This window comes from Neovison vison, chromosome 4, assembly GCF_020171115.1.
Source record: "Neovison vison isolate M4711 chromosome 4, ASM_NN_V1, whole genome shotgun sequence".
Lineage (NCBI taxonomy): Eukaryota > Metazoa > Chordata > Mammalia > Carnivora > Mustelidae > Neogale > Neogale vison.
In genome coordinates, this window is record NC_058094.1 from 42251975 (window position 1) to 42396153 (window position 144179).

The window sequence follows — 144179 nt, forward strand, 5'->3', positions numbered from 1 at the left end:
CAGAAAAGGAGGGAGAGCATCCCTAGGAAAGCCCGGCGCTTCTGGGGCAAGATTGTGGCCAAAAACAACAAGAATATGGCTTTCAAGCTCAAGTCCAAATCCTGCCATGACCTCTCTGTGCTCTAGGCCCCCAGAGTCACCCCAGATGTTCCCCTGATGGACATCGTAGAACACCACTGGGACTGATAATCTATATTAGATTGCATCTTCAGTGTTATTAGATACAGCTTCCCCCATTGTAGCTGGGAATTAACTGGTTGGCCTCAAGAGCAACATAATGCATGGGAAACGGAAGGTCTTTGTAAAACCAGTATTTATTTACAGGAAAAGCCTGACCTTGCCACTTGAACACCCAAGACTCAGAGGATGTGTTTGGGGTTCACATGTGTTTCCTTTCTCCTCTGGATAGTAGAGAATTGAAGCTCAGAACAAGAACTTTTTATTATTAAAATTCTATCCAGTGTTCCGATACATGAATTTGAGGCTAGTGGGCCACAGACAAAATACTGGATAGTGGTCAAAGGATTTATCCAAAGGAGGGAGGATATCTTTCTCTGTACCCTCTATTTGTGGAGCTAAGATTGTAGAACTGGGCTCAACATAATCGTGACTGTCATTGCTCCATCAAGCTGTGAAAAGAAATGATGGACCTTGCTGGAAACTAAAGCTTAGCCAACAATTTTTGTTTCCTACCCACAGTTGGGGATCCAGACATTTGTACAATTGGGAACTGATACAGGTACCACGTAGGGGATCAAAAATCATATCTTTGCTTCTGTGTCTTATAGTGTTTTGTTTAGAGGAAAATTATTTAAGCAAATTCTACTTGGTCAAACTACCTTTTATGTTTCATTGTTTTTAAAGTCCTGGGCCATGATGAATATATTCTAAAAGTAGGAGTTATTGATAACTTTGAGTGCAAAATGCCAAATTTTGAAATATAATTGAAGGTCTGAATTTTTATAAAACACAAAACGTGAAACTTCTAGTACTTTGGGTTGACCCTTGTATCCCACAGCTCTGCTCTATTTATTGTTATTTTGCAAAATAATAACCATTTTAACGTTTGATAAAGCATATTTATGAACATATTTCTTAATAGGAAAAATGTCCATTTTATTACCATTTTCTATCTTTTTCAGAATATGCAAGTTTTTACCTATATGTCTTATAATGAAAGAATAAAATCTTTGGGAAAAAAAGACATTCTTAAATGTTTCTCCTCCCCAAATAAGACGATTATGATTCCTTCCATTTGCTTTTAGCACAAGCACATTCTCCAGAAACATACCTGTTACTTTATATCTTCTTTTCATTCGTGGTAGTCCCATTGTTATTTGTTTCAAAGACTATCTCTGATGTCTGTCTTTTGGAACCATGATTCACAATAATGCAGTTATTTTTGGCTAATACATTTGGAATATTTGGGGTCCTCTAAATGCTAAGTTACAATAAAAGCCAGATTGATATTTTACTTTGGCAAATTTCTGACCTAACAGATGGCCCTTTTCTCCATGAAGGCTCATGGTCCTAAGCTTGACTAAAGCATTAGAGGAAATTATAAAGATTAGGGGGAAAAAAAAAAAAAGGAAACTGGTGATTTTCAGCCTGAGATCCATCTAGCCAGGCAAGGCTGTAACCAAATTCTCGTTGGTATTATTATGGTTTGACCTTTGTCACGTGGCGGCGTGTGACCTGTTGCTGGAGTGGAATGACCCGATTTTTCCCTTTCACATCAGTGGCCCCTGTGTGTACCCTCCGTGGCCTCCTCTCCCTCTGTTTCTGAGTTTGTAATCACACACACGCTAGTAGTGACAGCCGTGGGACCTTGAATATTGCCGAAAGCAACAGCCTTACAACTCAGTTCTGCTGGCTGGTTCTCCTGGCTTGCTTTCCTCCTTTTTCCGAATTGAAGGCCAGGTACCCATCTCTGCGTTCTCCCTCTTTGAATCGCTCGAGGAAGCAGTACAGGGAGAGGATAAGAGTGAACAGTCAGGTGTCACAGGCAGCATCGCTGCCATTTAGCATCCTTGTGTCTTTGGAGCGAAGGCGAAACCTATATGACCATCATTTTTTTCATCTGCAAAATGGGGTTGTGACAAATAGCTACCTTGTAAGATTGTGAGGTGAACATCTTTTAATCTGCCGAACGTGAAGAGCTCAAGAGACACCTGTTTTGTCATACGTCTTCCATTCTGCGTAAGTCACTCTTATATGTCTGCCTTCTCCCAAAAGGAATGGAATCATTCCCTTAATCATTCCCTTAAAATCCCTTACTTTTCCCTTTATCCCTATACTCTTCAATGCAGTCCCTTGTGTATATTGGGCTTTTATTGGTTTCTTCTTGAATAGACTTTCCCAACAGCCCCATGAAGTTGACAGGCCATTTTAAAACAAGTTCGGGGGGATAGGTGGCTTGTCCCAGTTCAGATGTGTCTGGGCTTGGAGTAGGGTCCAGATATGACTCGGAGTCCTTCACATCTTTCAGTATCCCAAACTGTTTCCCATAGACACAGCTCTTTTCATCTCCTGGAACCACCAGCGCCACACACACACACACACACACACACACACACAGAGCACACGCATTCCACACAATGCCATACCCCCACCATATGCCACGCAGCACACACATACCACACATCCCAGACCCCACCCGCCCCCACCACAGCCCACACGTACCTCGTACCACACACACTCCTCCACACGGCACGCACAGAAACAGGCACATGCAGCAAATACAGCACATGTATCCCACACCACTCACCCCGAATACCACACACACACATAGATTCAACCATCCTACTCACTTGTTTTGGACCCTCCCAGCCAAATGGTCAACAGCTGCCGAGATTCTCAAGCTCAAGGGCCTGTGGAGGATTGTCACACGGGGGCTCCCTCAGTCTGAGCCCGGGGCAGGACAATCTGGGGTGTATTCCAGTCTGAGAGGCTTTCTGGGGAAGAGCTGCAGCTCTTGAGTCAGATGGGTTTCACTCTGGTTTCGTCACTTAGATGTGTGACCAGAGGGAAATACCTTATCCCCTCAGCCTCAGTTTCCCTTCTGTGAGGTGGGAAGAACAATGACACCCACTTCGCAGGACTGTGGTGAGGATGGTGGAGACCTGCAAAGGTTATCATCCCACAAGATCTCTGAGGACTTCTACTCTAATGAAGCCTTTATGCCTTCATTCCCTTTCTCATCCTTCAACAGTATTGACACCTGAGCCCCACTGGGTGCTGGGAATATAATGACTAAGACATTATCTGGGTTCTCAGAGCCCTCCCAGATTATTTGCCGTCCCAAGAAGCTAAAGAAGGTGGCATAACTGTAGGAAGAAACTGAAAAAAAAAAAAGGGAGGATTATATCTGGAAGGGGCTGGATTCACTGCCATTAGATTAGATTCAACTGAGGAAAAAATGATTAAAATGATACACTGTGGGAAAGTAATTTTTTTTTTTAAATTCCGTTTTGGGGGAAGGGGGAACATTGGGGAAAAGTTGGTTTTTAAGCATCCCCATTTTTGCTCACTAATACATGATCTATTCAATGCAGGGAGAGGCGGTTGATTATGAGTTCACTTGGCTAAAACTATGGAGCTCCTGTGAGAAGGGGGTTGCGATATATTAGTGGGAAGTGGGCCCGGTGATGAAGGGGGACAAGTGCACAAAAACCTAGAATAGGCTGTAAAAGATAAGGAGCTGGAGAGACATGTCAAGTAAGGGAGTTGGAGCTTGGGCGGGAGAAAGAATTCCTTGCTTGGCTGGTACAATCATGACTGTCTTCTTGGAGGAAGTGGCATTGAGCTTCATCTTGAAGGCTACAGAAGATTTCCACAGTAAAATGTGATTAGTTAAGGATATCAAGATGAAGTCTTTCTGGACTTGGGGGGCTCCATCCAATAAGCGCACAAAGGAGAGAGAGAGAGAGAGAGAGAGAGAGAGAGACTTGGACACAGAAAAGACACCCAGGGAAGAAGCAGGTGTGAAGGTGGGGCGGAGAGAGGAGTGACACAGCTGTAAGCCAATGAGTACCAAGGAATGCCCGGGACCACCAGGAACTAGAAAAGGAAGGAAGGATTCTCCCCTAATGTCTTTCAAGTGAGTATGGCCCTGCCCACATCATGATTTTAGATGTTTAGCCTTCAGAAATGCACGAGAATTCAATTCTGTTGTTTTTAAAGCCACCAAGTTTAGGGTAAGCTGGGCAGCCCGCGGAAACAAAATCCTTTGGGTTATTTAGGGCAACTTACTTAGCGTCTGTAAGCCTCAATTTCTTCATCTGGAAAACAAGGATAATACCCATCTCAAAGGATTATTTTGAGGATTAAATGTAAGGCGCTTAATTTATCATCTGTCCAGGAGGTGCAAAGTGAGCAATCTGCAAGCGAAGACGGAGAGCCCGTGCAGAACATGTCGATTTCCAGACTGAGAGCTTGGCTTGGTTCAAGACCATGCTGGCTCTTGAATGTTTCCAAACAAGGATGCGACAGGCCAAGCGGCACTGCTTTGGGATATGGCCAGGGAGAGCAGACTGGCAGGAACCAGAAGGCATGAGATGCCCCTGTGAGGAGCTAGGGGAGGAAGCCACCAGAACAGGGAAATGCGCTGCGCGCAGAGGGAGGGTGCGGCGACTGGAGAGAAGCAGCCCCCAGAGGGTCCACGGATGGGCTTCCAGAGCGCAAGTCTGGCGGTGTTCAGGTTTTGTGCGAGGAGGGCTCACAGAGCAGAGAGGCCTGATGCCCACCAGACAGACAGGTGGTGCAGACGCCAGGGAGAAAAGGGAGGAGGAGGCGAGGGGGGCAGGGAACGTCAGCTGAGTGCAAACGCAGGAGTAAGATGACACCGGAGTCAGGGCGAGGCTTCTGACTTTGCAACTGTCTGGAAAACAGTCACGGAGCAAGAGACCCTAAACCATCAGTCTTCGTCCGGCCTAACTTTGGGGGAAAATGAGGAAGGCAATGCGGCATACCTGCTTTCCTTACAATAAGGCTAGGGATAAACGTACGCCAACAAGGACAGGAAGCTTTCAGCGCAGGACTGCCGCTGGGTGCGCAGGTGCTTCTGCGTGGGTGTGCCCATGGAGGCACGCACGTGTGCACGCGTGTGCGTGGTGTGTGTGTGTGTGTGTGTGTGTGTGTGTGTAAGCGCGCGCTCACGGGGCAAAGATGGGAAAGATGAATCTCACAGTTAAAGAGTACTGCAATTACAGGAACTTCAAATATCCACTAGACTCACTTTGCTCCACTTTTCAGTATATGCACAAAACAGGGCTGCTGTCTGGCCTCTTACTGATTGTAGCCTCCGCCAAAGGCATGGAATAATCCAGACGTGCATGTTGTTTCGGAAACTCAGGACAAGTTGTCACTTAAGTTTGCGGTGATCGTAGTCAGCTGAGTCAGAAAAAAATGTGCCTGTGTCTTCCGCTGTGCTGTTTTTAATGACTGGAATGGAAGTAGAGAAGCTAACCCCTGTCAGCTTTTACAAACATGGAAATGAAGGGGGAGTGAAAAGTGCCCCATATCTTACTGGTATCACCCAGAAGCCTGAGGGCAGCTGTTTGACTTGGAGAAATCCCACTGCCTTGTGGGGGATTTGAAAGTATTGGAAGGAGCTTTCTTGAGAGGCATTTGCAATCTTATATACATATGCATACACAGACAAACGTATGCAACCAGACTTATGATGCACGTGGATGGGTTCGCACATGCGCGCGCGCACACACACACATCCACATTTACTCCAGCCCCATTTAAAGGCAGGGAGTACTCAGAGTACAGATGGCAGGGGTTTGAAAATAAAAATCTGATGAGGGAATTATAGCCCACTCGGGAGCGTTGACAGAGGCTGCCTTACCAGGCGTACCAAAAGACGCAAATGAGGAGCAAGTGTGCAAATAACAGAAAATGGGTAAGGCACAGGGTTGTGAGGAGTACAACGCTCGCCGTCAGTCGGGTTGTACAGGACAGAAAAAACCCATCATCAGATGTACTTAAAAAGCAGTCATTTCTTTTTTCTTTTCTTCTTTTTTTTTTTTTTTGTTAACGTCAGACCAGAGAAGGCCATGAGGTAGGAGTGGAAATCCTATTAAAAAAGTCCAAAGGAAATTGCCCTGTGATTCATCTATTTGATTATGAGATGGAGCTGGCGACTGGCCAGGATGTGTTCTACGATTTGGAAATAGCAGCGTGGGGGGCTTGGGTTATCTGAGGGATGACTGGGCAGAAGTAGTTCTGAGCCTAGGTTGGGGGTGGGGGTAAGGGGGGGTGGGGGTATGGGTGGTGGTGGTGGTGGGGAATAAGTGAAACCAGGCCCTCCAGATGTCTTCCGGATGTGAATGGCCATGAATATGCAACGCGAGTGAGCTAAGTAGTGCCGGGAGAGGGGCCCATTTGAACTGATTCTCTGAGCCACAGCCCAGGTTAGTGTGGATAAGGATGCTGGTGCTAACTGTTACCACTTTTTAAGTTAACATTTGTTAAGTGGAGTAAAGGATGCCTGGTAGAGAACCGCAGTTCAGAAACAGACCACAAGAGAAATTGGAACAGAGCTTCGCACACATCCTGGAAGAGGCACACAGTACAGCAGACCTCGAGAGGCCGCATGGGGAGTCAAGGCAGGTGCAGACAGAAAGAGAGGCAGATCCTTCTCCCCTGGGCATCTGCCTTTATTAGCATTTTATCAGTCTTTGGGTTCCGGGTTAGGGCTGGATTGGTCTTTTCAAACCAGAGTTGGCTCTTCTCAGGACACCTATCAAAACATACGTGGCTTAGGCTCAGGCTTCCAGTGGATGAAGGAATTGTGTAAGAGGAATTGTGTTGGTAAGTCTAAATATCTTCCTACGCCTTGGAGTTAAAGGCTTGGGTTCTAGCCTTGGCCTTGCTAATGACTAGTGCTTTAAATCCTCACATACAAAATAAGAAAAGTGATACCAGCCTCGCAGGGTTTTTAAGATGACAAAATGTGCTAAGTAAAAGGGATTTTTAATCCTAAAGAATATTCAGATCTCCACAGGGTTATTAAAGTGTTGTGCACGTATGAGGTGGCATTAGGACTTGTTTGCCCATCAGTTACTTCGACAATGTTTGAGGGAGAATTACAGTGTGACCGGCCCGGTGAAAGGGCTTTTGAAGTAGGTGGGTCTCTCACTGCCCTCCCACAGGCTTACCTCTTGGATCCCAGCCTACAGACACTCGCCTGCTCTGCTGATATATTGGACTGGCCCTGATCACCGTCTCTTGGAATGTATAAACCCAGTTAAAAAACATTAGTGGTTGGGGAAATGCCAATGCTCTTTCTTCTGGCAGCAAAGGAAGAGAACTGTTAATTTGATTTCCTTAATCGTGTCTTTGAGACTTTCTGTACAGACACTGGGCAATGAGAAATGCTACTTTAGGTATTGAAGATGAGGACGTTTGACTCATAAAAAGATTGGGTTGATCGTGTCCTTGTCCGTTCCCCTGCTTTTATGTGGATAAAATGCTCCATCCAACAGATAAATGGGACTTGAGGGTTCCACGGGTGCTTCTGATTGTCCTCGTGAGTATAAGAAAGAAGACGGAAGTGGACGCAAAGAATCCACCTCCTTTGTGCACGAGCAGGAAGAGGCAGAATACGCAGCCCTGTGCGCCAGTGGCTGGAAAGACGGGGTGAAGTGGACGAGAAAAGGGTGGGTTCTGGAATCCGGTTGCCTGGGTTTCAATCCTGGCTCCGTCTATTCCCAGCTGGGTAAACTGGACAAGTAACTTAATCTTCCGTAGGCTTAGGTTTTTCAACTGGATGAAGAAATGGAATAAACGAATTAAAAATTTATCTACTTCTTAATTTTTGTTTATTTAACAGGAAATGGGAAAATGCACACAAAGTCCAGTTGCCGGCCCGTGATGAAAGCTCCAAAGCTCTTAGCTGTGTTTTATTATTTTCTTTATTCAATTGAAAACCAAGAGTCTTCAGAGATGAGTTTTAGGAGGAAGCCTGGAGCGAGGGAGGGGCTATTTAACAAGAGACTCTTCTAGCACAGGTATCCTAAATTCCCATCTTTCCGTTGGGCAGTCTCAGTGCCATTCTGGTGAGTACTTCTGCCTGGATCCCCCGGGCAAAAGGGGGCCCTAACTCCCTGCCAAAGGAGATCCACTTAGCGGCTGAGAACAGGCTAAAATTTCAAAAACCTTTTTTAAAGTTCTGAGGTTGCTAAGCAACCTGAGTTCTGCACATAAACAGTAGTCTAGAATGGTGGGGGTAAGTAGCCCCAGTCCCGGGAGTTCATGCTGGGGCGCGTTGTCTCAGGCCTCTGCCTGGCTGTCTTGTTTCCAGCGTTTGGTATCTGCCTCCAAAAGAGGGTTCCTCTAAGTTCTCCCGCTTGGGAACTGACTCACGGATATCTTCTTGATCTCAAGACCTGGAGAAGCAGATGCCTCCTCTGTGGCCTGCCGCTGAAAGCTTTCCTTCTCCATCCTAGTTTCCTGACATGAGGCCATCTTCCTTCCCTAGAAGACTGGCCCACTATTTCTTCCCTGTGTTAGGGGACACCCTTGCCCTTCTCCACCACGGGATTTTATCCACGGAAGTTAAGCCATACTGTGTCGTGCCAACCTTTTCCCAGTTATGTTCTCTGGGAACTTTGCTTTCTGTGGTGGTCTTGTGAGTTCTGGGGAAAGGGAGAATTCCAGGCCACATACATCCAGGGGAAATTTGCTTCTAGGAAATGAAATAGGCTTCTTTTTTTATTGGGATGAAAAATAACACAAGGTGAAATTTACCATTCGAAACACTTTTAAGAGTAGTTTGGTGGCATGAAGTATATTCACATTGGTGTGCGACCATCACCGCCACCCATCCCCAGAATCTTTTCATTTTCTCTAGCTGAGCATCTGTCCACATGTGCAATGCCATGCCATGCCCCTGTGGAGGCCAAGAAAAACAGGCCACCCCAAGTCTAGCCTTGACATAAGTACAGCCATCTTGGCCCCGGCAGCCATCTTAGGTCTCTGGGACTGGTAAATGACCCCTCGCTCCAGGAAGACTGACTGGAGCAAACACAATGATCAATCAGGAATAGGATGGCTTATTGTTGTAATGACTCATGTCAGGAATAACATGGCTTGACGTTATAATAGATCATGTCTCTTGGGTCGGCGGGCTCCGGGAATGCAGGAGGAACAATAGAAATGACCGCCAGGGCCCGCCATCTTCCAGCCCCCTCCCTCCCCTTTCCTTAACCCTTGACTCTCCCACCAAAAGGATGTATGCCCAGGTCACATCTCCATAGGTAACCGGATACCTATGCAGGAAACAGAAGTATCAGGACCCCCACCCCATACCCTCCAATCACCAAATACCCTACCATATATGGATGTGAGCCCATGCCCTGCCTTGGCCCAATAAAAGACCCCCACCAACTCCCTCCCAGTGCGACTTCCCCCACTCCCCTTTCCGGAGTCAAGGAACCTCGCCCGAGGGTGCCCACCTCCTCCCAGCACGACTTTACTGGCTCCCCCTCTCCTGAGGCCTGAAGCTTTGCTGGAGATGCCTTTAATAAATCTTGCCTTGTGCCCACCTTGCCTGGTGTCATGTTTATCTCGCCTATAAAACCTTACAATGTCAGAAAGAAAAAGGGAAAAACAAGAACAACATGGTTTGATATTGTAATAGATTATGTCAAAAAGAAAAAAACAGGAACATAGGACTAGTAGTTGTGGCCCAATCACCTATTGACACCCCTGCTCTGCCTTTATTTATTTATTTATTTAAGTTTTTTAAAGACAGAGATCACAAGTAGACAGAAAGGCAGGCAGAGAGAGAGAGGAGGAAGCAGGTTCCCTGCTGAGCAGAGAGCCCAATGCGGGGCTCGATCCCAGGACCCTGGGATCATGACCTGAGCTGAAGGCAGAGGCTTTAACCCACTGAGCCACCCAGGCGCCCCCCTGCTCTGCCTTTAAAAACTCTGACTGTAATCTGGGTCGGGGTCCAAGTTCCTACTCCGCTGTGTCGGGTATACTTGGGCCCAAGCTTAAGCTTGCTGAATAAACCCTCGTGTGTTTACTTTGGTGTTGGCTCCTTAGTGGTCTCTCGGACGTGAAAACTTGGGCACAACACTTGGAGGTCCCACCGAGATCTGGAAGACTCTTAGGACCCCAACCCGGAGGATCTTATGCCAGCTGGTGAGTGCACTCGTTTTTTATCTGTTTGTGCGCATACCTTTCGGGAGCTCCAATCTGCATTTTTACCTGTAGGAATTCCAAATCTGAGTACGGGAGTCGACATTGGCTCAAGCGGACGCGTGGCGGGCTGTCGACTGGGTGTCTTGGGAGACGTCTCTTTGCTCCTGCCTGGAGGCCCAGCTGCCGTTGCAGTCAGGCCCTGCCTGGGGGTCCAGCTGCTGTTGCGGTCGGGGCTTAACTTCCTTCCAGTTTTGTCTTTGCAGCTGCGCCGGATCATGTGTCTTTGTGAGTGTGTTTTTAATAGTCGTAAGTGTATTTGTCTTGTTGTGGACTGAGGACGTGATGCGACAGACACAGACAACTCCTCTGTCTCTGATGACTGACCGGTTCTCGGACATGAGGGAAAGAGCTCATTACCTGAGCATGGATGTACGAGAGGGAAAATTTCGGAATTTCTGCATGTCTGAATGGCCGTCCTTTAATGTTGGATGGCCTCAGGAGGGCCACTGGGTCTGCGGTTGTTTTGTCCTTTTTGTTATCTGTTGTGTTGTTTGTTGTGTTTGAAGAAATGGGGCAAGCAGAGAGTAAGGGGACTCTGACTTTCATCTCTCTGTTCCTCCTAATAGATGTGGGGCTTCTCCCTTACTCATTTCTTGTGTTAAAGGGTGGCTATAACTGGAGCCAACTGGGGCTGGTCTAACTCGAGACTGGTCTAACTCCATAAGGAATATTCCCAAGCAGCTGCCGAAACTCCCTTTGTTTCAGGAATATTCCCTTTTTTCTCTGGCCAGACATGGACTGCCTAACCCCTTCCCCCTTGCTGATGGGAAAACATGGCGTCTGCTCCTCTGTTGGAGTTGATGAGCTCTAAAACCAGGAATCCTTACTCTGCTTTCTGGCAGTGCTTTGTTCTTCTGTTTCCCCCTTCTGTTTCTGCACCTACGGGCTTGGGGCCTGCATAACTGGCCTCTAGACCATTTTTGGTGCTTCCTGCACCACGGCTCCTTCTCTCTTCACTGTCAAGGAGCAAGAAGAGCACTCCTGGACCAAACACCCCCCACTCCAGATCTTCCCACCCGTGTCTCAGGTAAACATTCAAAGTGGAGTGGGCTCAGGTGGAACGTAAATCAGTGTTTGAACTACGTTAAGTTTGTTGGTTTAATTAAGATATACATGTCTTTTAAGTTATCAGCAGTAAACAGGAAACTTCAAAGTCTACTGAAGGTCAAATAAGCTCATGTTGTTTGTTAAAATCTGTTAGCAAAGAGGTGACTAAACTGATGGTAAATTCTCTGTCTCAAAGTTTTAATGGGTAATTGCTGAGATTGCTTTCAAGGTCTTTGGTAACCTGAAAGTTTAAAGTTTTGCTTGTATGACAAATGGAATTAAATTTGTTGGACATCTAGGTCTTTTCCAAAGAGGATAAAATACTAAGCCATTGATTACCGAACATAGATTTGTGCTTTTGACTTCTTACAGCAAAGAAACTAAGAATATTTAAACCTGTTGGTAAACATCTTTGTGCTTAACTGATTCATAAATTGGGATCTAAAGAGTTCTGTTATAACCGTTCACAATTGGTTAATAACTGACTAGAGGTTAAAGTGTTTCTAAAAGTACAAATTTCTGCTAAATGTAAGGCTGATGGAAATAAAGGAAGCAACTCTGTATGTAGGAAAGTAAGAGATACGTAAGTAAGATTTAAGGAATGGAAATGTATTTTGTTGGTTTAAAAGAAAAGAAAAGAAAAGCAGCCCCAGGGCCACTGTTTGAGCCAGACCCAATCATAAAGATGGAAGGGGAGACTGATCACTTTCCACTAGCCAGGGATACCCGGGGGGGGGGGGTGTCCAACCTGTTTGAATCTGAAGAGTGCCTGACTGTGTATCTGTCTGTGTGGCTCCACCGCTTCAGCTACGGAGTCTGAGTGTGCTGTACCCTGAGTCTCGTGGGGCGTCATATGGCATAACGGTCATCTATTCCACAGAGTAGCCTGGTCCAGGGCTTATATGGACAGACCTTAGCTAAGATGTTCCTAAGTTCCCGCGAGGGATGCAAGCAGGACAGCATATGAACCATCCCCCTTCCTTTGCGACATCATTCATGATGGGAGAGAAATCCAGTAAACCCACTATCTAAGACTGCATGCTTAAGAATAAAAAGGAAAGATACTGGTATTTAAAAAAAAAAAAAAAAGCTGGTTTTTCTCTCTGTTTAAAAGGGCAAAGTTTTCTTAGGTTAATTCATCTGTAAATGGTTTTCTCTTTGCCTGCCCAGAGTTGTAAATGAGGTCTCTTTGACTCATAAGGCTTTTCCTTGCTGTGCTAAGTAACTCAGGGAGTACTGCTAAATCAATGATAAACCTTGGGTTACATTTGGGTAAATGCTGTAACTACTCTAGAGTTTCTATACATTTCCTAAAGTTCTAATGTTTTGATAGGGTCATCACCTGGTAATTTAACCATATCTATTCTGAGTTTTTGTAATTTGTAATTGTTTTAAAGCTGCATTCGGAATAAACCAGAATTAGTAACATGGAACTAGATGAACTGAAAGATTGTAATGTTGTGTCGCTTAACGTTTTGTCTTATTTTAAGCATTACTGGTTCTGTAACGTTTACTCCTCCAGACTAGGGAAACTTTTTCTTAAGTTATCTGTAACTTAAAGATATGTAAAAGTATTCATTTGTAAACAAATCAAGGCATTCAACTTTTCTCTCTATCTGAACCCTCCGAAACCAAAAGGTCTCAGCAAGTATTCTTTCTTCCATGGCAATCCGTCATTTGCATAAGTTCAATAAGAGTCTGTTGTCCTTGTAACAGGACAGCATTGGAAACACTGGTTATTTTACCAAGGCTTTCACCGGAATGTCATATTTGAAAAGACTCAGATATGACCAGACAGCTTTAAGGAACTAAGGTGGACTTTAAAAAAATTTTTTTTTAATTTTTTATAAACATATAATATATTTTTATCCCCAGGGGTACAGGTCTGTGAATCACCAGGTTTACACACTTCACAGCACTCACCATAGCACATACCCTCCCCAATGTCCATAACTCCATCCCCCTTCTCTCAACCCCCCTCCCCCCAGCAACCCTCAATTTATTTTGTGAGATTAAGAGTCACTTATGGTTTGTCTCCCTCCCAATCCCATCTTGTTTCATTTATTCTTCTCCTATCCCCTTAACTCCCCATGTTTCATCACCACTTCCTCATATCAGGGAGATCATATGATAGTTGTCTTTCTCCAACTGACTTATTTTGCTAAGCATAATACCCTCCAGTTCCATCCACATTGTCGCAAATGGCAAGATTTCATTTCTTTTGATGGCTGCATAGTATTCCATCGCATATATATACCACTTCTTCTTTATCCATTCATCTGTTGATGGACATCTAGGTTCTTTCCATAGTTTGGCTATCGTGGACATTGTTGCTATAAACATTCGGGTGCACGTGCCCCTTTGGATCACTACGTTTGTATCTTTAGGGTAAATACCCAGTAGTGCAATTGCTGGGTCATAGGGTAATTCTATTTTCAACACTTTGAGGAACCTCCATGCTGTTTTCCAGAGTGGCTGCACCAGCTTGCATTCCCACCAACAGTGTAGGAGGGTTCCCCTTTCTCCGCATCCTTGCCAGCATCTGTCATTTCCTGACTTGTTAATTTTAGCCATTCTGACTGGTGTGAGGTGATACCTCATTGTGGTTTTGATTTGTATTTCCCTGATGCCGAGTGATATGGAGCCCTTTTTCATGTGTTTGTTGGCCATCTGGGTGTCTTCTTTGCAGAAATGTCTGTTCATGTCCTCTGCCCATTTCTTGATTGGATTATTTGTTCTTTGGGTGTTGAGTTTGCTAAGTTCTTTATAGGTTTTGGACACTAGCCCTTTATCTAATATGTCGTTTGCAAATATCTTCTCCCATTCTGTCAGTTGTCTTTTGGTTTTGTTAACTGTTTCCTTTGCTGTGCAGAAGATTTTGATCTTGATAAAATCCCAATAGTTCATTTCTACCCTTGCTTCCCTTGCCTTTGGCGATGTTCCTAGGAAGATGTTGCTGCGGCTGAGGTCAAAGAGGTTGCTGCCTGTGTTCTCCTCAAGGATTTGGATGGATTCCTTTCTCACATTGAGGTCCTTCATCCATTTTGAGTCTATTTTCGTGTGTGGTGTAAGGAAGTGGTCCAATTTCATTTTTCTGCATGTGGCTGTCCAATTTTCCCAACACCATTTATTGAAGAGGCTGTCTTTTTTCCATTGGACATTCTTTCCTGCTTTGTTGAAGATTAGTTGACCATAGAGTTGAGGGTCTATTTCTGGGCTCTCTATTCTGTTCCATTGATCTATGTGTCTGTTTTTGTGCCAGTACCATGCTGTCTTGATGATGACAGCTTTGCAATAGAGCTTGAAGTCCGGAATTGTGATGTCACCTACTTTGGCTTTCTTTTTCAATATTCCTTTGGCTATTTGAGGTCTTTTCTGGTTCCATATAAATTTCAGGGTTATTTGTTCCATTTCTTTGAAAAAGATGGATGGTACTTTGATAGGAATTGCATTAAATGTGTAGATTGCTTTAGGTAGCACAGACATTTTCACAATATTTCTTCTTCCAATTCAGGAGCATGGAACATTTTTCCATTTCTTTGTGTCTTTCTCAATTTCTTTCATGAGTACTTTATAGTTTTCTGAGTATAGATTCTTAGCCTCTTTGGTTAGGTTTATTCCTAGGTATCTTATAGTTTTGGGTGCAATTGTAAATGGGATTGACTCCTTAATTTCTCTTTCTTCTGTCTTGTTGTTGGTGTAGAGAAATGCAACTGATTTCTGTGCATTGATTTTATATCCTGACACTTTACTGAATTTCTGTACAAGTTCTAGAACTTTTGGAGTGGAGTCTTTTGGGTTTTCCACATATAGTATCATATCATCTGTGAAGAGTGGTAGTTTGACTTCTTCTTTGCCGATTTGGATGCCTTTAATTTCCTTTTGTTGTCTGATTGCTGAGGCTAGGACTTCTAGTACTATGTTGAATAGCAGTGGTGATAATGGACATCCCTGCCATGTTCCTGACCTTAGTGGAAAAGCTTTCAGTTTTTCTTCATTGAGAATGATATTTGCGGTGGGTTTTTCATAGATGGCTTTGATGATATTGAGGTATGTGCCCTCTATCCTTACGCTTTGAAGAGTTTTGATCAGGAAGGGATGCTGTACTTTGCCAAATGCTTTTTCAACATCTATTGAGAGTATCATATGGTTCTTGTTCTTTCTTTTATTAATGTGTTGTATCACACTGACTGATTTGCGGATGTTGAACCAGTCTTGCAGCCCTGGAATAAATCCCACTTGGTTGTGGTGAATAATCCTTTTAATGTACTGTTGAATCCTATTGGCTAGTATTTCGGTGAGAATTTTCGCATCTGTGTTCATCAAGGATATTGGTCTGTAGTTCTCTTTTTTGATGGGATCCTTGTCTGGTTTTGGGATCAAGGTGATGCTGGTCTCATAAAATGAGTTTGGAAGTTTTCCTTCCATTTCTATTTTTTGGAACAGTTTCAGGGGAATAAAAATTAGTTCTTTAAATGTTTGGTAGAATTCCCCCAGGAAGCCGTCTGGCCCTGGGCTTTTGTTTGTTTGGAGATTTTTGATGACTGTTTCAATCTCCTTACTGGTTATAGGTCTGTTCAGGCTTTCTATTTCTTCCTGGTTCAGTTGTGGTAGTTTATATGTCTCTAGGAATGCATCCATTTCTTCCAGATTGTCAAATTTGTTGGCGTAGAGTTGCTTATAGTATGTTCTTATAATTGTCTGAATTTCTTTGGTGTTAGTTGTGATCTCTCCTCTTTCATTGATGATTTTATTTATTTGGGTCCTTTCTCTTTTCTTTTTGATAAGTCTGGCCAGGGGTTTATCAATCTTATTAATTCTTTCAAAGAACCAGCTTCTCGATTCGTTGATTTGTTCTATTGTTTTTTTTTGGTTTCTATTTCATTGATTTCTGCTTTGATCTTTATGATTTCTCGTCTCCTGCTGGGCTTAGGGTTTCTTTCTTGTTCTTTCTCCAGGTCCTTTAGGTGTAGGGTTAGGTTGTGTACCTGAGACCATTCTTGTTTCTTGAGAAAGGCTTGTACCGCTATATATTTTCCTCTCAGTACTGCCTTTGTTGTGTCCCACAGATTTTGAACCATTGTGTTTTCATTATCATTTGTTTCCATGAATTTTTTCATGGAAAATTCTTCTTTCAATGGGTTTCAATTCTTCTTTCAATGGGTTGACCCATTCATTCTTTAGAAGGATGCTGTTTAGTCTCCATGTATTTGGGTTCTTTCCAAACTTCCTCTTGTGACTGAGTTCTAGCTTCAGAGCATTGTGGTCTGAAAATATGCAGGGAATGATCCCAATCTTCTGATACTGGTTGAGACCTGATTGAGGACCGAGGATGTGATCTATTCTGGAGAATGTTCCATGTGCACTAGAGAAGAAAGTGTATTCTGTTGATTTGGGATGGAATGTTCTGAATATATCTGTGATGTCCATCTGGTCCAGTGTGTCATTTAAGGCCTTTATTTCCTTGTTGATCTTTTGCTTGGATGATCTGTCCATATCAGTGAGGGGAGTGTTAAAGTCCCCTACTATTATTGTATTATTGTTGATGTGTTTCTTTGATTTTGTTATTAATTGGTTTATATAGTTGGCTGCTCCCATGTTAGGGGCATTGATATTTAAAATTGTTAGATCTTCTTGTTGGACAGATCCTTTGAGTACGATATAGTGTCCTTCCTCATCTCTTATTATAGTCTTTGGCTTAAAATCTAATTGATCTGATATAAGGATTGCCACTCCTGCTTTCTTCTGATGTCCATTAGCATGGTAAATTCTTTTCCACCCCCTCACTTTAATTCTGGAGGTGTCTTCGGGTTTGAAATGAGTTTCTTGTAGGCAACATATAGATGGGTTTTGTTTTTTTTATCCATTCTGATACCCTGTGTCTTTTGATTGGGGCATTTAGCCCATTAACATTCAGGGTAACAATTGAGAGATATGAATTTAGTGCCATTGTATTGCCTGTAAGGTGACTGTTACTGTATATTGTCTCTTTCTCCTCTACTACTTTTAGGCTCTCTCTTTGCTTAGAGGACCCCTTTCAATATTTCCTGTAGAGCTGGTTTGGTGTTTGCAAACTCTTTCAGTTTTTGTTTGTCCTGGAAGCTTTTAATCTCTTCTTCTATTTTCAATGATAGCCTAGCTGGATATAGTATTCTTGGCTGCATGTTTTTCTCATTTAGTGCTCTGAATATATCATGCCAGTTCTTTCTGGCCGGCCAAGTCTCTGTGGGTAAGTCTGCTGCCAATCTAATATTTTTACCATTGTATGTTAGATACTTCTTTTCCCAGGCTGCTTTCAGGATTTTCTCTTTGTCACTAAGACTTGTAAATTTTACTATTAGGTGATGGGGTGTGGACCTATTCTTATTGATTTTGAGGGGGGTTCTCTGCACCTCCTGTATTTTGATTCTTGTTCCCTTTGCCATATTGGGGAAATTCTCTCCAATATAACTTCTGCTCCCCTCTCTCTTTCTTCTTCTTCTGGAATCCCAATTATTCTAATGTTGTTTTATCTTATGGTGTTACTTATCTCTCGAATTCTCCCCTCGTGGTCCAGTAGCTGTTTTTCCCTCTTTTGCTCAGCTTCTTTATTCTCTGTCATTTGGTCTTCTAGATTGCTAATTCTTTCTTCTGCCTCATTTATCCTAGCAGTGAGAGCCTCCATTTTTGATTGCACCTCATTAATAGCTTTTTTGATTTCAACTTGGTTAGATTTTAGTTCTTTTATTTCTCCAGAAAGGGCTTTTATATCTCCTGAGAGGTTTCTCTAATATCTTACATGTCTTTTTTGAGACCAGCTAGAACCTTAAGAATCATCATTCTGAACTCTAGATCTGACATATTACCAATGTCTGTATTGATTAGATTCCTAGCCTTCAGTACTGCCTCTTGTTATTTTTTTTGTGGTGAATTCTTCCACCTTGTCATTTTGTCCAGATAAGAGTATATGAAGGAGCAAGTAAAATACTAAAAGGGTGGCAACAACCCCAGGAAAATATGCTTTAACCAAATCAGAAGAGATCCCAAATCATGAGGGGGGTGAAAGGGGGTAAAAAGAGGTTCAGAAAGAGAAGAAAAAAAAAAAGGAAAGAAAAGAAACAATTAAAAAAAGAAAACAAATAAATAAAAAATATAAAAAAGAAAAAAATATATATATTAGATAAACTAGTTAAAAAACTTTAAAAAGAAAAGGGTAAAAGTTAAAAAAAATTTAGCAGAAGAAGAGAAAAAAAGTGAAAAAGAAAAAAATATTAAATTAACTGCAAGACTAAAGAATCATGGGGAGAAAGCCATGAGTTCCGTGCTTTGCTTTCTCCTCCTCTGGAATTCTGCTGCTCTCCTTGGTATTGAAACGGCACTCCTTGGTAGGTGAACTTGGTCCTGGCTGGATTTCTTGTTGATCTTCTGGGGGAGGGGCCTGTTGTAGTGTTTCGAAAGTGTCTTTGCCCCAGGTGGAATTGCACCGCCTCTACCAGGGGCCAGGCTGAGTAATCCGCTCGGGTTTTCTTTTGGGAGATTTTGTTCCCTGAGCGCTTTCCATAGAGTTCTGGAGGATGGGAATGAAAATGGCGGCCTCCTGGGCTCCGGCCCAGAGGAGCTGAGAGCCCGGGGCCCCACTCCTCAGTGCGCCCTCAGAGAACAGCGTCCAATTACTCCCGTCTCCCTGGCCTCTGACTGTGCTCCGAGCTCACCGAGCCTGCGACAGGTTCAAGGTAACCTGGAGCTGAGAGCTCACTCCTCGGCTCTGTCTCTGTAGCCAGCTTCCCTGTTCTAATACCTGCAAGCTCTGCGACACTCAGACACCCCGATCCTTCTGTGACCCTGCGGGACCTGAGGCCACGCTGACCCTGCGTGGGCTTCACCCCGGTTTAGCCTCTGGAGCGATGTTCCTCAGCGGAACAGACTTTTAAAAGTCCTGATTTTGTGCTCTTTTGCTCTGCCGCTTGCCAGGAGCCGGCCCCTCCCCCCAGGGTCTATCTTCCGGTCGCTTTGGATTCACTTCTCCGCAAGTCCTACCTTTTCAGAAAGTGGTTGATTTTCTGTTTCTAGAATTGCTGTTCTTCTTCTCTTCGATCTCCCGTTGGATTTGTAGGTGTTTGCAATCTTTAGATAAGCTATCTAGCTGATCTCCTGCTAGCTGAAGTAGTCTCAGCCTGCTACTTCTCTGCCATCTTGACTCCTCTCCTCTAAGGTTGACGTTTTGAAACCTGGAGTCGTAAAGCCCTTTGGAACTGTTGGCCTGATACCTTGCTTACAGAGTTCCCAGCAGCCTCACCAGGTGAGTAAAGGATGTCACTCCCTGGTAGGTGCAGAGCCTCAGGATACTTTGGGTACCTCAGGGAGAGTAATTCGTCCAAATCGACAGGTATTGCAGGCATGTCTGATGCAAGTATGTGGCTTGGCTTTTGGCCTGGAGAGCTATTAAAAGTTCAACCTAGAGGTTCTTTGTAAGAAGTTCCAGCAAAGCAGATTCTAAAAGATCTATATGATCACACTCACTGTTCTTGCTGAGCTTATGTAAATAATTAGGCCAAGTTTGTTAAAACTGGACTTGTTTTTCAAATAAATTAGTCCTGATTTGGCTATCTCTGGAAATGAGGGTTATTTTAGAGAGAAAAATTATGTCTTAATAACACAGCTTTATGGGTGTTAAATTCTAAATTTGAGTGCTTTTAAATGTTTGTTTACCTAAGCTAGACAACTTGAAGTAAACTTCAGAGAAGTTGCACGATAGCTCATTTAGACTATCTTACTTTTGCCAGTCAATCAGCCCCAGATATAATGAGCATTTTGGAAATTACAGAGGCCTTACTGAGTGCCCCAGCATTGGCCATCCCAGATGTTAGCAGCCTTTCCACTTGTATGTGAATGAAGAGGCAGGGGTGGCCAAAGGAGTTTTGACTCAGACTCTGGAGCCTTGGCAAAGGTCAGTAGTAGCCTCTCTTAGCAAGAAACTAGATCCAGTAGCAGCTGGGTTCCCCCTTGCCTCTGCATAATTGCTGCCACAGCCTTCCTGGTCAAGGATGCAAGTAAATTGACTTTGGGTCAAAATCTCATCTTGACCACCACTCACGTTATCGAGGGCCTTCTTCAGACTCCACCAGACGAGTGGATGACAAACGCCAGAGTGACAGGGTATCAGACCCTCCTCCTTAACAATGACTGATCAGTCTGTACTCCAGTCACTGCAGGCATTACAGTCTGTCTAGCCCACGCAGGGATCCTAACTGCCCACACTGAGACAGAGATGGAGCTGGAACCACATCCTTACCAACCCGGGGACTTGATTTGGAGCTTCACTGGAAGGGAACCTACATTGTGATCCTGACCACTCCCATTGCTCTCAAGGTTGACGGGATTACTCCCTGGGTCCACTGCACCTACGTCTGGTCAGTTGACCCACATGCCGTTCTCAAGGACTTTGTTCCAGAATGGAAGAGCCAGCTGGACAGGACAATCCCCTAAATCTGAGACTATGCCGCTCTCACGTACCTCACTAATGTCACTTATACTATGCCCTCTTCTTACACCAGTGCGGGGCGTGAAAAGTAACCCTCATTATCCCCCTTCTCCTCCTTACCTTTGGGCCCTGCATTATCAATAGATGAGTTACTTTTGTCAAAGACAAAGCCAGTACAGTTCAGCTCATGATACTCAGACAATACCAACCGATGGACCTTATTACAGAGGCCAACTAGGACCCATGATTGGGTCCTTCCTTAGGTTCCTCTGAGAGGGGGAAATGTGGAGGCCAAGAAAAACAGACTGCATCCATCCCAAGTCTAGCCTTGACATAAGTACAGCCATCTTGGCCCCGGCAGCCATCTTAGGTCTCCGGGACTGGTAAATGACCCCTTGCTCCAGGAAGACTGACTGAAGCAAACACAATGATCAATCAGGAATAGGATGTCTTATCGTTGTAATGACTCATGTCAGGAATAACATGGCTTGACGTTATAATAGATCATGTCAGAATGAAAAAGGGAAAAACAGGAACAACATGGTTTGACATTGTAATAGATCATGCCAGAAAGAAAAAAAGAAAAAACAGGAACATAGGACTAGTAGTTGTGGCCCAATCACCTATTGACACCCCTGCTCTGCCTTTAAAAACTCTGACTGTAATCTGGTTTGGGGTCCAAGTTCCTACTCCGCTGTGTCGGGTATACTTGGGCCCAAGCTTAAGCTTGCTGAATAAACCCTCGTGTGTTTACATTGGTGTTGGCTCCTTGGTGGTCTCTCAGACATGAAAACTCGGGCATAACACTCCCTTTCTCCCCCTCTGTGGGCCGCCTTCTCACTTTATAGCGTCATTTGCTGCACAAACATTTTTAACTTTGATGAAGTCTAATTTTTCTTTTCATTGCTTATGCTTTTGGTTTTGTAGCTAAGACGTCATTGCTGAAGCTAATGCTCTGGAAGGCTTTCCTTCTAGAGTTTCTTTGATCTAGTCTTCTAGAGGTCTTTGATCTATTTTGACTTAATTTTTGCATATGGTGTAAGGTGAGTTTCCAACTTCATGTTTTTGTGTGTGGAAAATAGGTCTCTGGCATCATCTAGAGTTCATTGGTGGCAAGCAACAGAAACTGAGATAGGCTAATAATGGGAGTAGTTCTAGATAGTTTATAGCAATTAAGGGAAGGGGCACCTGAGTGGCTCGTGGGATAAAGCCTCTGCCTTCGGCTCAAGTCATTATCTCAGGGTCCAGGGATCGAGCCCCGCATTGGGCTCTCTGCTCAGTAGGGAGCCTGCTACCCTTCCTCTCTGCCTGCCTCTCTCCCTCCTTGTGATCTCTGTTAAATAAATAAATAAAATCTTTTAAAAAAAAGAAATTAAGGGAAAATCAGGAGGGCAAAATCTCTGGAAGTTAAGAATATGTCTCTGTTCCAATAATTTTGCAAGTGTGTATGTGTGTGTGTGTGTGTTGAAGGTGAGGCAGCATGGTCACTGAATGGTTGCAATAAACAAGACCGCATGAAATGTAGGCTTGGGGTAGGGCAAGTGAGAGGGAAGGAGTGTTTCCCCAAAGGTAAACTAGAATGTTGTTATGAGAGTGGGGGAGGGGTACTGGGCAGGCCAAACAGTAAATGCCCACTCCTTTTCTCACTGAAAACTTTCTCAGAGCTGTTGATACTGCACTGTGAATCTCACCAGGTCTGGGGGACCAGAGTGTGTGATGTTTCTCACACCATTTTCCCAAGACCACTCTGGTGCATTTTACAGAGTTCATGTTCCACAGAGTGATTTGGGAGATGCTTTCATCTGCTAATAAAAATAACTCTGTACTTGTATTAAGAGTAAGTTCAGTCCTGGTTGAGTCTTTTTTTCAGTGTATAAATTAGACCCACCTTATGACAAAGGCACAAAGACACGTACGTTCCAGTGCTGAGCTGCGGTGGATTTGAACTTCCCAAGTTCATGGCAGGAAGCTAGGAATCAGACCTGAGTAATTCTTTCATAAACTCACAGCTTGAGTGAAGCAAGCAGAAATACAGCTTATGAATTTTGGTGGATAGAATATCTGTGTGATGGGTACACATTTCTCTGTGATGCTGAGATATGAGGAATGACACATTTATTTATTTTTTAAAGGAAAATTAAATGTTAGCCCAGGCCTTCCTCAGCAGGGCTGGTCTTTTTGGGGAGAACTCCACTCCTTTGGACTATTCATGACACCACGGATTTCAGGTCAGAAGAGCTGAAGAAGAAGAGCTAAAGAGATCAGGGGCAGACAGATGTGGGGGCTGGCAGGGGTTCATCTTCCCCAGGGCATAGCTGGGAATCCCGTCACCAAACTGGGACTCTTTTGTGACTTTCAGAACCAGTGCCTTTTATTTTCTGGTGCTTCTCCAAATTCCACGCAGGCATCCTTGTTTCAGTCTGTCACAGATCCTGGTGCTCCAGAAATAAGGGGCTGTTCACCAGGACCGCAGTAACCTCATCAGCTCCGGGTACGGTGGGAATGGCTGGTTTTCAGTCCAAAACTTAGGGCAAATTGGCCTGGTGATTTGGGGCCCTCTGTAGACAGTGTTAGGTCCCCCAATAATGGGTCCGTGATTAAAGGAGCGAGACTGATACAAAGCAAAGGTCAAGCAAAGCTTTATTTCGTGCCAAGCATCAAGAATCAAACCAAACATTCGGGGCCACACCTCTTACAGAGAGGGCAACCTCTCTCTGCTTCACAGACTAGCTTTTAAGGGCAAAGGCCTTGTGGTCGGGCCTGGCCGTGCACAGGCGGCCAATGAAATTGTAACACACAGAGAAAGCTGCACAGTCATGCTAGGTGACCAATTAAATTACAATTTACTCTAATAGACATTTGAACCAGCCTATCACCTTGGTCAGAATTGGCTCCCAAAAGGTGCCCAAAGGGCGGGGCCCATACACCTTGGTAACTAGGGAGACAGGATACGCCCCCCTCCCACTGATCAGATGTCTCCACCTGGCCTGACTTACCCTTGTATTTGGGCTTTGTTACCTGGGACTGGTTTCCGGGACTTATTTTTAAGTAAGTTCCCCTGGTGGGTCGGGGGTGGGGGGTGGGGGGCAGAGTCAATTTAAGTTTTACAACAAAATGGCCGTTCAACCAGGGTGGGGCCGCTCTGGTTGAATAGGCCCTTACAACAGGTTTCAGGAGGGAGGGATTGGGGCTTTGGTAGGAAGTTCTCAAGGCTCTGCCCAGCCTCTCTTCAAGGGGTCAGGTTTGGGGGTGAAGGACCGACATGCTGAAGGCAATAAGCTAGGACCAGTGGGAATGTTCCTGGTGCTGAGAATGGAGGTCTCTAGAATGTGAACCAGGAGGCAGGAAGCTGGAGACCAGGGGCCTGCTGCCTCAGTTCTTCCACGAGTGTTGGGTCACCTCTTCTGAGCACCAGGGTTCTTTTTTTGGCCAACTGAAGAGGGTTGGGCTAAATCTATTAATTCAAAAATAAACATAACTGAGCTTTGATTGGGCACCAGGCTCTGTGCTAGACAGCTGTGACATTAAATAAAGCAAGGTTCACGTATTTCCAAGGTCTCTCGTGTGAGTCTGGTAATGCTTGGCCCCCAGCTGCCACCGCACACCGTGCTTTCATGCGCATTACCATGATGGCGCTGGGCGACCATCGTCCTTCCCACCGCGTGGGCGTCGAGTGACCCGTCTAAGGTCACATGGCTACAAAGCCACAAAACCAAATATGACTCCAGATCTTCTGGTTCTCAGTCATGGGCTCTCTGCTCTGTGACCTGCTGTCCCTGACCTTCCTTACTGTTCGTGATGCTTCCATCTCCCAGATTTTCCCACCCAGTGGACAAATAACTTGCATTTGCCGAGCCCTTGCTTTAGGTCCTGCCACCTGCATTCTCAGGGAAATCTCAGAGCAACCTCATCAGGTTCTGTTTTTGTCGTCTCGTAGAGGAGGAAGCTGGCCAGAGAGGCTGAGGGCCTCGCGTGGAGTCAGACGGCATGTCAGTGGAATTTGGTTTCAGGGCCGTTCTGGGGGTGCTGTGCTGCCCTGCCTTCTGGGATGGTGGAGAGAGACCACCGGGAATACAGCGGGTTCAGTGCTCTCCTGCAGAGCTGAAGGCCGGTTGGGTCCTTCCTGGGCTCCCACTGGAGGATGGGGAGAGAGCCAGAAGGCTCCAGGGAGCTGGTTGTGATGAGGTCTTGTCCAGGGCCTGCTTTTGGTAACAGACTTCAAAGACCTCAGGGACCTTCCAGGTCCCATAGATCCAGATGTCCTAGTGGGAATCAGCTGAAAAGCAGGAGCGCCTTGCCGTTTTCCAGAAGACATGGTGTGCACTGGCTGGGGAAGGAGACTCCCCACCCCCACCGTGGTCGCCACCCCAGGCTCCCTGCTCCCACCCTCGGGCCAACTGCAAGGACTTTCCTCTTCTTCAAGCCTGTGGGTGGTGCTCTCTGTCCCCAGCCCTTAGAAGTCTGAAGACTGGGCCGTGCCATCAGCCTGGGCTTCTGCCTTGCCTAGTGCCATTTGGGAAGGCTGAAAAATAGTGGGGTGTGCCCCTAATACACAGATGGGAAGTGTAGGTTTAAAGGGGTTAGAACTTGGTCCCCTCACAAATCACTGACAGGGGGAGCTGAGCCTGAAGCCTTGACCTTATGGTTTCCAAGGGCAGGGTGCGGAGCTGGCCCAGCAACGGAGGGTGGGGGGGGTGGGGGGGAGTAGGGGGGTGGGCGGGGCAGGTAAGCATCCCTCACAGCTGTGTTTGCCTTTAGGCACTTTATCTTAAACACAACAACCCTGGGAGGTAGGAGGTTCTTCAAGCACCAAAGGCAGAGCGTTAAGCTCGGAGTAGTTAAGTAATTTGCCCAAGGCCAGTTGGTCAGAGGGCAGGACTCAAAGTCAAGAACTTATACAGCAATTCAGCAGCGTGGCAGGATACAAAGTCAATGTGCAGAAATCAGTGGCTTTCTTATACACTAACAAGGAAAATACAGAAAGGGAAATTAGAGAATCGATTCCATTTACTATAGCACCAAGAACCATAAGATACCTGGGAATAAACCTAACTAAAGAGGTAAAGGATCTATACTTGAGGAACTATAGAACACTCATGAAAGAAATTGAAGAAGACACAAAAAGATGGAAGACCATTCCATGCTCTTGGATCGGAAGAATAAACATCGTTAAAATGTCTATACTGCCTAGAGCAATCTATACTTTTAATGCCATTCCGATCAAAATTCCACCGGCATTCTTCAAAGAGCTGGAGCAAATAATCCTAAAATTTGTATGGAATCAGAAGAGACCCCGAATCGCTAAGGAAACGTTGAAAAACAAAAATAAAGCTGGCGGCATCACCTTACCTGATTTCAAGCTTTATTACAAAGCTGTGATCACCAAGACAGCATGGTACTGGCATAAAAACAGACACATAGACCAGTGGAACAGAGTAGAGAGCCCTGATATGGACCCTCAACTCTATGGTCAATTAATCTTCGACAAAACAGGAAAAAATATACAGTGGAAAAAAGACAGTCTCTTCAATAAATGGTGCTGGGAAAACTGGACAGCTATATGTAGAAGAATGAAACTCGACCATTCTCTTACACCGTACACAAAGATCAACTCAAAATGGATAAAAGACCTCAACGTGAGACAGGAATCTATCAGAATCTTAGAGGAGAACATAGGCAGTAATCTCTTCGATATCAGCCACAGCAACTTCTTTCAAGATACGTCTCCAAAGGCAAAGGAAACAAAAGCGAAAATAGACTTCTGGGACTTCATCAAAATCAAAAGCTTCTGCACAGCAAAGGAAACAGTCAAAAAAACAAAGAGGCAACCCACGGAATGGGAGAAGATATTTGCAAATGACAGTACAGACAAAAGGTTGATATCCAGGATCTATAATGAACTCCTCAAACTCAACCCACACGAAACAGACAAACACATCAAAAAATGGGCAGAAGATATGAACAGACACTTCTCCAATCAAGAAATACAAATGGCTATCAGACACATGAAAAAATGCTCATCATCATTAGCCCTCAGGGAGATTCAAATTAAAACCACATTGAGATATCACCTTACACCAGTTAGAATGGCCAAAATTAACAAAACAGGAAACAACATGTGTTGGAGAGGATGTGGAGAAAGGGGAACCCTCTTACACTGTTGGTGGGAATGCAAGTTGGTGCAGCCTCTTTGGAGAACAGTGTGGAGATTCCTCAAGAAATTAAAAATAGAGCTTCCCTACGACCCTGCAATTGCACTCCTGGGTATTTACCCCAAAGATACAGATGTAGTGAAAAGAAGGGCCATCTGTACCCCAATGTTTATAGCAGCAATGGCCACAGTCGCCAAACTATGGAAAGAACCAAGATGCCCTTCAACGGATGAATGGATAAGGAAGATGTGGTCCATATACACTATGGAGTATTATGCCTCCATCAGAAAGGACGAATATCCAACTTTTGTAGCAACATGGACGGGACTGGAAGAGATTATGCTGAGTGAAATCAGTCAAGCAGAGAGAGTCAATTATCATATGGTTTCACTCATTTGTGGAGCATAACCAATAGCATGGAGGACAAGGGGCGTTAGAGAGTAGTAGGGAATTTGGGTAAATTGGAAGGGGAGGTGAACCATGAGAGACTATGGACTCTGAAAAACAGTCTGAGGGGTTTGAAGTGGCGGGGGGGTGGGACGTTGGGGTACCAGGTGGTGGGTATTATAGAGGGCACAGCTTGCATGGAGCACTGGGTGTGGTGAAAAAATAATGAATACTGTTTTTCTGAAAATAAATAAATTGGGAAAAAAAAAAAAAAAAAGAACTTCTCACTTTCTCCTCCTTTCCCCACCTGTGATTCTCCCCACGTGTGGGGTTCAAAGGAAGGCTGAGTTTCCCCTGGGGAAGTGAGTGAAGCACAGATTGTCCTTTATGGTGGGTGGCTGGTAATTGGGGTCCTATTTGCCCATCAATAGCTGACCCTCCAGGCGCAGGATTTTAATTATCTTGCAAGCTGCTCTGATAAGCTCAGACTCATTTGTTAGCAACAGGAAGTGTGTGGGATGTGCAGAGGCTCCAAGGGACCTTTTAAGGTAGCCAGCAGCTTGGAAACAGTTCTGGGTTGACTAAGCAGAGAGCAGCCCGAAGATGAATACACAAGCGGTGGGGGGCTTGGAAAAGGGGCCTCAGAAGGCTGGTGAAGTCACCCTCCGGTGACAGATGCTAATGGACCAGAGTCACAGCCTCTGCAGAGATGGGTGTGAGGCAAGCACGTATGAGTCACTGTGGAGAGGCTCCCAGGCACACTCTGCAACAGAGGGACCCTAACCTAGCTCTCGCCACAGCTGCCCTCCCATGAACTACGTGATTAATGGTGATGAAACCTCCTTACAAATGTGAGGCTTGAACCTGGTTTTGCATTAGCGTGAGTAGGAGGTGCTGCTTCACATTCAATTAATTTTTTATCTGACCTGTCTGCTCTCCTATGGCAAGGCTCTGTTCCTGCTCTAAGGATTACATTCTCTGCCGGGACCTGAGGGGATCGTTGCTCCGGATCCTTCCAGACTGGAGAGTGAGTGTATTTGTGAGATGGGCAAGCCGAGCTGATGGGGGCGTCTAATGAGTTTAACTCTCCTCTTTCCCACCCCCTGTACTTTAAGACTTTGAAAGAGAAATCAGGGGGCACAGTTTTTTCTCAAGAAACATAATTCTTAAAGGGGGAAAATTCAAGTGTACATGGATGATTCTGACCCTGCACTGGCAGAGAGAGACAAAGACAAGCCATCGATGGGACTTTTTCTGGGTGCCCGATATCCCCTGTACCTCCTGGCTTTAGCATGCCCACGTTTTGGTTTTTCCACCTGGACAATGTGGAGGGTCAGTGAACACATCGGGTGGGTGCTTGAGGCTTGGTCCCAGCATCACAACCCCGCACCAGCTCTGGGGAAGCAGTTCCACCACGCCTTGGGACAGGATTACATCACTCGAGGGAGGGTTGTTGCCTATGTGAACTCAGGTCCCAGCTCCCCATCTGAGCGCCCGGTCCCCCCAGGTGGTCATAGGGACCCCGAAGCACTGGCTCTGGCTCTAAACAGGGGGCACTGGAGCCATTTGCTGGAGGGGAAAATCCCAGGGGACTGCTTGGGGTGGCATCTGAGTGGGAGGGGAGGATTTAAGTCTGGGGTTTGTTGTCACTTTACCCCATCTCTAAGTAAGGCCAGTGGACCACGAACGGCCACGTCCCTGGCAGCCTGGAGGTTCAGAGTTTTAGGAATAAGCGTTCAGAGTTCTCACCACCTAATTACCCAGAGGACTCTCAAGTCAGCCGGACCAGGTTCCTCCTCTTCCCTGCTGAATCATCTTGGGGAGGTTATTTCACCTTGTAACCCTTACCCTTACAATATGAAGATCACTACCATCTCCCGGTTAGGGTGATGTGATGGAATGACAGCGACAGACCCCTGGGTCTGCTGCAGGTGTGCTCCGGAGCCCGCCAGCCTGCTGTTTCCTCTGATAGCCCCACCGGCTCCTTGGAGGTTCTTCCACATTGTTCCATCTGTCTCCTTCATAGCTCTGAGTTCTTGGTAGGGAGGAGGGGGGTTTCTCCTAATGGCTCCCTGCTCTGATTTCCTGCTTCTGCAGGATTCCTGAGCCCCTCTGCCCCTCCCCTGTGGTGACTGTCCTCCTGTTACTCACCATCCCCACCCCTTTATTCACTAGGAAAAGCGACATTAAGCAAGGTGCCTGTGTCTACTGCAGATGTGGGCCTCGCTGGGGCTGGTGAGAGACGGTTTACAGCACAGACCAGACAACAACCTAGAACGGAGGGTTCGGTGTCAATCCTCTAGAGGCCTTCCCTTGTGCTGAGGGCCAACCCTAGCCATCTGCATTAGTTAGCTGTTGCTACACAACAAATCATCCCGAAGCGTTGTGGTCACAGTTCTGTGCCTTTACAGGTGAAGATCAAGGACATGGTTCTTCTGGTGTCAGTTGCATCCCCCTTGGATCTTGAGTTAGCTGTGGGTTGTTTTGGGGATCTCCGCTGAGCTCTCAACACATCTGGTGGCTGAGCGGGGACGCGTAGTCTCTCTTTCATGTGGTCTCTTAGCTTGCAGCAGATCCCACTAGGCTCATGCACACGGTGGTGAGTGGAAGCACGCAAGGTCTCTGCCATCTGGGCTCACAACAGGCACTGTGTCACTCCTGCTGCCTTCTTCAGGTTGACACAAGCCACAGGACTGGTCGAGATTCAAGAGCAGGGGAGAAGGACTCTCCTTTTGGGGGAGGGGAGCTGCAAAGTCGTATTGCAAAGGGTGTGCATCTGGGCAAGTGTGTTAGAGTGTTGTATGCACGTGTTGTAACCCAGAACACCATCCTTTCCCTCAGGGTCTCACCCGCTATCTTGTGGGTGGATCTCTAATCTTTTCTTCTGCACTGTCTAGATCTCCTTCCAAATAGTCCCTTCTCTCAGTTCTAGTGTTCCCAACTCTTCTTCCTACCTGAAGAGGACTCCAAAGTTCTTTTCTTATGCAGAATGTTTTTTTTCTTTGTTGACATCTTTTCCTTCCCAGTCACGTTCACACCGAAAATGGTCCCAGATGTGCTGGTTAAAGTAAACCAGTGGTTCTCAACCTGCCTGGGTCAGACTCACTGGCAAAGCTCTTAAAAATGACTGAGACCTGGATATGAGGGGGACATCTGTCACTCCATTGACCATCATGGTTGATTTGGCTGGCCAGGTGGATGTCCCCTTCTTCCCTCATGTATCCTTGTGCATCCCACCAAAAGCTGCATGCTTGGTCCAAGAGGATGACCTTCCCCAGTAGACAAGGATTGTTTTTTGGCCAAGGGCATATGAGTAACTGGTGCTCCCCAGCTAGAAGCTCCAAACAAGGCTCTCAGGGTCCATTTGCAGGAAAATGTAGAGTAGTCAAGCTTCCAAGACTCCAGGTGCCTCCAAATAAGTTGTTTCATGTACTTCAAGTACTGATCATTATGAAATGATCTCTCCCCCAGTTGATCTCCCCATATTGACTTTTTGTGTCTCTCTACTTCTTGATCCTACTAAATTAATTCAACAAAGGAACCAGTAGGCATAAGCAAACCAGAACCTAAGCCTGTAATGAAACCCTAGGGACAACCAGTCACAAGCAGCCAACTAGACTATCCCAAAGCCCTAAAAAAAAAAAAAGTGATTAAAAAAAATTTTTTTTTAAATTTTCTTTAAAAAAAATTTCTTTCTGGGCACCTGGGTGGCTCAGTGGGTTGAAGCCTCTGCCTTCGGCTCAGGTCATGATCCCAGAGTCCTGGGATCGAGAACCACATCAGGCTCTCTGCTCAGCAGGGAGCCTGCTTCCTCCTCTCTCTCTGCCTGCCTCTCTGCCTACTTATGATCTCTGTCTGTCAAATAAATAAATAAAATCTTAAAAAAAAATTTCTTTCTTTAAAAAAAAAAAATGAGTGGTGCCTGAGTCCCACTCTCAGGACCGAAGGTAGGTTTTAGATACTGTGAGTCTTTTTTCTTTTTAAATTTAAAGGAGGCTCCATGCCCATTGTGGAACTTGAACTCACAACCCTGAGGTCAAGTGTCATGTGCTTTACTGATGAGCCAGCTAGGTGCACCTGGGTATTGGTATTTTTAAAAAGCTTCCAGGTGTTTCTAATACATAATGAGGATAAAAAACCACTGGAATAAACAAAAATACCATGTATCTCTGAGATAAATTTTGCTCCTTCCCTAAAATGTGGACATTTTAGAAGCTGTTTCTTTTTTATTTATTTGTTAGAGAGAGAGAGAGCGCGCGTGAGAGAGCACAAGCATGGGGAGGAGCAGTGGCAGAGGGAGAAGCAAGCTCCCTTCTGAACAAGGAGCCCGGGGGGGGGGGGGGGACTCGATCCCTGGAGCCTGGGATCATGACCTGAGCTGAAGGCAGACGCTTAACCAACTGAGCCATCCAGGCATCCCAAGAAGCTTTTTGTTTGTTTGTTTTAATGAGCAAATTCCCCCTTTGTATTACATTTGTAAAGTGCCCAGTGCATTGCACACACTCACTAAATATAAACTATCATCACTGTGACTGTTGCCATCATGGGCACCCTCGTGTGCTGGTAAGGAGTGTGGGCTCTAAGTCAGAGTACTTCACTTCTCTGCCTCAGTTTTCCTATCTGTAAAATAAGGATAATTAAAATTCCTACTTCATAAATACTACATATTTTATAGTACGATTGTAGGTATTGCTTAATATGTCTTAATGATTGTACTTAGACACAACATAAGTGCTCAATAAATGGCAGATAGTATGTAATTATCGTTGGATTTATTCAGCACCCCATAGTTTACTCATCCCCGGTTTACTTTCTCTTTGATCCAGTGTCCAAATGAAATGAGATGACAATCAGTAGTGAGAAGTGGTAGTGCAGTAACACTAGAGTATACTCATGCTGGATGAAGGCAAAGACAAGATATTTCCATTGCTTGGAGGAGTGCTCAGTTCTGCCAACTCCAGATTATTAAAAGCATTAAGAAAATTCTCTGGCACACTTGAGTATCTTTTTTCTTTTCCAAGCAGAGTTTTCTTCAGCCCAAACATTCATTTTAACAGAGGCAGCCTCAAATTTGTGCAATTACTTGAGTGGAGCATAATTGGCACATTTAGTTCAATTTGGATGTCCTGGAGATAACAGATGCAAGCAGGGATGCCAAAATCTGGCAGCAGTCTGGGTGTGGTGGTGGGGGGGTAGAGAGCACAATGAGGGGCACGGGTGGGACAGAGAACATCTTGGAATCACAGAGTCAGAGTCAGGGGGACCCTTTGATAGACCAACATACAAGGAAATAGAATTCTAGAAGAATCAAGAATATCCAAAGTCATGTGACTGGTTGTTGGGGTCAATTCCACGTTAAAACATGTTAACCCCCTAGGGCCTGGCTGGGCTGACTTAGCCATAGTGACTCCATATTGCCTAGGTAGATATTTTGTTGTTTAATAAATGTCTCAACAGTTATGGATATCAGTTCCAGGTAACTGTTGCTAAAACACACACCTAAAACAAGGCCGTTTTGTTTATATCGGTTCCAGGTAACTATTCCTAAAACACACACCTAAAACAAGGCCATTTTGTTTATATCGGTTCCAGGTAACTATTACTAAAACACATACCTAAAACAAGGCCATTTTGTTGTTTAATAAACGCCTCAATAGTAACTAGTATTGGTTCCAGGTAACCGTTACTAAAACACACAGGTAGGAGACATCCAATCAGCCAAAGCCACATATGCAGATGTCTGCGATTGTGCCCTATAAAAACTAGCCTGTAAGACCAAGGGGCGTTGCTCTCTTCGGAGGCGGCCCTGGCTGGTCAGTCTGACTTCTAATGCTTGGCATAGAATAAGGCTTTGCATAACTTTGTCTCAGTCTCATTCCTTTGATAACGGACCCAACATGATGACTGGTAGAACTCAGACCATGGAGAACCATGGGGATTTTAACTTTCATTGTGTCCCTCCTTGTACTGGGCTTGTGTTGGGTCTTTATCTTTATTATTTAGGTATATCTTCTAACTCCAAGAAGTAGGGATTATGGGCTCCTTTTTGCAGTTGAGAGAATGGAGTCTTCAAGAAGTTATGATGTCATTATGATGTCACGGCAACTAAGAAGTTAGATCACAGCACAACCTGTGACGCCATGAGAGCAGTTTAAGGCATTGGAAAGGCATTAAAAAAAACTCCTATAAAATTTTTATTCACTTTGAAACAGATTGTTCACCTGTTGCCAGATGTCAAATGAGATTATTTCCATGGTATAGTTTTAGGAAGACCCTAAGTAAAAAACAAACAAACAAACAAACAAAAAACCCACAAACTTTCTAAAAAATGAAATGAGAAAACCCACTTACTTCTGTTTCCTGTCATCTTACTCATAGATATGTGAAAAAGAAATTAGAGCTCAATGAAACAACATAGTATGGTGGAAGGATCTCATATTTTACATAAACAAATTTTACCTAAACAAACATATTTCTCATATTTTACATAAACAAACATATTTTACATAAAACATATTTTAGGTTAAAATTTGACCCACCACATATATGGAAAATGCTAGAGGAATAGCACAGACAAGAGCTTATTTGGTGGGAAAAAAAAAGTCCAAATTATGAAATAGCTAGAAAATACAAAATTTTATTATAGTTTCTATGAGAAACCAATACATGTGATATTATAATGCAAAAAAGTGAGAATTAAAAAATGATAAATCCCAACAGTCCAGATAACTGTCTCATAATCACAAAACAATTACAAAGCTAGAATGTAGTGTAACAGAGTGGTGGGTTATGGTTTTCAACTTTGGAGTCAAACTTCCTAGTTTTGAATCCGGGTGGGACCAACTTTACTAGTTTTGTTACTGTGTGCAAGTTTACTTAACTGCTCTGGACCTATCTCCTTACTTAGAAAAATCATCATAAAGACTATGGAAGTACCTCCTGGTGTCATTTTGAGATCTGAATGTGTTAAAGTATTATTTTCTTCTCTTTGTAGGAATCCAGGTATTACCTTATTGCTAGTAACATGTTTTTTGAATGAAGGTAGCCACTTTCCTGGTTTCTGGTCATTATTGTTGCATTGGACAGTCTGTTGTTACCTCTCATCTTCTCTAATTTACTACTTGCACGTGGCTTCCCTGGTGTGGACTAACAGCTCTTGCATTGTTTTTCACATTAGCCGTGATTTTCAGAGCTTTGGCAAATGTGCACGGACTCGCTCACTGTTTGCTATAAGAGGCACCACAGAAGGAGAGGAGTTTCTCCTTTCTGCTTCTCACTCTCACTAGAAGTCGGCCATGATGGATGTGCCTTGCCCCGGATGCACCTGTTGGGTGATACTCTATGGATTGGCATGTTATTTTTATGTCTGTATCTGGACGGCATGACTGTGGCTCTGCCTAGCACTCAGCCTCTTGTGCAGTCCCCAGGCTCCCAGTCTTACTTGAGATCAGGCACTGAACAAAAGCAGGAGTAGGATTATCTGGGGGGAGGGCATAGGAAGAAGAAACAGATTTCTTTTTCTAGCCCCAATACTAACACACACTTTAAAAAGCGAACAGCATAAGGATTCTATTCCAATCTTCTTCTTTTTTTTTTTTAAAGATTTTATTTATTTATTTGACAGAGATTACAAGTAGGCAGAGAAGTAGGCAGAGACAGAGGAAGGGAAGCAGGCCCCCTGCTGAGCAGAGAGCCCGATGTGGGACTCGATCTCAGGACCCTGAGATCATGACCTGAGCCGAAGGCAGCGGCTTAACCCACTGAGCCACCCAGGCGCCCTATTCCAATCTTCTTCTTACGATTCTCTGGCTTGGTGTGTCCACTCTTGGAACACCCAGCCATAAACTAGGGTGCATCTGAGCGTGAGCCCAAGATGTGGTTCCCCAAGGGAAGCCCTGGAGTGGGTCACCAGGGTGCTAGCAAGGGCCAGCTAGTAATCAAAGAACAGCCTTGCCACTGGCTGCCTGCCTCTCAGCAGCTCTTTGGAATAGCTCTGCCCAAACTACGAGCCGTCATTAGTCTAAGTTTGGGGTTGGAGGAGATAAGAGACCCAGCAAATGGCTGGTGAGGGCCTTTCCAGGGCCTCAGTGAGAACCTGCAACAGGTGATGATCATCAAGTGGGTGTGAGATAGAGAAATATGGGTGTGTCTTGCTACCAAAAGCATCTCTTTAGATGAGGAGGTATAGGGGTCCGCCTGGGTGGCTCAGTCGTTAAGCATCTGCCTTCAACTCAGGTCATGATTCCAGGATCCTGGGGTTGAGCCCCTCATTGGGCTCCCTGCTCAGCAGGAAGCCTTCTTCTCTCTCGCCCTGTCCCGCTGCTTGTGTTCCCTCTCTCCCTGCATCTCTCTGCATCTCTCTCTGCCAAATAAATAAATAAAAGTTTTTTTTTAAAAAGAAGAGGAGGTATGGTTTTCAGTCTATTGGCTTGGACGTACATGCGCATGAGCGTTCCTAATCCTACACGAAACCATGGAACCACATATAGTGTGACAGACTGTCACAGGTTTCTTCTGTTATAGGCATTTTGTCTGCACTTCATGCTTTCCTTACTTCTGGCACAGGCATAAAGAGAAGTCACAAGTCATATGGAATTTGCAGCTCTGCATTCAGACTTAGATTCTTCTATTAGTTGATAGATGCTAAGGCAAATCACTTAACTGAAAAGAGGTTCTCTGTCTATAAATGGGAAAATACTATTTAGCTCATGGGTTTGAAAAATAGCATCTTAGATAAATCATGCCTATTTTCTCAATCAATGGATTATTTTTCTCATTAGAGAAGAAGAGATTAAATCTTACCTTGGAATTGATGCAGTGATGTTCTCATTGGGCATGTGGTTTCTTTGGAGGTTTCTACAAGAACCCTGGTGTTTGGCATCCCAACCTAGATGCTTCCTTCCTCATTTTGGGATGACTCTTGCTCAAGATGTAAGAGAAATGTATGTGAGTGAGAGAGAGAGATTGTGAGGGTTAATTTTATGTGTCAACTTGGCTGGGCATGAGGCTCAGATACGTGGTCAAACAATATTCTGATATTTCTGTGAGGGGGGTTTTTGGGTGAAATGAGCATTTAGATCAGTGAACTTGAATAAAGTAGATTGCTCTCCCCAATGTGGGTGGGCTCGAGGCCTTGCTCAATCAGTTGAAGGCCTGCATAGAACAAAAGACTGATTCTCCATGCCCCCAACCCCCCGACCCCCAAGCAAGAGTGAATTCTGTCAGCAGATGATCTTTGGACTTGAACTGTAGCATTGGCTCTTTCTGGTTCTAAGCCTTTTTGTTTATCCTGCAGATTGTGGATATGCTAGCCTCCATCATTGCCTGAGTCAATTCTTTAAAAAGAGATATCTTTCTGTATAGATACACATCACATTCTCTGCTGCTTTATATCAGCTGAGGGTCTCCACTGGACAGCCCAGCTCACAGCATGTTCCCAGGAAGATTTTGCATTTTAGGAATGGTCTTTTTGTTCTTTTGCCTGCTTTATGTGTATTTGCTCATTTGGGATAAACTAAAAGCAGTAAATGAAGAATAGCATGGTGTTTATTAGATTGCACTGTGTTCAAGTGAATCTGAGCTCAAGCTAAGACCAAAAACATACACCCACTCCTCTTCTGAGGGCACAGCCCAATTTGCATCCATGTAGTTCTATTTTAAGGACCTACAGGAGGTTAGTAAGATATTAATAATTCTAACATGACAATAATAACCATAGGTGTCACCCAGGAGCCTTTACGTATATTGTTTCCTTACACACGATAGATTTGGGAGCCTCCCCTTATGTACTGGGCAATCATTTTCTACCATATTCTTTCCAATTCAGTTTTAAGTCTGTTTTCTCCAAAATCTTCATGTGATGGAGTAAATATTTTGGCGGAAGTCATATTTGTTTAGATCCAAAGGCAGGAAAGCCAGTGTAGCTTGGACAGAGAACATGTTCTTCTGGGGAGGCGGGTATTCTGATTATGTAGATTTCACATTGCCGTATGCAGCTGAACATTTATCAGATAAATTTAATCCAATATGAGATATATAAAGCTCTGCCTCTCTGGAATATAATTGCATTTTGATGAGTCACAAACCTCTTCAGGACATTTTGCTGCCTCTGGGTCATCTTTACGGCGATCAATACTCATTGTATCATACCCCTCCTTTCTAATCAATAGGATGCTAAATAAAAGAGTGTTACTTGCCACAGGGGAAAAGGGACTGCATCTGTCTTTAAAAATATCATTCATGATCTATTTAAAAGTGATATAAGGTGATGGGGAAAAGGAGATGTGAGATACAATTCCTTTTTACTCACTGCTCGCCAGCACCCACCAGGCTTTCAGAATGCTTTCGTCCTGAATTTGCCACCTAGATAAATGACCAAGGCCATGAGTTGTCTTCTGAACTCATTTGCCTTCTGTAACAAGATATTCATCCTGTCCCAGGCAGTGCTGTTACCTTTATTTCAAGGGTTAGGATTTTTGCCCAGGAAATGCTCTGTGAATGACCCCCGTGTGGACACCTGTCATCAGTATCCACTAAGTGCTGCCCTGGGGCCTGCCAGACCCAGACAGTGGAGAAAGGGTTTTGCAGGCAGTCTTCCCTGGGTTGGAGGACAAAGTAGGTCACTTACCAGCTGTGTGACTCTAAGAAAATTATTTGACCTCTCTGAACCTCCCTATAATCAGCTCTGATTTCCCTGACCACTGGAGACAGAGAACCCCGAAGTATGCTGTGAAAGGCTAAAGACATTCCCACGGTGGCTGCAAATTCCTGGGGCTTAGTCTCCAGAGGACAATCTAGCCCCTGCCCCCCCTTCATTCCCCTCACTCCCAGGTCACAGACTCCTGTGTCTGCACACGCTCTGTTTCATTCTGCACCCATTTGGCCACAAGTCCCAGCTTCTGCAAGAGGCTTTGCATTTAGATGCTAACAAAGGAGAATGGTTTTTATGTTTCAATACTAGTATTTTAGGACCTTGACCTTCAGATTTACCTTCTAATTCAGGAGCCTTCATTTAAAGTTTCCAAAAGGACAGATCCAGAATGTGAAGCAGAGGATTCAGCTCATGGTCTTAGCATAGAATAGTCTCTTCTCAGGCAGCTTTCCAATTAGACTGTGCTCATGACTGTCTTTAAAAAAGGAAATGTCTTGATTATTTAAAGAAACAAACAAACAACAAACAAAACCTACTACTCACCCATTATTGACCCAGATCCTCTGCTCAAGAATGAGAAGTTAGGGAAGGTCAGGATGTGTGTGCGTGCGTGTGTGTGTGTGTGTGTATGTGACTTGAATTTTCTCATCTTAACTTTTTTTTTTGTTTTTTTAAAAATATATTTCATTTATTTATTAGAGAGCGAGAGTACATGTGCATGTGAGAGCAGGAGCCGGGGGAGAGGGACAGGGAGAAGTAGACTCTCCACTGAGCAGGAAGGCAGATGTGGGGCTCGAACCCAGGACCCTGGGATCATGACCTGAGCTAAAGGCAGAAGCTTAACTGACTCAGCCACCCAGGTGCTCCTCATCTTAACATTTCCTAGTAGAAAATTAGAAGTGCAAATACGAGTAGAGAGAACCATGTAATGAAATCCCATGTGCCATCCCCCAGCTCCAGCTGTTACTAGCTCAAGTCTGACCTGGTTTCACTTCTGTCCCCATCACTACCCATCCTCCCAGCCTGAATGGGTTCTTCTGATGCAAGCCCCAGACAGTAAACCACTTAACCTGTAACTCTTTCCTTATATATCTCTACATGATAAGGACTCTTTAAGAACTGAAACCTCATAACTGTTATCACACCTAAAAATGGACAACATTAGAATTCTCCTGTTTCATTCCCCCACCCCCACTCTTTAGAAAGAACCGATTGTGTCAATCAGGTCCAAAAATTCTCTTAAATTTGTTTCAATCTAGAGGCCTCTTCTCCCTCCTCCCCTTCCCCTTTTCAATTTAGACACAGAAGAACACGAGTCATTTGTCCAATAGACTCTCACATTTCGTATTTTGCAACCTGAGATGTCATTTCATCCATAACCTGTTCTCTGACCAGCATTTCCCGCAAACAAGGTGTTAGACTTACATTCTAGAATTGGAGATCTGATCTGAGGCATGTACAAATTTTCCTTGAGAAGTCTTCATACGTGGTATCGTAGAACTTCTCTCAGAAGGCACATAGAGATCAGCTGTCTGTCTGTCATCATCATGTAGAGATCCAGTATTTCAGTAGGGGTTTGCAAAGTGATAATATTCCTTCATTTATTAGCTCAGAAGACTTCTCTAAAGAGAAGCTTTTTCTTGAAAAATATTTGGTGACCCTGAGACTCAGTTGTATAGGAAGGGCAGGTTAAATCCTTGATTCTTGCCCTGTATTTACATGTTTTCAGAATAATACATTGGTTCTTTACATCTTCTGAAGGTGATGAATACATTTTTGTTGTGATCTCATGGACCTTACGTATTTCGTGTGATTCATATTGCGGTCATTCCTCTTACTGGTTCTCAAAATTTTCCATCTTTTGCTTGTGAGAGCCTCTCGCTGTTGGCTTCTGAATCTTTGATACAACCACAGCAGTTTTTGATAACTTCCTTGCTGTCTGCTATGACAAATGTTCTAGGCACATTTTGTAGATTTCTTGCTGCAAACCTAGAATCAGCGATTTCTCCAAGGAGGCTTAATTCCTTTTGTGAAAAATGATATTTAAAGATCACAAACCGGTTGTAGGGCTGGCCGTTGCTTACAAGTTCGTCATTGTTTCCAGGCTGTTTCAGTGGACAGAATGATAAAAAATATTTAGTGTAAAGTACATCATGAGTTCCAGCTAATATTTTGAATTTGGATTTAGTGAGCTTGGTTTTTTATTTAGCTTCTTTGATTTTGTATTTGCATATTTTCTCTCTTCTGCCTAAAATCCTGGTTCCAAACAATATTAACATAATTACTTTCTGCTTTACTATGTTTCAGAATAACAATAATAATGTCATTACTAACAGTATGATGTCTGAAACAGTTTAAGATTCTTTAAAATTATTTTTGTCCTTAAGATCTATCCCACTAGGGATACATAGTGTTTTAAAATTAGTGTTTTAAAATACTTGGATTAATTCCTTTCAGTGTTTATGTTGTCAGCCCAATACAAAAGTGAAGTTCATTTGTTTCATTTGCTTTCAATTTTTAGGAATTGTTTTCTTTTCATTTTGATTTAAGATTATTTTTTAACTGTGTAAAGAATTGATGTGGTTCTGAGGTCAAATCTATACACTGAGTCACACCGAGAGAATTTCTAGCTCTAATTCTTGTCCTCTGCACTTTGATCCCTTTCTTCCCTAATGGTAACTATATTTGTAAGTTAAAAAAAAAAAACACTTTTATAAGTAATCTCTACACCCCACGTAGGACTCAAACTCATGACCCTGAGATCAAGAGTTCCGTGCTCTTCCAGCTGAGCCAGCCAGGTGTACCCCCATGCCATGGTGACCATTAAACAAGTGTGGCTTATTCTTCTATTTTTTAAAGTACAGATAGTTCCAGACTTATGCTGGTTCAACTTAATGATTTTTCAACTTTACAAGTACAATACTCTACAACTTTTGTACACTTTACAAAGTGATACACATCAGTAGATATGGTACTTCAAGTTTTGAATTTGGATTTTTTTTTCCTGATACGCAGTTCGATCTTCTCATGATGCTGAGCAGGGGATGTCACAGCTCCTAGTCACCCAGGAAATCATGGGGGCAAACAACCAATGTACTCACAACCATTTTGTAACCATTCAACCCTTCGTTTTTCATTTTCACTACAACAGTCAATAAATTACAAGAGATATTAACACTTGATTATAAAATAGTTTTTTAAAACTTTTTTCTTTTTAAAGATTTTATTTATTTATTTGACAGACAGAAATTACACACAGGTAGGCAGAGAGGCAGGCAGAGAGATAGGAGGAAGCAGGCTCCCCGCTGAGCAGAGAGCCCGACCTGGGGCTCGATCCCAGGACCCCGGGACCACGACCCAAGCTGAAGGCAGAGACCCCAACCCACTGAACCACCCAGGTGCCCCTTTTTCAAAAATTTTTGAGTGATATTTATTGACATGGAAAGGAGGTTCACAACATACTGGTGAATGAAAACAGATTACAGAACAGCATTTTTGTAAAATTAAAGACCCAAGAAGGTCAGCAAAATGTTCATGGTCTTCTCTGGGTGGTGACATTTCAGATGTTCAATTGACTTTTAAGTTTTCTTCTTTTTTTTTTTTGTTTCAAGCTTTTATATAAATTCCAGTTAGTTAGCATATACAGTACTACTAGTTTCAGGTGTAGGATTTAGTGATTCATCAGTGACACACAACACCCAGTGCTCATCACGGGTGCCCCATCACCCAGTTAGCCCATTCCCTGCCTACCTCCCCTCCAGCAACCATCAGTTACTTCTCTGTAATTAAGAGTCTGTTTTATGGGGTGCCTGGGTGGCTCAGTGGGTTAAGCCGCTACCTTCGGCTCAGGTCATGAACTCAGGGTCCTGGGATCGAGTCTCGCATCGGGCTCTCTGCCCAGCAGGGAGCCTGCTTCCTCCTCTCTCTCTCTCTGCCTGCCTCTCTGCCTACTTGTGATCTCTCTCTGTCAAATAAATAAATAAAATCTTTTTTTAAAAAAAAGAGTCTGTTTTATGGTTTGCCTCTCTCTCTTCCCCCCATGATGATTGTTCATTTTGTTTCTTAAATACCACACATGAGTAAAATCATATGGTATTTGCCTTTCTCTCATTGACTTATTTCATGTAGCATAATACACTTTAGCTCCATCCATGTTGTTGGAAATGGCAAGATTTCATTTTGTTTTATGGCAAAGTAATATTCCATTGTATATGTATGACATAACCTCTTTTTTTTTTTTTAAAGATTATATTTATTTACTTCAGAGAGTGAGAGAGTGAGAACATGATCTGGGAGAGGGGCACAGGGAGAGGGAAGGAAATCTTCAAGCACAATCCCCGCTGAGCAGGGAGGTCGATGCTGGGCTCAATCCCAGGACCCCAAGATCATGGCCCAAGTGGAAATCAAGAGTCAGACACTGAACTGACTGAACTATCCAAGCACCCCTGTATACCACAACTTCTTTATCCATTCACAGTCAATGGACATTTGGGCTCTTTTCATAATTTGGCTATTGTTGATAATGCTGCTATAAACATTGGAGTACATGTATCCCCTTGAATCGGTATTTTTGTATTCTTTGGGTAAATACCTAGTAGTGCAATTACTGGGTCAGTGGGTAGTTCCATTTTTAGCTTTTTGAGGAACCTCCATACTGTTTTCCAGAGTGGCTGCCCCAGTTTGCATTCCTGCCAACAGTGTTAAGAGGGTTCCCCTTTCTCCACATCCTTGCCAACACCTGTTATTTCCCATGTTGTTAATTTTAGCCATTCTGACTGCTGTGAGGTGGCATCTCATTGTAGTTTTGATTCATATTTCCCTGACGATGAATGATGTTGGGCATCTTTTCCCTTGTCTGTTGACCATCTGGGTGTCTTCTTTGGAAAAATGTCTATTCGTGTCTTCTGCCCATTTCTTAAATGGATTATTTGTTTTTTGGGTGTTGAGTTTGATTGGTTCTATAGATTTTGGATATTAACCCTTTATCAAATATGTTATTTGCAAATATCTTCTCCCATTCTGAAGGCTGCCTTTTTTAAAACAGCTTCTGTGTGAGATGATTTTTGCCTGACTGTAGGCTAATGTCAGTGTTCTGAGTGTGTTTAAGGTTGGGTAGGCTAACTATGAAGTTCAGTGGGTTGCATGTATTAAATATATTTTCCACTTAAAAAATTTTCAGTTTATGTTGGGTTTATCAGGACATAACCACATCATAAAGCAAGGAAGATCTGTATAAGCAAGTGCCCGTATGTATGTTTTTATATATGTACATAGTTTTACACACAGATATATATATCTGTATCTTCTTAGAGAGTAGATGAATAGTAGCATACTATATACACTTTTTAGAAATGTTGCTTCTTTCACTTACTATATCCTAGAGCTTGCTCCATATGGTTTCCGTAGAGTTCAATCCCATTCCTTTTAACAACTGTAACTGTCCATTCATTGAATGGATGTATCACAACCTTATTGGTTGACATTTTGGTTGCTTTCAGTTTTTAGTAATTACTAGTGTTGCGATGAATAACCTTGTACATCTATCTTTGGAAAATTTTTTCAGTGTCTTGATGGGATAATTCCTACAAGTGAGATTTCTAAGACAAAGGGTAAGTGTAATTTTGCTAACCTTGCCAAATTCCCATCCATGGGTTTGTATCATTTCGCATTCCCACTAGCAGTGTGTGAGAGTAACGTTTCCCCATAGCCTCTTCAACAGGGCTTGTATTTAGGTATTTGTTAATCAGGTAAGTTTCGATTAGCAATAATCGCGCCTCGGATAAACCTCATTGGCTACGATACTGCCACTGCGCAAAGCTGTTAATCAGATAAGTAATAGTTTTAAATTTACAATTTTCTCATTTTTAATGAGGTACAGTGTTTTTTTCTTCATATGTCTTAGGGCCATTTGCATTCCTTTCATTATGAACTGTTGTTCATATTGCTTGCCCATTCATCCACTTTTTTGGGGTCCTTTTTGTTTCTATTTTTAGCAGGTCCTATACACTAAATATATCAACCCTCTCTCCATTATCGTTGCATATGTTTTCCCCCTAATTTATCATTTCTTTTTAATTTGCTCTAGGTGTTCATGTCCATGCAAAATTTTTAAATAAATTAGTATTAAGTTTCTCAATGTTTTCATTGTTGTTTCTTGTTTTGAGTTAGGGAAGTTTTTCCATTTCCTGGTCGTAGAGGAACTCACTTTCTAGTACTTGTATAGTTCTTAAAATTTTTTTAAAAGAAAGTTCTGATCTATTTGAAATGTATTTTGGTGTGTGGTATGAGGAATGGATCTTTGCCATATTCATGAAGGTTTTTAATCAGAAGAGGGTAGCAGCCACCAGGCAAAGACTTAGCTATTTGATTTGGACCTGGAAGGTGGTTATCTGAGCTGTTAATACAGTCTTATCCACTCAGAAAATTCTTTGGTTCAGAGGTGGAACTCACAAACTTCTGTGGTTAAGAGCCAAACTCACCAGGGTCTGCAGTTAAGATACGAAAGTTCCTCAATATTGTCTACCACAAACTAGAGATGTTAAAAGTAATTTGTATGGTGTTGAGCACAAATAGAGGTGGAAAAAGGCTCCAAGAATCCAAATGGTCTGTAAGCAAAGGAGCTTCTATACTTCAAACACCAGTAGACAGGCAGAGGGCAAAGCTGACAGGATTTTACAAGTTGACAAGCCTGGCCTGTATTCTAGGTAAGGGAGGACCTTTCTACCTTCAGCAGAGTTGACCAGAGGGCTGTCTCCAGACAAGATCACCATTTTCTTTTTTCTCAGAAGCTGGTTTGGATGCTCTGGGGTGAAGGATCACGTGGTTCAAGGAAGACAGAGAAGAAACAAGGTTGGACATGAGCTGATCATTGCTGAAGCCGGGTGATGGTCCATGGGGTTCATGAAGTTATTCTCTCCACTATTGTCTTTGTTTGAAATTTTCTATTACAAAATGTTAAAATGAGAAAATTCAAGTCATACACAATGGCCAGGATGAAGCCTTTGGTATCTGACTATAGCCTACAGATACTCCTATGGGCCTTCTGCAATCTTCTGTGAGTCAAATTAATCACTAGGTGGGATTTCATTAGTTTAAACCCCTGCAGAAAAGCCTTTATTAAATTGCATTCTAATGCTGTATCTTTTGCTTTTGTCAATAGTGGTTGTAAAAGTTGTCTTCATAGAGAATGTTACTGCATCTTCTATGCAATCAATGCCAGGAGATCTTACATTGTTGGGTCTACACTCTAAAGGAGGAGGTTTGGTCTGATTCAGGTGCATTTTTTTTTTTTTCAACATGACTCCTCCATAGACAGTATTGCGTACTTCTACCAGGTGGCATATGGTGACCAGTTTATCTCTTTATGATTTGCCTATACTATTCCAGTAGGTTTGGTAAAATGGTAAGATCTGAATTCTATCACTCACTTCATTTATTTATTAAAAGATGTCTATAAGAGAAACTTTTCCCTGTGATGCTAGCATTCTTCCCTGCCCAGCACAGCAGACATGACTTAAGTTTGGAAAATGCTAAAGGAAGTGACCACCAGTTGTTACCACCTCAGGAGGATCTTAGTGAGGCCAGGAGGCTTCTGAAATGGAGAGCTCTGAATTTGGACAGAGTACTCTAGATGAATTTATATAAATATGTCCTGGACAGAATATAGGAGCATAGGAATAAATAGGACTGGTTTAACATTGCCTACTTAAATATCAGAGAGTTTGCCAAAAGCAACAATTCTAGTTTTGGCATAAATTCCCCAGAGCTGCTCTTTAGATTATTAGAAAAAAGAGCTGGGTGTATACTAAGACCTCTTCCTGTTAGTGGCAGAGGAGTCACTGTGAGGCCAAATGATAAGAGAAAGGAAGTGGTCATGGTGTCCGGAGTAGAAGCTGTAACTAGGATGTCCCTGTAAATCAGGAACAGTGTTCACAGTGGCAAAGATCTCGAGTTACCACATCCGAGTTCAAATGGTAGCTGGGTCATCTAGCAGCTATGTGTCCTGGAGCAAGATATTTGACTCCTCTGAGTTTCCATTTCCTCAGTTGTAAATGGGGCTTGGAGACTGTGATCTACTTTTCAGACTTGTGCACATTAGAGATTACATAAGCCAAGCACTTTGCCCGATGCCTGGTATAGAATAGATAATTCTCTAAACAGAGATAATCAAAATAGCTGTTTATTTCTCGGAGTAAATAGTGAAACAAGAGTCGGGACTCATCCTAAAATCCAGTAGAAGAACGTGTTTAAATTCAGTAGATGAACAGATGGTAAAAAATAACTTGTGGACGAATCAGATGGGTGACATTTGAAAATTGTGCCAAGTTCCTCAAGGGGAGAATTGTAGGCTCCACAAAAGATGAAGCTGTTGCTGCAGGGCTGTAGAATCAGAGCAACTATCCAGTCAGCTACCGATAGAAACCAAGTTCCTCCCATACTTCCAGAAATCATTTGGTGAGAAATGCTACGTCCAAATTGCATCTACTCTGATGTCTCATGATTCATCTCAAGCTTTCTCATCAATGTTGGTTGTATTTTAGCTATTTTTTTTTAATAGATTAGCTTTTAAAATAGACCTTACACGAAGATTTGAGCTTAACTTTCTGTGACTTCCTTTGTATTTTGTTTGGTGTGGTAAAGACACCAGATTTTAATTTTAGTTGTCTAGCAGTCTCTGATACCACAAGATAGGGTGACTAGCCTCCTAGTTACTTAGGTTTGTGACAGATGAGGCTAATTGTTCTTGGTTTCTGGTCTGAGTGTGGTTGGCAGGAGCAGATGCTTAAGGCAGGTAGAGTAGAGTTGAAAACCTCCTTAGAAAAGTCACTAATGGGTTCGCCTAGGTGGCTCAGTCATTAAGTCGCTGCCTCGGGCTCAGGTCATGATCTCAGGGATCATGGGATCCCTGGACCTGGTCATGGGACCTGGGATTGAGCCCTGCATCAGGCTCCCTGCTCTGTGGGAAGCCTGCTTCTCCCTCACCCACTCCCGCTGCTTCTGTTCTCTTTCTCGCTATGTCTCTGTCAAATAAATAAATAAAATCTTAAAAAAAAAATCCCTTCTTTAAACAAACAAACAAAAAAAGAAAAGTCACTAATGGGAAATGTTGGGAATCTTCTCTTTCCACCTTCAACATACACTTAAATATCGTGGTCCCATTTTTAGACAGAGTTCAGAGCTCTCTACAAAGACCTCTAATGCACCTTAGTGTTTCACCCCCTTGACTAGGCCACTGAAGCGATGAGCACAGAGTTGGGGGGTGTGGTATCAAAGGTCTAGTCCAAGATTTCCAAATTCATGCTGGTGATGCATATAGAAGTCAAAGAATAGCGTTTGAACTGGATTCAGATCCCAACTTGCCAGTTTCTGAAGTCTGTCATCTTGAAAACTCTGCCTTAAAGAACAGTACACTAATTTATCATGGAGTTGGAGAAAGATGGGGAGAAATAAGTTCTTCCTGCCTGTGTCAGGCTTGGGAAATGTGCCACTGGCACCGTGACCCCAGGACGAGTTCCCTGGCAATTCTCTCCACATTCCTTTGCTTCATGACCAAAAAAAGAAAAGGACCAAAAAGCTTTGTATTCCAAAGAGAGAAGAAAATTAATTTTCATAGCCCAAAGTCCCTGTAGACTCATGTTAAATTCCAGAACGAAGGTCCACAAGTCAGCATGGCTGTATTGGGAGCCACACTATAGTCTAATAATGGAGAGAATATTCAGTCACTAAAGGGAGGGTAGTTTTTAGAAATCCACCAAATCAGAGGTAATTCAGTTGTTGCTGGGAGCAAGGGGGGCCTGGCATTATGTATAACTCTGAGCAGTATTGGTCACTAGGCTTGGCTTGTCTGAGCTGAGCTAGATAGAGTAAAGCTAACCACTTCCTGATTAGTTCTGGGAAAGGGGGACCTTCCTCCAGAGCAGCTGAAAGACAGACACCGAATGGGACTGAACCCAAGCCAGCCAGGTGATGGTAGTGTTCCACGACAAGGGGGGGTCAGGAGAAACCCTGGGGCCATCAGTGGAGAGAAGACTGGGGTGGAAAATGCTCTGTGAGACAAAGTGGTCAGGGTTACTCTTACTGGGAACGAGCCCTGGGCAGGTTTCTCAGTGGGGACAGGATTCCTGGTTACGTAATTCTCAGGAAAGGGGGCGTGGGATGGACAGCTAACGGGAGCTGTATTAGGGAGCAAGGGCTGCTATTTCGGCTGTGGATCTGCGGGCTGATCTGGCTGCTTGGTGAACTTGAACCTGTCTGAGTGCTGTACCTTGTGGGTGAGTAGAGCCTGGCAGAGACGCTGTCTACAGGCAGGAGCCGTTAGCTGAGGGTAACTGATAATTGCTTGGATTTTCTTCTTCTATTCTTACCTGGATTTAAACCGTGGAGAGTCCATTTTTACCTTCTTTGTTCCTCAATTTTTTTCTTTGCGCAGTAATAATAATAGCCATCTCAGGGTTGTTGTGAAGATTAAGTGAGCTAATAAAGAGGGGGAGCAGTTAGAAAAGGGCCTGGCATGCGGACGTGAGACCCATGGGGCTCCACTCAGCAGGGCCCAGGCACCAAGGACGACTTTCAGGGTGATTGCTGGCAGCCTTCACCCAAGACGCACCCATCAGGATGCCTGCGATTCTCTGCAGTCAGGTGTGAGAACTCCTGAGCTAAAACATTATTATTATTATTTTCTTTTTATAACTGTTTATTTATCTGAGAGAGGAGAGAGAGAGAAAGAGAGTTGGGGGGGAGGGGCAAAGGGAGGGAGACAAGCAGACTCTCCAGCTGAGCTCAGAGCCTGCCACGGGCTTTCATCCCAGGACCCTGAGATCATGACCTGAGCCGAAATCAAGAGTCGGACACTTAACCAACTGAGCCACTCAGGCGCCCTAAAATTTATTATTTGTATTCAGATAACTCTTTCCTAGATTAAAAAAGAACGATGGGTTTTGGCAGACTTTTTGTCAAGCCTTGTGTTTTTCCATGTTTCTGGTTTTCTTTTGTACAAAGTGGAGACTTAGGGCAGGTACAGCTACCTCTGTCTTGTAAACCTGTTTGGCTATAGTTGTAGTTCCAGGCAATTCCCTCTGTTTCTCATGCTGAGGCAGCAGCCCCAGGAAGATTCAGGAGTAAAAAGCCCATCTGGAGCGGCCTCATGGTCAGGCCATTCAGATTTCAGCCGGGGCAGCTGGGGAAGCGGGCTCCGGCCATTTAAGATGCTCTGCTCCGTCTCCTCCATGCTTTGCTAGAAAGGTGACCTGGCGCCCTGAGCACTTGATGATGAGGCGAAGGACTCTCCAGTAGATTCCGTCCTTATCACTTTCCCTCCACCCCACCTCTGCACTGTGGAGTGTTTCTATGTGCCCAGTTTCCACAGGGCCATTCAGTGGATCACAGAAGTGAGATTTTGGTTCCTGTATTTTATCATACAGCAACTGGGAAATTCCAGGCTTAGGATAATAGGGTTTTTTTTCCAGCCATTCTGAGTTGTTAGTGAGACTAGGCTTAATGGTATCCTGAGCAGGAAAACAAAGAGAGGAGAATTTTCTCCTCTTCGTCTCTCGAGTTACTAGGATTAGTAGAAAGACAGTGGAGAGGTCAGAGGTGTTTCTAGTGTTGAACTAGCTAAGCTGAAGCCCTAAGAGATGGAACCAAACGCCCTGTGGGGGGAGATAAAAGGGGAGATAAAATAATAAGTAAGACAGGGCGCCTGGGTGGCTCAGTGGGTTAAGCCGCTGCCTTCGGCTCAGGTCATGATCTCAGAGTCCTGGGATCGAGTCCCGCATCGGGCTCTCTGCTCAGGAGGGAGCCTGCTTCCCTCTCTCTCTCTCTGCCTACCTCTCTGCCTACTTGTGATTTCTCTCTGTCAAATAAATAAATAAAATCTTAAAAAAAATAATAAGTAAGACAGATATACTTAAATGAAAATAAAATAATTTAAAAAATTCCAATGTATCTGTGATAATAGAACACAAATGATCTGTTTTGAAGGGACTGGATTGAGGTGACAGAAAATGTTTAGCCTATGTCTTGAATATTCCTGTTAGGGTGGGATTGATGACAGGGAGTACTTCCTTTTTTTGGGAACATACTTATCGAGATAAAGTTCGTATGTCATAAAATTCATCCTTTAACGTATAGAATTCGGTAGTTTTTAGTATATTCACAGAGTTGTGAAGCCATCATTGCAAAGAATTTTAGAACATTTTTATCCCCAATAAAAGAAACCCCAGATCCTTTAGTTATAACCCTCCAACCTCCTACCCCACCCCCTGGCCCCAGGCAACCATTAATGTACTTTCTACTTCTATGAATTTGCCTATTCCGGACATTTCATATGAATAGATTCATATGGTGTTTGGCCTCATAGGTTTGGCTTCTTTTACCCAGCATAATGTTTTCAGTGTGCTCCATGTTGTAACTCATATTGCTCCTTCATTCTTTTTTGTGTATGAATAATATTCTCTTGGCTGGGTGAACCACTTTTATCCAACCCGTCATCAGTTGATGGACACCTGGGTTGTTTTCACTTTCGACTATTATGAAAAATGCTGCTATGAACATTCATGTACCAGATTTTGTCTGGACATACATTTTCATCTCTCTTGGATAGATACCTAGGATACCTAGAGTCACTGGGCTGTATGGTAACACTATGTTCAAGGTTTTTTTTTTTTTTTTAAAAGATTTTATTTATTTATTTGACATAGAGAGAGAGATCAAGTAGGCAGAGAAGCAGGCAGAGACCGAGGGGGGAAGCAGGCTCCCAACTAAGCAGAGAGCCCGACACGGGGCTCGATCCCAGGACCCTGAGATCATGACCTGAGTCAAAGGCAGGGGCTTTAACCCACTGAGTCACCCAGGCGCCCCCTCTATGTTCAAGTTTTTGAGGAAATATTCATTCTTGTTTCCCAAAGTTGCTGTATCATTTTACATTCCCTCCAGAAGTGTATGAGGACTCTGACTTCTCTATTTCCTCTCCAATACTTGTTGTCGTCTGTCTTTGTTATTATGGTTACCCTAACGGGTGTGAAGTAGTAGCTTACTGTGGTTTTAATTTCCATTTTGCTGATTAATAATGATGTTGAGCCTCAGTTCATGTGCATGTTGGCTATTTGTATATCTTCTTAAAAAATGTCTGTTCAAATCCTTTGTCCAATTTGATAGGGTTTTTATTGTAAGATTTTTTTTATCATGTTCTAGATTCAATTCCCTTCTTAAATAAGAGTTGCTATATTTTCTCCCATTCTGTGAATTCTTTTCATTTTTTTAATACTGTCCTTTGAAGGAAAAAAATCTTAATTTTCAATACATTCAATAGGTTTTTTTTTCTATTGTTATTTGTGTTTGGCATCATATCTAAGAAATCACCCACTGACAAACCCAAGGTCATGAAGATTTACCACAGTTTCCTTCTAAGACTTCTATAGCTTTAGCTCTTAGTGCTTTGATCCATTTTGAGTTAGTCTTTCTGACTTGTGTGAAGGAGGGGTCCAACTTCACTTTTTTGTGTGTGGATGTCTAGTTGTTTCATTACTGTCAAAAAGACTATTTTCCCTCTCTAGGAAATACTTCCTAAGGACTAAATTTTCAGAGGCAGTCCCAACATTCTGGTGTCTAATGAGTGACCCACCAACAGAGAATGGCATGTGCAGATTCAATGGGATAGAGGAGGCAGAAGACAGATGCTATGGCCTGAAAGTGAACCAGCTGTGAGCAAATGTTCACATTGGTGAAATCTGATAAGGGACATAGAGATAGGTCTCGGGAAACCAACAAGGTTATTGTAATTTCTTGGAATTTAAAGAAAATCTGAGGTCTAATACAAAGTTCCATAGACCCAGAAAAAGTGTCTGAGGGAAGATGTGCATATTTGGATCTTCTGGATCCAATCTGCAGGTATGATATCAAACCAACTGCATCACTGTCTGAGACAGAATCTGCAGAAATGGATCCTAAATTGTGGGGGAAAATTGATCTCAAGTATGGGTTTTGCTACCTATGGACAAATAAAACACAGGATCCCTAAGCATGTGTTTCTCACACATGTGTCATGTGACAAGGGGTCACGTGATCACTTGCATCAGAATTCCAGAGTCCTTTAAAAATGTCCACTCCTGGGATGCCTCCCAGACTTAGCGAACTAGGATTTCATGGTGTAAGGCCCAGTTTTAACAAACTCTCCAGGTTTAGAAAGCTCTATAAGACCTTTGTCCACTGTATGGCTGATGATGGGGATGTTTACTAGCCACTCCATTCATAGGATTAGTCAGCCATTTCCTGACACGGTAACTAGAGCCTGATAAAGGACACCGCCTTTTGGGCTGTTGCTGGGAGCAACCAGCTACTGATGGAGTTAGAGTATTCTTGGAAGAAACAACTATAAACTGGGTCCATGTTTGTCCAAGTAGTGAGGGGGAATACCCCAACCTCTGTTAGCCTCAAACTGTCTTTTTTCCTCCTATTTTTAGGAGGAGCACAGGTGACTGTCAATGAAATTTTGCAATAGCACGATGTATGGTCTAGTGTTTCTTACTTGGAATTAGTGATGTATTTGAGCTGAGTCTTACATCATTTAATAGTTCCTGAAAGTGTTCTGCTTTGGAAAATTGCCCCCCTCTGCTGCCACTGTAAACAGCAGTAACAACACAAAAACCCAGACTCAAGCAAACCTAGACACAAGTATCCGAGCTTTGTGAAACAGACCTGTGTTGCGTGAGTTTATCAGAAAATGGACACTGTCCTGGCCAGTGAAAGTAACCAGGGAAAATTTTGCTTCTCTGACTAAAACATTCACTAGCAGAAAATTAATTTCACCTCGTTTCACTAAATAAATTTGAACAAAGGATGTAAAATATTGGTTTGTAGGGGTGTAAAATCCTTTACTTGTTTGGGTTCCTGTGAGCCTGCGTGTAATCCTGACTCTTTGGAATTACTGAATTAAGCAACTGAAATGAGTTTGATTCTAAAAAGTGTTTACTGAGTGCCCATGGAAGACAAAGTTTGTGCCATCATTAAGTTATCAAGAGCAAGAGAGATATTAAATAAGTAACTGAAAATATTCTTGTACATTTCTGTTTGTGAGGCATGTGTGTTGATAAACTCATTATAAAATGCTCCCAAATACAGGCTATGTAACACAAAAAGTAGATGTTAAAATACAAGTGCATGAAAGACGGAGAAACTTAACATTCATAGATCTCATTTACTTTGAGGTGTCAAGAGTAAAAATATTAGAAATGTAACATACTTAGAATTTTAAGAATAATTCCAAGTTTTCCTGGAGTTTTTATCTGGGATGCAATCTTAGCTTTATTCCCTCCTAACTCACATTGTCAATAAATTACAACATTACTGATATATTTTCAAGGGCTAATGTTGCAGGAACAGTTAAAACGTTAGACAAAAGTGGTAAAATGTTTTAAACACCGTGAATCAGTTAAAAGCATCTGCCCAGATCTTTTCAACTCTTCATTTGTTTCTTTCGTATAAATCATTTACATCTCCTTTCCTTTGGTAAAGGGGAAGCAGTAATTTACCAATTACATTTTCTTTATTCCCATTATTCCTGAGTCTGTGTTAAGCTATTGAACTAGCAATGTTTCACTTTTACATGAAAATGAATTCCTAAAATGCGGTGGTGTTTATCCTGAAACACAAGGCAGAACATATGAAATGATAAGATCCAGATAATTTTACAAATTATAAACATGTATAATTCATAATGGTGAAACACACAGCTCTCAGAACCATGCTAACCCTTTATCCTGCAAAGCAGAGGAAAAGCCTTTATAATTTAGAGATGTGATCACCTGTTGATTTTTCTAATGGGTGGTTTTGGCCTTTTAGAGATCTACCAACCTGCTTCTTTGACTTGGAAGCTAGAGGCTGGAAGTAGAATAAAATGTGCAGAGAAGCCCAATTTAAGATCTTGGCTATCTTCCATCAGGAAAGGTGTTATATAAGGACCTTTCTTCCTATGAATTTTCTTTTCTTTTTTAAAAATTTTATTTATTTATTTGGCAGAGACACAGGGAGAGAGGGAACACAAGCAGGGGGAGTGGGAGAGGGAGAAGCAGGTTTCCACTGAGCGGGGAACCTGATAGGACCCTGGGATCCTGACCTGAGCCGAGGGCAGACACTTGAGGCCTGAGCCACCCACACGCCTGCCCCCCACCCCCCATGGATTTTCTTATTACTCACACAGAAACTAGAAGGACAATAATTGGGTGGATTCTATATTTGTGGTGAGTATGTTGGACTTTGAATCAGACAGACCAGGACTGGAGTCCTAATTCCAGAATCACAGGCTGTGTGACTTGGGCAAAAGGTAAAACTTTTTTCTCTCTATAAGATGGAATCTACTTTGTGAACATGTAAAGATTAAGTGAGAAAGCATATTTTTAAACTGATAAACCTATTACTTAGCCATCAGAAAGGACGAATACCCATCATTTGCTCGACATGGATGGGACCGGAGGGGATTATGCTGAGTGAAATAAGTTGAGCAAAGAGAGTCAATTATCATACGGTTTCACTTATATGTGGAGCATAAGGAATAGCATGGAAGACATTAGGAGAAGGAAGTGAAAATGAAGAAGGTGGGGAAGGTCAGAGGAGGAGATGAACCGCGAGAGACTATGGACCCCGGGAAACAAACTGAGGGTTTCAGGGAGGAGGCGGTGGGGGGACCGGTTAGCCCTGGTTTCATGGAACACTGGGTGTTGTGGGCTAAGGATGAATCATGGAGCACTATATTGGGAACTAATGAAGTACTGTACGGTGACTAACACAATATAATAATAAAAAACAAACAAACTGATAAACCAATATGCCATGAGCATAGTTGTATTATAATTGCTGAGAAAGGATGACTAAAAGTGATACATATATATACTTTTAAAAAACACTTTATAATGGGGCACTGAGTGGTTTAATTGGTTAAGCATCTGCCTTTGACTCAGGTGATGATCCCAGCCTCCTGCGATCAAGCCCCCGTCTTCCCTCCGCCATTGTGCTCCCTGCTTCTCCCCCCTGCCTCCCCCACCCTGCTCCTGCATACGCATGCTCTCTCTTTCTCTTTCTCAAAAACAAATAGAGTCTTTAGAAACCACATTATAGATTTAAAAGTTCTTTTTTACATACATTATTTAAAAGTTTCTAAAGAAGCAAACTCCTTTTAGAGCAGTGCTGGTGAGAGTCTTGTCATTGATTTCAGGAAGTGAAACATACAAGGGAAGATACTTGATTTTACAGAACAAGGTCATTTTATTAAACTAACGGGTGGGCCGAGGTGTTGTGAATTTGCAAATTGCCTAGCTTCAGCTGATCTCATTTCCTTATACAATTATGTTGGCTGTGAGACAAAGAAGAAGGATTTTTCCTAGACCTGTGATCCACTGAGTATGCTAAACCATTGGCATATGACGAGATGGTTTCCCTTTTGAAGTTCTCAAGACAAATGAGGCTTAGAGCCATCCGGGCTTCTTAAGAGATTCAAGAAGCAAGTCCATCTAGACAACTGGTTGTGCTCTTGCTCTTTCCCTGCGTTATGCACACCTAGACACAAATGGAAAGCACAACACAGATCAGGAGAAGCCCAGAAATGAGTATCAGAAGGTCAACAGATTCGGGATCAAGAGTGACACATTTGACACAAAAGTGACATTGATTCTCCAATGTGAATTTCCAGAGTGACTGAACGATGGAAATCAGAAGTCAGTCTAAAGGACAACTTGACTTAAGAAATCTGGGGCTATTGGCTTTTATTGTTTAATTGCAAACCTCATTTTGAGTGGAAGAAGTAACTTGCTTTATAGGCAAATCTCTTCTCAGAATTGTGAAGAGAATTGTGAAGGACTTGTTTGTGTTTGGCAGCGGGGGAGATGACTACTGGTCGTTTCATGCAGACTTTGAAGAGGACCCTTGAATTTCAGAAGCAGGCACTGCCAGATTACCTCTTTGGCTACACCTTCTGAGTTATTTCTTCTGTCTCTGCGGGCTGGTTATCAGTGAACTGCTTCATTGCTCAGAAGTAACGCCCTGCACTCTGTGTTTGAGATGGAATTTACAAATATTTGTTAATTGTGTCTTCTAGGCAGACACTATGCTAAATGTCAGGTGTATGAAATATGGCAAAGCTGTCTTGATGTCATGGCGTGCAAACTCCAGGGGCAGTTGGATCCATAGAAAGTTTGTCCATTTACATTTCTTTTTGTCTCTAATTTATTAGACATTCAAAAATTCAGACACCTGCTTAGAGATGTATTGGGTGTGGAATGGCTTCTTTTGGTACAAACCCACTTCTTTTCTGTAGTGAATATAATGATAACTTTTATGACATCTGATGGCTCCTGAGAATCAATAAAGCCAGTTGATGGTTAATGTTTGACCGAAGGTGAGGGGAGAGGCTGGGCCAACAGCTGTGCACAGGGAGTGTTCTCCGGGGAGATTCTCAAGCCCCAGCAAGAGTCTCAACAGCTGAATGGAAGAAAATAACTTTTAAAACCATTTTGTTATTTACTTACAGAAAGGTAAGTGTCAGCATGTCTTAACTATGTTGTTAAGGTACTTCTTCAAGAATGACAAAATAGATGGTGAAGGCAGAGTACTTAAGAAGTTGCTGGATAAATTTATTTCCTTTAAGGGTGCTATGTGACTGTGAAGGGAAGAATAGTTTATTCTTGGTGTGACAAGTTTACCTATGGAGCACAGTATCTTTTTCAGTTTCTTTTCACTAGTCTTCCCAATTTATAAATTTATTTAATGAAATGGCTTCTTGGATCAAGGTTGACAGAGGGATTAAAGGAAAGATGGAATTTGGGGATGTTGAAACGAGTGTTATATCCATTCCTTGCTATTAAAATCTAGAAGTGCCTAGTGCTAAGATGCCCTGGGGCTCTGGATTCTAGAAATCAGAGCTGGAATCTCATTCCTACAAAGTGTCATCTCTCAGATGTGGTATTCAACAAATGAGCATTCTATCTACTTCTCAGAGAATGCGATACAATTTAGGGTTGTTAGGACTGTCTGGGACCCAATGGGGGAGGGGAAATGCATAGGAGAAAAGAAACCCTTTCTTTAACGTACTGGATGTAAGAACTGAAACCAGAGAGATAGACCTGCCTTCCTACTTGGGAGGGCAAAACTTGCTGTGTGTGTTGGTCAGCTTTTGGTGGATGTTCCATCCACTGACAAGTGATCATTTTGAGATGTCAAGTTGTGTACAGCTCATTGTGTCTTCAAAGCTCCAGCTTCTGCCTCGGTCTTGGTTGTTTCTTTATTATGGGTGACCTTTTGGAGACAGATGCCCTCTGCCATGGGGTGGGGGGTTCCTCAGCTGTAGATTGGAAGGATGATGCATTCTTTGAAATTTTCTTGATTTAATTTTCTTTAAAAACTTAGATGGCATGTGAAAAACAGTTTAAAAGAAAAAGAAAACACATTTAGGTGACAAGGAAAATGGACAATATTCAGCTCTCACCAGGAAATGAAGTATCTTTTGCTGAGTGAGGGTTTATTGCAGACTGCAGGGTGTAGAGTTTATGAGTCTTCAGGGTTGGGCAGATGGGTTAGGCCAGTTTCATCATTTAGTGGCCAGTGGGCACTGAATTGCTTAAGCTCCCTGGACCTTAATTTTCTCATCTATGAAATGGAGATACTTGCCTAACCAAGCAGTTATGAGAATAAATTAAATATGCTTGTAAAAAGTTCAGTATATTGCTTGCATGGGGTAGATGTTCAATGAATGTTAGCTCCCTCACCTTTAGAAAGTTCAAGTGTTAGGGGTGCCTGGGTGGCTCAGTTGGCAAAGCATCAGACTCTTGATTTCAGCTCAGGTCATGATCTCAGAGTCGTGAGGAGACAGAGATTTTGTTTTCTCCAGCTTACATTGTTGTAAGAATACAATATATAATACATATAACATAGAAAATATGTGTTAATTTGACTGGTTATGTTATCAGTAAGGCTTCTTGTCAATCGTAGACTATTAGATGTTAAGGTTTTGGAGAGTCAGAAGTAAATGCAGACTTTTGAGTGCACAGGGGTTTAGTGCCCCTAACCCTTGAGTTGTATAAGGGTCAAATGGATGAGTCCTCTGGTGAGGTGTGGGTGTGGCGTCCTTTGAAACTTACCTAGATGACTCCTGGGAAAAGTCATTGCTGTTCAAGATGAAGGTTGCATTTCCTGTTCCTCCTCCCTTCTTCCTCTTTTTTTTGAAGATATTTTTCATTTACTTTAGAAAGACAGAGAGAGCGCGCTTGTGAATGGGAGTTGGGGCAGAGGGAGAAGATGGGAATCCTCAAGCAGACTACCTGCAAAATGAGGAGCTCAACAAACTCCAGGACCATGAGATCATGATCTGAGCCGAAATCAAGAGTGGGATGCTCAACCGACTGAGCCACCTGGGCACCCATTTTTCCTCTCTTTTATAAAAAGCAAAATATATGCTGGCAGAAACTAAACTTCCTAATCTGTTGTCAAAAGAACTTTCTGGAAAAGAGAATGTGCCCCCACTTTTCTTCCATGTTAAGAGAGATGACTCTGAGATGGAAAGCTGAGCATGAATCATCATGTCCCTTTCTCCAAAGGCCTATATACAGGTGCTTTTATGGGTCTTAGTTTACATGGATAGGCATATATAGATTTAATTTTTGGCATAAGATTGGATTCATTCAGAAATCTCTTAGAATGGGGCTCATTCTGTGGTCTACTCATTGATTCAACAAGAGAAATGTACCTCAGTTTATTACAGAAATATCTATCTACCTATTTGTTACTTGTGAGAACAAACAGAAATGTTTATGGAGGTACATTAAATATAAATGTAATAAAAACATATATACTTAATGGTTGAAGTTGATTTTTCACTTAAACATATGTAACAGCCCAAGATCTACCTGGTTATTGTGTATATGGCACAAAGAAAACTCAATTTCTCTTAAAAGATTCTGGAATCTTTCATCCATGAATAGTCTGAATCCTCTCATCCATGATAGTCTGAATAAATAACTTCTTACCACACTTTAATTATCTTCAAACATTAAGACTTGTGTTCTTGCAAAAGACAAAGAGCAGTCAAAATGATAGATTTGTGCCCTTCAAGAATGTTTAAACTAAGGATGAGCACTTCTTCCTCAGAGGGAGGGTTCTGTGCTTGGTTTCTGCAGTCAGACTGACACCCTGTCCTCAAAGTCTCTGAGCTCAGTTTCCTTTCTGTAGGATGACAACAGTATCTACCTTATAGGACTGTTGTGCTATTTAAATGAAATAAGTTGTCCAAGGTGCTTAACTTGGTACATGCTCATAAAATACTAGCTAATTAAAAATTTTTTTTTCAACTATACAAAGCTAAGTCATGAGTGAAGTATCATAGGGGCATGGTGTTCTTTATGGAGATAGGATTAAATTTATATTTCTTTGATTCTCTTGCCCATCCCAGTAGTCAGTTGTGATCTAACTACAGAGATTGGAAACTGAACCTGTCACACTGCACGACTGCACATTTTTGTCAGGAGAATCCTTGTCTCTGGGCTACTTTATAAATGAGCTAGTATTACAGCAAGTGTCTGGGGATTTTGTTTTGTTTTGTTTTTAATCTCTGTATCTAAACCTGATGGGATGAAATCTAATTCAGATTTACCTCATACTGATTTTCTAAGGACAGAATGTGTGATTTTATTATCTTGACAAAATGCTGATCTGTATGCTTTATAAGTCAAAATAACTATTGTATAATACATGAGGAAACCCTTTGTAAAAAATAATTAAGCCATCTTTTATGAGAAATAGTAATTCCCGTCTTCCTCTTTAGGCCAGGGAAGGCCCTTATGATGTTCTGACGTGTGGAGGAAAGCCATTCTTCCCTCGCTTCCTCCTGGGGTTTCTGAGGTGTAAATCTGGACACCAGAGGAAATTCAGCACTGTCATCCTTGCTGCCAGGCTGCTTGAGATGTCAGGGAAGCACCACCCCTAGATAGCTACCTATTCCCATGAGGGGACCTCCTTCCCTTTGATCTCCCCCAACTATCATTTTGTTCAGGGTTGGGCACTCTGTGTGGCTCTGAGGGGAGCTTCCCCTTCTCTCACTCACTTCCAGGGAGTGTTGGGTGGAATGAAAGCTAGCCAGGGATAAGCTTAAACACAGGTCTCAAAATATTCCTTAGATCTCCTTTTTTTCTTTAATAAGAATAATTATGGTAGTAATTTGTACTTAAATTGATCATATAGATTTAAAATTTTATAAGTCCTGTTGGCGAGGGGGCCTGCCATAACTCTCATGAGCTTGTTCATCTGACCTTGAACCTATCGATACAACAAATAATCACCCTCAGTTCTGTATGTGCGTAAATCCAGATTTGCATATACCAAAAAACTGGCACATCTGTATTACAAAAGCTTAGTGAGAGACTTACATTTGTGTGTTGGGGTGGAGGACCCCCTTCCCTACTTGTCTTCCTTCCTCCAAAATCAGTCTGAAATGCAAGACAGCAGCCTTGCTTTTATGCCTGCCTGTTTATTTCTAGCTTATTAATGGCCACTTTAATTGGGTTTCTAATTCGTCAAGAGTGCAAATTGGTCAGAGCTTCCTGTGATTTTTCTAAATGTAAGAGATGTAATTGGTGCCAGAGATTTGCGAGTGAGACCCAAAAGATAGGCATGATTGATTTGAACATTACTTGATGAACAACGGTGTGAGCAGGCTTTTTAATCTGATCTTTATTCCTATCTGGCCTTGCTTTATAATTTATGCTGATGTTAGCAATATACAGTGCAGAGGTACAATAAAGGGTGCACACGGTATGTAGTGCTGTTTGGTCCTAGTGGTATTATGAATTCTAGTCACATCCTCTCCTGCCCACATCACCTATGATATTTGAAAACAAATTTTCTAGTCCTTTCCTCCTGAACCTTCTTTGTTCTTTGGAAATGCATAGTTCAACCTTCGAGTAGGGTAAATTACTTGAATTCAAAGCCCTTAAAGCCTTCTATTTTTTTTTTTTTTTTAAAGGTTGAGAGATGACTAAGTCTTTTTAAGGTTTGCCTATCATTGAGCTTTTTGCAACGGGGAGAAAAAATCGATGCTTGTGTGTTGAGTTATTGAAGGTTTAGAGACCTGGGATGTAGGAATTCCATGTCTTTACTCAGATAAATGGGGAAATGACTAGAGTGTCTAAAAATGCCTCTTGGAGGAATTGGAACCCAGCAGGAGAATTAATCAAGTTTTGAGGGGACCCCTGAGATGCCATGGGCACTGCATGTGTGATAACTGAACACAGGCCTGTCTCTGGCCACCTCTATCCTGCAAGGGCGGTGCCTTGCTCACTCAAAACCAGACTTCCTTGGGGTAAGAGTTCGCTAGGGCGGCGTAACAAAGTACAACAGATGGGGGTGGCTTGAACAACAGGAATATGTTGTCTCACAGTTCTGGAGGCCAGACGGCCAAAGTCAAGGTGTCAGCAGGGTTGGTTCCTTCCGGGGGTTATGAGGGTCTGTTTGCGGCCCCTCCATTCTGCTTATAGATGGCTGTCTTCCCCCATGGGTCCACATTGTCTTCCCTCCCGGTGTGTCTCTGTGTCCAAATTTCTCCTCCTCAGTGGGGGAGTCGGCTTGTCTCTCTCCCTCTGCCCCACTGTTGATGCTCTCTCTCTCTCTCTTTCAAATCAGTCAATCAAATCTTTAAAAAAAATGGGTTTCCTGGGTGGCTCAGTTGTTGAAACACTTGGCTCTTGATTTCTGCTCAGGTCATGATCCCAGAGTCGTGGAACTAAGCCCTATGTTGGGCTCCACGCTGAGTGTGGAGTCTGCTTGAGATTCTCTCCCTCCTTCTCCCTCTTCTCCTCCTCTACTCACATTCTCTCTCCTTCAGAAAAAAAAAAAACAAAAACAAAAACCAACCAGAAAGAAAAAAGAGAAATTTTTTGAATTTTTGGAAGGTGTGTAATGGATAAAGTGATACCAGATGTCTTGTTATTTTTATGAATAAGAGCACAGGTGTAGAACTAGCCAGGCAGTGTGATCTGAGGCAAATTTCTCAACTTCTTTGATCCTCACCTTTTGATTTTTGCTCTCTAGGAGGCAGATGTTTCCATAGTCCCTGGTTCATAGGGTTTTCATGAGAAATCAGTAAGGTAACACATAGAGAAGTTGCCGCAGGTGCCAGGCAAGTCGTTTTTATTAAGTGTTAGCTGCTTCTGTGCTGTTGTTCAGGCTGGACCCAGATGCAGGGTGCGGGGAGATGTGTATTTTGTGAGCTGTGGTGAATCAGGGCATCAGCCCGAAGCAGCAAGGCCAGAAGCCCTGTGTATTTGTCAGTGGTCCACGGTTAAAAGCAAGTGGTGGTGGCTTTTCAAAATTCCTTCCCCACCCCCCAAAAAACCTTTGACCTGTGTTGCTAAGGATGTGCTTGGCCTCTCAGATAGTTGCCATAGAAACTGTCTGAATTCAGTCCTTGTGCCTCAGGGAAACCCCAACAAATAACACAAATTCCTAGCAGATGGTTGTATCAACCATTTCAAAGAGTTCAGATAAAACGTCACTCGTTATCTAGAAACGTGCTCCAGTCCTTTTCCAAGTGGTGCTGCGGACGAAATCTACCAAGTGTGTGTGGCTTGGTGGTTTTAGGTGGTTTCAGTTGTAAGCTGTGCTTTTTCCCTCCAGCAATACTATGATCCAGGATGTGACACCCATTAGTGGAATGATGTCCATGCAAAGAGGAAATAGAGGCAAGGCCTGTCTAAGAGGCTAAAATTCCCTTCAGGCATAATCCCCGCATTAGTGAGGTTTGCCCATATGCCTGGAGATGAAGGCTTTGCCTCCCTGCTTCACTGGGCCATGAGGACATTGCCATGAAGGCTGCTTCTTGGGTTGTCTCATTGTCAGGGCCACCGACAGCCAGGGACTGTGGAGGAGACATTCCGTAGGACAATGTTCAAAGTTCTGGCGAAGCACACGGGGGTGGCAGAATGAATTTTTATTTAACAAACACTGTTCAAAACAGGAACTCATTGAACCCCATAAATCTCACAGGGAGGCACCCTGATCATCTCTGCTTAAGGATGAGCAGATACAAGTCCATGAGGGAGCCGGCTGGTCGAACTCCGGGGTCCGTGCTCCCAACAGCGGTACTGTGCTGTAGAAGGGTCTGCACATGAATGAAGGACGCCTAGGTATGGGGGTGGAAAAAGCAATCACCACCATTTCCCCCTGGAAACCTCTCTGTGAGGGATGAGACTAACTGTAAATGACCAAATAAAGGAGAAGTGCATTGCTATGTTCACTTTTCTGATTCCTTAAAACATCCCAGATGGTGGCCTGAGCATCTGACTAAAATAAGGCATTTATTTTATTTGTATGTGTTTTTCTATCATTCAGTATATATGTCTTTGGGAGATTAAAAGCACTGAAAAATCAGTTCCAGGAGAGATGATATGTATCAACCAGTTCTTTTTTTTAAATTTTTAAATTTTTATTTTTTTAAGATTTTTTTATTTGTTTATTTGACAGAGAGAGATCACAAGTAGGCAGAGAGGCAGGCAGAGAGAGAGAGAGAGGAGGAAGCAGGCTCCCTGCTGAGCAGAGAGCCTGATGCGGGACTCTATCCCAGGACCCTGAGATCATGACCTGAGCTGAAGGCAGAGGCTTAACCTACTGAGCCACCCAGGCGCCCTGTATCAACCAGTTCTTAACCTGTTTACTGCGCAGAAATCTGTTAGTGTATTTAAAAGAGAAGCGACCCTTTTCATCGACAATAAAAATCTGTGACTTTGCATCAAAACACATCTTTAAATCTCAAATTAGTTTCCTTGAACATTTTATGTTTATTCTGGAAGCTCTTAAAGATTGGGTAAATTCATAGGCTATCACTCTTAGATAATTAAAATGTTTTAGAATTTAACAAACATCTGTTGAGGGCTTAATATATGCAAGGCATCGCATGACAAGCTGTGAGAGGGTCAAAAAACTTTTTAAAATAAGACCTCTGCCTTGAAGGATTTTGCTTTCTAGCATAGGTGATAACACAGATACATAAATAAATGTTTTTTAAAAATGCCGGTACGAGGGGCTTCGAGAGGAAGACACTTGTGGCTGGAAATCAGCAAACATTTCATGAAGGAAGTAGGATTTGGTTTCTAACTCCTTGAAGGCAGACTCTGTATGCCTTATTTGGTTATCCCACGGCTTAGCACAGAGAAGCTTTTTATAATAATTCAATGCTTTTGAAATCAACGAACAAGTTGTTGGACCCAGGAGGTAAGGTATGACAAGTAGTACGCATAGAAGTGAGGAGGGACAAGCTCAGTCCAACTTCCTGATGCAAATATTGATGGTGCATCTCTTCCAGCTGGCCCTGTGATGGGTGGGGTAGGCAGCAAGTGTCAAAGCAGGGAGACAGGAAGGCTCAGGGTGCAGAGTCCATCTGGGTAGACTGCGTTACTGAGCGCGGTGAGGGTGTGGGAGAGAAGGCTGGAAGAGTAAGTTGGGGACCAGTATTTGAAAGCTCTTGAATGCCGAGGAGCTTGAGAAGAATGAGCCCCAAATGTGCCATTAGTGTCTCTATTCCTACTTCTCTTAGAAGCTAATCACGTGCATTTTGCAAGGTCAAAACAAAACAAAACAAAAACAAGTTAGACTGAATAATTTTTTCATTTACATATTTCATATTGCAGTATGCTAGACCTGGCATTGTTTTTTATTTCCATGTGTCTCCATACCACATCAGCAGTCAAAAGCAGTAGAAAAATGTCTTGTTTGTGTTTAAGATAATGAGCCAATTCTAAAATGATATTTGAACACAACAACCAAATTAATTCTGTTGCAAAAGCTAATTTCTAAACATTCACAGAATTAATGAATCTGACTGTCCTTAAGGATTTTAACCCTAGCTCTTCCTTAAAATATTTAGAGAACCTTGGGAAAGGATGCTTCATGGACTTAGCATGTAGAAACAATATATACACTTTACATATCTGTTTCTCTGTGCCTACATCCATATCTCTGCAGCTCTCACACTATGTACAGTAACATAGAAAGAGTTCAAAGAGGTTTGGGTCTTTGGGATCTGACAGGTCTGGCTAGAAGCAAGGTAACGTCTCTTCCTACTTATGTACTGGGTGAATCACTTAACTTTGAACTTCCATGTCCTTCTGTATAAAATAAGTATAACATTTCCTAAGTCATTGTTTCTGTGAGAAACTTACACATTTATTATTGAGCAATTGGTATGTATTTTCTGTTTGAGGAAACTGAGGCACGGGAAATTAAGTGGTAAAACCATGGCAGCACAGCTAGTGAAAGGCAGAGCTGGGTTTCTGGTCCAGGCTTTCTGACTCAGAATCCACTGACCATATACTATTTGAAAAGGCCCCTCCCCATATCTATCTCATAGCTGATACTTAATAAATGCTTTATTTCTTTCTCTCCCAGGGCATTTGCGGCATTTGTGCAACTAAAACCAGATGAACTTTTTCAAGTACAAATATAAGCTATCTAAATGTAAAGAACTAAAAAAAATTCAAAGGCTACATTTTTAGGGTGGTTTGAATTTCAGTAACCATTTACCACTCTTTCATGCTGATTATATCAATAAGTTAAAGGAGGACACATTTTGCATGGGGCACTGGGTGTTATACACAAACAATGAATCTTGGAACACTACATCAAAAGCTAATGATGTATAGTGACTAATATAACATAATAAAAAAATTCAATGTAGAAAAATGTAAAAGAAAAATAAAGAAAAAGATGAAACAGGATTGTCCTTAATCCCTAGAGATAATGAAGTGATTAGAATTTTAGTGAAATGAGTGCATTTCTCATTTTGTCGATTTTTGGTATTGTTTTGGCAGTCCGGTATCATGACAGGCAACAACCTTGCTTTATAGGCCATGTGGAAAATTTATATCAGAGCTTAAAATCAGTTAGTCATGAGGTATCTCAGGGTAAAAGTTGTAATTTCTAAAAAACGTGAAGCCTCAAGAAAGAAAAAAATAATACTGAGCAGAAGAGAATAAGGACAGAACTTTGATTCTTATTTGGTTGCTTTTGTAGTAATACAAAGTAAGCTTTTTCCTTAGGGGTATTGCCTAGTTAACAACAATGTTTAGAAGACCAAAGTCTGGCTGGTGAGGTCTTTGAATGAAGGACTCTGAACATTCTTGGGTTCTTTCTGCTTGAGGAATCTCATGTATTTGCAGCTTTGCATCAGAACCACTAAAATGTTAGTATCTAGTTATTCTGGCATTTGCCAAAACATATCTTTCTCATGTGTATAATAAAAGTAAAGACTATACGTCTTTTCTATCATTTAAGACTTGTAAATGGAGAAGATTATAATAAAGTGAAGCAGTTAAAGAAATGGAATTACCATGAGCTTCCTTTGAGACTTGTGGGTTCCTGTGCATGAGGTATCGTGAAGCTTCTGGAAGACTGGGTTATTCCCTAAAGAGAAGAAGCTGTCTTATAACTGGATATTGTCCAGTGATCCTTTCTGGCTGGAAAGATGTGATTTTAACAGACTGGTAACTAATTGCTTTTATTCTCTGGTTTATTCACAGGAGTTTCAGTACAGAAAACCACAATGATGCAAGCCCAACTGAATTGCTTGTGTCTCCTTATGCTTTATTTGGTAAGATGTTCTTTATTTAGTTACTAGAGTATTTTCTGATGTTTTCTACCTCATATCAAGGAAACAATGATTATTATGACTTAAAAAAAGTCTGTCAAAATTAAATTGTATACGAAGAACCCGTAGTTTGTCCTAATGTGGTATTTATTTGTAACCATGTGAAATGGTTACAAGTCATATTTCTATCCTTCAACCAGTGAGGTACTTTTTCTCAGCTCTTAAAAGCCAGTACCATTTAATGGGCCAGGTTTAAAACAAATCTAAATCATATTTAGACCTTCAAGTACAGATGAGAGAACTAGAAAGAAAAGTATACTGAAGCATAAATCAGTATTTGTATAAGTGTATTTGTATATATAGTCTGTGTATGCATGTGTATATTAGTTTATTTCCCTTAATCTTGGCTTTTTTTTTTTTTTACTTTGACCATGAAAAAGTACCACTGAAATATTAAGAAAAGCATTTTCTCTCTTTCCAACCCTGTTCTTCTCTGTGCTTTTCTTCCCATATATGGTTTGGAGTTTTCTGGTCAGAGTTGTCTTCAGCCGTTTGTGGAGCGAACCCTCTCAATGACAGGCTTCTACAGGTTAGAGCTGGATGGAACCTGGAGGAACCCAGCCCTCAATCTTGGGTAGATAGTGAGGTGCCAACTTTGTTTTATTCATGAGGCTCACAAAGATCATATACTTGCCCAACAATCCGTTGTGTTATGAAGCAAGCTTATGCGGAAGGATTTGGTTCTCTTAGAAGGAAGTTACTAGATCCTCACACCTCAAATCATAGCTCCTTTCTTCTGGGGCCCCAAAATAACATTGAATTCTGAGTTCCTGAGAGCCCTCTAGAGCTCACACTGTTTAGAATATTTATAGAATGAAATAGAGCCAATCTCACAAACCTAGCAGAGCCTTCCTCCTTAGGGTGGGGCAGGGAGCTACAGTTCACATTTTATGAACAAAGTGCCTCTGCACGGACCTAGGGCTCAAAGCTTGTCACTAGGACTGTATAAGGACTAGGTCAAACATACCCTCTTGACTTCTCTCCCTTCTCATCCCTCAGATGTCCTTTCCTATCTGTATTATCACAGCGTAGTAGTGAAGTCAGTCCTGGGTATAAAACTGGCACTGCCACTTCCCAGTGATAGGAGCTTGGGTGAGTTACTTAAGCTCTGAACCTCAGTTTTCTGCCCTGTGAAATGAATCTAATAAGAGTACTTGCCTTAGGGCGCCTGGGTGGCTCAGTGGGTTAAGCCGCTGTCTTCGGCTCAGGTCATGATCTCAGGGTCCTGGGATCGAGTCCCGCATCGGGCTCTCTGCTCAGCAGGGAGCCTGCTTCCTCCTCTCTCTCTCTCTGCTTGCCTCTCTGCCTACTTGTGATCTCTCTCTATCAAATAAATAAATAAAATCTTTAAAAAAAATAAAAAATAAAAAAAGAGTACTTGCCTTATTGGTTGTTGTGGCAATTAAATGAGACAATGCATTTATAAAGCCCTTGGATCAGTGGCAGGCACAGTCTAAGCACTGGAAAAATATTGACTATTATTATTATTGGCTGTTACTATTATTACTATAGCATTTTACCTTTACTTTTTTTTAAAAGTAGACTTCACACCCAGCATGGAGCCCAATGGGGACTTGAACTCATGGCTTTGAAATCAAGATCTGAGCGGAGATCAAAAGTCAGACACTTAACTGACTGAGTCACCCAAGTCCCCCGTACTGCAGCATTTTAAATAGTCAGTGCCTACACTCATATGGACTTTGACTTCCATGAGGAGGACTATCTTTTCGTCATGTTTTGTAGCCTCATTACATAGCACCATGCCAGGGGTAGGGTAGAAATTCAATACATAATTATGGACTTATATTAGGAAACAATGAGATCTAGGAGAAGATTCTGTCACAATAATTTGATATTAGTGGGCTTATCTTGTCTGAGAAAGGGACATGCGTGGTTTTTTTTTTTTCCTGAATGAAAGATGGGATGTAATTTTTCCTTTTCTCTAATCTCAACGCAGTGGACTTCTACCTAGAGAAAGAAATAGTGTCCAAAGCCCTGCTGGCAGCAAGAGCCTTGCCCGGGACATAGCCATGTGTGCAGATGTGTCTGGTGGTGGGAAGTGGGGCAGGGGGGTTGCTAGCTGTGGGGTGGGATCATAGGGGCATTAGGATGGAGTCACTTCTCTCTCCTGCCTCCACTCATCCCCGCTTCCAAGCCCTCTCATATGAAGACCGGAAGTCTAGTTGGAGCTTTCCTTCAGCATAAGGCTTTATTCAGCAGAGATAGCGATGTAAAATGATTGCCAGTCTTTTATCCCATACTCCCAGTGTCTCTCCTGTTCTTTTCTGAGCACTGGTTTCCACAGGGGTGAGAAACACTGCATGAATATATTGCAAGGGCACTAAAGAGAAAGCGAGTGAGTGACCCGGGCTTGGGAAAGGGTGCTGAATAGGGAGGCAGAGAAATCCAGGAGAAGCCACCTACTTTAGAGTTTTGCCTGGGACTCTACTTTTTCTAGAAGGAAGAAGAGTTTGGTGGCATAAATACTTTCTAATCCCTGCAGAGAAGTCTTGCTGGAGAGTGTGATGAGGACAGCAACCAGGCAGGCAGCTCTGGCAGCCGCGTGTGTCCTTTGCCGGCCAGGAAGGCAGGGTAACAGTGTGGCTCAGAGGTGGGGCTTGGTGGTTCAGCAGAGCTGGTTTCATCCCACATTATCTGTCTCTGCTGTGGGACTTCTCTGGAGATACTCAGAATCGGAAGAAATGATATGTGTGTGTGTGGCGGGGGTGGGGGGGTTGCCTAGCTGCATAACTGTTGCACAGGAACCATTAAGAAGTGTCCGCTCCATTCCCTTGCCTTCCTTTGATCTCTTTGTGCAAGATGGTGGGCATTATCCCTCCAACTCCTGCATGGACCCACTTTTTCTATAACAAGCTCCCCCCACACCGTCCTTCCCAGTTCTGGCAGTATGACTTGATGACTCATGACACGCAGGCGCAGTTTGAAATCTTTATAGCTCAGATAGCCACGTTAATGACAAGAAGGGAGATTTGCTGCCCTGTTACGAGAATTCAACTTTGAACCTTGCCACTGAGAGAGACTGACTAATGCGGGTTCCGTCCGGATGCCATTGGGGACTGGTGTGAACTGCTGAATGACTGGCCCTTGCTGACGTGAGCTGAAAGCTGACGAAGGCAGTTTGCTGTTAACTAGTGGCCTCACAGGAAGGGCCATCCTTGTCTTGTACCAACCGTGGCAGTGCCTGGACATCTGTCCCCAGCTCTTGTGTCCCGCCCTCCAGAGGTGTGGAAAAGAAGTACAGGGGAGAAAGAGACCCCAGAGCACGATAATTCCTAAAAGGAGTTATGAGCTAGAAGTCTATAAAATTATTTTGTCAGTTAGGAATGCTTTTGGTATAGGCAACAGGAAGTTCAACTTTGGAGCAGCTCTAGTAAGGAGAGTTCATTTTCCTCAGATAACAAGAAGCCTCAAGTGGGCAGCCCAAGGTGGGTTCTGCATTTCTGTGATATTCCCAGGGACTTGAGCTTCTTTCTCTTTGCTCCCCCACTATTTGAGCTGGTTTGTCCCCTCATGGTTTCATGATGACCACCACAGCCATAGACATGAGGTCCGTTGTCTGAGCAAGAGCAACAGGGAAGGGGGTGGCAAATTCAGCCACATCTGTCCTTCTTCATTGGGAAAATAAAAACTTGACCAACTCTCCCCACCCCCCGCCCCACAGCAGCTGTCACCTTTTCTTTCATGAATCCAAACTGGGTCATTTGGCTGCCCTGATAGCTGCAGGGGAGTCTGGAAAAGAGACCTCTTGGCTTTTCAAGGGAGGGGAAACAAGCATCAGGTATGGGTGCCAAGTCCCTCATTCTAGAGGGTGTTCTCTGTGGGTGGGTTGATGGCTGGCTGAGCCCCCCGTGTGCTGCCTGTCATGTTCAGCTTCACTGTAGAGCGACAGTTGTGGTGGGAGATGGAGGGTGGCAGGGGCTGCTGTGGTAAGTTCCCCATCCTCCTGGGCTGGGAAAGGTGGGAGTGATGCCCCTGTATTCCGGCCAGGTTGTCCTGGCCATTTTTTGCTCTCTCTGGTGGGTGGTGGGGCATGGTGGCTGAGAGCACCCGTAGCAGAGTCATAGGTTCGAATCCTGCTTCCTGTCCCTACCTTGGCAAATTGCTTCACCTCGCAGCATCTTAGTCTCATCGCCTGTAAAACAGAGCTAACAGTAAGAATGTGTCCCCAGGCTGTTGTAGGATTAACTGCTTAGGACCGAGCATAGCACGTACCAATTTCTCTTCTCCCTGTCCCAGCTACCACATACTGCTACTCCAGCCTGGATTTGGGGGTCTGCAGAGTCTGCTTGCCTGTCAAGTTCAGGGGCTTTGGGCTTTAGAAACATCGTAGGGCTACTGCTTGAAGTAAATGTTTTGTTCTCTCTTTTTTTTTTCCTTCCTATATGAGTATAAATTGTTAATCAAATGTTAAAACTGTGTTTCTTGAAGTCACAGTTCAAATTCAGATTCAGATTTGACTAGAATCTACCATGGAACAGTGTGCTGAGTAAGCCCTGGGCTTAACACATCTACATATTTCTCTCCCTTATAAATTCAGTTGTTCTTGAAGTGACTGTGAACTGTAGGGTGCTGGAAATCTGCCAAAAATGTTCTTATAAACTAACAGGAGTAGAGGAGAAGGGATTGAAGGAGCTGGTATAAAGCCGTTGGGTATGTAGAAGGCAGAGTGGCATTGTGGGAAGGTAGAAACTTCTTTTCCGTCAGATCCCTGTGTGTGTGTGCCCCATCAGCCACTTATAGAATTTATTTTGGGCAAGTAGCCTCACTTCCATGAGCCTCACTTGTAACAGGGGAACATTAATATTCTCCCCACAGGGTGATTGCTGGAACAGTCGAATGAGAAAAACAGCACAAGGCTCATGGCAAGCCCTCTTGACATCGTAGAAGCTCAGTAATATCCCAAATATCTTTCTACCTGTTTTGACTATATTTTGCATTGTTTTGAGCTAGGTTAGAATCGTGTGTTTCCTGTACCAGTCCTGGAAGCAAGAGGCATGTGTCTATTCATAAGGACGGGTATGCCAATTATCTCTTTATCTTTCCTTTTTTTTTTTTTTTTAACAGACAACTGGATATAGCCAAGAGAGGAAGTTTAGTGGACCCCTGGAACCCATGACCTTCTCTATTTTTGAAGGCCAAGAAGCAAGTCAAGTCATATTCCAGGTAATGGCTCCTCTTGATCACTGTTATCTTGATTTTATAGGCTCTCACAGTGGACTTTACTCCTTAATCTACTGTATAGCAGGAAATAAAATAGAGGCATGGCAGATCTCATTATAAAGAATGATTTCAGAAGCTCAGTTAAACAGAGAGTTGGGTGACCTCGGTCTTGTGAGAGGTTGTGCATGGCATTCTCATACAGACTTCTTCAGTTGTGTCTGGGGGGAGTACTCCTATCCCTGGGGTGGGGAGCTTGGTGCCTCTAGGTTCTGCCTCTCCCCTAGGGTGGGAGTGTAATGGCCATCTGACTATCTGTCTATCCAATGAAGATGCTGCTTAGAGCACTGGAAGAAGCAGGTTCTTTGGAATAGCCCTGGAATGGTAGCTTTTCCTTACTTGCTCCTTTGAACCCATCCCTGGGCCCTTGCCTATGGGCTGATGCTGGGAGGTGGTTATCTCCTATAGTCAGAAAACTGAGAAAAGCATCAGATTTAGGGGTGGCCTGTAGACGGGAGTAAGATACCCCAGCTTTCAAGGACACTGAAAAAATCCTGGAAATATAATGGGGAGAGAGAAGAACATACTCCTGAATTTACCAGAAGTTTGCTGGGAAGTCCACTTGGACTTGGAATGGTTGAAGATGGTTTGATGAGCCTTTGGGGGTGTGCCCATGACCTCCACCCCAGGTACTGTGGGAGCAATGGATGGTTGCTGGACTACCTCTTAAGGAGGATGTCTTCAGTTAATGGCCAAGCGTTTGTCTTGTTGGGTAGTTCTGTGTACAGAGGAGAGACTGAAGCCTGCCTCATTCCCTTCTTTCATTTGGTACCAGGTTAGTGCTGGGGGCCCCAGAGTATGAGCTGGAGTGGTGCACATGTGCCTCTGTCCTCCTGGCCCTGTAGTGTATTACAGAGGCCTTGACCTCTCCACTCAGGGAAGTCATGCACTGAGGGAATAGCCAATGCTTCGAGAGCTCTGGAGTCTGAGATGAATTCACTTGGTGAGGAAGGGAGAGAAGAGGAGCTCAACAGAGGCACCGCATGGACACCTGCTCTGTGCTGCCAGAGGGAAAAGCACCTACTGAGAATGGGGAGTATCGAGTAGGCGTTCTGTGAGCACAGGTCCACGTTCTAGGGAATGGAATCAGGGCCACAATGTCCCAGTTGCGAACCTCACAGACCTAGTAACTGGCTGGATATCATGATTTCAGTCTCTAAGGATCCCATCCCTTGGGCTGCTTTTCTTCCTTTTTGGTTCTTTTTCCATTAGCTACTTTACAAAGCCTATCTCTTTTTGGCCAGAAATGATAGCCCAGTTACCATGGCTGAATGTTTCCTATTTATGGGTGAGTGTATTGGAGTAGAGGAGTAGGAGATGAAGGGGATTTCCTTACGAAGATCTCAGAATCTCTGCATTAGAAAAGACCGAGGAGACTTTTGGTACCAATTGCTTGTTTTACAGATAGGGAAACTGAGGCTTAAATAAGTTAACAGCAGAGCTGAGGTTAGAACACACCATGCCCTGTCCATCTTTGTATGTGGAGAGGATGCAGCAAACCCAGCCATGGTAAGATGTGTTTCGAACTCCTCTTTACAGTGGTGGGGGCAGTTGTACAGATCCCCTCATTTTGCACCAGTATTCTTGCCTGGAGTTTGGGAGACACAAAGCCAGCTCATTGCCCTGTGAGACTGGTCCTTGGGTTAGTAAGAGATCTTAAAAAACAAAACAAAAGAACTAAACAGCTACAGACTTCCTTCATTGAGGATTTACAACTAACTCCAGCTCAGTATTCTAGGGGTTTCCAGATCATAAGATAGCATAATATAAATCTGAGCTGGGTCATTTTTTTCTTCTTTCTAATGAGATTTAGCTTATACATCATAACGTTTACCTTTTCAAATGCGCAAATCATTGATTTTTAATATATCACAAAGATGTGCAACCATTAACACTATCTGGTTCTAGAACATTTTCATCAGCCTCAGAGTAACAGTTCCCAATTTCCTCTCTTCCTCGCCCCTGGCAAACACAAATCTACTTTCAGTACCTGTAGATTTGCTATCTGGACATTTAATGTAAATGGAATCATACATGTGGCCTTTTTGTGTGGTTTCTTTTCCTTAGCATGTTTTCAAAGTTCATCCATATCATAGCAGGTTTTAATACTTCATTCCTTTTTTTGTAGCTGAATAATATTCCATTGTATGGAAATATACCACATTTTGAATAGCCATTTATCAATTGATGGACATTTCTGGCTATTCTGAATAATGCTATTATGGACAATCATATACAACTTTTTGTGAGGACATTTTTTTTTTTAATGGATTGGAGAATCCACTTTTTTTTTTTTTAAGATTTTATTTATTTATTTGACAGAGAGAGATCACAAGTAGGGAGAGAGGCAGGCAGAGAGAGAGGAGGAAGCAGGCTCCCTACTGAGCAGAGAGTCCGATGCGGGGCTCGATCCCAGGACCCTGAGATCACGACCTGAGCCAAAGGCAGAGGCCTAACCCGCTGAGCCACCCAGGCGCCCCGAGGACATGTTTTCAACTCTCTTGGATATATACCTAGGAGTGGAATTGCTGGATCACAGTTAACTCAATGTTTAACTTTTTGAAGAACCGTGAAACTGTTCTTCAAAGCAACTGAACTATTTTACATTCTTGCCAGCATTGTTTATAAGTTCCAATTTCTCTACATCCTTGCCAATGCTTGTTTTTATCTGTGTTTTTTTTTTTAAGATTTTATTTATTTGATAGAGATCGCAAGTAGACAGAGAGGCAGGTGGGGTAGGGGGGTGAGAAGCAGGCTCCCCGCCAAGCAGAGAGCCTGATGTGGGGCTCAATCCCAGGACCCTGGGATCATGACTTGAGCCGAAGGCAGAGGCTTTAAACCACTGAGCCACCCAGGTGCCCCTTTATCTGTGTTTTTTAATTACAGCTACCCTCATGGGGGTAATATAGTATTATTTTTGTCTTTGTGGTTTGGGTTTGCATTTCCCTAATGACTAATGATGTTGAATATCTTCTCATGTGCTTAGTAATGCTATATAATTGTTTTCATATGTGGCTAGATTCAGTTTGCTAGTTGAAGATTTTTGCATTTATATTCATAAGAAATATTGGCCTGCAGTTTTATTAGGTTATCTCCTGATTTGCATATCAGGATGATACTGTCCTCCTAGAGTGAATTGGGACATATCCTTTACTTTTTGGTAACATTTGTGAAGATTTGGTATTAATTTTTCTTTATGTGTTAAGTAGAATTTGCCAGTAAAGCCAACTGGTACTGGGCTTTCTTTTGTGTAAAGTTTTTTTGATTACTAATTCAATCTCTTGTTACAGTTTTATTCAGATTTCCTATTTATTTTTTAGTCAGTTTTGATAGTTTCTGCTTGCCTAAGAATTCATCCATTTCACTGAGGTTGTCTCATTTGTGGGGAAATAATTACTCATATTCTCATTAATCCTTTTTAGCTCCATAAGGTAGGTAGCAACGTCCCCTTTTACATTCCCAATTTCATTTATTTCGATCTTGGTTTTTTTCTCATTTTTAATTATTGTTAATGTTTTATTTGTTTTATATATATAGAGAGAGAGAATGTAAGCAGGGGGATAGGCAGAGGGAGAGGGAGATTCAAGCAGACTCCTTTCTGAGTTCAGAGCCTGATGTGGGGTCTAATCTCAGGACACTGAGATCATGACCTGAGCTGAGTTGGATGCTTAACCATCTAAGCTGCTCAGGCACCCCTATATTGGAGATTTTCAATGCCCCTAGGGTTATCTTACATCTCAGATGAATTCTTTAAGTATTTTGGTCAGCTTCTTGTTTGTGTCAACTGTTATCACTGCCTCAGGCAACTGCAATTTTAAACAATTGCTGATGATTATTTTTGACAAATTTCCCAAGAGAAAAACTGTTTGTAGTGAGTGAACTATGAGGTCAGATAAAGACAAGACCTTTGAGTAGGTGTTTCCAGGGAACTCTGGATAGGTCAGATAATAACAGTTGTCTGGGAATGGGGATTTGGGGAAATTCCAAACCCTTTCTGCTCCCTCCATAGTACTGTAGCTGTGAAGCTGTTGGATTCTGCATATCTTGAGAAAGGACAATGGAATTAGGGCAAGTCAAAGTAATCATAATGTTTGGTTCTTACTGATCGTAATTTTCCTAAATAAATACTCCTTGAGTCTTGCAAGCATTCGGTTAATTTCCAAGGTTCTGAAAATGTTGATATTTATTTACAATTTATTTTTCAGTTTCTCATTGCTTTTATGGAGGAAAAGTTTTTTATTTTTTATTTTTTTTAAAGATTTTATTTATTTATTTGACAGAGATCACAAGCAGGCAAAGAAGCAGGTAGAGAGAGAGAGAGAGAGGGAAGCAGGCTCTCCGCTGAGCAGAGAGCCCAATGTGCGGCTCGATTCCAGGACCCTGGGATCATGACCTGAGCCGAAGGCAGCGGCTTTAACCCACTAAGCCACCCAGGCACCTGTAAAGGATTTATTTATTTATTTATTATTTAAAAATTTTTTTTATTTGACAGAGATCACAAGAAGGCAGAGAGGCAGGCAGAGAGAGGGAGAGGAGGAAGTAGGCTCCCCGCTGAGCAGAGAGCCCAATGTGGGGCTTGATCCCAAGACCCTGGGATCATGACCTGAGCCGAAGGCAGAGGCTTAACCCACTCAGCCACCCTGGCGCCCCTGGAAAAGTTTTTTTTCAGATCCTCATTACATCTTTCCCATGATATCCTTAAAACACAAAATAGTAACACTTTTATTTATTATATAAACAATATAATATCAACAAGCAAACACAAAAAAAATATTCACCCAGTTCTACCCACTTAACACATTAACTATTATCTTACCCATATAACCATCTAACCATATCTTACCTACTGACATGAATGCTTTTGTTACTATTACAATCATAGTTTAGATTTATTCTTACAGTCTCCTTTTGTTACTTTCCATAATATCATTTTTTCTCATGCTGCTTCATAATTTATAGAATAAACATTTTAATAATTAATGTTCTATCAACTTTATGTGCTGGAATAGTTTTTTCACCTTTAGTTTTTGATCATTGAGGAGTTTTCAACTTTCCAGTATTATAAATAAGGCTACTTATACTACATGCATGTAGTTTACAGTTCGAAAAAATATTTCTTTAGGATAAATTCTGCTTAGTGATATTTGCTATCAAAGGTTACATTCTATACCTCAAGTGATTCCCAAAGGGAACTTTGTGTTAATTTACATTTCCTTTAATAATATGTTCTTTATATCTTTTACAACATTGGTTGTTATTGATTTTTATTTATTAATAACAATTATAAAAATGTATTAAAATTATTAATGAGGTTGAACTAACTTTTGCATCTGCTCTATTTTGTGTGAATGTTTTATTCTTGTGGTCTTAAAAGCAACATATTATTATTCCATGAGTAATTATTGACATTTTCCTCCCTTCTGAAAAAGTAACTAAGAGATTGTCATATAGAATTTTATCAAGTTAAAGACACTTTTAAATTGTTTTCCTTAATATTAAAATGTCTTAATATTTATCAAAATATTTAGAAGTATCAGATGACATTTTTTTAATTTTTATTTTTTAAAGATTTTTATTTATTTGACAGACAGAGATCACAAGTAGGCAGAGAGGCAGGCAGAGAGAGAGAAGAGGAAGCAGGCTCCCTGCTGAGCAGATAGTCCAATGCGGGGCTCCATCCGAGGACTCTGAGATCATGACCTGAGCCGAAGGCAGAGGTTTAAAACCCACTGAGCCATCCAGGCGCCCCTCAGATGACATTTTTTATACTAACAATAAAGTTATTTCTTTTCATGTTTCTTAGAAACCAGCAATGTTAAAGCTCTCAGATATTCTCAGAAAAATCTCATCAAACTCCAGCTACAACTTAAAGCATCAATTGGCTTTTGTTAATGAATTAAATTATACCATACATTTTTTCTTGAGGGAAATGTATTTTAGAGGTTAAATAACTGAGCAGGGAGCCCAATGTAGGGCTCGATCCCAGCTCAAGAGCATGACCTGAACAGAAGGAGATGTGTAAATGACTAAGCCACCCAGGCACCCCTAGAATGTATCACTTTAAAAGCTCAGATCCTACTTAGTGACTATACAAATGAAAACATTACCTGAAATTTGTGACATTCTACAAATTCCACAATATTGTTTTTCCTTATAACCTAATCTGATTTTTGCTTTTTCCCAGTTTAAGGCCAAACCTCCTGCTGTGAATTTCAAACTAACTGGAGAGACAGATGGCATATTTCAGATACAATCAGATGGACTTCTGTATCATAACAAAGCCTTGGATAGGGAAACAAGAGCTGTCCACAGACTCCAGGTGAATTGAGAACAGACCAAAGAACCTAACTCCAACCTCTCTGGGCACCCTTTAGCATTGTCCTGGAAGTATCACTAGCACCTTCATCTCTTTCATAGAATCCTTGAGAATCTTTCATAGAATCCAGCTCTCTTGACATTAATGGTATGCATTGCAAATCTCATTTGTCCATTTTTTATGAATGATAAAGAGATACCCTTTGGGTATGGCAAAGATACCCTCTTCTCCAGGCTTTTTAATCAGAGTAACCCAATTTGAATTGCCAAAGCCCTCAGATGGCATTGGTTGTTCAAGTATGGCCATGATCAAGCACTTGGATCAAACCAAGCCAACACTTCTCTGATATGTCAGTGGTATCTCCCTGTGGCTATTGTGTGGGATATAGACCTACAGAGAAAGCAGCATCAGTATGGGGATGGAGGTCCTGGGGGTCTTGCAAGAAGCAGAAATATCCAATGTTCAGAGACTCTAACTAAAGAGAACTTCTCCCTCTTTGTCCTCCTTAGTTTTTCATAGTAGGCATCTGAATACACAGGAATGGTAGGGAGCTAATCGTAGAAAAAAAGGAGCAAACAAAACTTTCCATCTGGTAACTTCTATTGGCTTTGCAGGTTGACCACTAAAATGGACATGGCACTTCCATAGCCTTCCATAGTCAAAATGTTCTTATTTCACTATTTAGAAAAGAAGCATGTCCAGTGTCTAGCATACCATACTTCTGGAAAAACACAGCCATGATTAGCAGAGTTTAACTGATTGGGTCCCTGTTTTAGTAACTCCCAATATGGGGCTTTTATGGATGTCTTTCTCCCCTGCGGTCACCAGGTTATTGGATCTTTGGCTCTAATTTTCTTCAACTGGCTTTTTGGTGTGTGATAGGAAGTTCAGACTTATATAGGTGGTTTTCTTTTCCTTTCTACACCAGGTCTCAACCCTGGATGCTCAAGGAGCTACAGTGGAGGGCCCAGTTCCCATCACCATAGAAGTAAAGGACATCAATGACAATCGACCCATGTTTCTCCAGCAAAAGTATGAAGGCTCAGTCAGACAGAATTCTCGTCCAGGTAAAAGACAGGAGTCTGGAGCTATGTATGGAAAGGTGGAAAGATTTCAGGCAGAAGAGCAGATATGTGTGGCTAAAAGCTGCAGCATCACCCATTTAGCACTTCCTGTCATACTTAAATTTCACGGCAGTCCCCTAGGAGTTATTATCCTCATTGCTCTAAGACATGGTTTCTCAGCTTTGGCCCTATTGACGTCTTGGGACTGGTAAGTCTCTTTTTGTCAGGGGCTGTTCTGTGCATTGTAGGATGTTTAACAACTTCCCTGACAGCTACTCACCAGATGCAACAACAAAAATGCCTCCAGACATTGCCAAATCACCCCAGTTGAGAACTATGATTCTAGAACGAGCTTTAGAACACCTTAGAGCTCTAGGACACTCAAGAATACTCTGGAAAGGTGAGCTCACCCTCCAAAATTCTCTCAGAAATCTTCATGCTCCTGGTCACTTTGGGGTCCCAGTTCTTTTTCTTCTCTTACTTACAACTCCTACTTATAGCTCATCCCTTCACTTTGCTTCTACCCTTCATTTCCATAAAAACCATAGGTGTGTGACTCTATTGAAGATTTGGGGAGATGAAGGAGCATTATGTTATAATATGAATATGAAGAAAATAAATATCAGACTTTGGAGTTTTCAGAAATGCTCTTGGACATTTCTACCAACTCACTGTTAAATTTCCTTCTATGTTACTTAGTCTTCTCTCTCTCGCTCTTCAATGCCCACTTCCAGTAACTCAGGAAGAAAATTCCTTCTACTTTATTATGCAGAGCATCTCTGTTCCTGAGCTTACAACCACAGACTCACTTATGAATTCTACTAAATAAGAATCTTTCAAGTCTTATCCTTTCTCTCTTTACTAATAGGCTCTTCTAGATCAGTGGCTCCCCAACCTTTTGGTCTCAGGGCTCCTGTGTTCTTTCAAAAATTATTAATAACTCCAAAGAACTTTAAAAAAATATATGGGTTCTGTCCAGTGATATGTTGGTAAATGTTTAATAGCTGTCTCTCTGAGGAGAAAAGCCCTGATCTGTAGGATTGTCCAATTTCTGTGGTATAAATATTACCACCATGGCTTATTTAAGGTACCAATGGTGTTAATAATTGGCTCACAAAAATTTCTGGAAATTCAGCCTTTGGCTGTCATGAGCTGACTCCAGCACATCACTGATTATGTCTACCAATATTTACCTCATTATAATTTAAAAAATTTAATTTGTGTAAGTAATAATAAGCACATTTTAGTGAAAAATAAGTATTTTCAAAGACAAAAAGAATGATTAAGAATGGCTTTGTTTGAATCTTTGCACATCTCTTTAATGACTAGAGTAATTAACTAAGAAAAATTGGATTCTTGTATCTTTCTCTTCACCCATTCTGTTGCCATATTGCTGTTTGGGTTGAAGCATATGAGGCAAAACCGGCCTCACATCGATACGCAGTTGGAAAAGGGAGTATCGTAATAGTATTTTCACATAACTGTGGATATTCTTTGATATTATACCAGAACTTAAGAAGTGGTGGGTTCTTAAAAGCTGGTGACAATGTGAAATCTGAAACTATATCAATGCCTTTTTTGGATAACTCCTTTATGTTAAAATTCATTGAATTATATTGTGCAGCAGTGGATCTTTTACACATGCATGAATTTTGACTCCATCAAACCTAAAAATAATCTCAAAGATGCCTACAAGTCCCTGGACCATACTTTGAGAAACCCCATCTTAATGGAAGGAAGTAGAATAAAGATTTATCTCCCCACTTGTATAAATTCCCCCATTCCATCTCTGCCTCTTAGAAGATAAAAGTGTCTATGGTTGGTCTGGATTTCAATTAACATCTTTTTCCCCCTCTGGGGATATTTTGTTAAACAGGAAAACCCTTCATGTATGTCAATGCTACAGACCCTGATGATCCAGCCACTCCCAATGGTCAGCTTCTTTATGAAATTGTCATCCAGCTTCCCATGATCAACAACATCATGTACTTTCAGATCAACAACAAAACGGGGGGAATTTCACTTACCGTAGACGGTAAGTCGAGTGACGCCCTCATGGGACTGTCTGAGTCAGAAAAATGAACCCAGATCTGTGTTACCTTTGGAGATGTTTCCTTTTTTCTTCTTTCCTACTTCCCATAGGATCCCGGGAATTGGATCCATCGAAGAATCCTTCCTACAGTTTGGTGGTCTCAGTGAAGGACATGGGAGGCCAGAATGAGAATTCTTTCAGTGACAGCACATCCGTGGATATAATAGTGAAGGAGAATATTTGGAAAGCACCAGAACCTGTGGAGATTGTAGAAAACTCAACTGATCCTCACCCCATCAAAATCACTCAGGTAGTGCCCAAGGAGTGCTTTGAGGTCACTAGATAAATGGCCTTACTTTGTGGAGGTCCACTCTCATGGTCTTCAGTGATATATTTACTTGGTACATTTACATAGCCTAATTATAAAACAAACTAAGTAGACAAAGTCTCTGGCCCCAAGACTCTGGAGTTTATTAGTTTATTATCATGGGTAAACTCTGGTCTTTACCAGCCTGGGTTCAGATACATACACACACATGTGCACACACGTGTTCGTGTGTACAAACTTTAAAAGAGAACTTCACTCCCCTTCCCCTTCCAAGTAAATACCACTAATATTTGTTTACCGTTAGTAATATAGTATAGTCAGTAGTATAGGATATGGCTGCACTGGGCACTGGGGTGGGTTGTATATGGTGTACAATGTATGTACATATGTATACATATTGTACATATATGTATATATATTGTACATATATGTATATATGTACACATATATGATTTGAATAGGAGTTTGTAAATATTTTTGAAAGGTTGTGTCTTATTCTTGTGAGAAAACTTTATCCAGTAGACACATCAGATCATAGATTGAAGGACAGATATATGACTGTCTAAGAGCAGGAGTCAAGTAGACAATCTGTATTCTTGGTACCATCCTCCCACAACTCCACCTCTTATGTGTCCCTCCTTTTCATTCATATGTCTCCCTCTTCCCACCCCCATGGTGGGTGCTCTTACTGTGGGTCCCCTCCTACCTTCGATCCTGGAAATTCATTCTTGGCTTCACCCAGATCTTATATCTTCTGGAAGATCAGGAAGGTCCTTGACATGAAAACTGTGGGTTAGTGAAAGAGCACTGATTAAGAAGCAGATGACCAAAACTATGTGCCTGCTCCATTATTTTAATGATTGATCATAAATAAGCTATTTAACTCTTCTAAGACCCAACTTCTCATCAATAAAATAGGGATAACAGCACGTCTCTGGTTGTTGTGGAGATTATCTCAGAGGTAATATCTGTGAAAGCAGATAAAATGTATCAATGGTATGAGTCTCAGTTTGTAGTTCCCCTCACGTTTTTCTGAATGGGGGATGTTGTTAAGGGGGCACTGGAATGGCCCATCCCATCATATCTATTGTCTATCTTAAAAGGATTTTTAATTGTTGAAATGTTGAATTCATCAACTTCACTTTAAGGGCATGGGTCGGGGGGAAGAATGAAAGCAAGAGGTATTCTGCTTTACCAGCTAAGAAAATGTGTCAGGACTCGCAGCCATGAGAATTTCAGACTTAAGCCTTTACTAAAGTCTTATTTATTATTTAGGTTATGTCCAGAAGAACTAATAAATGCTAAAAAGAACAAACATACTTATTTTCTCTCAAGGCTCTTGAAGTAGAGATATACTAAGGTGCTACACTTGATACTTAGGCCTGGGGGAAAGTGCTTTGGGTGTCTTGAATCCTGAGAAGAAGAATGGAGGGGGGCAGCTCAAGAGAAACGAAGTCAGACTGAATTTTTAGGATACAGGGGAACTCCCTTAGAAGCAAGAACACAGTCTTTGGCTTGGACAGAAGGTGGTGCTTAAATAACTAACAAGGGACCAGGGTGGCTCCTCCATGTCCTTCCTGAGCTGGTCTAAGAGAATAGTTCATTCAGATAGTTGTAGTGCTTGGGCGAGCCTAGGTTCCTCATTCATAAAATGGGTGTATCACTCTACCTCACCGGGCTCTTTGAGAATTTAATGAGATAATATTTAAAGGTGTTTAGAATTGTATCTGGCTTGTGGCAAACCCCCAATAGGTGTTATTAGTAGTATTAGAGTACCCTAGAGGCTGTGATACTACTCTCTACTGTCAGTAGTCTACTGTCTCTACTAAGTGGACTGATCTCACTATTGAGTTTACTTATTTTTTGCCAAGTTGTTTACAAACAACACTAGGGGTTGGCAATTATTCTTATCTCTGAAGTCTTTAAGACTAAATATTCAGGGGAGGGATGCACTTTCCTTAGGTATGATTTGTCTTGCTTGAATCGTGGCATGGAGACAAGGTTAGAGTGTCTCCTGTTGTTCTGATCATCCTCACTAGGGAGTTTCAGGAGCTTGTCATACATCTTGGCTTTGTTCTCAGATAGTAGCAGCTGCAAACTACATTTAGTTTCTTAAATGGATGTTTCATGGATAGGAAGGCTCCACAGTCAGACTTCCAAAAGAACAACCCACAGCCCCATTAGAGGGTTCACAAGGAATTTCTTTAGAGAAGAAAGATACTCCTGTATGATTTTTTTGAGTACTATAATCTGGTAAAAGAAGAAGAAGAAGAAGAGGCTTATTTTAGTTGAATATGAAGTAGTTATAGAAAACCACAGACATACAAACAAGATTTTTGGAAATTTTGAATTGAGAACCAGAGAAGTATTTCTTCCTTTCCAGTTCTCTTGGTCCTGATATGTCTCTCCTGACCACTCACTGTGGGCCTTATAGGTGCAGTGGAATGAGCCAGGTGCACGATACTCCCTAACTGACAAGGAGAAGGGGCCCAAATTCCCATTTTCAATTGACCAGGATGGAAGCATTTATGTGACTCAGCCCTTGGACCGAGAAGAAAAGGATTCGGTGAGTAAATCTGGGAAGAGTTTCACGGCCAACAAAGGCAAGACTCCTGTGCCCATGGACAGCTCAGGGCAGAATTGATTTTACTTAAAAATGACAACAAAAATCCCAAACTGTGTTCTGAAACCCAGCACATGATTGCTCTCAAAGATAAGAGAGCACCCTGCAGACCTGACCCATTTTATCTTGTTTCCCAGTTCAAAGTAAATTGAAAATAAAGGGGTAGATTAAGTAACTGTTTTCTCTGCCTTTTAACGAGGATGATGGAGGAGTCCTATCTTAACACTGATCTTCCTGTTGTAGTATGTTTTTTACACTACAGCAACGGATGAGGGTGGAAGATGGCTTTCGGTACCGCTGGAAATTCGTGTGAAAGTTAAGGACATTAATGATAACCCACCTACATGTCCATCTGCAGTGACCGTATTTGAGGTCCAGGAGAATGAAAATATAGGTAAGAAATGGCTGCTGCTCAAAGCCATGGACAAAGCATATGGACTGTCCTCTATATGTTACCTCTTCAATCCCCTTCTTGTCTCTGCCAGGTAAAAGATAGGGAGGTAAGTGTGATCGGGGATCATCTGTGCATGTCTGGCACAGCAGAGAGATTTGAATGCACTCTTGGAATCACACAGGTACAGTATTTTGGCTAAAAAATATATCTGGGAAGTGTTCTTAAATTGGAGCTTTTGAAACTACTACCACCACTGTGTCCATCGTTACTCCCACTACTATTATTGTTACTACTACTACTACTACTACTACTTTTACTTCTACACCCTTACCACTACCACTGGCACCATAACCACTTATGCCAGTATCTTGTATACATACATAAGGTTATCTCACTTGCAACGTTTCCCCGTAGATTCTTATTTGCCTTCTAACAATCTCAGGAACAGATAAAATCTCATCAAATTTGCTAAATAATTCAGATAAATATTTATATCCAATGTCAGATACTCTGCAGTAAGCAAGCACCAAAAATGCAAGTTGACTTTTGACCCTTGATCTTCCCTCTCTAGGAATCAAATAATAGCTCAGGAAGCTAGTTGACAAAGTTCGGGTCCTACCTCTTTTTGTCCTTGCAAGTCTTTTTGACCTGCTTTGTTGGGTGTCACATGGTAGCTACTATGAGAGCCACTCCTAGGGCTCTGCTGTCCTTCTGAGTAGATCCTTCCTCCCATGCCTTGTGGACATTCTCATCATTTTCTTTTGATCATTTTACTCTTCTTACTATACATTTTTCACACAGTGGATGCTGTTCTGACTGCACCTGCTCCTGTGGCTTGTTTGTTTAATGTGCATTTTGTTTGTTTGTTTTTAAAGATTTTATTTATTTATTTGACAGACAGAGATCACAAGTAGACAAAGAGGCAGGCAGAGAGAGACATGGAGGTAGGCTCCCTGCTGAGCGGAGAGCCTGATGCGGGGCTCAATCCCAGGACCCTGGGATCATGACCTGAGTTGAAGGAAGAGGCTTAACCCACTGAGCCACCCAGGTGCCCCTCCATGTGCATGTTTTATTTTGTTTTGCTTTCTTGCTGCCAGGAGTCCTATATAGGTGACCTGTTGTCAATGTGTTCTGCTTAGGGCCTGTCTTTTTCATTTATTCTAATGCTCACAGCAGCAGGAAAGGTTACATGACAGCTTGAAGGATTTTAGTTAATTACAAGGAAGAATCTTTTGATGGTGATGTTGTGTAACTATGGAGTGAGTGACAATAGCAAAGAGTTACTTGTGGCATCACCCTTTTTGAAAACCTCCCAAATTTCTGGTCTGTGATGCTGAATGAGGGCAGAATTGAAGAACTTTCCAGATGATCCCTCAACCCTCTGTGTACAGGGCCTAACATTTGGTATATTTTTTATCTATTGTTGCATAGCAAACCAAATGTTGTAGCTTCAAACAAACATTTATTATATGACAGCATCTGGGAGTCAGGAATCAGAGGGCAGCTCAGTTGCATACCTTTGATTCAGAGGGAGAGCTTGGTGGGAGTAGGGGGCTGGCTGAGAGATCTTGAAAAATGGTGAGCAAGGTAAAAGGCAGTATTTTTATAACCTAATCTCTGAAGAGGCATCCATCACTTTCACCATATTCCATTGATTAGAAGTGAGTCACTAAGCCCAGCCCACACTCAGACAGAGAGGGTTACACCAAGGAATCAATTTGTGGTGGGTCACTGGGAACCATTTTAGAAGCTGTCTACCTTTGGAAAGAGGATAGTACTAGTTTTCTGAGAGTGGTGAGGAAGTCATTGCGGTAGAATAAATTGTTTAGGGTCCCAGAGAGCTATTTGCCTCTCTAAAGGTGAGAATTTATTTTGTGACATTATCTCACCAAGTGTCAAATTGTAGGCTTAATGGACCAGGAATTCTCATAAATCAACAGACATTGAATTTATTCTTTATATTTAGCCTAAAAGAAGTACAAAACCATGTCCCTGTCCTTTGGGGGCTCAATAAAATATCTAAGTGTAGCTCAATAAAATATCTAAGTTATTCCCTATTGTGTTGATATTCTCCTCTTTGGTGTCTTTTATTAGCCAGAACCTGTGGGACTCGTGTTCCCAAGTTTTAGCAGTGCCAATATTAATTCTGAAATTCCACTTGTTACCAAATCCTATGTGTTCATACAGAAAATTTAGCTTCTCATAAAAACCCCACCTCCTGAAAGTATTTCTGAGTGCCCCAAGGGATGCTGTAAATACCTCTGAGTCAGTTTGGGTTGCCATTCATTCCCGGCCTTTGTCCCTCAGAGACCTGGCCCTCCTTTTACTTCTGGCCCATCCAAAAAAGTTCTCTGCTCCCATGGGAGGCAGCCTCCCCTGGATTTTCCCTGGTCACTGATGTCAACAGTCTTCATGGTGCCTCTGACAACGGAAATTTTCCTGCGGGGTGGGAGAAGAACGGTTTCCTCTGTGTCACACTCACTTGCTGAGAGGAAAGGTCCATAGCAGGGCTGCTCCGACTCCAAAGGATCACAGAATTTAGTAAGATACTCTTTGATCCCAACACAGACACTTAAGGGCAGGTGCATGCCACAAAAGTGACGTGGTTGTAGTGGATTCAGCAAGAGCAGCTGCTACTCCGTTAGATAAATATTCACCTGTGCCCTATTGACTATTATGCTCCCTCCCCAGCCCACAGGACACATCTATATGGATCCAGCTCCATTACAGACATAACACAGGCACTTTCTTACCTCCATCCTCAAAAAACAAACAAACAAACAAACAAACATAAAAAACAACAAAAACCAAAAGACAATGCCTCCAAATTTCCATGTAAGGTAGTGAATGCAAATTGACTGGGGAAGAGATGAAACCTAAATCCACAACTGGGATATATTCACGTTTTAGCCCCATGATGGGATTCTTGCTGCCTGTTGGAAAACCACAATTGTCATTTCACAGAGCAAGATGATCCAGAACCTATTACAACTCACCCAGAACTGGAAGGAGCTGTGAGTCATAGCCTCTGCCTTCTGGAACTCCCTAGACCGAAACACTCACAGGGATAAAACACATAGGGCCATAGACCACAGCAGGCGGGGGATGTATGCTTGTTCTTTGCCCTATGTCATCTTCCGGGTAGGGTCAGTCCCTGCAGTTGTTGCATACAGCTGCTTAGAAGCAAGCCACAGTTGGCTTTTCCTCATCTAACACCAATTGTCTTGTCTGTCAGTGTCCAAGAATGGTTGTAACAAATCACCACAAACTTGGCTTCAAACAACAGAAATGTATTCTCTCACAGTTCTGGAGGCTGGAAGTCTAAAATCAAGATGCCAGCTAGTAGAGAATTCTTCCCAGCCTCTTCCAGATCCTGGTGGCTCCTGGCATTTCTCGGCTGCTTATGGCATAACTCTGGTTTCTGCCTCCTCCTTCATGTGGCCACTTCCTCTATGTATGTCTTGTGTCATCTCTTCTTCTAATAAGAACTTCAGTCTCTAGATTTAGGCCTACCCTAAATCCGGGATGCTTTCATCTCAAGATCCTTAATGAATTACATCTGTAGAGACTTTATTTCCAAATAAGGTCACATTTGAGGTTCCAGGTGGACATGAATTTTTGTAAGATTCTATTTGTTATGGGCTGAATTATGTCCCCCCCTAAAATGCATATGGTGAAATCCTCACCCTCAGTACCTCAAAGGGGGACTATTATTGAGAGTTAGGGTCTTTAAAGAGGTGGTAATTTAAAATACTGTCACTAGTAAAGGCTTTAATCCAATATGACTAGTGTCCTTCTAAGAAGAGAAAATCTGGACTGGACACATAGAGGAATGATCATGTGAAGACAGGAAGACAGCCATCTACAAGCCGACCTCTTGATCTTAGACCTTTAGTCTTCAAAAACTGTGAGAAAATTTATTTATGTTGTGAAATCTACCCAATCTATAGTACTTTGTTATGCTGGTCCCATCAGACTAATAATATACTGCTCAACACACTACATTATGGAAAGAGAAGAACCAAATAAATGTAAGAACTTGAGTGATTCACAGCACTTTCTAGGGACATGCTTATCCAGTGAAACCCTTTTGAATACAGTGGATTACATAGAATCTATAATGGATGGATTCCTTCTATTCTTTCTCCACAGGGAGCAATATTGGGACTTTTATTGCCCACGACGAGGATGAAGAAAACACTGTCAATAGTGTTTTAGAATATAGAATTGTGGATCAAATCCCCAAATTTCCCAAGGAAGGACTCTTCCTGGTCCAAACATACTCAGGAGTGTTCCAGTTAGCTGCACAGTCCTTGAAGAAGCAAGACACTCCACAGTACAATCTGACGGTAGAAGTGGCTGACAAAGGTTAGTGTCACATTTGCTGTCAAAGTGGAGATCCTTGTTGTCCTTCTAGTTGTGCTTTGTTAGGCTGCCCTGGTGCTGGGCCGTATTACAGGATGCCATCTGAGAGCTCTTGCTTCCTTTGTAAGACACACATGGAGCGCAGAGGCTCTTGGTCCAACATGGTAGAGGCCAGACTTACAGCTCAGGCAACATTATTGTGTTGGTTCCAGTCCTCGGAGAAGCAGATGCCAAGAGGGGATTAAATATATAAGGATTTTATTAGGGGAAAGACCCATGAGAAAAAAATGGGGGGTGGTGTCTGGAGAGGGCTGGGGGAACCATCAGACCATGGTATAAGCCTAACCCTCCGTGAAGGAAGCTGGTGGGAGAACAACAGACCACTAAGAGTTAAAAAAAAAATTGGCCAAGGTCACTGGGAAGTCCAAAGTTGTCCATCGAAGGAATCTCTGATCTCTTAGAACATACCTGTCTTGGCCTGCCTGCCTTGCTCAGACACTGGCTGGGGGCAAGCCATGGGAAGAAGGCCTCCTTGCAAATATGCTGCTGGATTTTAGAGAACAGTACGGGGCGGGATGGGGGGGCATTGTCAATTAAGTTCCCTGTTGTTGGAGGTTGGCAAAGCCCATTCTCATGGCTGCTGTGATCACGAAACAGAATATTAATTGTGTTTTCCAATTCTCTCTTTTGGACTCTAAGGACCCTATTATTTGAGAGTGGAGGAGAAATGCATCTTTGGGGGAAGTTCTGTCTTCTATCAGCTCTCAGCTGGCCATGACTTCTATACAATTTCAAAACAAGTGTTTCTTAATCTTTGTTGGGTCACAAGACCCTTTGAAGATCTAATGAACACATTTTAGGACAGTTGTGCACAGACATGCAAAAACACATGTATTTAGAGCCAGATTGATTTTAGGGATGCACACACTCCTAGGTTAAGAATCTTTCTTTGAGTTAACAAGCACCCAATCTTAGATGACCAAATAGTTCAGTAACCGTTGTGCTAGGAGTCACAGATTATACAGGTATGAAGAAGAAAAGAGCATCATTTCACACCACTCCTCCCATTTCCCCCTTCGCATAGATGTTGACATACTGAAGAGAAATGGGTTTTAACAGGCTCCCAGTACAGACTTGGGAAGTTAGTAATTTGGCAAATAGTGAGAACCCAATATATCTAGAATTTTGTTAAGAGGTACAACAGAAGTGAGTATAAGTCATCCCCTCTTATGATGAATGAAAATTTCACACCATAGCCAACCATTCTTTTTTTTTTTTTTAAGATTTTATTTATTTATTTGACAGAGATCACAGTAGGCAGAGAGAGAAGGAAGCAGGCTCCGCACGGAGCAGAGAGCCCAATGTGGGGCTCGATCCCAGGACCCCGGGATCATGACCTGAGCCAAAAGCAGAGGCTTTAACCCACTGAGCCATCCAGGCACCCCATTAGCCAACCATTCTTTCAGCAAACAGTTACTGAGCACTTACCTTACATGAGACACCATTCAAGCTATTGAAGATACACAGGTGAATAAGACCCAGGGGTTTTCCTCAAGGAGCATTCATTGTAAAAAGGAGATGGGCGTGTGAGTAAATAAATTACAAGAAACATGTAGAAGGAAATGAGGGACTCAGTGGAGGGAGAGAGAAGGTCAGGCTTTCTGGAAGAGGTGTCATTGAGCTGAATTTTGGGGGATGAATATGATGTGTTACAAAATAGTGCAGGGCTTATGGAGGAGAAGAAATTCTGTCTGCAAATGCATGGAGACATGAAGTAAGGTGAGGCTCTAAGAGCATAAGGTGGAAATCAGATTACAAATTGTCTATGTTTGTGAGTATATCTGTAGAAAATAGGGAGCAAATAGATTTACACATAAATATGTAAGTGTGCAGAAAGAATTCAACATTCAGTTGTTGAATGTTATAGCCTAGAGACTGGGCTTAATTAATACAGTTTTACATAAAATCAGGGAGGGCTTGCTACCCAGGAGACCACACAACTTACCCAAGTGAGTCTTTGTTTTGTTTTGTTTTTCCCCAAGTGAGGTTTTTTTTTAAAGATTTTATTTATTGGTCAGAGAGACAGAGAGCACAGGTAGGCAGAGTGGCAGGCAGATGGAGAAGGAGAAGCAGGCTCCCTGCAGAGCAAGGAGCCCAATGTAGGACTCAATCCCAAGACTGTGGGATTATGAGCCAAGCTGAAGGCAGCTAGCCGCTCAGCCGACTGAGCCACCCAGGCATCCCTCCCCAAGTGAGTTTTGTGCAGAGCAAGGAGCCAATGAGTTCAGGTCCTGGAAACCTCCCCCAACTCCCAACCCCACCCTGACCCTCGTTAGTCATTCTTGTTCTGAGTACTGATCTTTGCTTTAATCAGCATCCACTATTATAATTCAACTAGATCATAAGCCTGGCCGCCTGTCTGGTGGATTGGACACCATCTCTGGAGTTAGACTGCCTGAGTGCATCTGTTAAGATCCCAACAGGAAGCAGTTCCTCGAAAGGAATAACCAAGAAGAGTTTAAAGAAGGGATTTGTAAAGGTTGTGGGCAGGGTTAAGGGAAACCAAATGGAGGTGTGAAGTGCAAAGGACAGCCTCCCTTCACTGAGGTGTGAAGGGGCAATCAAAGGAGCATTCCCCAAAGTAACATGCCCTCTACTTTTGCCTGCAGAAGAGGCTGCTGGGGGAAACTACCCCCGACCTCTCTCTTCCTGCCCCTCCTCCCATTTCCTGGTCAGGGCTGCCATTGGCAGCAGCCAGGATGTCCAGATGCAGTTACTTGGGTCAGCCTCCAGGGACACGGAGTGGGGTGGAAGGGTGAAGAGTGGACAGAGAGAGCAAAGGGAGCAGGTAGATTTGAATTCTGGCTTGACCACTAGTTAGTTGTGTGACCTCGGTCAGGTTACCTAACTTCTCTATGCTGTGTGTCCTCATTCATGAGTGAAATGAAGATGATCATAGTGCCTAAGTCATGGAACTCGTATGACAATGCAATGAGTAATGCTAGTAAAGCACTTAATACAGTGCCTGGTACACAGAGAGTGCTGACAATTTGTATTATAACAAGAACCCCAGTTCTGTTGTTATCTACATTTTATAGAAAGACTAACTAAGGCACAGAGAACTCAAATGACACACAATCTGATAAGTTCTCAGATATCTGGTAAGTGGTAGAGTCAGAATTCAACAGTGGGACTCCTGAACCCGGAGTCTTAGCTATTATACAACACAGTATATCATGACTTAGAGCCACGGTGACCCCAACAAAGAACCTGTCATGTTGTTTCTCATTCTGGATATTTCCCTGGACACCCCATCCCCACCTGTATTCTATGCTCATCTTGGACCTAGCTTGAACCTGCTGTCTCGGACTAGATCTTTGAATTGGCAAACTCACCCCTCAAAGCCTGTGTCATTTTCTATGAGCTCCTTCTGACATTCTCTTGCTTCCCACTGTATGAGTAGCCAGGCCTCTTGAAGGGGGCTAACTGTATTTGGAAGAATTTGGAGGAATGGGCACCCGACTTTCCCAGTGTAGAGGACAGAGGAGATGCAGCATGGTAAGGGCTGTAAGTGTTCAGAGAAGGAAAGACAGCTGGCTGGGAGACTCAGGGAAGGCTTTCTGGAAAGGCAGTTTTGCATTAGGTTTTGAAGGCTACATAAGTTTCACTAGTTAGAAAAAAGAGGTTGCTTCATGGGAAAAACAAAAACAAAAAACAAGAAACAAACAAAAAAACCTAACCAGTCTTGATGAGGAACAAGCCTTACCTGGGAAGGGGCGGATGCCCAGGGAAGCTTCTGTTAGAGCTTTTCTGGCCTCCTCTTGCTGACCTGCTTGTGGGGAGCAGGTGGGGAGCAGAGAATCCTGTCCCCCACAAACACTGCATGTCCATGGCAGAATTGTGGCTGTGACTGTCACTCCCCTTGCCAATGTATTTCTTACAGATTTATTGTTTTAACACATGATATTTGATGAATGTTTTTGTGCTATGACTTTGATTTTCAGATTTCAAAACCCTCTGTGATGTGCAGATCCATGTTATTGATATCAATGACCAGATCCCCATCTTTGAAAAATCAGATGTAAGTATTTTCATCTGTTGTCTTTTCTTTGTTCATATTACTTGACCCTGACTTCTGGGATAAAGTCACAGTGAGTAGTTAGGAAAAATTCCAGACTTTAAAGGTAGCTTTAGTCAGTACACTGGTGACAAACCCAGACACCATCTTCAGTGGAAATCTTCAGGGAACAACAGAATTCACTGTTAGAGTATCTGGGAACATCTGCTTATAAACTTCTACCAATGGCTCATTTCTTCCATGGGCTTGCTTAAAAGCTGCAATGACCATCTTTGTCAGATTTAAAGGAATTGAATGGCTACTTGCATTTTGTCCTTATATAATATGTGACAGTGAATGGATTACCACTACGTCTCAAATAAGCATTTTCAGTCAAAAACTTAATATTTGGAATACTGGTGATTTAAACTCTTTTTGTAATAACTGGGTAAGAGAAAGAGAGGAAAAACTGACCTCTCAGTTAAGCCAAAGAAGAATGTGCTTAAGACATTTGCAAGAATTAGGAAAATTGGGCAGAAAGAGCAGGAGAAAAAAGATCAGTTGAGAGAACATCAAGAAAAACATTCACTTATTTTGATGTGGGCTTAAAACTTGGGGTGGTTTTACCATAGCTTCCCTTAAAAGGGAGGTCTCTATTTCTTCTGGAGCAGAGAGAAACCCATTTGACTAGATTGTTATGTCATGTTTGAAGTCATTTAAGGGACAGCCCAGAGCCTTGTGATGATGATTATAAATCAAAATAGGGACAAAGCTGTGACAAAGAAAAGGAATTGATTTATGATAGGGTTTGGGCAGCAAGAGGTGTGACTGAAAGTAAGGGGTTACAGGCTCTGGGGCCCCTCAGGCATGAGATAAAGAGCCCATTGCTTCTCAGTCTCCATGAGCCCTTTCTTGGCTTGTGGTTTTCTCGAGTTCCATCAAGATGGTGGTTTTACACTGAGGATAAGAATATCTTGCTTTGGGAGCTGGAAAGCAAATTGGGCCTTAGAGAGAGCAGGTAGGCATCTGTCATTGCTCCAGGCCTCCCTCCCGGCTCTGCCTGGTAGCATCTTTAAGATCATGATGCCAACAGAGATAATCTGGGGGATTTTCAGTGCAGTGGTGGGGGTTGGTGTGGGCCAATGAGCAAGAACACAGGCTTTGGAGTTGTACAAGCATGGACCTGAGTTCCAGTTCTCAGACTCACTAGTTGCAAACTCCTGGCTGGGGTTTACTTCTCTAATCCTTTGCTTTCCTGCCAAATGGAGATGACTTGATAGGGTGCTTTGTTGCTTATCTTTCCTGAGTCCTTATGATGTGCCAGGCATTCAGGGGGGTAACATGCTTTATCTCTCTCAATCACCACAGCGAACAGGATGTTGGTTGTATTGCTATTATTTCCATTGACAGATGATGAAACTGAGACTTGAGGAAACGAGGTGACTTATTTCAGGTCACCCGGCTACTAAGTGGCAAGCTGAGAGTTCATCGCCAGGCTGTTTGATTCCAAAGTTCAGGCTCTTAACCTCTTTTCCTTGGTGGGTTACCGATTAACTAAAAGAATATATATGCGAAGTGTCTGCTGCAATTTAGGTACTCAGTACATAGTAGCTATTGATTTATATCATCACCAGTATAATAATTGTAGTTAATAAGCATATTGGATATGAGAAGGGGAATCTGTATTAAAATTCTACCAATAACTCCCTGAGACGTGTTTCTTGGTGCAATGGATATCAGTCTATGAGGATGACTGATGTCAAAAATCAATGGCCACATATTTATCGGTAAGAAAACATGCTTGGTAAGTATTAATGCAAACTATGATTTGTGTTCATTGTGAATCCAAAGAGACAGATTTGCCCCTTGGCAATTATGTTTGATGAGAATGGACATTCTCATTTCCTTCCCCTATTTTTTGCCCCTTGGCAATTATGTTTGATGAGACTGGTCATTCTCATTTCCTTCCCCTATTTTTTTCTTAGTATGGAATCTTAACCCTTGCTGAAGACACAGCTGTTGGGTCCACCATCTTGACCATCCAGGCCACAGATGCTGATGAGCCATTCACTGGGAGTTCTAAAATCCTATACCGTATTACACAGGGAGACAGTGATGGACGACTGGGGGTTGACACAGATCCCCAAACCAATGCTGGATATGTCATAATTAAAAAGGTAAAGAGCCCCTTTAATGGATTTTCTTCTTTTTTATAAATCAAGTTTCTTATGACGGTACAAGGATCAATAAGCAGGGGTAGTGGATTAGCCTTAACCTCTCAGGTGTGGTGAGGGACTCCTAGCAAATGCATTCATTCTTGTACTCCTGAAAGACAGAAGGCCAAAATTCTAGTTCTGGGTCTGTTGCTAACTGAGTAAGTAACCTTTGTGGAGAGAGGTGTTGCCATATAAAATAGATAAAATATAGGACAGACAATTAAAAAAAAACCTGTTTGTTGTTTACCTAAAGCTCAAATTTAACTAGGTGTTCTATACTTTTATTTGTTAAATTCTGGGAGTGGGTAGGTTTTGTTGAGGGTTTAAACTCTCCTTTTACAAATGTGGGTGTACTAAACTGGATGAGCCTTATGAGCCCTTAAGGCTGTAGACCCTCTGTTCTAATGTGCCTTTAATAATGACTGGAAGTCAGTAGATCTCCTTTCAAGGTTTAATAGACCTGTCCTTTCATCCTGTCCTTCCTGCCAACCTTGTACTTTCATCTTTTAGGATATTGCTAAGCTCACTGGCTCTCACATTATCTTACCTTCTGTAAGGACTAGGAAGTCTAGAGTCAAAGTCTTGATTACTATAGTACCTGCTTCTTTGTTCAGGATCTTTCTAGCCCTCCCTCAATCTACTCCCACTCCCCACCATATCCCTCTAAATATTGACCTTTTTCCCCAAGGCTGCCTCATCTATGCTTTAGAACATGTAAATGGTTTACCAGATGACTCAACAGGAAGCATTACTCAATGTCATCTGATATATTCAGAACTATAAGGGGTCAGAGTTATAGCAATAGTGGATGTGTAGGCATGGTTGGGTGTAGAAGGTTTATAGGGCAGTGTGCTAGAGGCTGCAAAAAAGGCTCAGGAGGAAAGTTTTGGTTCAGAATCAAGGAAAGCTAATAAAAAATTTAATAAAAAAAAAAGGAAAGCTGAAGAGGAAGACAAAGTAGAATAATTTCATAGAAGATGGATAGAAACACGAGGAGAAAAGTTAGTGCCAAAGCAACCTCAGGGTCAGAATGTTGGGTTCTGATCCTATTATTACCATAGACTTCACTTCCAACAAAGGGCTCCAGTGGTGAGGTCTGTGTGGGGACCGACTGAAACTATTAGCATCCTGTATCAGTCTGACATTTGTAAAAGGACCGGGGATGACTCCCCCTACCCTGTTCACGGCTGTCTACGTGGAGAAGAATTGCAGAAGGATCAGATAAAGGAAAGGGAAGTTTTCAGAGTTGGCAGTGGGTGGTCCAGGCATCATGCTGGATCCTTTCCCAGAAGGAGGGGCAGACAGCTCCCAGTTTCTCCCTGGACCAGAGCTTTCTAGTCAGCTATCTCAGTATGAAAGATTCCTGTATGTCCACATTTTCTTGTGGTGCCTTGTTGTGAGCCATCTTAAGTTACTTTGACCACTTGTGGCTAATGGGCACCTTTAGAGGGATGTTGGTGACCCTGAATGATTAGTGGTGGGTGCGAATTGTGAGTTGCCTTCCACAAAACCTTGACATGAGGAGGTATGCTACAACTGAGCAAGCCTCTGACCAAAATCCTTGTCACATCCTTATTGTTTTGTGGTTGTATTCCTAGTATCTGGAATGCTGCTGGGCATATAGTAGTTTGATAAATATTTGTTGGCTGAATAAATAATTGAATTCTATCCTATACACAGTTATTAACAGGCACAGAAACAGTTACCTAACTTGTGCTTTAGACCTGTCAAGTCCTAGCTCTCTGTCCTTCGGGCACTGTGATAACAGTATTCTAGTGAGAGGATTTGTCTGATTGTCCAAAGAAAAGAATCCCAGACAGAGACAGAACAGAACTGAAATTCTAGAACTCTGAAGGGTACAGACGGCTGGACTAGCCAGATGCTCACTCTCTCGTTCAGGTGATGACTGAGAGATAATAGTATATTTTAAACCAAACCTGCGTCTTGGATAGCACCAATATCACCACGTCCTCTCTTTGTAAGATCACTCTGCCCATGAACAAACCTTACAGTGCTGCTTGAGCCCGTTGTAGCTCAAGGCCTGCAGTGGCTGCCTCTGGAGTGTGCATCACTGCTTCTTCAACACGAAGCAGCAACTGGACCTAAGGTGTGGATTCTTGATTAGGATACCCTCCGTGTTAACTACCTACCCTTAGGATGTCTGTGTTCACTATGACAGATGCATGTGTTTATACTCTTTGTAGTGTTTTTCAATAAGTTAGACTAACATGGTTACTGTGTATGACTTAGCTTCGAATTCCTTATCCATTTGGCTGCTAGGGGACCACCATTGCTTTGAACCATTGTGTTAATGATTTTTTAATGTTTCAAACTAGTTTTAAAACACCACATAACACAAAATCTATCCTTTTACCTTTTATTGCATACCTTCCCTTTAAGCACACTGTTGTAGAACATCTCTGGAGCTCTTTCTACTTGCATGAATGAAACTCCACTTTCCTTGAATGGCAGCTCCCCCTGTCCTACCCTCCAGCTCCTGGTGATCGATCACCTTTCTACTTTTTATTCCTTGTAAGCTGGACTCTTCCAGGTAGCTCAAAGAAGTGAAATTAAACCTCATTTGCCCTTCTGTGACTGGCTTATTTCACTTAGCTTGATGTCTTCAAGTTTCTTCTGTGCTATAGCATATGGCAGGATTTTCTTCTCTTTTAAAAAGGCTGTAAAATTTTCTACTGTGTGTATATACCACATCTCTTTACCCATTCATTTGTCAGTTGACCTTTGGGTTGTGTCCACCTCTTGGCTATTGGGAATAATGCTGTATGATCATGGGAGTGCAAATATTCTGTTTTCAGTTCTTTGGGGTAGATATCCAGGAGTGGATTATGGGACGATATAGTTGTTCTAGTTTTCAGTTTTTGAGGAACTCCCAGGCTGTTTTCCACAGCAACTGTACCACTTTACATTCCTGCCAATGGTGCAGGAGGGTTCCAATTTCTCCACATCTTCGCCAGCACTTGTTTCTTTTCTTAAATTTGATAATAGTCCTCCTAGTAGGTATGGTTTTGATTTGCATTTCCTTGATGAGTCATGATGTTGAGCATCTTTTAATAAGCCTGTTGGCTAATTGTATGTCTTCTTTGGAGAAATGTCTGTTTAAGTCCTTTGCCTAGTTATTTCTAGGCAAAAATCAGTTTTTTTTTAATGCCAGTGAATTTCAGGAATTTCTTCTTATATGATGCATATCACCTCTCATCAGATATATGGTCTGTAAAATAATTCCTCCCATTTTGCAGGTTGCCTTTTCATGCCGCTGCTGATTTCCCTTGCTCTGCAGAAACTTTTCAGTTTGACGTAGTACCACTGGTGTCCTTTTCCTTTTACAGCCTGTGCCTTTGGTGTCATATCCAGAAACCAAGTTTCTTAGTCACCTTTCTATCAGCAACTGTTCCCCTGAATTACAAATGTGCTAATTGCAGGTAAAATTTGCCAAGGAAGCCATATTGCCGAACTATAGTCAGTTCCACTTTATGGAGCATGTCTGCAGACCTTCTCCTTAGTGTCCCAGCTTGACTCCAGCCAAGGCAGAATTAGGCTCCACTGTATGGATGAGGTTCAGGTCCCCCAGCCATGGCAGAGCTGGGTACTTGACCCCAGGCCCCCTAACTCCTCTAGGAAAATGATTTCTGTTAAGGCCTGTTGTTGCCATCTACTAGCCCTGTGACCTTGATCATATGCAGTCTGCTCTCAAAACTTCAGTTCTCCCATCTGTAAAAATAGGTAAAATGGTAGCACCATCTTTTTTCCTTTTTTTTTTTAAATTTTAAAGATTTTATTTATTTATTTGACAGAGAGAGAGGGGGAAGCAGACTCCCTGCTGAGCAGAGAGCCCAAAGCAGGGCTCCATTCCAGGACCCCGGGATCATGACCCAAGCCAAAGGCAGAGGCTTTAACCCACTGAGCCACCCAGGCGCCCCAATGATAGCACCTTTATAAGGATGTTGGTGGATTAAGTGTGAAAACACATATACAGCTCTTAGCTCAACACCCAGAAAACAGTAAACTCAATAAATGTCCAGCACTATTTCAATTCTGATTAATTCAAGCTAGGGTGGAAGCCAGGTTTCTGCCTGTGGGCAGATGTGCTCTCCCCTCTTGCTGAGGGGGCCAAACCTGCCCAACCCAAGGGTCCAAGGGTGTGGACCAGGGACTGCTGACTCTGTCTCTTTAGGGGAGGGCCTGCGAATCAGTCATTTTAATATGTGCTCAGCAAAGAGGAGAAGCCCTTCTGTTTTTCTCCTTTACTCTCCTACAGCCACCACACCTCACTTCTGACACTACATGTGTGTGCTTTCCACACCAAGCAGTTCTTTGACACCAGCCCGGAGTCCTGTGATTTAACTCTATTCTTGCATTACCCACCTGGAGACAAGGTAGACTCCTCAGGTTGAAGGCTCAGTCCCATGAGACTGCCTTTTCTTTAGAAGGCAATTGCAAATCGCAGGTTGTCCCCTGTACTTTGGAGCCACTGGCTATAAGTCGGCTCTATGACTCCCTCCTTGGGCCCCACCACTTGCTGAAGCAGCTCACAGAACTCAGAGAAACATGGACATTGATCAGTTTATTGTATTGTGGAAATGATAAAGGACATAGGGGGACCGCTAGTTTAAAAGATCTGTAGGGCGTGGGGTGGGAGGTTGGGGGAACCAGGTGGTGGGTATTGGAGAGGGCACGGATTGCATGGAGCACTGGGTGTGGTGCAAAAACAAGGAATACTGTTACGCTGAAAAGAAATTTAAAAAAAAAAAAAAAAAAAAAAAAAAAAGATCTGTAGGGCAAGGTCTGGAAGTGTCCTCCGGGCAGGAGCTTCTGCCTACTCTTGAGTTTTGGTGCCCTATTCTCACACAACATGGGCTATGTTCACCAACTTGGAAGTTCTCTGAACTTGTGGGATTTTTATGGAGGCTTCATCATATTGACTGGGTTGATCATCAATCTCTAGCTTTCTCTCCCCTTCCTGGGAGGTGAGGGTGGGGGCCGGAAGTGCTTACCTTTCTGGGGAGTAGCCTCCAGCCTGAAGTAACCCAGGAGTCCATCAAGAATGGTTTCATTAGAACAAAAGTTTCTCCTCCCACCCTGGAAATTCTAAGGGATTTAGGAGCTCAGTGTCAGGAACCACGGACAGAGAACAATATATGTATTTTCTATTATTTCACTCTAAATCACTGAGTCTGACCCTTACATGGCTGCTCCCATGCTAACTTCAATCCTTGAGGAGCAGAGAAAGGCATGGGGCATAAGACTGACAAGGTCAGATTTGCATTTTAGGAAAGTAAGTCTGGGAGCAGCCATGTAAGGGTCCCTACCACCGACAGGGAGACCAGTTAGGAGGGGGTGTCAGTGTTCTTCCATGTACTGAATGGAAGAACAAATGAGAAAGGAGCAGACTGCCATTGATCACAGTGCCTAACTTTCACACCAGGAAAAACACTGAGCCAGATCTCCTAAGGAAAAAAAATCAGAAATGAAAGATGCTGAATTAGCAAATGATCATCAGCAGAACTTAATCAAGGAAAAACCTTGTCAAACCCTGTGTATTGTTCATAACACAGGGATTTGCCTGCAAAACCAAGTCAAGAGACTTATCATGGCCTCCTGGGATGGTTGTGGGTCCCATCTGATGAGACATATTCATCAAAAACATGCTGAAAAACATGCACGGGCAATAAATCTTCACACAACTGATTGAAAGGTCAGGCTCAGTGATTTAGAGTCAACCTGGAGGCAGAGATAGAAGTGCAGAGGGAGAGGAGTAGGGACCGGGGATATGTAACATTGTCACCAATGATCAGTGATGAGAAAAAAGGGTGTGCATTACTTTTCCAAATGACTCTTAAGCTAGTTAAAAATAGGTCAGGGTCTGAGAATTCAAAAAGACCAGCCATGAAGGGGAGGGGAATTTTCCTTTAAAGAAATTAAAGCTAAATTTCAAGAAGGGGGCCCCAAGGGAATTCTTGATAAGCCAAGCAGGACTCAAAGGCATAGACTTCCTGCTCCTGATACCCGTTTGGCCCCAAGACCAACATGTTCTAGCGGCCAGAGCACTGGGTGGCAGTAATACTGAGGAGGACAGCATTTCCAAAACTTGTTTCATCCTCAGCAACATGTTGGCATGTGAAATAATAGAAAATACATATATTGTTCTCTGTCCCTGATGACACAGGTTGCTTCCTCTTTGCAGACATAGTGTCTTGTTTCTTTACCCCCCACCTCTGGCAGCCGCAGTGATGGGATGGGAAAGCCGGGGATGCTACTGAGGATCTGTTTGGTGTGAGGATGGGATGCATATCCTCTGCCTGAGCACACAGAGAGTGGAGCTGTCTGCCTGAGCCTGGACTTGGCTGGACCAGCAAGGAGCAGAGAGGGCATCCTTTGTCCACAACACAGGCTTCCTCCAGGGGCTGCTGCCTTTCTGTTCCAAATACCAGGCTTTCTTGGTTTGGTACCCCTGCCTTCATCCCCTGAGAGAAGAGTAGGGAGACCTATCAGACCAGTTGGTGGTGTTCCTAAGAGCCTCATGGAACCATGGCCTGCAGACAGTGGGTGCTTATTTCTGGGAGCAACCTCTTTTTTACATCTCATCTGGTTTAGGAAATTTTATATCCTTAATATTTTATCCTGTCAGTTGCTTCTTATTTTCTATCTTAAATGGCCTTGCGTCTTCATACATAATTCTTTCTCTTCCATATGATTGACCTTTCTATCGTACTTTCTATTGAACTAGATATTGGGTTATGATGTTGTGTGTGTTTGTGTGTGCATGGAGGAGAGGGGTTTTTGGAGAATAGGAATTTTCTCCAGAATGTCTTTTCCACTGGAGCCCTTAAGGGCCCAAGAAGGCTGAGTTCTTCTGATCTTTCTATCTCTTGACTAATACACAATGTTTACTGTGTGCCAAGAAAGAGGAGAAGCAAAGATGAGTGTAACATAATTCCTCGTCTCAGAGAACTTGTGCTCAGTAAGGATCTAAAATAGAAAACCATGCAATTAAAGATTACAGAGGATGTAGAGCTTGTCCATTTGGGTAGGAGGTGGGGATCAGATGTAGAAAGGACTGCATTGAGCCAACTCCTGCCTGAGGGGGAGAACTTCAGATGTTAGGGAAGGGCAGGCCAAGCTAATGCAATCAGGTGTCAAACTCTCTGTGAATTTTTCTCTTTCTGAGTGGATATTACCATTTCCAATCAATGAATGAGAAACTGATATAAACTAAAGTTAAAAGACTGACAGCTCACCAAGAGGTCCTGGGTCTTACGGGCCTGGGAGAGTGAATCAAATAGTGTAGTTTCCATAACCCATAATGTACTTTGGGTTTCACTTTTGTTTCTTTGTTTTTGAGGTCCTGGGTGCCATTGACACAGTGACTATATCCTCTCCCTAGGAAAAAACTCACATGTGCACCTAATATAAATATTTAGATTTTGGTTTCTAGGGCTTCGAAGATTCTCAGCAGACTTTTAATCCCAGATGAGAGACCCAAATTTAGGGGCTATTCTTCTTCAGCAGGCCTTTGGACTAGGATTTTTTCTCCCTCATAGTCATGGACACAATGCCTTGAGAGAGAACTTAAAAGTCACATAAAACCAGTTGCTGAAATGCTACAGAAGTTCTTTCTATGCTAGCCTGTCACATGTTGTTTAAGCCTGTTCTTGGAAGCTACCAGAGTTGAGAATTTACTGTTTTGTTTGTTTGTTTGTTTGTTTTTATTTTTATTTTTTTTCAATTTATTTATTTTCAGAAAAACATTATTCATTATTTTTTCACCACACCCAGTGCTCCATGCAAGCCATGCCCTCTATAATACCCACCACCTGGTACCCCAACCTCCCACCCCCCCAACTTCAAACCCCTCAGATTGTTTTTCAGAGTCCATAGTCTCTCATGGTTCACCTCCCCTTCCAATTTACCCAAATTCCCTACTCCTCTCTAATGCCCCTTGTCCTCCATGCTATTTGTTATGCTCCACAAATAAGTGAAACCATATGATAATTGACTCTCTCTGCTTGACTTATTTCACTCAGCATAATCTCTTCCAGTCCCGTCCATGTTGCTACAAAAGTTGGGTATTCATCCTTTCTGATGGAGGCATAATACTCCATAGTGTATATGGACCACATCTTCCTTATCCATTCATCCGTTGAAGGGCATCTTGGTTCTTTCCATAGTTTGGCGACTGTGTCCATTGCTGCTATAAACATTGGGGTACAGATGGCCCTTCTTTTCACAACATCTTTGGGGTAAATACCCAGGAGTGCAATTGCAGGGTCATAGGGAAGCTCTATTTTTAATTTCTTGAGGAATCTCCACACTGTTCTCCAAAGAGGCTGCACCAACTTGCATTCCCACCAACAGTGTAAGAGGGTTCCCCTTTCTCCACATCCTCTCCAACACATGACACTTCTCCAATCAAGACATACAAATGGCTATCAGACACATGAAAAAATGTTCATCATCATTAGCCCTCAGGGAGATTCAAATTAAAACCACATTGAGATATCACCTTACACCAGTTAGAATGGCCAAAATTAACAAAACAGGAAACAGCATGTGTTGGAGAATTTACTGTTTTTTGAAGCCACTCCTTCTGTCTTGGGTAGCCCTGTTAAATTCTTCTTCAGAGTACACTCACTCGGTTTCTTGATTCTTGACTCCTGGCTCTGTCCAGCATGGTCTGTCACAGAGCAGATCCTCTATCTTTCAAATTTCTCTGCTAACCTCTTCTGCCCTTTAGGCAGATAAGTTCTTTATTTTGGGGTTTGGATCCTGAGGTCCCTTGGAAATCATTCTCTATACATTGTGGATGTCTCTGTATAAGCCTTTCCCCAGTTGTCTTCTGAGAATTTTCTTGAGAGAATTAGTAAGTTTCTGCTGAATAAATGAAGTATCCTAGGGTTACGTAAATTTAAGGGATGCCACATTGATTTCCTCTCCTAGGAGAGTCGTAATGCATAAAACATTTTAAAGTCTCTGGTAAGTCCTGCAGTTCCAATACTATGGCTCTGTTATCATTTTGAGAAGTAGGTTTTTGCTGACACCAAACTGAGAACTGTTGTGCTATTTTAAAAAAAAAGTATTTATTTATTTATAGAGAGGGAGTAGAAGGGCAGAGGGAGAGGGAGAGAGAGAATCTTAAGCAGGCTCAACATGGGACTCAATCTCGCAGCCCTGGGATCATGACCTGAGCTGAAATCAATAGTTGGATGCTTAACTGGCTCAGGTGCCCCATTAGGAAGCTTTTAAAGGACTGTTGGGAATGAATCTTTTAAGGGTGCTAATCATCCCCCAAATTAATTTTTCCTTTTTTTTTCTCCTCCCTATACAGCCTCTTGATTTTGAAGCTACAGCCATTCATGATATTGTGTTTCAAGCAGAAAATCCTGAGCCTCTGGTGTATGGTGTAAATTACAATACCAGCTCCTCTGCCACGTTCAAGCTTATTGTGACAGATGTGAATGAAGCACCCGTATTTTCCCAGCGCATATACCAAGCAAAAGTCAGTGAAGGTGTGGCTGTAGGCACTAAAGTGGGCAATGTGACTGCCAGGGATCCGGAAAATCTGGATATAAGGTAAAGGAGAGCAATGCTGAACAGGGCTAGCTGTGCTGGGACTATGGCCAGTGGGGAGGAGCAGGGCTGGGAGGGATAGAGAAAGCTGGTCTGACCCCAGGGCTCTCCCCTGAGAAAGCAGTGATCAGAAGCTGTATCCCAGGGCATGTGGGACTCTGTAAGGATACGTTTATCCTCCTTTTGAAGAGGGACCGTATGCCAGGAAAGCATTAATCATATAAAGTAACCCTTAAATATGCTCTAAGTGATACGCAAGGGATAAGGCTGATAGAACAGCATAATGATCTTAAACTAGCTTCATATCTTCACACAGAGTAATGTGGGTTTTCTTTCACTCTTTTCACCTTATGAAGTTATTCCCTGAGAGACGACAGGAGAGGCTGGCTTAAAATTGACCCCGTCACTGGCCAGATCTCCACTAGGGCTCCGGTGGACCGGGAAGCTGAGAGTATGTATGTCGTGCACGTGGTGGCTACCGAAATAGGTGAGGAAAAAAAGTAACAAATGATGAGGAACGACATCGACAGACATGGGAGGGAAGGTGAGGTGGGTGGGAAACTCTACTGGGTCCAATTGTCAGAATATCTTCCAATGGAAGGATGATAAAAGTACCAAAGTGGAGGGAAGTGCTCAGACCTTCCTGGTTTGGTGCAAGGTGGGATCCATTGGCACCTCTCTGGCAGAGGCGCACCTGCAGGCTGGCTAGGCGGCAGGGGTGTTGCTGCTCACTGTTGTTTCCTGTGGTGGCTACAGCTTCAGAGAAGGTTCCTGCACCCCTACTGAACTATCTCCCCTTCCTCCAAAGTGGTTGTGGCTTTTCCCTGAGAGCAGGGCACTGCCCTGCTGACCTAGACCGTGACTTGCTCCTTCATTGCTCCTGACCTGTTCTGAAACAGAAATGTTTTATGCCATGTTCTCAACTTCCATATGTGCCGGAATCACTTGGGAGCTTGTTCAATCAGACATGAGGAGATCATCTCTGGAGAGTCTGATTCACTAGGCTTGGGTAGCCCTGGGTATCTCTGTTTTGCTGAAATTGGGTGAGCTTTTGAAAGGAAAGATTATTCCATAGACAAGCCAAAGATGTTTGAATCATCCTGTATAATCTTTGCATCCCATTTAATCCAGTTGTGGTGATATATATTCCCCTTTGACTTTGAATGTGACATTTCAGGGAACTTGAAAAATTAAAATAAACATACACCCATAGAATAATATGCCTCCCAGTGATAAGGCTGGTGATTAAAACACAAGGGTTCTTTGCACTTAAATGGCATTTTCCAACTTAGTGTAGAAATTCTGTTGACTTTATTCTGGTTGAAGCCTCTAATTAAATAGCAAATATATTTGCCTGGTTTACCAAAAAATGAGAATGGAACAAATTAGGACTAAATAAATACAGTTTTAGACCAAAAAAATAAACTTCCAAATGTGAGGCCCAGGATTGGGGGGTGAAATGGGGAACATTCCAGTGGATGGGAATCATAAAAATGGTCCTGCCTGTGAAAGGATTAAGAAAAATAAAAGTGCTACAGTCAAGTTAAGCCAATGAGGGTAGAAATGTTGAAGTCTGTGCCAAATTTGGAACAGTTGTGTGCAAGTAGACACGCCTTGGTGAGGCGGGTGGGGGACTTGCTCTCTCCCTTGCTTGTTTCCAGAAAAGCACATTCCACTATCACATTGTATACATTGAACTCGTGATTTAAAAGCTCCCGATTAATCAGTAGGAAGTTTCTGGCTGAGCCTTTATGCCACGCATTCCACTACAACATACTGGGGATCAACACTTCACTTTGGATGTGTCCTAGAGACCGCTCACGTTTTAGAAGTTCCATGAATCAAAACCAGGATCCAAAGCCCTGTTTCCCTTTGTTGGCTCTAAAATGGTGCTGATAGACGAAATGACTTCAAGAGCACAGTGGCTTTTCCTCCTTTGGTTAAGTGTGGTCAGGGCTAGGGAAGACAGTTGAAAAGCAAAGCAAGAGGATGAGGTTCATTGGAATTAAAGCAAGATGGGGTCATCAACTGTGGAACTGGTCTCTGTGACTGATGTCAGGGAGTGTGAGAAGAGTCTGTGTTTACACTGCACTGGCAGCCCTGGTTTTAAGCACTTAGTGTAATAGCTTAATCCTCATACAATGGAATATCACGCAGCCATCAAAAAGAATGAAATCTTGCCATTTGTAACAACATGGTTGGAACTAGAGGGTATCATGCTAAGCAAAATAAGTCAAAGACATATGTCATGATTTTCCTCATATGTAGAATTTAAGAAACAAAACAGATGAACATAGGGGAAGGGAAAGAAAAACAAAGTAAGTTTAAAACAGAGAGGGAGGCAAACTATAAGACACTCTTAACTGTAGGAAACAAACTGAGGGTTGTTGGAGGGAAGGTGGGGGTCGGATGGGCTAAATGGGTGCTGGGTATTAAAGAGGGCACTCACTGGGATGAGCACTGGTGTTATATGTAACTGATATATCACTAAATTCTATTCCTGAAACCAGTACTACACTATCTGTTAACTAACTTGAATTTAAATAAAACAGGGAGCCTGCTTCCCTCTCTCTCTCTGCCTGCCTCTCCATCTACTTGTGATTTCTCTCTGTCCAATAAAAAAAAAATATTAGCATATAAGTCTTAGTTATTATTATTATCATTGAGACTTTTTAAGCAGGAAATGAAACCAGGTCTGATTCTGAAAGCTTGTTATCTTTCTACTACCTCAGTAAACCCAACTGTTTAAACTGTGTGTGTATGTTTTTAAGAAAAGGAAGTATTTTTTTCCCCTTAAGAGGAAAATGAGAGACCTGATACCATGTTTCAATCTCTCACTTCCTTAGGTGGCTCCTACCTGAGCTCCATAGCCAGTTTCCACCTGACCCTCTCCGATGTGAATGACAACCCCCCTCGGCTAGCCAAGGACGATGCAGGCTTGTTTCTGTGCCATCCCCTCCAAACAACTGGAAGTGTCATTTTCGAGGCCACTGATGATGACCAGCAGTCATTTCTGGGTCCACAGTTTACATTTTCCCTCGACAGTGAATTTTTACAAAATAACTGGGAAGTTTCCAAAATCAATGGTGAGTTGTCAAAAGTACATCGAACAAAACACTGATCTATGATTAAAATTAGTTTTTCTTTGCCTTGGTGTGCTTGCAGCCACTCAACACAGAGCTTTCTCCAAGGCTACAGGAAGGAAGTTCATGCTCTGAAAACTTGTAGAGAAGAGCTCATCAGAGGGAAAAAAACCCTGGGCTTTGGAGGGAGAAAGATTAGCACACCCCATCCCCCATAGTGTACGTTGGACAATTGGATAATTGGGTAATTTGAAAAGAATTTGCAAAATTTCCAATGGCAGCTGGGAAAACAGCTTCACTGAAATACAATTGTCATCAATAAACAGCCCATATTGACAGCATACAATTTCATAAAAATTGATAAATGTTGCTATCATTGAAACCATCAGCACAATAAGGATAAGAACACTTTCACCGCCCTCCAAGACTTTTCATGCTCCAGTTGTAAATCCCATTTTCTACCCCACCCTGCCCATCCTCCATCCTCCATCCCCCATCCCCAGGTAACTACTAATCTACTATCTGTCACTATTAGATTAGTTTGCATTTTCAAGAATTTTATTTAAATACTGCAACACAGTATGTACTCTTTTTTTGTCTAGCTATTTTCAGCCAGCATCAAGTAAAGCTGCTATAAGCATTTGTGAACAAGAATATTGTAAGAGCATACCCTTTCATTTTTCTTGGTTGAATCCCTAGCAGTGGAATGGTTGGGCCATATGGTAGCTGCTTGGTTAAATTTTTAAGAAAATGGCAAATTGTTTTCTAGTTGTAACATTCTCCATTCCCATGGGTGCATGAGAAGTCTACCTGCTCAACGTTCTCCCCAACACTTGAGATGTGTAGTCTTTTTTATTTTAGGCATTCTAGTGGGAGTGCAGTAGCATTTCTTATGGTTTTAATTTATGTTTCCCTAAAGACTAACAGTGTGGAGCATCCTTCCATGGGCTTATTTGCCATCCATGTATTTTCCCTAGTGAAGTGTCTGTTCAAATTTTGTTCCCATTTGAAAAATTTGGCTGCTCAGTTTCCACTGTTGACTCCAAGCATTCTTTCTATAGTCGAGGTACAAATTCTTTGTCCAGTAATATGTTAACAGATACTTCCTTATAGGACATGGCTTGTGTTTTCATTTTGTAAGAATGTCTTTTGAAGAACAAATTTAAACATTTTTATGGTGTCTGAGTTTTTTATTTTTTAATTTTATGTAATTTGTGACTTTTTTGGTGTAATATTTAAGAAATTTTTGCCTAACCCAAGGTTACTAAAATTTTCTAATTTTTTCCTCTAAAGGTTTTGCAATGTCAGCTTTTACATTTAGGTCCATGGTTCATTTCAAGTTAATTTTTAAAAAATAGATTTATTTATTATTTTTAGAGAGAGAGAGAGAGAGAAAAAAACTGTGGGGTGAGGGGACGCAGAGGGAGAGAGAAAGAGAGAATCTCAAGCAGACTCCCCACAGAGCTTAGAGCCCACCATGGGGCTGGATCTAATTTCTGCTAAGCATCTCATATTTTTGATGCTAACCTAAATGGTATCTAAGGTTTTAATTTTTAAGCAATTCCAAGATATAGGAATATAATTGATTTTTGTGTATCGATCTTATATCCTATGACACTGATGACCTCACTTTGCAGTGCTCTCTCTCCCTTTTTTTAGGACTCCATAGATTTTCTAGGTGGGCAAACCTGTAGTCTGTGAATAGTAACATTTTAATTTCCTTTCCAAACTGGATGCATTTTATTTCTTTACCTTGTTTTATTACTGGATAAAACTATCAGCAGATTGTTGAATGAAAGTAGTGAAAGTAGAAATAACCTGGCTTGTACCTGATATGGGAAGAAAGCATTCAGTCTTTGACCATTTAGAATGACGTTTACTGTAGCTTTTTTGTTCAAGCCCTTTATTAGATTGAAGAATTTATCTTCTATTACTAACTTGCAGAGAGGGTTTTCTTTTTCTTTTTTAAACTGGGAATGGATGCTAAAATTTCACATACCTCTTGTGCATCGATTGAGATGATTATGTGGTTGATTTTTTTGGGGGGGTCTTTTGATTGGTGAATTGTATCAATCAACTTTTGGTTCTTAAACCAATCCCTTCCTGGTATAATGCTTAGTTGGTGGTGAAATATTAGCATTTTTATATATTGTTAGATTTGATTTGCTAAAATTTTAAGGATTTCTCTATCTGTACTCTTGAGGAATATTGGTCTATATTTTTCTTTCCTTGTAATGTCTTTGTCTGGTCTTGGTTATCAGAGTAATGCTGCCCTCATAGAATGACTTAGGCAGTATTCTACTTCTTTAATTATCTGAAAGAATTTGTATAAAATTATTTTTTATTTCTCTCTTACAGTTCAGTAAAAAATTACCCTAAATGCATCTGGACCTAGAGCCCTCTTTATAGGAAGTTTTAATTAAAAATTCAATTTCTTTAATAAATATAGGGCTATTTAAGTTGTAGATCTCTTGTTGGTTGAACTTGTTAGTTTTTATCTTTTAAATTATTTGTCTATTTCATTTGATTTGTCTAATTTATTGGCACAAAGTTATTTGCCATATTATTTTATTATTCTTTTAGTATCTACAGAATATGTAGTGATATCATCACATCATTCTGATATTGAAAAATTGTCTCTTTTTTTCCAGATCAATCTGGCTAGAGGTTATTAATTTTATTGATATTCACAAAGAACAAGCTTTTGATTTCATATATTTTTCTCTATTTTTTTGTTTTGTATTTCAGTGCTCGGATCTTTATTATGTCCTTCATTCTTCTTATTTTGTATTTGATTTGTCATTCTTGTTCCATTTTTATTAAGTGAAAACTATGGCAATTAATTTGGAAATTTTTGCTTTGTTAGCATGGAGATTTGGTGTAATAAATTTATCTCTTAGTGTCACATTAGCTGTGTTCCACAAAGTTTGATGTATTGTGTTTTCATTTTCTTTCAGTTCAAAATTCTTTCTATCTTCCCTTTATATTTTTTCTGTGACCCCTGGGTCATTTAGAATTATATTATAGGGGCGCCTGGGTGGCTCAGTGGGTTAAAGCCTCTGCCTTTGGCCCAGGTCATGATCTCAGGGTCCTGGGATTGAGCCCCACATCAGGCTCTCTGCTCAGCAGGGAGCCTGCTTCCTCCTCTCTCTCTGCCTGCCTCTCAGCCTATTTGTGTTCTCTGTCAAATAAATTTAAAAAAATCTTACAAAAAAGAAAAAAAAGCATATTATACAGTTTCCAAATATATGGGGATTTCCCACATCTTTCTAATTATTGATTTCTAACTTAATTTCATAGTGACCAGAGAACATTTGACTGAAACACTTTTAAACTTATTGGGACTTTTGTCTCTCATACTTTAAAGATATTTTTTCTACTGTGTTTTGAATTGCATTGTTCTTCTTTTCCCCTTTAATGTAATATATCTTTTTTTCCTTTTAAGATTTTCTTTTCCACTAGTTTTAAGTAATTTGATTATTATGTGCTTTAGTGTAGTTTTGTTTGTTTTTCTTTTTCCTGGGATTTACTAATCTTCTTCGATCTGAGGATTTAGAGTTTTCATCAAATTTGGAAAAACAATTAGCAATTATATCTTCAAATATTTTTTCTCTAATTCAGTGTTTAACTCAGTTTAACTTTACAGAACATCACTATATGGAATAATGATAACCAGCTATATTCAGTAGTATTCATTCTATAGAGAAATCATGATCAGATCACAGAATGCTTTGGCATCCTGTTTGACATTAGGGAAGGTACACATAGAGTGGTCATTCTTTGGGTAGTTTAACTCAAACTTTTATTGAATCATCTCCTGGTCAACCTTACTATGTATGCAAAGATGAGCTTTATTCCTGTTAATAGGTTGTTCCGAGATTGTATTTTCATGTCATTAATTTTTTTCCCCTATTCTGACAGGAACACATGCCAAACTTTCCACCAAGCACACACACTTTGAGGAGAGAGTTTACAACGTCCCAATTCGCATCAAGGATGGTGGTCGGCCACCCTTGGAAAGAGTAGTCTCTTTACCAGGTAGGTACTTTCCCAAGAATTGAGAGAATTCTTGTCTTTGATAAGGAATTATGTAACTGTTTACTTGAAAATGTGTTTCACTGAATATTATTCTGCTTTTCAGTTACTTTCTGCAAGTGTGTGGACGGAAGCTGTTTCCTGCCAGCAGGTCACCACTCTGGGATGCCCACTGTGGGCATGGCAGTTGGTATACTCCTGACTACATTTTTGGTTATTGGTGAGTACAATTTCTCAGATTCAAGGATTCCTGCTCTGGGCCTTTGAAACCCTTACCTCAGGATCTCTCTTCAGGGCTTGTCTGGTGGCTGCTCACTGGCAATCTGTGCAAAGCCAGGAATAGAGATCACTAGCAAACTATCAGACTTTTTCAGTTGAGAGCTGCTGCCTTTGTACAACACTTTACTTATCACTGACTTGTTGGTTAGTTTGGGAGATATAACACAAGAGGCTTTAAAGCATAAATTGTTATATTTTGGGTCTAGTTACCAAGGTTTTGTGATGAAGGAGAAAGAAATGCAGTAGCGGTGCCCCTGATATGTGCCAGGCCCTATGCTCAATATGGGGGATACAGTGATGGGCAAGACATACCAGATCCTACATTCACAGAACTCGCAGTCTAGTCTGCCATTGTTGGACTAGGAGGAATCAGCCTTCCAGTGGAGATGCTCACATACCTGAAATGTTACAGAATTTCCCGTTGCATATTTTCATGACTATAGACTCTGATTCTTTATTACTCCAGAACAATTCTAGCTTATCACAGGCCTTACTCTGCCTTGGCCCCCTGGCCAGACTAGGCATCAGATTCCCCATTTCTAGCCATCTTCTTTTTTTGTGAGGAGTTCAGGGCTTACTGTGGTAATCATCCTCTTTCAGCTGTTGTCCTCACCGTAAGTTAAATATTAGGGATAAATCCTTCATCAGGTCAGATCCACTTGACTGAAGGGGTTTACACCAGTTCACATCCTTTCTCTTCTAAAAGGAGGGCTGGGATTCTTCTAAGAATTCTTCATTTTTTTTCCTGACATCTGGTCTTTTCAGCCATGACCCAATCTGTCACATTGGACTCTGATTCACTGGCTCAAAGAGATCTCATTTCCTTACACCATTCCATCCAAATTCCTCATTATTGTGACAGGGAAAGATCTATGTGACATAGCCACAACTCATCCTCACATGTGCACGGGGATCATCGTTCCTTCCTGACCACAGGCTGGCATACACCTTTCATACTAATTGAACTAGACTTTTGAGTTACGACTCATTTACCAAGCTCCCTTCTGGCTTCTATGCCTGTTCTTCCTCTGTCTACCCTCCCATCTTAAAAGGATTTTTGAGTTTATGCACCAAATAATTTTCTCCCATGACAGTTTAATCCCATAATTTTGCTACACATTAAAAATTGAATGAGTCTGGGGATATCTAAAAATAGAAGTAATAGGATCTTACAGTTTCATACCTTACTTTTTCCAAATAGGGTTGGGATAAGTGGAAGATTCTTTTTTTTTCTTTTTTTTAAAATTAATTTATTTATTTTCAGCATAACAGTATTCATTATTTTTTTCACCACATCCAGTGCTCCATTCAATCCGTGCCCTCTATAACACCCACCACCTGGTACCCCAACCTCCCACCCCCCGCCACTTCAAACCCCTCAGATTGTTTTTCAGAGTCCATAGTCTCTCATGATTCACCTCCCCTTCCAATTTACCCCAACTCCCTTCTCCTCTCTAACTCCCCATGTCCTCCATGCTATTTGTTATGCTCCACATATAAGTGAAACCATATGATAATTGACTCCCTCTGCTTGACTTATTTCACTCAGCATAATCTCTTCCAGTCCCGGAAGATTCTTTTTAAAAAATTTTTTTAAAAATATTTATTCATTTGAGAGAGAGAGACAGAAGAAGAGCACAAATGGGGAGAGGGGCAGAAGCAGATTCCCTGCTGGGTGGGAAGCACAACATGGGGCTTGATCCCAAGACCTAGAGGTTATGATCTCAGCCAAAGACAGATGCTGAACTGACTGAGCCATCCAGGCACCCCTTAGTGCAAGATTCTTCATTAGTCTCTGAGCATCCAGTGTCTTCTGCCATGATTCCTCCTGTAAATTTATTGCCAGGTTGATTTCCTTAAAACAACTCCCCTTTTCCATATTGGTCTCCATATTGGTTCCATAAAACATCTCCCTTTCCATATTTTCTATTGAAAAAACCAATATTTTCCATATAACCATAAACTCTGGTTTATAGTACAGAGTTAGTGCTAAAATACACAATGTAATTTTGTAGGAGTTCAGAGATAAGAAAAACCAGAAAGGTTAGGGAGTCTACTAGAACTGGAGCCATGAGGAAGGCCCCCAAAATAACATGGAATCTGGTGTGGACACACCTAAGCTTTACGTAGGTGAACAGGTCAGAGAACAGCTTTCTGGTTGTTCTGATGGACTCTTTCCTCCAGAGAAGAGGAAGGACTGGAATAGACTTTATTGAATATGTCAAAAGGTCAGGAACTCTATCAGATGCTTACACACTTCGTCTTCAGTATGCATTAGGTCCTATATTCCTTGGTAAAGACCCAGAGAGAGCTAACAGCTTAGATATGATTTGGGAGTTGATACATACTTACTTATAATAAGACAAATGATAAACTTATGAATCCAAGAAAGCCAATGCCTAGAATGCCTTTTTCACCAGGACGACAAAACTTTGTTGAACCACAAAAAGAAATGAAGTCAGATGAGTCATTTTTTCCTACAAGAGTACTACTTTATAAATGAATGTGATAGGACATTTTAAGATTCCATCTCTTTGACCCTGTGTTTTGTCTTTTAGGTATAATTTTAGCAGTTGTGTTTATCCGAATAAAGAAGAATGGAGGCAAAGATAATGTCGAAAGCGCTCAGGCATCTGAAGCCCAACCTCTGAAAAACTGAATTTGAAAAGGAATGCTTGAGTTTATATATTGAGTGCTATTTCAGTAACACAACCATTTAATCCTGTAATTTTACTTTTTTTTAATGCAACATGTGCATTACAATTTTTTACAGATATACTCTCTTGCCCTGTAATATTTTATTACTCTTTGATATTCTGTGTGCTATAGACATTAGAGACATTTCCCATTTTCCCATGACACTTTCCCCTCTGCAAAAGCTTTAGCTATTTATCTAAAACAAAAAAATGTATGTGTTTTTTCCCTTTAGGGAGAGATGGACTGATGAAATATTCTGTTCATTTTCTCCTTATCAAGATTTATCAGTCATCCACCACAGAACTTCCTGGATTCCATTTATACTTTCCTAATTTCGTCCTGTGTCTCTTTCCTCATGTCTCTTGGTATTGCACTAATTTTAAAACATTTGTTGGAGAAAAGAACAAAGTGAAGTTGTAGGAAAAAAATAAAATGGGAACCTTGTCCTTTGATGTGAACAGAAACTCTTTGTGGTATTAGCCTTCTTTAGCTCACTGTGGCTGACATCACTCTTCATTTGAGGTTCTCCCACTTGGAAATGGCAAAAACCTACCACAGGCCACACAGGCCCACTTTCACAAATTTTGGTGCAGAAACCAACCCCTGACCAGATTTACTTATTACCTACCATGCTTATGTTCTGCACATGTTTTCCTTACATGTATGTTAATAAAGATTGGTTGCTGTATATTTAACAAAAGAAGTACTGACAAAAATCAAGAATAAATGTTGACTGTGGTTTTGTTTCTTGGGCTCTTTGACTCTGCTTCCTGCTTCTTTGCATTTGTTGAGGGAGGATCTGGTTAATAACAATGGTTACTTAACCTTGATCAGAATCGCCTCCTATATAGAGCTGGTCTGTAAGGAGGCATCTACAATAAAATAAAAATTCACTGCTTTCAGGACCATTCAGGTTGAATAAGAGAACCTTATTTGGAAGGATATTTAGGTCTGGAACCATTGTCTGGCTCATGCTTTGATCCTTGAAAACATTCAACATTACAAAACCATTCAGAATTTTCAAGAATTGTCTGAAAAAGAACTTGTATCTGAAAAGGTGCTCTTATAATGGCAGCTGAAGCCGGCCATAGGTTCTATTTTTCATAAAAAATCCTTTCTGTGGATTTCTATTATATTTTTATAGGCAGGAAAGTAAAACAAAAGAAAATATCCAAACTCTTAAGATCACAGTATTGCTTTCTTGTATAATATCTTGTGCTTCAGACTCTTTTACCTGTTTTTTCACATGAGGCTCTTTGAAAGTCTCATAATGGGTAAGGTTCTCCATTGTCACACTGTACATTAAAAGACAAATAAAACAAAAACCCAAGAGCACCGAAAGCAAAATTTACTTCACAAATTATACCCCAACCCAAAGAACAGTCTTAGTAACTTTTATTGGTATTTTGCTTGTGTGGTTTTCTTTTTAAAATATTTGCTTATTTTTTTTAAAAAAATATTTTATTTATTTATTTGAGATAGAGAGAGAGAGAGAACACAAGTGGAGGAAGGAGCAGAAGGAGAGGGAGAAGCAGACTCCCTGCTGAGCAGGGAGCCTGATGTGGGGCTTGATCTCAGGACCCCAAGATCATGACCTGAGGCAAAGGCAGATACCCAACTGACTGAGCCACTCAGGTGCCCCAAGATTTATTTGTTTGAGAGAGAGAAAGAGAATACACGGGCAAGCAGGCGAGGGCCAGGGGAGGAAAAGAGAGAAAGAGAGACAGAATCCCAAGTAGACTTCCTGCTGAGCATAGAGCCTGACAGGGGACTCAATTTGGGACCCTGAGATCATGACCTGAGCTGAAACCAAGAGTTGGACACCCAACTGACTCAGCCACTCTGGTGTCCCTACTTGTGTGTTTTTGACAAAGAGTGGCTATGATGTGACATTTACGGCACATAAAAATGCATCATTGCTTGCCCTGCTTATTTTCAAGAAATCCTACTATCATTATTGAAAGACCAAAGTAGTCCCAAGGCAAGTTGCTGGGGTAGGTTCAGGGGTCTATCCTGCCTCAATTCAGTGTTGTTCTCTCTAGACCAACTTGCAACACCTAATAATGGGCTGATCACACAGAACCTTCTCATCTAAAATCATTGATTAGTATTAATATTTTTCTTACTATTTTTTTCCCCTGGGGTGGGCCCTTTCTCTCAACATTCTTTCTCTTCCACAACCAGATCTTACCCATTCTTAATGTCTTAAAGACCAGATTAAATACTGGTCCCTTTGGGAAACCTTCTCTGATTTCCTGCTGGAGGCCAGGCCATTACCTCATCTAAACTTCCATGCTGTGGTGAGAAAATTTCAGTAAGATTATTTCAGTAATACAACTGAATACAATTATTTCAGTAATACAGCAACCCTGTTTGGCCAGGATCCATTTTCTCCTCTGGTTCAAGTAGTTCTATTTCTACTGGGAAACACTTCCTCCACCCCTCACCTACCTGTATCGTCTGGGTAGAGCCAACCCCGTTTCCTCATTCTTCCAGCATTAGAGATAGGAATTTTATCTCACTAAAACTTCTAGAATTCTAGTTGAAACTCTTAAAAATAGCTCTCTTTAAGTGGAATTTGCTAAACTAGTAGGAAGCAAACTTAGAGCATTCTGATCACCACAAAAGGTGAGTCTGCCCTTGAATGAGGACCACAGAGGGTCAATAGCAAAGAGGAGAAAATATGAAAAATGTTGAGTACCAAAATCCAGATGTGTTTGAAGGCAAACTTATCCTGGAGTTTTCTATCTTGTGAGCCAGTACATTCCTTTTACTTAAAACTCAATGGATTGCTGGCCCTTGCAACAAAAAGAATGGTATTTGAACCTTGGATATGGTGCTTCTCATGTTCTACAATTAGAGTCCATTTGACCTTTGCAACTAGTGTGGGACCTCTCAGAATCCTTTCAATGCCAGCGTGGCAAGTCTTGGCCCATAGTGCCTCCTCCATAGTTTTCTGAAGAACACATGAGTGAAATAGTTGGTTCATCTTGACCACTTATACTATAGTCACTTAAGTGTCACCCACTTAACAAAACTGGAACAAATTCATTCTTTGTGTTCACCTACCACATCCTCAAAGACACCTTAAACTCCCACTTCACCACCCTTCTTCCCCCTACATACAAACCCTGATGCTCCATGCCAAGGTCCTCAGAGCTGGCTGGTCTGTGAATTAAAAAATCCCCTGAGGATTTCTGCATGGTTGGAAATAGCTGTGAGACTAAGAGTCTCAGTGGTAAAGCAGAGAGGAATAGGCGGCAGCTTTTATGAGCAGCTCTGTGGAATGTATGAGAGGTTTCTGGGGAGCAGTAAATTAAGAGTGGAGATCTCTAGGTATTGCTGCAGGGTCTAAACGACCCACAGACAGGAAGCTGAGATGACCTCTGATGTGTCTAATACAAGAAGGAACTGATTCACTCCCAGGATTCTGTGCAATGCTATATGCATCATGGGAGCTTGTTAAACTTGGAACATTAAAAGTCATCTGAAAAGATAAAATATCTTACAATTCAACTTCTCAAAAATAATTTGAACTATTTTTAAGTGTACAGTTCATTTGCATTAAGTGAATCCACATGGTTGTGCAACCATCACCAACGTCCATCTCCAGAACATTTCCATCTTCCCAAATGAAACTCTACCCATGAAACAATAAGTCCCCACTCCCTTCCTCCCCTGAGCCTCTGGTAACCACTATTCTAGCTTTGGTCTCTGAATTTGATTATTCTAGGGACCTTATATAAATGGAATCCTACTCTGTTTGTCCATGATATCAATGTTTTAAAATAGTAACAGGGGATAAAAAAAAAAAAAGAAAATAGAATTCAAATCTCAGAGTTATCTCAGGAGGAGACTATCTCAAGACTAATGCTATTTTTTATTTTGCCTATATCCATATGTGTCACACACATTGTATACACTTAAATATACATTTTACACACATGTGAAGATATCCATACAGTGGATCTGTTTGTTCCCTAAATACCACATGTACTGGCACTGCTCCTAAATTTCTCCTAACAAAAGCCTGTCTCTTTCTGGCTGAGTCCCAAGAAGTGTGGTCAGCTGTTGGATGACCAGCTGTCTACTACAGGGCTTCTCAGTGGATGCATGTTAAAATCACCTGGGGCAGTTTTTCAAAAATACTCATTCTGTGGTTAAAATTAACAAGTCAGGAAATGACAGATGTTGGTGAGGATGCGGAGAAAGGGGAACCCCTCCTACACTGTTGGGAATGCAAGCTGGTGTATGCACTCTGGAAAACAGCATGGAGGTTCCTCAAAAAGTTGAAGATAGAACTAACCTATGATCCAACAGTTGCACTACTAGGTGTTCATCCAAAGGATACATAGAGAGTTAAAGAGGTACCTGCACCCCAACGTTTATAGCAGCAATGTCCACAATCACCAAACTATGCAAAGAGTCCAGATGTCCATTGACAGAAGAATGGATAAAGAAGGTGTGATACACACACACACACACACACACACACACACACACACGATGGGGCCTTACACAGTCATCAAAAATGAAATATTGGGGGGGCGCCTGGGTGGCTCAGTGGGTTAAGCCGCTGCCTTCGGCTCAGGTCATGATCTCAGGGTCCTGGGATCGAGTCCCGCATCGGGCTCTCTTCTCAGCGGGGAGCCTGCTTCCCTCTCTCTCTCTCTCTGCCTGCCTCTCCATCTACTTGTGATTTCTCTCTGTCAAATAAATAAATAAAATCTTTAAAAAAAAAAAAGAAATATTGGGGCGCCTGGGTGGCTCAGTGGGTTAAGCCGCTGCCTTCGGCTCGGGTTATGCTCTCAGGGTCCTGGGATCGGGTCCCGCATCGGGCTCTCAGCTCAGCAGGGAGCCTGCTTCCCTCTCTCTCTCTCTGCCTGCCTCTCCGTCTACTTGTGATTTCTCTCTGTCAAATAAATTTAAAAAAAAAAGAAATATTGCCATTTGCAATGATGTGGTTGGAACTAGAGTGTATTATGCTAAGTGAAATAACAGAGAAAGACAATCATCATGTGATCTCATGGATACGTGGAATTTGAGAAACAAAACAGAGGATCATAGGGGAAGGGAGGAAAAAATAAAATAAGATGAAATCAGAGAGGGACACAAATGTAAAAGACCCTTAACTATAGGACACAAACTGAGAGTTGCTGGAGGGGAGGTATGGGGTGGGGTGGGGTAACTGGGTGATGGGCATTAAGGAGGGCACATGATGTAATGAGCACGGGGTATGATATGTGACTGATGAATCACTGAACTACCTCTGAAACTACTAATATAGTATATGTTGATTGATTGAATTTCAATAAAATGATACTCATTTTGGGGCCCCATCCCCAAATTAACTAGGATCTCTGGGCAGAGGGCCGTAACTTCAGTATTTAAAAACACTCCCTCTGAGCGAATCTTAATGTGTGACCCCAGCGGAGAACACTTATTCCAGACAGTCCCTAGAGGGCATAGTCAGTACCGGGGTGGTGAGGAATGTGGTCATTTTTAGGGTCTGAATCAGTGTTCTTCTTCAGAACCTTGGCTCCCCAGTCCTTCCAACTTTCTGAGCACCTTTAATCCTAATCAGCCCTGCAGAGACCCCTTCCCAGGTGCAAACATGGACCCTGACCCAGAGATCAGGGAAGGGTTAGGGGCATTGGCACTGGCGGGAGAGCCCTTCCCTGGCCCACAGAGACCCTTCAACTAAGAGCAGCCTGGAGGGGCCAGACCCAGGTGACTCTGCCATCACATGGGAGCCCGAGAACCCAACAGAGAAGCTGAGAAGAGAGAAGCAGATTCAGCTGTAACAGAGCAGCCCAGTCCATAGGCCAGAACTGGGCAGGGAGCACCAATGTCTCACTTTTCACCATAGATTAATCTCTCAAATATTACTCTAAAAAGGCATGTCTGCCTAAAGTGACCCTCTCGTGTCTCTGCTTGGAGCATTGGTGATGTAAAGAAACATTATCAACCATGTAAATAACAAAGGACTTTTTAAAATAAAACGAACAATTACTTTCCATTTTACCAGTTTTCCATTTTTCCATACTCGCAGGGTACAGGCTCCATTTGACATTTTAGAATGATTTCCTGAGCACCTGCTACGTGTTAGTTGTTTGTAAGCCATCTAGGCTCTTTGGGCACGGAGGCCTCACGAGATGGTAGATACTTCTAGTCCAGGCCTAGTAAGTCACCAGTGTAGGCAGAAGCCATCCTTGAGGCATCCTGCATTATCTGTCGACAAACAGTCATTGGTTTCTTTGGATGGAAAACAAAGCCTCCTTTCTTCCTGTGGTCCTCATCCTGAGAGAGGCAGCAGAGTGGGCAGTGAGGTAAGAAGGACAAGCAAAGAAGGGAAAGGCCGAAGACGCACGTGTTCATCTGATGCAGAGAAAGCATTTTTAGTGTTTCCATCACAACAATGGTCTGATGTGTTAGTCCAGGATTTGAAAAGCTACATTTGGAAGTGGAGGAGGGTGTACTCACGGGAGCTGCAGATAAAAATAGCGTGTGTGTTTACCTAGCATTTTTAGTTACTCTTGAATTAAGCACAGGAGAGGGAGGAAACAGAATCTATTCTTGGTAACAGAATATAAAACTGGCCCTCTTGGGCTCCTGGCCAAGAAAAGATCCCCATGACAGAATTTCTGGAGGCTCTGCTCAGACACAACCCAAGGGAGGCATGGCCTGGTTGGTGGAGGACAAGAAGCAGCAGGGGATTATTCTTGAGGTTTCCAGGTCCACAAAGGGCAGGAGGACAGAGGCTGTGGCCAAGGTTCCCTACTTAGTTTTGCCTTTCAAAGGGGGGTTTTGCACAGCCTTCCTGGGGCCTCCATGGGGAGAAGGGATTTTCCTCAGGAAGCAAACGTGGCATTGTAGATTCTTGCTAAAATCCTGGCCTAGCCTGTGCAGAATGGCATGGAGATAAGCCTTCCAGTGGGTTGGCTTTCTCCCCGGGCTATTCCACATCCTCTCAGCTCAGCTTCTTATCCTCTGGTGGCGCGAACCGTGCTTGTCTAGGCAGGAAAGGCACAAATGTCGCTTGGGTCCAGGGAGGCACACGTGTGCTCTCCCGGAGACCCTCCACGAAGCAGAGGCCAAGGTGGAATTAGACAAGGAAGAGACTAGTAGGAGGACAGGCCTGTGAGGGATAAGAAGAGAAGGCAGGGGAGCCCCAGAGCAGAAGTTTGAGAGCTGTTGAAGAAGAGAAGGAAAGAAGAAAGACAGATAAAAAGGGTGTCAGACCCCTGCATGATGAGGCTCTGAGATTCAGGGGGCAGGGTGGGGGCAGGTGTTGAGCCCTGAAGAAAAGACTGTCCGTCGGAGCCCTTTTGGATCGGATCCACCCAGCTTCAGAGCCCCTGTTGTCTAGGTCGCTGACGGGAGGTGTGATCCCAAATGTGGGGGCAGAGGCAGCCAGTTGGGGTGCAGAGCTGGGTCTGTGCTCCCATGGCTGTCGAGGTTAGCTTGCCCTTTTACTTATTCATCCCATCTTTATGGAGCCCCTGTCTGGCCAGCGAGGAACACAAGTGACCATAGCTAATGATTCTACAACGAAAACACTAAAATGTGCCAGGTACTGTTCTAAACACCTTACAATGTATTAAGTCATGGAATCCTTCCAACTCCTGGATGAGGGAGATACAGTGGTTATTCTAGTGTAGGGATCAAAAGGTTCTGTAATTTGTACAAGGTCACATACCAAGTATGAGACCCCAGCAGTCTTTCTCTAAAGCCCGAAGCTAGCATATTTATCTAACGTGAGGTGTCATTTATTGTAAGACACACCGTTATTTTATGTGCTAAGAAAGAAAAGAGCCCTGTCCATTAAGATGCATCCGCATGTTCAGAGACATTAAAATGTGAGAAAAGGTGAACCTTGAATTGACAGTTATTACACAAAGGCACTGCCTCCATTCTCATGGACCCCACAGCCCGCAGGGAAGACAGACGACTGCCATATACCATGGTAAGCGTTGAGTGTCCCCAATGCAGAGCATACACATCCCCGCAGAGAGTGGGGTGAGTCATCGCTTCCACTCAAGGTATCTGAGAAGCCATCCTGGGGCCATGACACCCAACTGGGGCCCAGGATTTCTCCAAATAGAAAAGGGAAGGATGGAATTGGGAAATGTGGCGTATTTGAAGGACCATGGTTGATAACACTATGGCTAATAATAAAATAACAAGAGCTAATCATTATTAAGGGCTCATCACGTGCCAGGCTCTGTGCAAAGGGCTTTCATGCATTGTATTACTTAATCCTCACAGAAGCTCTGGGAGAATGTACCCTTATTAGGCTCTTCTTACAGGACGGGGATCCGAGGCTCAGGGGGTGAGCGGATTTACCTCACAGTGCACAGCTTGTGGATAACGAGCCGGGATAAGATCCTCCAGACTTGCACCACACTGCTGGAACACCTCTGAGAAGCAAATTAGTTTGATAATCCTGTATTGTATAATTGAAATTTGCTACAAGAATAGAATTTAAATGTTCCTGGAGAACATGCTAGCACCTACCTGTCCTCACAGTTCAACTGTTGGGTATTTGCTGAAAGTTCACCCTAAGCAAAGGTCCGTGCTTGGAGTTAAGGGGATCACTGAAGGTAGTCCTGGACTGAGCACACACTGTTGAAGGAATGAAGTATAAGGTCGGGTCCATCTATAGGCCAGCCGGGTCTGCCCCCCGCCCCAAGCCTCCAGCTTCATCTCCTGCCTCCTCCCTCTTGCTCACCATGCTTTAGTCACACTGACCATCTGTACTTCCTTGAGGAGGTCACACTCCTACTTCAGTTCCTTTACATGTGCCTCTGCCTGGAATGTTCTCCCACCTCTACCCCTTTTGTGTGGCTGACCTTTGCTCTTGCTTTGGGTCTCAGTGTAAAGGTTGCCTCCTCTGAGATGTCCTGCCTATTACTTTCTATCATAACACCTGTTAATTTCCTTCTTAGCACTCTTCATGGTGTAGTAATTGTGTCCTTTATTAGTCTGCTTCTTTAGGGGCAGAGACCTTGTTCACTGCTGTGTCTAGCACTGAGCACAATGCCTGGTCTGTAATAGATGCTCCATTTTTGAATGCATGAATGGCTTAGCTTAGTACCTGGTTGCAGAGCCAAGGTCTATGTCTAGGACACAGAAGAGAGTTAGCTGCTCAGCTGCTCAAAGAATGGAGAGATTGATACATGCATTGAACAGGATGGGCAGAATTCAGAGACAGGGATGGCCATGGAGGAAAAACTAGTCAGGGGAGAAAATCCAGTCTGTGGCAGGACAAAAAATAGTTTTCTCTTCTCTGCGGGTTTGAAGCACCTTCATTTTCAGTATCTGGAATCGTCCTAGCTTTCCTTATACCCTGGGCTCTCCTTCTACTTGTTGGAACACGGGCTAAGGTCCTGATGGCCGGTTGTCCAGGCTTCTGTCCCTGGGGTGTTTTGTGGGACCCAGATTTCAGATCCCACAATATTGGGACTGAACTTTCATATGGTTTCTCAGCCTAGGAATGGGGATGTTTTGGTGGAAACATCATGGTTGTTTGTCTTCATTTTTACTGGGCATTATGGTCTCGTGATTCCCAGTGTCCAGAAAGGATCTCTCAATGCCCATATTTTAGAATTCCTTTGAGGATTTTAGAAGTAGGGGTAGATCTCACCAATTATAGTGTCTTCAGACAACTATTCCTGTTATTTTTTTCCCCCACACAGAGATGTAATAGAGCACATAATTTGATTCACTCACTGAATTATGTACTAGCAGAACTTTGAATTTCATTGATTTCCGTACCATACACTTTGAAGGTATTTTAGGTCTTTATGGATTAATGACTTAAATGTGAGACCTGAAACCGTAAAAATCCTAGAGGAGAGCAAATGCAGTGACCTCTGCAACATCTGCTGTAACAACCTCTTTCTAGGTATGTGTCCTGAAGCAAGGGAAGCAAAGCAAAAATGAACTATTGGGACTACATCAGAATAAAAAGCTTCTGCACAGTGAAGGGAACAATCAATAAAATTATAAGGCAAACTACAGAATGGAAGAAGGTATTTGCAAATGACATATCTGATAAAGGGTTAGTTCCAAAGAATATAAAGAACTGATAAAACTCAACACTCCCCCCCAAAAAACAAATAATCCAAATAAAAATGGGCAGAAGGCATGAACAGACATTTTTCTGAAGAAGACATCCAGATGGCCAACAGACACATGAAAAGATGCTCAACCATGCATCATCAGGGAAATTCAAATCAAAACTACAATGAGATATCACCTTACACCTGTCAGAATGGCTAAAATAAAAAACACAGGAAACCACATGTGTTAGTGAGGCTATAGAGAGGAAGGAAACCTCTTGCACTGTTGGTGGGAATGCAAACTGATACAGCCACTCTGGAGAACAGTTTCAAAAGGTTAAAAACAGAGCTACCCTATGACCCAGCAACTGCACTACCAGCATTTATCTGAATACAAAAATACTAATTCAAAGGGATACATGCACCCTGATGTTTATAGCAGCATTATCAATAATAGGCAAATTATGGGAAAAAAAGCCCCAGTGTCTATCAGCTGATGCATGGATAAAGAAAATGTGGTGTATATATAAACACAAAGGAATATTATTCAGCCATAAAAAAAGAATGAAATCTTGCCATTTGCAATGATGTGGATGGAGCTAGAGAATATTATGCTAAGCAAAATAAGTCAGTTACAGAAAGATAAATGCCATATGATTTCACTCATCTGTCGAATTTAAGAAACAAATGAGCAAAGGGGGAAAGAGAGAAAGGGAAACCAAGAAACAGATTCTTATCTATAGAGAACACACTGATGGTTCTCAGAGTGGAGGTAGGTGGAGAAATGGGTGATAGGTGATGGGGACTAAGGAGGGCTCTTTTGATGGGCACTGGGTGATGTATGGAAGTGTTGAATCACTGCATTGTACACCTGAAACTAATATTACATTGTATGTTAACTAACTAGAATTAAAATAAACACCTTTAAAAAAGAATGTATAGATAGAATAATAGATGTTAGAAGGAACAATAGAAAAAAGAAGGTGGGAATAAGATTATGATATTACATGTGAAAATAAAGGGAAAAATAAAAACAAAGTATAATTTAAAACATGACTTGTTACCATTTTATACATGTCCTGCCTCATGTTCAGCAGACATGTATTTATCTTACTTGTCTAGAAGAATGTCTCTCTATAGAGTATCAAGTCTTGTTTTTATGATTTTTTCATGTGTTTTCCTCCCCCACTCGACACAGCACACATTCTCAGATCCTTTAGGACAAGAGACCACAGTCTTATTATTATTGTGATTCTGCTGACAGCAAAGAAGCTTCAAGCAAACAAGTTCTTGGTAAATGTTGAATTAAACTGAAGAGTTCCAAGACCTTCTGAAAGTTTGGTTCTCTGTTCTTTTTAGCAGAGCAAGTTGCCTCAATTCACTTAAGCCCAAGGTTGTTGCCTGTTAACCATATAAACCAAAATCCATGTCCCCCTTGTCAAAAACTATTAGAGACTAGACTATTAAAGACTAGATTCTCATTTTAGCCTTAACTGATCTGTGACTTAATTTGAGGAGCCTCTCCTTGCTCAAGATTAGACATTATTGATCAAGACTACAAAAGAATGAGCTAAAAATAACTTTCTGCCAAAATGGAACAACAATTTAAAAATCTAAGCAAAACTCATTGCCACAAACCTCAACCCTTTAAGAAGCTTCTAGCTATTTCAGAATTTCAAGGGAATATTAATCGCCACATTTCAGCCAAGGACAACACCATGTGATGGAGCTAGGAATGAAATCACTTGGGTATGTATTTTCTGTGACCCTGCCCTGAATAGTTTTCTTCTTGACATATGTCCAGCTTTTCAAAACAGCTTCATGCTAGTAATGCTCACAGCTTTTTGAATAAAATCCTGTCTAGAATATGAAAGAACCATGGCAAATGCTCAGAATGAGGGAGAGAACAGGAAGGAAGGAAGCATTTGTTGAGGGTGAGAGAGCATTAACTCTCATTGTGCCCAATGAAGCTGATCTGTCAGTGAGAGCCTTATCGGAAGAGTACTCTTGGGAGCTGACATGATATGGACTCTCAGAATTCAGATGCTCTGAATTTATCTAAGAATTGTCTTCTTCAGATTCATGCGTTATTCACAAATGACTATTTGCTATTTCTTCATCCCTAAGAAGCCAGTGGAAAGTCGTGGTAATATCCACTACAGCCTTTGTTCCTGTGGCTTCTTCTCCATTAATCATCTTGCTCAACAGAATCCTGTCAGGTCTTCTGAAGGTGTTTTGGACATTCCCAGACTCTGGGCTTCAGGACTCTTCCATCCAATGATGACTAAGAAAATTTTTACTGTAATTTTTACCCACCTAGGGTCATTTCTGTCTCTGTTATTTTACCATGATCAGGACCTAATCCTAAGATCAAATGGAAAACATTTTAAGAAAATAAAGGGTATGAAAACTCCTTCATGAGGCCAGATCTGTGGTGTTACGGAGAGACAGCTGGGAACAGTCAGCTAGAGAGTGCTGCAGAATTCATAAACCATGTTAAGAGTTTTGCTGCCCTGGAAAAAGCTCTGAAATGTTCCAATCATTAAATTACTCTACTGAAATAATTTTCAGATGAGCAAATTCAGGACAAACATTACCGATTTTTTCAAGTACATCATATGTTCAAAAGCAAGATGGAAAACAATGAAGTGGAAGGGCCTGTTTTTACCCCACCTGCTTATACAGGTGATTTCAGATTTAATACAGAAGTGGAATAATAAAAAAAAAATCTCCGGTAGGTTTGTCCTCAGAGCCAATAATGTGAATCCAGAAGCCTTGGGCCACTGATTCAAAGGAGTTTCATCTGTAAATGATTCTGGCAGTTAGAGTGGTTAATGTCAGGACCTCTCATACATGGTAGATGCTCAGGAAATGGTCATTTCAGTGATGCTTCCATCCTTGGGTAAATGACATCTGATGAAGAGAATAGCTGAAAACTTGAAGTTTGGTAGAGTAACACAGAGCTGGGAAAGAAAATAAAAACAGCAGCCAAATAAAGGTAAGACAAAACCCTGCAGACTGAGGTGTTGACAAAAATTAGAGAAGAAAATTGTAAGAAGGAGTGAGCCTGGACAAGGTCAAATGTAATCAGGTGCTTTGGGAACCAGACCAGTAAGTATCCAGGGTGTTAAAAAAACAAAACAAAACAAAGGGGAACCTGGATGGTAAGAGTTACAGCTTGCATCCGAGACTCATTCATAGGCGGTCTCTGAAATAGCCTGTACCTCCTGGCATTCACATGCTTGTGTGTCCCCTTGACCATGAGTGTGGGCTGGAGTTAGTGACCTAATCCTAGATGATCAAATCTGGCAGAAAGGATGGACATTACTTCTGATATTGGGTAAAAGAAATTTGGTGGCTCTCAGGCCATCCGCTCGCTCTCTTTCTCTCCTCTGCTTATTCTGGAGGAAGCTGCATTGTGAGCTGCCCTGGAAGGGAGTGTCACATGACAGGAAAACCTGACGTTTTTGGTTGACAGCCAGCATGGACCTGAAGCCCACCAGCTGCCATGTGTTTCTAAGAACATTCCTGCAATCATTTACTATGTTAGGAGTATGCATTAATGGACATGGGTTGTTTTCATTTATCTTAAGAAATACCACTTCATCATTGCTGAAGATGACTTTCCAGCCCGTGTCTCACGTAACAGCAAAGAGTGGTGGCCGTATGGACTTAAGGATGGACACAGAAGACACTCACTCTTAATGACTGGCCAACTTAGCTTTCCTTCTTCAAGCATGGTGCTCTGTTAGCTCACTATTCTAACTGGCTTCTTGTATAAAAAGAAGGACTCTAACATCGTTCAGCTCCACCTCTTACCAGGTGGCTCTGTGGACACTGGGGAAATAAGTTAAAAAAGCTCTATGTCAGTTTCCTCACAAGTAAAATAAAGACAATAATGGCCCCTCCTTAAAAACAACAGTAATGAACATCTGTTGAGAGTTTACTGCAGACCAAACACTATTTTTTAAAAAAGATTTATCTGTCCATTTTAGAGAGAGAGGAAGAGAAAGAGCGAGAAGGGGGAGGTGAAGAGGGGGAGGGAGAGAGAAACTTCAGCAGACTTCATGCTCAGTGCAGAGCCCAATGCAGGATTCAATCCCACGACCCTGAGATCACAGCCTGCGCCGAAACCAGGAGTCAAATGCTCAATCAACTTCACCACCCAGGCGCCCTGCATACCAAACACTATTTTAAGCACACTAAATATGTCAAACTCATTTAATCTTCACAACTCATTGGCATAGACTTTATTATTATTATTTCATTTCATGAGAAAGAAATTGAAGGGGTAAAAACCTTTCCTTTGGTCACACAGTGGGTAAGGGGCAGAGACTGGACAGAGGGTTACTGTCAGGACCGAAGGCCATAATGGGTGTAGGTGAAACCCTGCTGGGCACGTAGTAGGTGTGTGCCCTAACACATGCTAGGTATTATTTCTAGGTAAGCTTCTGCCCATGTTAGCACCTTAGAAATAATTACAGAAATCTGCTGGAGGTCATGAGTGAGGAAAGTAGCACAAATGAGAGCATTGATTCTTTCTATTTCAACCAAGTCAGTGGGATAGTGACATGCCAAAGGGGGCAGTTATGGGTTTTCGAGGAAGTGGTTGAGGAGAAGCAGCCAATGCGAGTGAGGCTTAGAGCCAGTGCGGAGGGACAGCTAAAGGCAAGCTCGGGAGAGGAACGGACGCCGAATTCTCACAATGGCTGGAAAGGTCTCAGAGAATGTGAAGGGGATGACTGTGCAACAGACTTCCCCACTTCTTTCTAAAATTAATCTACAGTGGTTTAATCTTTTTGTTTTTCTGTTTCATAACTGGAGAGTCTTTGGCTTTCTGCCTCCCAGATAACCCCACTCTATTAATATGGTCTCTTGGAACATTTTTTCCATTCCCCAAGATATACTTAATGTTAACCCTGCTCTTGATTTCATCTGTAGCCAAACTGAATTTTTCGCATCTTTACTTGTGTTGCTTCCAACCCTGTTTAAAACTTGTCACTGGTTCCTATTTTCTCGAAGATGTTTCCTGCAACCAAAAAGCTTTATCCTTTAATTGAACATCAATGGAAATAATTTTAAGGGTCTTCCCCCCCCTTTTCTTTTTTATAACTCTTCAACATAGATTTCTGTTCTGATGTTTTTCAGAAATGGGATCTTTGGGGACTGTCTTGTGATTTGTGATGTCCTCAGAGCAATGACTCTTTCTTTTCACAGAGGCTTTCCTTCTCTGACCAAGGTTAACTCCTTACCCAGACCCTTGGTTCCATCCTCTCCTTCTTACCCCTTGAGTCTACTCTTGGTTTCCTGTCTCACCATCACCCATTCTCCCCCTCCTATGTTCCCCTCCCACAATATCATTGACTCCCTGTCTCTTCTAGTCTTGCTAGGCCCTGAACTCTCTTCCTCTTTCCTTCCTGTGGTGGTCAAGTCTCTCCAACAAATAGTATCACTTATAGTTTCACCACTTCAGTCCTATTACCCTCTAAAAATACCTAGACCTTGCTGACCTATGGCCTCCTGATCATCAAAGTCAATACATTTCCCTGATTTTGTCCTCCTTAATCTCTGGGTAGCATTTGGTATTGTTGACCCAACTCACTCGAATTTCTTTTCCTTCTTCTGGCTTTCCTTCCTGGAAGGAGTGCTTCTTCCAGGCAGCTATCTCTGATTTCCCCTAATAAAATGGGACTTCTTCCTCCCCACAATTTCACGTGTCTGTGTCACATCTTCATATCTGTTCTTATAGATTATAAATTCCCTAAGAGTGACCTTATTTTTATGCCTCTCACCACACACATATACACACATACATCCTGGAGCTAATACAGTGCCCCGCTCAAGCCAAGTATTTAGCAAACATTACGTACAGATATAAACATGGTCTCAAAATTCAGAATGCAAGCTGAATGCAGCCCAAAGATAAATTTGGCTCACTTAGTGATTTAAAAAGATTTAAGGATCAGCTTTTAAAAATTGGAATATTTTAAAAAAAAACTTTTTTATTTTTTAAAATTGGGATATCTCAATAAATAACTAGGATGTCTTGGTCATTTTCTTTGGCAAGTCTGATTTAACCTGGTCTGGGTCCCCATTCCTACATGGTAACAGTTAGTGGAATCTGAGCACCCACAGTCCCCTTGGGTGGGACATATGTGTCCCAGCTTTTCACTTTATTCATCAACATTTTCTTTATGGTCCCTCTAAGCACTTTTGTTTTATGAACTCTTGACAAATGAACCAAAACAACTGGATTAAGGAAAAACAGATTCTTTGGTCTATCCATCAACTTACTATTGGTTCTGTTATCTGTCTACCTGTTAAGAATTTAAAGGGGAAGGAAAATTGGAAATCTCTCTGAAGTCTTTATAATTGGCCTGGATCTGGAGATACTGCTTCTTCCATGGTTGCTCCTGCTGATACAAAATCTCCAACCTCAACACACACACACACACACACCCCTTTGATATATGTTTAACTTCAGTTACCTATTGTCAGTGTTTCCCCTACACATACCCTCAATGCATCTTGGGGTCTAGTTGCCTTTATTCATATGGTTGTGAACTTTTGGTTGGTGAACAATGGAGGAGGAAGAGCCTTGGTGGGGGCAGGGAGAAGAGGAGGAGGAGTTTAGAAGGGATAATGTGGTATCTGTTCTTCTAGGGCTGGCCCTTTGGACTGAGGGTACTCCATGATGAAGATGGAGAATCCAAAGCTAATATGAGTATCTGGAAGGGTTCTAGGTATGGCTGCCCAGATGCCCCAACTGACACAGAGTGGCCAGAATTGTGAGAGTCCTTTCTGGCCTTTGCAAAGAACTTCTGGATCTCTCTTCACCCAGAAGCCAGAGTGGTTTGGAAGTGGATGAGATACTATTCTTGGCCTGGGTGGTGGCCTTCTTGTGATGGGCTGTGACTGTGGTAAGGCTTGCCATACTGAAGGCAGTGTTGATGACAGGGAGCAGAAAGGGAAGAAAATAGTAAGTGTGCATATCCACAAACTGGTTGTAGGTCACTTGTGAAGCACCTTTTTTTTTTTAAAATATTTTATTTATTTATTTGTCAGAGAGACAGGCACAGCGAGAGAGGGAACACAAGCAGGGGGAGTGAGAGAGGGAGAGGCAGGCTTCCCACGGAGCAAGTAGCCTGATGTGGGACTCAATCCCAGGATCTGGGACCATGACCTGAGCTGAAGACAGATGCTTAATGACTGAGCCACACAGGTACCCCGTGAAACACCTTCAGAGTGCTGGAGTAAGTGGAGAACATCTTGTTGAGGTCTTATCATTGCATGGATGGGGCTACTGATTTATTAGACATTGGTTTACAGGTATTTGTGTTCACAACTATATTCATTGGGATATAGAGTTGGCCTCTTCAACAAAGAGACCTAAGTAACAGTGATTTAAATGCAAATTTGATTCTCTTGTGAGTAAAAAGTTCAGGGAGATGGTCCAGGGCTAGGATGGCAGCTGCATCATCAGGGCCTTAGCTCCTCCTATGTTGCTGCTCTGCCATACTTTTGTTTTTTCCCTAAAGATTTCATTTTTAAGTGATCTCTATACCCAACCTGGGGCCTGAACCCACAATCCTGAGATCCAGAGTCCAGCTCCACCAACTGAGTCAGCCAGGTGCCCCTGCTCTTCCATCCTTAATATGTGGCTTCACTTCATGGCTCTAGATGCGCGCATGCACACACACACACACACACACACACACACACTCCTGCCATCATGTCTGCATTCTAAGCAGTGGCAGGGAAGAGAAGGGGAAAGGGTAAGGACATTGTTTCTTTTTAAAGGCATAACAGGGAAGTTGCACAGATCATTTCTTATATCCCATTGGCCAGAACTTTGTTACGAGGCCATCTTTAGCTTCAGGGGAGGCTGAGAAATACAGTGTTTAGCTTGGTAATCATGTACCAACTTAAAAATTCAATCTCTCTAGAAGAAGGGAAAAGTGAATATTGGATTTCAACCAGAACTCTCTGCCATAACCTGTCTCTACTAGACTGGAAGCTCATTGATGACCAGGTCTTTGGCAACCCTGATTCTACCAAGTGCTGGCATAATATGGATGACTAGTTGATGATTCACAAACAAGATTGCCATGAAATCTGCCCTTGCTACCCTTGCCATATAGGCAAGTCATGGAGTTAGTGCCATCCCGGGGCAATGTCAGGGAGTGTCTCTACACAGAATCTCCCAATGCGCATAGCTGCTAGTGAAGACAACAGAGTAGTTCTGGGTGGATGGGTGCTTTCTTGAGGAAACCCAATCTATAATCATCTTCATAAACAACCAATGAGAACCTTCAACCAGTAATATTAGGAGACCAACAGCTTGAATTTCGTTACTGGTTTATGACACTGGTTTCCTCCAGCATGGCTCCTTTGCAAGTTACCCAGAGAGGTGGAATGTCTTCTTCCACAGCCTAAGGGTATTAGTGGAGAGCAAAGAGCTTTGTTTTTTTTTTTTTGTTTTTTTCAAGTAGGCTCCACAAGCAGCATGGAGCCCAATGTGGGGCTTGAACTCATGACCCTGAGATCAAGACCTGAAGTGAGATCAAGAGTCAGACGCTCAATGGACTGAGCCACCCAGGTGCCCCCAAAGAGCTTTTCAATTAAAGATAGATGCACTGCAGAATTCTAATCATGCACGAGGTTTGACTAAAAGGCTCATTGCTTGAGGTTTCCCAACCTTCATTAAAGGGCTTCTTTCTAGACAGTAAAGATTCCTGGCTCCAGGGCTGAAGTGTGCTTAGGAACTCTTGAAGGGTGGGTGCACAGACCTCCCTCTCACTCTGTCCTTACATGAACCATGCAGCCACTATTCCCCAAGGTGTCACCAAGAATTTTTTTTTTTTCAGTGTAACAGTACTCATTGTTTTTGCACCACACCCAGTGCTCCATGCAATCTGTGCCCTCTCTAGTACCCACCACCTGGTTCCCCCAACCTCCCACCCCCCCACCCCTTCAAAACCCTCAGATTGTTTTTCAGAGTCCATAGTCTCTCATGGTTCACCTCCCCTTCCAAGTTCCCTCAACTCCCTTCTCCTCTCTAACTCCCCTTGTCCTCCATGCTATTTGTTATGCTCCACAAATAAGTGAAACCATATGATAATTGACTCTCTCTGCTTGACTTATTTCACTCAGCATAATCTCTTCCAGTCCCGTCCATGTTGCTACAAAAGTTGGGTATTCATCCTTTCTGATGGAAGCATAATACTCCATAGTGTATATGGACCACATCTTCCTTATCTATTCGTCCGTTGAAGGGCAGATGACAAGCTTGAAACCATGTACTTTAAAAAAATTCTTGGTTGAAGGGCATCCAACCAAGAATTTTTTTTAAAGTACATGGTTTCAAGCATGTCATCTGTAAGAACAACAGTCATATTGACAAACACAGTGACATGGGAAGAGCATGGATTTAGAATCAGACTTTGTATTAAGCTGCCACTCTACCCTGTAAGTGAGAGACTTTGGGCAAACCCTGGAACCTCAGAGCCTCAGTTCCCTCATCTTTAAAGTGGGATACATGCCTCAACAGGATCCTTAAAAGAATGAGATCAGCTATACTTGTGTATCAGAAAAACGCCTTGTACATAGAAAAGCACTGTGATAATGCTATTTGTATGTGTGAGAGAGAGTTAATGTTGTTTTTAAGCTAGTGTATTATGCTGTTCTGGCTGATTAGGAGGCTCTGCCTCAGAGCCCTACCTCTGTGTGGTGAAGAACATGGGAAGAAAAATCATATTTGCTCCCTTCTGCTGTTGCAGCACTGTCCCCCACCAAATATAGCTCATTGTTCCTGTGCCTCTCCTCCACAGCCATGAATGGTCCATTCTCAGGTTAGTCAGCAGATTAGAGCTTGCTATTAGAGTCAGAAAGACCTCATTTTGAAGTCTGCTTTCCAGTTCTTGATTGAGTTACATAGCTCTCTGAGTCAAGATTTCCAAGTGGGAAAATAGAGCAGTGTATCAGTTAGGACTCTCTGGCCACAAGTAGCAAAACAATCCAATTCATACTGGCTTAAACAGTAAGGCCATTGATAATGTTACATAACAGGACATCCAGAAGAATTCAGGCTATGGGGCTTTTTGATTCAGCAATTCAATTGTACTTTCAGTGAAGTTGGCCTTTACTTCTCCCAGCTCTGTCATCCCCATGTCAGCTCTGCCCAAGCTGTTAGCTGTATGGTGGCAGCTGATCTAAGCATCAAAGATGAAGGAAACCATTCTAAAGAAGTTTCCCAGGAGCATTCTCCTCTCAACTCACTTTCTAGATGAGGGGTCTCTGATTGGATGGGGGCCCCCAAATGTGGGGAATCCAGTGGCACGGGTGGTGAAAGGTCATACGAGGCAAAAAAAAAAAAGGAGCTAGAAGTTTACTGAACCACTCACAAGAAGTTTACTGAACCTGTCCAGTGGGCAGGACAATAGAGGAGAAGCTGTCTGCCATGAGGCCAGTGGAGGGGCTGTTTTTAAAGGGGGAACGTGAGTGGGTATGGGGACCTGTGGAATTTTTCCCTTTTTGGTTACTGCCTGGTTGTAAGTGACCTATTGTTCAGTTAGGGCTAATGGCTATTTTGAGGGGTGTCGCCTGCTGGGTCTGTCTTCAACCAGGGGCCTGGGGTCACTGTGGGCCCTTTTACCTTTCTCAGGTTTCCGTTGTTCAAGCCTGTTGCCTACAAGTGACTTCTCCAGGAGACACTCCTGAACCAACCTCCCAGAAGGGGATGGGTTTACTCTGCGACAAATCAAACCCCTCATTGGAGCAGGAATGCATTTGGTTTTCCTGAGGCTGCTCCTGGGAAAAATATAACTATGACATTGATAAAAGAAAGGGAAAAATGGTTGCTGAGTGTCAACCAAGAGTTTCTTCTGCCAGGATTCTATCAGCCCATTGGGGTTTGTGAAGGTTAAAAGAAATATGGAAATGAAAGGAAAACACCTGTTTGCTTTATTCACTACTCACTGAATCCTTCTGTTCTCTAATTCTTAGCGGACACCAACTGGGTATCCTACAAATTTAACTCCATTCCAATCTTTTGGCCCTACTTACCTGAAGACAGTGTCAGATCTCACAGGTCAAGGGCTCAGTTCCACAAGACTGTCCTCAAACCCCACTATGAATGCCAATCAGCACTGCGGGTTATCAGTACCTCTGGACTATAAATCTGAGGGTCTCATGCTGGCCTCCTCAGGTTTGATAATTTGCTAGAGTGGCTCATTGAACTCAGAAAAACAGTTTACTTCTTAGAATATTGGTTTATTATACAAGGATATAATCCAGAAACAGCCAGATGGAAAGGAGGCAGAGGATAATGTATAAGGGAAGGAGTGTGGAGCTTCCACGCCCTCTCAGGGCCCACCATTGTCCCAGCACCTCCATGTTCAGCAAGCTGGAAGCTCTCTGAACCCTGTACTTTAAGGATTTGAACAGAGGCTTCATTGCATGGGCATGATTGATGAAATCATTGGCCATTGGTGATTAAACTCAAGCTCCAGCTCCTCTCTCCTTCTGGGAGGTGGGGGTTGTGTAGGGCTCAAAGTTCCAACCCTCTAATCACAAGGTTGGTTTCCACGGCAACCAGCACCCCCCATCCTCTTGGGCTTTCTAAAAATCACTTCATTAACATAAACTCAGAGGTGGTTGGAAAGGGGCTTGTTATGTATAACAAAAGATTCCCCTCTAGCCTTTATAGCACTTATCACTTAGGAAATTACAAGGGTTTTTAGCAGCTCTTTGTCAGAAAAGGAACAAAAACCAAATACATATTTCTTATTGTATCACAATAGCACAGGTAGTGAGCGCTAAATTAATGGTACCCATTAGCATTACCACTCTTTTTTTTTTCCTTCTCCCATCAAACTTTCTTTATTCTGGATCTAGCTGGTTCAAGATCCAGATGTGTGATCCTATGGACATTCCAAAAAGGTGGCAATTTCTGGTATCAAGCAGCACTGGGGGACAGGACTTCAACAGAGGGGACAAAAACCCTGCATCATAACCATCCCAAAATCTCCTCAGGACCTTACTTGGGCACAGGTGTCCTTGAAGCAGCCCTGGGGGGCCTCTTGCTGTCTGCCCTGTGTTTGGGGAGCAGAGGGCCTGGCAGCAGCCATCAGAATTCATTCTGTAGCTGCAAGAGCTTGGCCCAACAGCTGGCGAGTTCTCTGCTTTGATCACCACCCCCAAGGCCCTCACTCCTCTTTCTTTTCTAAAATGAAATGAAACCGTGTGCTCGTGATTCACAAAATCCCTTTTGGTGAAGTTGTCCTGGGCAGAACTGCGAATGCAACAGGAACAGTATTTTGAAAATATTAATCTGATATAGTTTTCATTTGCCTATAGTTCTTGAGTCATAAGTCTGATCATTAGACTTATTACTCAGAGAAAGAGGGCGGTTGCTTCTAAAAATAGCAAAATACGGTTTTTCGTAATCCATTCTTGGGTATGGGCTTCCACTGTAGAGCATTCCAAAGCATACAGTGGGTTATTTTTTAGAAGGCCATCTGGCTCAAATGCCTGCTCTTAAGACACGTTCCTCATGTTTCCCAGTTGGGAGTAATGGAAAACAGCATCCCATAAGACCTCCTTAATGAGGGGCCTCTTATTCCCCCACAGTAGATTCCTTCACTCTTCTCTCTGGTCTCGTTGTCTTCTCATTCTATTCTCTCCATCTGTCTTTGCTTTCTCTCTACCAACCATTTTCTCCACCCTTCCTTCAAGACACAGCTCAAAATTCATCTTAAGGAAATCTTTCCTGAACAGCCTCAGTTATACAGAGTCATTTTGTCACCAGGTGAACCATGGACAACCTTGGCCCTGAGACCTCCACCAGCCCATCCCAGTGCTGTGTCTGGAGGCTCCTGGTCTTGTTGCAAGAGAGAATTGGAGGACAGACCAGACACTGTGGATCAACAGTGCAAGCAGGGAAGTTTATTAAAATGAAAGTACACTCGGGGTGCCTGGGTGGCTCAGTTGGTTGAGTGTCTGCCTTCTGCTTGGGTCATGATCTCGGGGTCCTGGGACCTAGCCCTGTGTCAGGCTTCCTGCTCAGTGGGGAGTCTGCTTCTCCCTGTCCCTCTTCTGCTCCCCTGCTTGTATTTGCTATCTCTCTCAAATAAATAAATAAATCTTTTTAAAAAATGAAAGTACACTCTCGAGATGTGAGAGCCAGTGAGCTCAGGGGAAATCTGGAAGATGTCAGTTCTGCAGTTGTTTAGTTCTGCCATATGTATCGATTCCCAAGACAACAATATAGTAATTGTACAGGCAATAAATAGAAAAAAACATAGTTGTAACCAACCTTATTGATTGGACATTTCATTCTAATTACATAGATGGTATTCTAGTGAGTGCAGAAGTATCACGTGACAGAGAGGAGGTATTCAGAAATCTGTTGCTTCCTTCTCAAATGGAACAAAACCTACCAACAAACCTATAGAAATTCCAGTGGGATATATTGTTCCCAAAGGGTTCCCTTGTGGGCAGGTCTCTGTGGCCTTTGTAGTTGATCACTATGGTGACACACATCCTCATTGTGTTCTGACCTTGTATATCACTAGCTGAGAGTATTGGTTGTAGAGACAAGGATCCTCTTGCTTACCTAACACCATGCTTAAGAACAAGCCCTCACACCTGTAGGGGGTACTTAGAGGCATGGCAGCACCCAGAATGCATTTTCTTGGCCCCAAAAGTCCTTATGACAGGCTCATTAGCTTCCCCTTGGGGTATTCATTTAGATGTAGCTAAGTAAACTTTTTAACTCAATAAATATAATTAGCCATATATGTACATTTGTACATGCATTCCAGTTATCCAATCTTTTCAATATTCTCAGAAATTCCACAAAATTACAGTGAGTCCACAAAATTGAAACAAGACACCACCCATTTCTAAAGCAAGCACTGAAGATATATTATATGGAATTGATTAATTCACAGGCTTTCTCACCAAATCCAAGAGGTGGAGGGGCACCTTAGAACAGCTGAGATTATGAGATGCTGAATTAGCCGATAATAGACCTCTAATTAAGGTTCAGTACTGCTTCCACCCCAGACATTAGTAATCAGACTAGCATTTTTGTATTTGGTCCTTTTTTTAGACAGACTTCATCTGTCCTTCCTACAAGATTTTCCAAACCACCCATCTGCTGGGACTTTTTATCTGATATTTTAAGTTTCCTTTTCTCTTAACCAAACCCTTTAGAAGGATATGACCTTCTCAAGTTTTAGCCTTTTAGTTTCTTTTTCCATATACTTTTTATGAGGAGGTATTTTTTTAAAGATATTTTTATTTATCTGAGAGAGAGAGAGCAAACACAGGGAGGGGAAGAGGGAGAGAGAAAGGGAGAGAATGTAGACACCCTGCTAAGTGGGAGCCGAACATGGGCTGATCTCACAACCCCAAGATCATGACCTGAGCTGAAATCAAAAGTCATAGGCTCGGGGTGCCTGGGTGGCTCAGTGGGTTAAAGCCTCTGCCTTCGGCTCAGGTCATGATCCCAGGGTCCTGGGATTGAGCCCCATGTTGGGCTCTCTGCTCCGCAGGGAGCCTGTTTCCTCCCCCCCCCCCCGCCTGCCTCTCTGCCTACTTGTGATTTCTCTCTGTCAAAAAAAAAAAAAAAAAAAGTCAGAGGCTCAACCCACTGAGCCAGCCAGATGCTCTTAGCAGGTATTTCTTAAATTTTTTAAAGGTTTAAATTAGTTTTTAAGAGTTTACTTATTTGTCAGAGAGAGAGAGAGAGAGCCCAAGCAGGGCGACCAGAGGGCAGAACCCTGGGATCATGACCTGAGCCTGAGGGAGATGCTTAACCAACTGAGCCACCAAGGAATCCCAAGGAGGTTTTCTTTTTTTTTTTTTTAATGTCAATTCTGTAATGCTTTTCATTCCTTTAGGCATTTAATGTAATTAATAGTCAACAACTTCCTATTAGGTAAATCAGTGACCACTTCATCCCCTCCACTATAAACACTCTTGTAAGTGGTTATCTCCCAGAGATTGCTACGTAAGTAACTAAGTGAAAATTAATACATTTTGAGTACTGATGAGCATGTTTAATAAAAGAATAATGTACATCACTTCACCCAGTTCTCTCCAAAGGTCTGCACAGTAGCCCTTAGTCAAGTGACCCTTCCTTCTTGTCTCACCTTGGCTCAGGGAAAGGAGATGTGCCAGTGGCAACTGGTATAAGATTCTTATTTGCAAGTTTCTTAAACTTTTGGAAAAGAGATACTGGCTCACTGTCGGAAATGATCATGAATTTGGAGCCAGGGTTTCTGAGGTCCAATGAACAATCTAGGGTCAGTTGGGGTTCTTTTTTTTTTTTTTTTTTTTAATAAATATATATTTTTATCCCCAGGGATACAGGTCTGTGAATCGCCAGGTTTACACACTTCACAGCACTCACCAAAGCACATACCCTCCCCAATGTCCATAACCCCACCCCCTTCTCCCAACCCCTCTCCCCCCAGCAACCCTCAGTTTCTTTTGTGAGATTAAGAGTCATTTATGGTTTGTCTCCCTCCCAATCCCATCTTGTCTCATTTATTCTTCTCCTATCCACTTAAGCCCCCATGTTGCATCACCACTTCCTCATATCAGGGAGATCATATGATAGTTGTCTTTCTCCGCTTGACTTATTTCGCTGAGCATGATACGCTCTAGTTCCATCCATGTTGTCGCAAATGGCAAGATTTCATTTCTTTTGATGGCTGCATAGTATTCCATTGTGTATATATACCACTTCTTCTTGATCCATTCATCTGCTGATGGACATCTAGGTTCTTTCCATAGTTTGGCTATTATGGACATGGCTGCTATAAACATTCGGGTGCATGTGCCCCTTTGGATCACTATGTTTGTATCTTTAGGGTAAATACCCAGTAGTGCAATGGCTGGGTCATAGGGCAGTTCTATTTTCAACATTTTGAGGAGCCTCCATGTTGTTTTCCAGAGTGGTTGCACCAGCTTTCATTCCCACCAACAGTGTAGGAGGGTTCCCCTTTCTCCGCATCCTCGCCAGCATCTGTCATATCCTGACCTGTTGATTTTAGCCATTCTGACTGGTGTGAGGTGATATCTCATTGTGGTTTTGATTTGTATTTCCATGATGCCGAGTGATATGGAGCACTTTTTCATGTGTCTGTTGGCCATCTGGATGTCTTCTTTGCAGAAATGTCTGTTCATGTCCTCTGCCCATTTCTTGATTGGATTATTTGTTCTTTGGGAGTTGAGTTTGCTAAGTTCTTTATAGATTTTGAACACTAGTCCTTTATCTGATATGTCGTTTGCAAATATCTTCTCCCATTCTGTCAGTTGTCTTTTGATTTTGTTAACTGTTTCCTTTGCTGTGCAGAAGATTTTGATCTTGATGAAATCCCAATAGTTCATTTTTGCCCTTGCTTCCCTTGCCTTTGGCGATGTTCCTAGGAAGATGTTGCTGCGGCTGAGGTCGAAGAGGTTGCTGCCTGTGTTCTCCTCAAGGATTTGGATGGATTCCTTTCTCACATTGAGGTCCTTCATCCATTTTGAGTCTATTTTCGTGTGTGGTGTAAGGAAATGGTCCAATTTCATTTTTCTGCATGTGGCTGTCCAATTTTCCCAACACCATTTATTGAAGAGGCTGTCTTTTTTCCATTGGACATTCTTTCCTGCTTTGTCGAAGATTAGTTGACCATAGAGTTGAGGGTCTATTTCTGGGCTCTCTATTCTGTTCCATTGATCTATGTGTCTGTTTTTGTGCCAATACCATGCTGTCTTGATGATGACAGCTTTGTAATAGAGCTTGAAGTCCGGAATTGTGATGCCACCAACTTTGGCTTTCTTTTTCAATATTCCTGTGGCTATTTGAGGTCTTTTCTGGTTCCATATAAATTTTAGGATTATTTGTTCCATTTCTTTGAAAAAGATGGATGGTACTTTGATAGGAATTGCATTAAATGTGTAGATTGCTTTAGGTAGCACAGACATTTTCACAATATTTCTTCTTCCAATCCAGGAGCATGGAACATTTTTCCATTTCTTTGTGTCTTCCTCAATTTCTTTCATGAGTACTTTATAATTTTATGAGCATAGATTCTTAGCCTCTTTGGTTAGGTTTATTCCTAGGTATCTTATGGTCTGGGGTGCAATTGTAAATGGGATTGACTCCTTAATTTCTCTTTCTTCTGTCTTGTTGTTGGTGTAGAGAAATGCAACTGATTTCTGTGCATTGATTTTATATCCTGACACTTTACTGAATTCCTGTACAAGTTCTAGCAGTTTTGGAGTGGAGTCTTTTGGGTTTTCCACATATAGTATCATATCATCTGCGAAGAGTGATAGTTTGACTTCTTCTTTGCCGATTTGGATGCCTTTAATTTCCTTTTGTTGTCTGATTGCTGAGGCTAGGACTTCTAGTACTATGTTGAATAGCAGTGGTGATAATGGACATCCTTGCAGTGTTCCTGACCTTAGCGGAAAAGCTTTCAGTTTTTCTCCATTGAGAATGATATTTGCGGTGGGCTTTTCATAGATGGCTTTGATGATATTGAGGTATGTGCCCTCTATCCTTATGCTTTGAAGAGTTTTGATCAGGAAGGGATGCTGTACTTTGTCAAATGCTTTTTCAGCATCTATTGAGAGTATCATATGGTTCTTGTTCTTTCTTTTATTGATGTGTTGTATCACATTGACTGATTTGCGGATGTTGAACCAACCTTGCAGCCCTGGAATAAATCCCACTTGGTCGTGGTGAATAATCCTTTTAATGTACTGTTGAATCCTATTGGCTAGTATTTTGGTGAGAATTTTCGCATCTGTGTTCATCAAGGATATTGATCTATAGCTCTCTTTTTTGATGGGATCCTTGTCTGGTTTTGGGATCAAGGTGATGTTGGCCTCATAAAATGAGTTTGGAAGTTTTCCTCCCATTTCTATTTTTTGGAACAGTTTCAGGAGAATAGGAATTAGTTCTTCTTTAAATGTTTGGTAGAACTCCCCGGGGAAGCCGTCTGGCCCTGGGCTTTTGTTTGTTTGGAGATTTTTAATGACTGTTTCAATCTCCTTACTGGTTATGGGTCTGTTCAGGCTTTCTATTTCTTCCTGGTTCAGTTGTGGTAGTTTATATGTTTCTAGGAATGCATCCATTTCTTCCAAATTGTCTAATTTGTTGGTGTAGAGTTGCTCATAGTATGTTCTTATAATTGTTTGTATTTCTTTGGTGTTAGTTGTAATCTCTCCTCTTTCATTCATGATTTTATTTATTTGGGTCCTTTCTCTTTTCTTTTTGATAAGTCTGGCCAGGGGTTTATCAATTTTATTAATTCTTTCAAAGAACCCGCTCCTAGTTTCGTTGATTTGTTCTATTGTTTTTTTGGTTTCTATTTCATTGATTTCTGCTCTGATCTTTATGATTTCTCGTCTCCTGCTGGGCTTAGGGTTTCTTTCTTGTTCTTTTTCCAGCTCCTTTAGGTGTAGGGTTAGGTTGTACCTGAGACCTTTCTTGTTTCTTGAGAAAGGCTTGTACCGCTATATATTTTCCTCTCAGGACTGCCTTTGTTGCGTCCCACAGATTTTGCACCGTTGTGTTTTCATTATCATTTGTTTCCATAATTTTTTTCAATTCTTCTTTAATTTCCCGGTTGACCCATTCATTCTTTAGAAGGATGCTGTTTAGTCTCCATGTATTTGGGTTCTTTCCAAACTTCCTCTTGTGGTTGAGTTCTAGCTTCAGAGCATTGTGGTCTGAAAATATGCAGGGAATGATCCCAATCTTTTGATACCGGTTGAGTCCTGATTTAGGACCGAGGATGTGATCTATTCTGGAGAATGTTCCATGTGCACTAGAGAAGAATGTATATTCTGTTGCTTTGGGATGAAATGTTCTGAATATATCTGTGATGTCCATCTGGTCCAGTGTGTTGTTTAAGGCCCTTATTTCCTTGCTGATCTTTTGCTTGGATGATCTGTCCATTTCAGTGAGGGGAGTGTTAAAGTCCCCTACTATTATTGTATTATTGTTGATGTGTTTCTTTGATTTTGTTATTAATTGGTTTATATAGTTGGCTGCTCCCACGTTGGAGGCATAGATATTTAAAATTGTTATATCTTCTTGTTGGACAGACCCTTTGAGTATGATATAGTGTCCTCCCTCATCTCTTATTATATTCTTTGGCTTAAAATCTAATTGATCTGATATAAGGATTGCCACTCCTGCTTTCTTCTG

At 42.3% G+C, this 144179-nt stretch overlaps 2 protein-coding genes and 1 pseudogene across 3 annotated transcripts in view; 2 read left to right on the forward strand and 1 right to left on the reverse strand.

Moving 5' to 3' along the window:
* The window catches only part of GEM (GTP binding protein overexpressed in skeletal muscle), a 12091-nt gene extending 11068 nt beyond the window's left edge, over window positions 1-1023 (forward strand). For both annotated transcript variants that reach the window (XM_044245295.1, XM_044245294.1), the window contains exon 5: window positions 1-1023. This exon is cut by the window's left edge and continues 152 nt beyond it. In XM_044245295.1, coding sequence (XP_044101230.1) covers window positions 1-126 — 126 coding nt within the window. In that variant the 3' untranslated portion in view covers window positions 127-1023.
* Window positions 1024-9972: 8949 nt separating this feature from the next.
* CDH17 (cadherin 17) lies at window positions 9973-115660 on the forward strand. Its single transcript, XM_044245296.1, has 18 exons — window positions 9973-10158; window positions 66460-66530; window positions 71673-71771; window positions 78010-78144; window positions 79070-79208; window positions 81082-81240; window positions 81348-81547; window positions 84000-84131; window positions 84432-84582; window positions 88735-88950; window positions 92952-93028; window positions 94990-95181; window positions 104564-104808; window positions 105162-105292; window positions 107652-107891; window positions 111810-111926; window positions 112030-112143; window positions 114761-115660. Exons 1-18 carry the CDS (start codon window positions 10149-10151, stop codon window positions 114859-114861), a joined length of 2529 nt encoding a protein of 842 aa, XP_044101231.1. The 5' UTR covers window positions 9973-10148; the 3' UTR covers window positions 114862-115660.
* On the reverse strand, window positions 43629-43734 carry LOC122905641 (annotated as a pseudogene).
* Window positions 115661-144179: the final 28519 nt, after the last annotated feature.

Excerpts from the sequence above, each read along its gene's own strand:
- CDH17 (XM_044245296.1), top strand. Across the intron at positions 78,145-79,069 it reads GAGCTGTCCACAGACTCCAG|GTCTCAACCCTGGATGCTCA; the intron begins GTGAATTGAGAA and ends TTTCTACACCAG. Across the intron at positions 104,809-105,161 it reads CCGGAAAATCTGGATATAAG|TTATTCCCTGAGAGACGACA; the intron begins GTAAAGGAGAGC and ends CACCTTATGAAG.